The sequence below is a fragment of the Corvus cornix genome, chromosome 7 (genome assembly GCF_000738735.6).
Source record: "Corvus cornix cornix isolate S_Up_H32 chromosome 7, ASM73873v5, whole genome shotgun sequence".
NCBI lineage: Eukaryota > Metazoa > Chordata > Aves > Passeriformes > Corvidae > Corvus > Corvus cornix.
Window position 1 is genome coordinate 1,870,703 of NC_046337.1, and position 127,068 is coordinate 1,997,770.

The window sequence follows — 127,068 nt, forward strand, 5'->3', positions numbered from 1 at the left end:
TTTTAAACCTAGATCAGTCAAACTTTTAAACCTGGATTAGCTGAACTTTTAAACCTGGATCGAACTTTTAAACCTGGATGAAACTTTTAAACCTGGATTTGTCAAACTTTTAAACCTGGATCAGCCCAACTTTTAAACCTGGATGAAACTTTTAAACAGATTAGCCAAATTTTAAACCTGGATCAGCCAAATTTTTAAACCTGGTTCAAACCTTTAAACCTGGATCAGAAAAACTTTTAAACCTGGATTAGCCAGATATTTAGACCTGGATTTGCCAAACTTTCCGGCCTGGATCAGCCCCAGGATTTGCTGGCTGGACAGAAGAATCTGTTTCATTTCATTTCATTTGTCTCCCCATGGATGGATCGAGAGCAATATTCCAACCTTAAATCCATAAACACTGGATAATTCCAGTTAGGGCAAGTCCAGCCATCCCAGAATGATGAATCCACGCATACAAATGGATGGATCCCATGGAAATCCGAGCTTCAGGGCCCCTTCCAGCCCAACCCAGTCTGGAATTCTCTGGCATTCCCCAGTTTTCCACAAGGATGACAACCATGGAAAAGCAGCCGGCAACAAACAGGGAAACACTAAAGAAAAGCCAAAATTGGGTCTGAGTGGCCCTTTGAAACTGGCCTGCAGCAGGCATGGAATTCCAAGGAAATTCCAAGGAAATTCTGATAAAATTCTGATAAAATTCCGATAAAATTCTGATAAAATTCCGATAAAATTCCGATAAAATTCTGATAAATTTTTAATAAAATAATGATAAAAATCGAATAAAATTCGAATAAAATTCTAACAAAGTGCGAACAGCAAAGGACAATTTGGGGTTTAAAAAGTCACAGCGGCTTCCAAGCCTCGATATCCTGGTGGGGTGGTGTGAAATCACAATTTTTTTTAAACAAAGTTCAGTTTATTCTTTCCATTTCCTCGAGCAGAAAGCAGCAGAACATTTCCTCGGAGACGATTAGAAACTAAAATTAAAGCTGGTCAGTGATGGTCACCAAAAATCCATCAAGCAAATGGGCTTTTCGTGAGGATTTGGAATTTTTTAACCAAACTTGAGGAAGTGTCGAGGCACAGATGAGAGTCAGCCCGGATCCCCAAATGATCCCAAAAATCGGGCTGGGATTTGCATTATCCCAATCCAGGCAGGGAAAGTCCTAAAGCAACAATTAATCCGTGCCTAAATCCTGAGCCTACAACTTCCAGAAGTGTGAAGTGACTCACAGGGCTAAAATTGGCTTTCCCGGTGTAAAATACAACACTCATTTTGTTGTATCTTTCATTTCTGACGTTGGTGTCTTATCTAGAAATGAATCCGAATTTTTTTGCATACTTAATTGCTTTTTTCAAACATTCTCCCCGCTTCTTCTTGTCCCAAATATATCCCAGCACCTTTAAGAAGAGGGAAGTGAGGCGTGAACAGGATTTCATCTAATTTCTCTCATCTCTTTGCATTCATGCCCCACTTTCTCCATCAGTGTAAAATAATTCTTTCCCAAAAAAAAAAAAAAAAAGGCAAAACCCACCACAAACCACGCAAAAAAAACTTCCCAGGAACTCTCCAAAAAAACCCAAAAAACCTCCAAGAAACAAACTGCAAAAAAAAACCCCAAACCAATAAACCCAACAATGTTCAGCTCAGACCCAAGGACAAAGAGAAACCCATCGATTCCAGGAATTCCTTCTTCCTCACAACTTCCACGGGCTGCAGGAGTGATGTCCCAGGAAAACTCATCAAGGAAATGTTCTCCATGGGGAATTTCCCACAAATCTGCTTTGCTGCCAGCGTGAGCAGATTCCTCCTGGCCCATCCCCCTCTGTGCCCAGCACGGGCCTGCGTCAGCCAGAGCGCTGAATTCCCAACTCTGGAACATTCCAGAACTTCCCAGGGGACACAGCCAAGCCAGGTCCTGCGAAAGGCACATCCCCCCCCGGTTATGGGAACTCAGGAACGGGGGAAAAAAGGAAGAGTTGGAAGAATAATTCTGTATTTTCTCCATTGCTGAGGGCTGCAAAGTTCATTTATGGCTTGATTATCCAAAAATCTTATGGATATTGGATCTTACAGATTTCCATGGGCGAGTCCTCCTGATCTGCATCAAGTCCAGAAATTTTTTTTTTAATGTTATTGTTATTTTTATTTTTATTCTATTCTATCATATTTATTGTATTTTTATATTATTTATATTTATATTTATATTTATATCTATATATACTAATGACTATATCTATATTTAGATTCATATTTATATTTATGCTCATGTTGATATTATTATATTTATTGTATTTTTATATTATTTATATTTATATATATCTATACCTATATGCATATCTATATTTATATTCATATTTATATTTATGCTTCTGTTGATATTATTTTTATTATTGTACTATAATATGTCATATTTATTGTATCTTTATATTATTTATATTTATATTTATAGCTATATCTATACTTATGTTTATGTTTATATTATATTATCATATTTATTGTGTTTCTATATTATTTATGTTTATATCTATATCTGTATTTATGTATCTATATCTATATTTATGCCTATATTTATATTTTTATATACATTTATATTTACATTTATATTTATATCTTTATCTATATTTATATCTATATTTATATGCATATCTATATTTGTATTCATATTTATATTTATGCTTATGTCGATATTATTTTTATTATTATACTATATTATATCATATTTATTGTGTTTTTATATTATTTATATTTATATCTATATCTATACTTATGTCTATACTTATATCTATATTTATATTCATATTTATACTTATATTTACATTTGTGCTTATGTTTATATTATTATATTTATTGTATTTTAATATTATTTCTATTTTAATATATATCTACATATTTATATCTATATTTATGTCTATATTTATATTTATATCTATATTTATATTTACATTTATACTTTATCTATATTTATATCTATGTTTATGTTTATATTTCTATTTACGTTTTGGTTTTTATTATTTTTATATTATTATTATATTATCATTACTACATTATTATTACTATATTATTATTGTTATTGTTATTTTGTCCTTAAAAGGAGAAGAAAATTAAAATACCTGGCAAAAGCACTGTAGGAAACAAGGTTATCCCAACCCTGTGCCTGACACCATTCCCAGGTCAGCTGTAATTCCCAGATGGATTTGGAGCCTCTTGGAAAGTCTCTTCCCGGCAGAGGTTTTGTGTTTTCCAAGGTTTTTGGATGCCCTGGATATTTATGGATATTGGATCTCCCCACTGCTCCTCACTGGGCTGTTCAACAGAAAATGAGCTTAAAACCAACCCAAAAAGGGGGGAAAAGGGAAGGAAAGGGAGAAAAAAGAAGGTAAAACCAAAATTAAAAAACAAAACAAACAAACCAACACGGTAAAAAAAGGAAAGGGGAAAAAAAGATAAAAAATGTTTAAAATCCACCCAAAAATTTTTTTTCAAAAAAAAAAAAAATTAATGCAAAAATTTTTAAAAATCCACACAAATTCAAAACTACAAGAAGTCAAAAATTTTTTAAAAAATCAAAAATAAATTATTAAAAACATTTAATTATCCAAAATCAATATAAATTATAAACACCCCAACCAATGACACCATCCAGAAATAAAAAAATATAAAATCTATGGAAAACTTAAAAAAAAAGGTAAAAATAAAGATCCCAACTCCCCTCACAAAATCCAGAAATAAAAATCCCCAACAACCAACACTAAAACTGGGATAAATGATCCCAAACAAACTTTGTGAGGTGACCTATAAACCCTTAAATCACTTCCTTTTCAAACAGTCTCAAAGAATTATGGATATCAAACACGAATATTAAAATAGAAATAGATGAATATTTATTTTCTCTTTTTCCACTCTCTCCTCCAACCTTGCAGCTGCTTTTTCTGCCTCTCCTCGATGCCACCAGCAGAATAAACGAGATTTCCATTTTATTTCCATTAAACCACTACAAAACTCCAATGAAAATTATTCCAGCGATGATTCCGAGTTTCAAAAATGCAAATAAAATTCAGTTTTCTTCAAGTCCTTTTTTAGTATCTCTTGGCACAGCGAGTCCCCATCAGGATAAATTACCCTCAAAAAGAGAAGGTAAATATTCCCAAAAATATTGCTGGGATAAGGCAAAGAAGATGAAATTTAAATTATGCCGAAGCCAGGGCAGAATTTAATTTAAATTATGAATTTAATTTAAGGTAAATTTTGAATTAAATTGAAAATCACCACAAACGCTCTCCACCAGGAAATATTTGAATGTTTTTTATTAAAAGTGCCATTTCTGGAGAAGAATTCAACCACTTCCACAGCAATGAGAAAACATCCAAACACTGAATAATGAGGAATTTTGTCAGGATTTCAGCTCTAAAAAGAAACTTTCTACAGACTGTCCAGTGCAAGGTAAATAAAAATCATATTCCACACATATATATATCATAAAAAATACACTGAACTGCACAAATGGATGGGTTTGCCATTCTTTCAGAATTATTTTCAGCTTCAAAAATGGATGGACTTACAGAAACATCATTCCCAAAGGTTTGGGAGTAAATTTAGGCAATGAAAAGTTGAAGATCTTTAAATTACAACATTTGTGGACCTAAACTGAGATAAAACGTCACTGAAAATTGATTTTATCACAAGAAAAAATGAAGATATTTAAATTACACTATCTGTGGACCTAAATTGAGATAAAACATCACAGAAAATTGGTTTTATCAAATGGGAAATTGAAGATATTTAAATTATAACATCTGTGAACCCAAACTGAGATAAAGGTATCACAGAAAATCGGTTTTATCACGAGAGAAGATGAAGACATTTAAATTACAATATCTGCGAAACCAAATTGAAATAAAGATGTCACAGAAAATTGGTTTTATCAAATGAAAATTGAAGATATTTAAATTGTAACATCTGTGAACCCAAACTGAGATAAAGATATCACAGAAAATTGGTGTTATCAAATCAAATAATACTTTTTAAAGTGAGATCTGAAGAGAAAATTCAGCTGATACCTGAAAAGATTTAATAGAAAAGTTCTGCCACAAATCAAGGTCGGATTTCTGTGCAGTCATTCATCCTGCCAAAAATACAGTGAATTTTAATACTCTTCTCTCTCCCCTCAGGAATCTTTGTTTTCCCTACAAAACCAGCATTGAACATCAAATCCAAGCAGGGTTTTCCATAAAAAAAGACGAAGCAAAAGGGAAAAATGGATATTCCCTCTTAAATTCCCTATTTCTTCTACCAAGTGCCTGTTTGTGCATTGCATTAACAGCATTTGCATATTCAATTCCCCATTAAAAACAATCCCAAACCTTGCAGTAACGAAGGTATTGATGCATCCAGGTGATTACAACTCATCCCGAATATTCTCCACTCTGGGAATTCTCTTCTTTTAAAAAATGAAATCCAACATCAAATCCTTCCCCACGGCCAAGCTGCACCCTTGAATCTTCCATTGGTTTCTTGGGGTTTATCCCAAACAATTCTTTCCCAAAAGCAGAGATGTTTTCTGAGGTTTAAAATCTTCATTTTAAGATTTCTTCACTTTCCAGGGAGGGGGTGGAAAAATCACTCAACCAAGGCAAAATCCCAGGGATTTTCCCTCCTAAAATGTCCTTTTTTTTGGTTGGTGCAGCCAATTCCCTCTGCCCATCAGTTTTTTAGGGTCTCCTTACCATTTCCAAAAGCTCTGGAATGGCATTTCCAACATAAAAACCCTCAGCACTCAGATTATTGTAAATTATTGCCAGGAACTCCTGTAAGACCATGAGGCACTTGGAGGCCTCGTTGAGATAGCAATAATTATTCCCAGAAATTGGATTTGAGAGAGATTTGTGCTTAGAGGCAGAAGCAGGAAAAATCCGATGGCCCAAAAGGTGGGAAACAACTTCCACCTGATCCAGGAATTCCCCATGGAGCAGAGAGAAAGCTGGAATGGTTTTCCCACTAGAAAAAAAATCCTTTCATAAGGAAAAATCCTTCAAGGAGCAGGAGGATGATGTTAATTATAGGATCATCAGAGAATCATGGAATGGTTTGGGTTGGGAAGGACTTTAAAGCTCACCCAGTTCATCCAGGGACACCTCCCACTATCCCAGGCTGCTCCAGCCTGGCCTTGGGCACTGCCAGGGATCCAGGGGCAGCCACAGCTGCTCTGGGAATTCCAGCCCAGCCCCTCCCCACCCTCCCAGCCAGCAATTCCCAATTCCCAATCTCCCACCCATCGCTGCCCTCTGGCACTGGAAAGCCATTCCCTGTGTCCTGTCCCTCCAGGCCTTGTCCCCAGTCCCTCTCCAGCTCTCCTGGAGCCCCTTTAGGCCCTGCAAGGGGCTCTGAGCTCTCCCTGTGTCCTTCCCTTCTCCAGGTGAACATTCCCAGCTCTCCCAGCCTGGCTCCAGAGCAGAATTCCAGCCCTGTTGGATGGCACAGCCACAGCCATGAGAATCCAGAGCTTGGGAAACCTTAACTCAGACATCAAGACCCATCCTCCCTTGGCAAGGAAAAAGCTTTCCCATCCAAGTTTTGTAGCTGGGCCATCGCCCATCCAGAAACCACAGACAGAATTCAGACACCTTCTCACATCCTAAGAATATTGTGGAGGCAATTCTGGAATGTCAACAAGCCTGGAAATATTTCAAAACCTGTTTTACAACTAAAATCTAATGAGTGGCATAAAATAGCAAATAATTAAGACAATATTGATGTAAAAGGACCCAAATTGGTTGTTACTCGAATTTTTCAGGGAACAGTTCCAAATCTCTTTTTTCAGTCACTTTTAGTGATCCATCCTTCCTGAAAAACATCCATCAGGACAGTAACACTCCTGGGAGAAACCTGTGCAAAATCAAGAGAGAACACAGCAGAATTCCCTCCTTTTTTATTCCAAGTGCCCACATGGAATTTTTAGGATCATGAAGCTGCTTGACCATAGCTGTGATTTCCAAGTTGTGATACCCCAATATCACAAAAACAATATTTTTCTGATATTCTGAGGTGAGATTCAATTGCAAGGAAAAAAATCCCTTCGGGCTGGAGGATCAGGAATTCTGCTCTAGGTGCTCCAAATGTAGGAATTCTACATTTCCCACCACTTTAAAATGGGAGGATGAGACATTTTACAGAAAGAAAAGATAGAATTTTGTCTTATTGCCAGGAGAAATGAGAGCTCCGATCAAGCAGAAAAAAAAGAAATCTCATCCTTGTCCTCTATGAAAACCAGAGGTGTTTATGAAATCAAGATAAGCTTAAACACACCTTGATAAAAGAAGAAACTCCGTGTCCTTTATGCAAATAAAAGCTTTCAATCCAGTTTCCACCTGGCCACATCGCCCATCCAAAGCTCCTTTCGGTCGTGATTGTCACAGTTCTGTCCCAAAAACCAAAACCATGCCAAGCAAATGCGCATTTCCCGCAGAAAACAGGGCATTAAAGCTTAGAGAGTCCACCCCACTGCCCCATCCACAGTTTGGGGTTTATTTTCAATCCTGGTGGGGAAGGATTCGCACTAAAACATCCAAGGAGTTCAGGATGTGCCTTTCTACCGTGCCCTTAACATCGCTGTGGTTAAGGAGCATCAGCGACTTCTCCTTGGAGATCCTGGAGGTTCCTGGCCCAGGGACTGTCCCAGCAGCTCTGTCTGAGGGTGTCAGGACAGTGCCATTGTCACCACTGCCACCAGCAGTGCCACGCTGGGCACCCCGCGGCTGCCCCCGGCCGTCCTGCGGGCCTGCAGGACAGCAAACACCGCGTTGGTGGCGTTGGTGGGGATCTCCACGTTGCAGATCATGCCTTCACAGCAGGAAACACATTCCTGGTGGGGAAAAGGGGGAATTAATTAATTCAGGGGTGATTGATTTGGGGGTGATTGATTCAGAGAGGCTTTAACAGAAAAACGTGCATTGGATGGTGCAAAGTTGAGCTAAACAGACTCCGCAGCAGCCTGGCCCAGGGCAGCAGGTGGAGCAGAGATGCTAAAAATCACCCTAAAATCAAATCTATCTGTGAATCCAATCTCCAAATCAGGAGTGCAGTTTTCCTGGAGTAACTCATCCCGTGGGGTGTCCCCAAGCTGAGGTGGCATGTCACAGAGCTTGCCCTTCCAACGCACAAATTAAAAGCACCCACTGGAACCTTTCAGGTCTCAGCTGTTTCAAGCTGGAAAATCCTGACTCTAAAAACTTTGCTCCCACTCAGTTTTCCCCTCAAGGTCTTGTGCTCAGTGCAGCTCCACGTGCTGAATCCACTTTATTTTTCACTCTCCAGGGCCACCAAAACACTGACACAGCTGACTGCCAGGAGAGAATACAAACCCAATTCTCTTTACGTGACCACTTTACTAGAAAAGCCCAGAGAATAAATGAATAAAATGCCAATTCTTATCTAATCCAAAGGCACAACAACTTTTTAAAGATAAAATCCCTGCCCATGGCTGGGGGTTGGAACTAGATGAGCTTTAAGGTCCCTTCCAACGCAAACCAGGCTGGGATTTTGTAATTCTACGGAAATGCAGCAGAAGGAAGGATGCAGAGTCATTTTACTCCCTCAAAACCTCTTGGAATCACTGGAATTTTCTGCAGAAAACACAGAGATGCTCTTACATTTAACATGGATGCTGCCTGCTTTGTTTTTGGTGTCTGAAATGGTTCACATTAAAAATAACAGAACTAATCTTCACATATTCCTATTAAGGAAGTAGTGGATAAAATTTAACAGCAGAAAATAACACTCTGGTGGGCCGTGCTTGATTATTAAGATTAAACTTTTCCCCATCATCCCCAGGCTGGGAGGAGACACCAGTTTGGGCTTTTTCCCATGGAACAAAACCTCAGCTGTGCCTCGCTTAAGCCCATGGCAAACAGAGTCTTGCACAACCTCCCTGAGAGCTCAAATCCCGAGCTCCAAGCCCTGGGAACACCCCAAAAAGCCCAGGAGTTCTCCTGGGAGTCATTGTCATCCTGTCCCACCCAGCAGGAGCAGGGAAGGAGGAAGGAGGGCTTGGTCCTGCTTCTCTTGCAGCAATTTGATTGTTCCCCACTGCGGAGCGGCTCTTGGCACATCCTCCTGAGCTCGGCAGGAAAAACGAGTCCTGGAATGCACAGCTCCGGCCCCAGGGGCTCCCCCTGCACCAGGAGTAGGGCAGGAGTAGGGCAGGAGTAGGGCAGGAGCAGCGCTTACCGTGTGCCCGCTGTCCCCATGGCGGTGGCACCCGACCAGGTGACATTCCTCGCCAGTGGCACATTTCTTGGTGACCGAGGTGCTCTCCCCGTGGGCCGTGAAGAGGTGAACTGTCAGGCAGTACTGAGTGCCTACAGCAGAAAATTTAGGATGTTTATTGCCAGAAATGAAGCCTTTGGAACAGGGTTTTAAAACTACACACAATCAAGGAAAATATTCCCCGAAAACGGCTGCACAAAACCGTTTGCAACTTGATCAAAAGAGCATTGAGCAAGAAATTAATTAGTGTGAAGTCTTAACTGACCCTTCAAGCCTCCAGAAAGGCTGCTTTTATTTAAATTACTTATTAGCACCATAATCTACACATTTATTTTCAGTTCTTTTTGGCAGCACATTCCTGCTTGGTTTCACATTTGTTTCCTCATTCCTCTGCTTTGCTTCTTCCCCTTTCCCACCATTACTGAGAATGTCACCGGGAAGAAAAATGAGGAAACATTTCCATTCTTTTCTGGGTTTTATCCTCCTCTCACACAGGTGTGATCCCCAGTCAAGCAGGTCCTGCTGCTCACAAGGAACCACTGAATTTTGGGATGGTATCCAAGAAATTCTTCAGGTTTTTAACAGTTTTAATTTCAGTTTTAAATTCTTCAGGTTTTTTAAAGAACATCTTTCAAATTAACTCCTGGGAAGCACATCATTATAAATACACACAGAGAAACACATATGGCTAATTAATGTTGCTCTAGTGTTCAGAAATCTGTTTGTATATTAACATTTTATTGTTATATAGGATATCAAATTGAGAGAGACAGAGAGAAAGAATTTTTCACTGCTGCTTTACAGTCCAGAATGGTCAAAATTGTCACGTCAGCAGAAATTATCTGACTCAGCCAGAAAACTCAGGGCACCACTGTGCTGGCACATGAATCCCATGAATCAGCCAGACTTGTACAAGGGGGTGAGTCAGGGAGAAGCCAGGTTTAAATATCACAAAGGATCTCCTTAGTTCAGCCTTACTCACTTTCAGGACACCACCTATCCTCAGCCCATCTGTTGCAGTTGTAGTTGTCCACTGCGTTGTCACAGGTGAAGCACTTGAAGCTGTTTGGGAATGGAGTGGCTTGGAAAGCATTGAGAAAAAAAAAATTAAAATATTCAAAATAATGCTTGCACCTGCATATGTTTACAAAAATAAATTACATCTATTTACATCTTTTCACTGGCAGACAAATAAAACAAGTTTTGCAGAGACCTTTTTTTTCCCCCTAGGCCTGAATTAAAATATATCCTCGTGTTTTCCTTCCCAAAATCCAAAATTGAAGTAGTGGTGGGAAAAGCAGGAAAGAGGGAAGAGTTTATCTTCCTCCTCATGGAGCTTTGCACAGCAAACACAAATCCCTGTTTTCCTTTGATGGAAAAGCTGCGTTTCCAAAGCAGCTCCAGAGCCTGATCTCCCACTCGGAAGGAGAAGTTGGATCCTTTAAACAAAGGGATGCAGAGGACTCTTTGAAAACCTCATTTCCATTATTGAAAGGAATTATTTGAAGGTGCAGGGTTCATTAGGGGCACGTATTATACCCAGCTATTATATCCTGGCTGTTTTAATGATGCACATTATGCAAATGAAGGCACGAAACACCGGTGATGCCAGATAAGAGGCAAAAAAAAAAAAAAAAAAAAAAAGATGCCATTAGTGCCAGGTGGCTTCACAGGTCCCACGAGGTTTTTAATTACCTTCAGACTGAATTAATTGCATCCAGCAACACCTATTCCTCCCCCTTACAAAACCCCCAACAAGATAAAAGACCAAAACCACCTGTTCTGGGTTATTTACGAGCAAGCCGCTGCAGAATTTCCTCTGCAGGGAGACAGAAAAAAAGCTAAGAAAAGCCCTTAAAATGTCCAAGTCCTCATGCACTCTTTAATTTAGCGTGCAGGTGATTTATTCCCATTCAGCCAACTTGTCAAATATTAGGGATGAAGGGCTGTGGGGTGAGAAGCGGAATACTTCTTTTAAAGTTTCTGTGGAGGCAAATGGGAGACAAACACCTGAAACCCGAAGGACTGGAAGGATGTGGCAAATAATTAAAAACTTAAGCTAGAATTCCACACAGAATTCTAGCAAAGGCTAGAACTCCATAAAAATGCCTACTTACGGTCTAGGGGAGGCCTCACGTTGTAGAAGTTGATGTTCTCAGCTGAAACCCAATTTCCCGAGAGGATGAGGAACGGGAGAACGGCTCCGGCCAGCGCCTGACGGAACAACACCATCCTGCCTGTCACTGCACATGGAAATCCAGACTCTTCAGGCCTGGAAAAGCAAGGGAACACATTTTTGAGTGGGAATCCTGAAAATTTGAGCATGCAGGACGATCGGTTTCCTGTGAAACCCTGCTGGAAGCTTGGAAATCCAGCCGGGAATTCCGGCGAGCCGGCACTGCTGAGCAGCACAAAGCTGAGCTGGTGGTGCCTTCTGCTGGCCAGAATCCCTCACAAAGGGCTTGGGCTTCCACAAAAATTCAGGTTCACGTTTTTTCTTTCATTCATTTGTCCTCCTGAGCAATGGGAATCTTAAAAATTCCTTGAAAGGACTCCTAAAAATCAACAGGGAAATTGAGGTCCTTCAGATCCGACTCAAAACAGCCTGGAATCAACAGCACCAAGGAAGCAAAATGCAGAGAAATCTCAATTTTAACACCAACAAGCAACCCCTCACCTGAGACAAAGAAATTTAACTTCAGACAAGCCTCATCATCTGAATTTTAAGTGCACTTTACATGGACACAGCATCGAAAATTCGAAGTGTAAATTCAATTTATTTCTTTTTTCAAGTGCATCCCAAGGGAATGCTAAGGAAGATGCCTGGGGATGGCCCAGAGGTTTTGGAGAAGGGCAGGGTGGAAAGTTCAGAAGGATGAGATGCAAATACCCAAAAATACATTAATTTAGGCCCCCCTGGGTGCTGTGCCAAGGCTTTAGAGAGAGAAGAGCTGAACATTTTGCTCCGCTTGATATTTAGATTTCCACACCTCCAGACAAACACAGGGAATTGTGGCAAATTCCAGTGACCCCAGAGCCTGGCTCTGATATTAAAAAGCACAATTAGCCTCGCTCCTCCCATGCAAATTCCCAGCAGGACAAACAAGCTGGAGTGGAGGCTCCTGCCAAACCAGAGCCAAAGGCATTCCTTCCAAATTTCCAGGCACACCCTGCCCAAGCTGAAAATGGTGCTCAGCACCACAGCAGAGAAATCAAGGAATTTCCCTCTTTTCCCTGGGTTTTGGGATTGTATTTTTCCTTTTCCAGTGGAGGTGGTTTTGCCAGCCAAGCAAACAACAGAATTTCAGGAGTTGTGAATTTTATTGTGAATTTAACCCTCCTGCTAAAGATCTGCTTATTAAATCCTGGCTTTATGGACATATTTCAGGAGATATTCCAAAGTCACAGCTTACCTCTGCTCCCTGTGGACTTCCAACAGTGTTTTCCATAGGATGGTCCAGATTTCTTCTGGCTGCAGCCCAGGATCTACAGAAGGATTAAGCAGAAGGATCTGTGGAGAATAAACAGCAAAAGATCATCAGAATTCTGTTTTGAAGAAATGAATTAGCATTCAATTAAAATAAAAATTAGGTTTTCATAACGAAATAGCCAAAGCAGCACTTGAAGTACACAACACGGCTCTTACTGAGTGCTCTGGCACTGCAGAAATTGAAATCCCCTCCTTCCTGGGATATTCCAGTGCCATAAAAGACAAATAAAAGACAAAAAGGGAAGGAATGAGGCTCAGTCCATGCCTGAGATGAGTTTCCTCCAGGAAAACCATTACTCAGGCAATGACCTGGGAGGGACCAGGCTGCACCACCTGAGTGAATATTCCAGAGATATCCCAACTTTCCACAGGAGTTATGCCCAAAACAGAAGCACAAATCAGCAGCGAGGGAACCTGAGAGAGCAAAGCCAAACCCTCAGCCTCCCAATTAGAGGCTGATGAACAAACAGGTCCTCCCCAATGTGTGGGGTTAACGCGACTCCTGGAATTCCAAGTAGGCTGCAATTTCCAGAGCTGCGCATTCCTGGTCCTAATTACCTCGTCCTTGTGTCCCTGCACCATCAGGGATGCAGTTTTCCTGACTCCAAGAGGGCTCCTTAATCCCTACTGGCTTGAGTGATGGCAACAAGATGAGAAGAGTCTTTTTTGTGCCTCAAGTCATCACCCTCCTTCCTGGATCCTTTGCAAATAACTGTGTTTATCTGGGAATTCCGGCAGGGTTTGGGTTGGAAGGGACTTTAAAGCTCATCCAGTTCCACCTCCCTTCCACTTGCTCCAAGCCCCTCCAGCCTGGCCTGGGTCATGTATACCCTTGGAATATCTCAAGCAACCCAGTTTCAATCAAGAATTTCACAACATTTCAGTGTCTTTCAAGCAGCTTTTAATTATTTCCATGTGACTTTGCAGGAAGGGAGGGAATTGAATCATTCCAACATTTCCAAAACTTCTCTCCTTGTCCTGTATCTGCTGCTAGCTTAAGGAAACTCTGCCTTTATGGGGAGGCTGGGTTGTAACTGGATCTGAAGCACCTGGACAGCAAATAAAAGGCACAATTCCACTTGTGCCAGTTTGCTGCAGATCCAGGCTCTCTCCTGCTCCCCTCCCCCAAATTCCTATCACTTTCCCTTGTGCCGAATGGAAAATTTTAGGGAATATAACTACAAAAAACAACTCTGTGGCTGAGGGAAGGCTCGGTAAATCGACCTCCCAATTTGATGCAGTCAAAGGTGTCCTTGTTTGCCAAGCAGGCCAATAAATAATGGATGTTGTTTGCCATGGGCTTGGTTACACAGCTGCACCACGAGGGCGTCCTCAAATCAAATAAGAAAATATTGGCCCCAAAATGGCTTTCACAGCTCACCCAGAATCTTTCAAAAGCTTATTTTCCTCCCGGTGCCTTATCTTTGGTGTGCTTGCAGATAATATTATCTAGAAGAATGAGTAAATGTTTCATTAGACCCAATTAGGAGCTCTCATTAATGAAGGGGGAAACTGTCACAACATAGAAGATTAATTTCTATAAACAGGGAGCTGCAGCTTTCCTGGGGGAGGGAAGGCAATCCAAGAGGGAAGGGCTGCTGCTATAAAAAACCTGTGACTAAAACCCATTTCAAGCAAACAACCAGGAACACAATGGCTCAACTAATTAATATCTTCCAGCAGCTCGGAATCTCGCAGGGCGTGATGGAAAAGTCGGAAGCAGCAATCCCGGACTCCTGATTTTAATAAACTTCAAGTCTGTCAACATTGTTTTTCCTGGCGGGCTCGGTGGAGGATTAGAAGATCGAACAGCAGATACAGAATGCAAATGGAACTTCCTGCTGTCGTTCAGTGAGCAATTTTCAGGTGCTATTAGATAATTGCAAACACTTCTGTGGAGCTCGTTAATCTTCAGGACACGGGAGTTCCACCAGCACAGGCAGAAAAGGTATTTTATGTTCAGGGCTGAAAAGCTACAACCCAACACCTGACAGCCCCACGTCAGATCCCAAAGGCCACAGAGGAAATCCAACTCTGCTAAAAGGGCAAAAAAAGAGCTCCCCCATTCTCAGGTTTTCCTCTGGAGACCATTTAATTCCTGTCAAAGCCAGGGAATGAAGAAGTGGAGGGAGAAAGAAAAAAAAAAAAAAAAAAATCATAATTTTCTTTAGGAAACGAGCAGACACATTAAAAATAAAAAGGGGGGAGAAGTGAATATTTTGATAAATTAAACCCCTCAAAAATTATTGCAGATCTGCAAATTTAAAGCTATTTGTTATGGAAGTTTTACCTTTTCTTCCCTGCTGAGCTAAGCCTCTATTTTTTCACTTTTTGCCTCCCAGCATGTTATTATCAGCACAGAACACCCCAGAAAAATGCATTTTACACGACACTGACAGACATCTCTCCAAGGAGTGACACTGACAGCATCAAACTGGATCTTTAAACACCACACATTTCCTTTATCTGCACGCAGAGTCCAAATTTGGCTTTAATTATAAGAAATTACAGAGTTCTTTATCTGAGATCTTGTAAAAGTCAAGCACAACATCATTTAGCTCGGGGGATGAAGTTGGCACGGGAGGTGTGAGGTAAAGGGCTGGAGACTGGAGGTGTCTGGGACTCCACCAAACACACAACTGCCATGATTTCAGAAAGAAAATAATCCCTGATGAACACGATAAACCTGGGAAGTACCACTGGAGGGAAGGATATGCGAGGAGAAAACACAGAATGGAAAGTGCATTATTCCTTTCACAGCCCAAACTGACATTTATGTTAAAATTCAGAATCCCCCATCGTGGATGGATGGACGGATTTTCCCCATGTGGAAAATTATTTATTTTGTCTAAAAATCCATTAATGAGATTGAATTTCTGATTCCCTTCTTGCCAGTTTTCCATTTCCTCAAAGAACTGCACTTTGCCAAAGTTCTGCATGGCCAAAAGTTGAGTTTGGAACAGCTTTTATCTGTCACCTGCAACTGATTTAAATCTCTCACCTGTTCAAGGCTGGAAATTGGGATTTAACGTGGCTCTGGAGAAAAGAGATTACAGGGATCAGCAGCATTTTTTCTTTCCTTGAGACTTGGTAAAACAACATTAAATTTAGAGAATATTTCATTAAATACCTCAGTGGATCTGACTATTAGTAACCAGTGAGGGTGACATGAGTGAGTACCCAATAGGGGAGAAAATTCTGATTTTCAGTGGTTTTCTTCTCCAAGTTTAGCTCCAGACCACATTCAATAAAAGATCTCTTTAATCCTGCCACGTTGCTCATATTCAGCAGTACTCCAGATATTCCTGCACACTCCAGACCTATTCTTCAACAGGAAAAAGGTGGGACGAAACAACACTGCTCAAAAAAAATCAAGAAAATTCTGTATACTTCTATGCATTAATTATTATTACATGGAAAAAGGAAGTTTTCAGGCATTTAACCTCAGAAACATCCCTGGGTTTTACTGCCTGCCTTTCCAAGTGAAATCCTATTTTTAACACTGCCCAGTGCACACAGGTACAGATGCCACGGAATTCCATTTCTCATTCCAGACAACACCAACAAGAACCTACACGATTCCCACTTGTCCAAGGAATATTACGTTCCCTTTCATGTTCAATTTTAAGATCAAGACCCACACAGGAAAGATTTACTGGGAGTGTCTGGCAGGCAGATCGACTTCAAATCCTAAATCCGCCAAAATCTGCTGGAGCCTGAAGCGGCCCGTTGGATCAGGGAAATCCAAAGGTTCTGCATCACACAGAACGTTCCTCACGAGCCTCACGTTCAGCTGCAATTCAGATTTAAGGGACAAGAGCTGAGCTCCTAAACCTGAAAAGCTGCTTTTTGAACCCAATTCTGATGTCTGCAGCGAGTTCACTGACATCACCCTTCCCCCTTCTTCACTTGTGGTTGTTACCTAGTGACCTTGGGGGGTTTGTCCAGCTTTTAGGAACAATAATGGATGAAAAAAATCAGTTCCCTGTCCTTTCCCTCTGGTTTTATTCAGATTTCCCAAGTCACGAAGGGTTTGGGATGTGTCTGTGCCGATGCAAGCCCACATTTTGTGCTGAAAGGAGAGGGAGAAAAGGGAAATTACACTTGTCTGGTTTTATTTGGCTGTCAGGGTCCAAACAAAACGTCCTTTCCCTTGCTGGAGCAGAACTCTTCACCAAACCCACGGGATTCCTACAACACCACAACACCAGAGCCACTCTTTTACCATCACTTTCCCAAAAATAAGGAAACAGTCAAGAACCGTGGAATATTCAAGCTGGAAAAGGCCTCTGATATCACTGGAACACTCCAGGTCCACCAAAAGGTCCTTCTGCCACCAGTTTAGGGCAGGAATTGCACTGGAATTGCAGAAAAGCCCCATGCAGAGTCACTCCTGGCAAGGTTGAAGGTGTGAAATTTCTCCCACTGCTCCTTGTCTGATGCAATCTCTGCCTCATGTTTACACCAGCTCCTGGCTCCAAGGAAATCCCTGGAATCCCGAACAGCATCACCTCCTGGAATGCACCAGGAAAGGCTGCGAGTGCTTCCAGAGGGACACCAGCACTTCCCAGTGCTCCCACACCTCAGCCAGGGAGCTGCTGCTGAATAAATGAATTTAAAGCTCAGTTGTGACCTGTGGGGTCTAAATATTGAACCCACAGCGAAGGAACTTTTGTCCTGAAGCTCCTCAAGTCATTTCAAGCCCTGGGAATTCCCACTTTTTAAGGAATAAATGTGGCTGAATTGAAGTCCTGATTGAAAATGTAACTTTAAAAGCAGAAAATATCTATAGTTCTATGTATATGTATTTAAAAGGAGATAACTTCTCCAGGTTCTGTCTTGATGATTTAAAGGATGTTTCTGTTTATTAAAAGGACTCAGCAGCATCACAAATGTGATGGAGGCAGGGCAAGAGGGAAATCCTGACTGCTGTCCAGTCAATCCAACATTTCCTACAGGAATAACTCTCCAACTGCCATTGAAATACCCTTGGAAGCTCCTTCCCTATGGATCCACAGCACACCTCCTCCAGAGCATCACCAGCAGCGTGACAGAACCGGTTTTGAACAGAAAATTAATGAGAGTGGCACTGATCACACCTCGGGAAAATGTTCTGTGCACAAAACCCCCTTGTCCACATTTCTCATCCACTGAAAACTGATCCGGTGGTTTGAGGAATTCCTGTTGCTCTGCCTGAGCTGAGGAAGATTCTCAAAGGGTCTTGCACTGGATGAGCCCGAATTGCGCATTTCCCCCCCAGTTTTCTCTTTGGAATCTCAAATCCAGCCACGGATCATTCAAATGTGGCTTCCTAAATTCCAGAGGGATGTTTTCCTCCTGGAGACACGGCCACTAACGGAGAAGAGCTGAGGAAAATCCCCTTCCCAAGCCAAGAGAACTTTTCCCTGTCTGCACTTTTCGCTCCTGTGTTTGCCAGCTCAGGGGGAGCTGAGCTGATGCTGAGAGGGATTTTGGTGGTGGCTTTTAGGAAAACCTTCCTAGATCTGACAGAATAAATCCAAGAAACGTTTATTTTAGAGTGCTGCAGGATTCCTTTGGAAGGAATTCCTCTGTCCAGAGGCACCAGAACTCTGCAAAAGTTGAGGATGAAAAGGGGATGAAAAAAGGAAAACCAACTTTAATTCTAACAAAATCTGGCTGAATTCCTCACGCAGCTCAGAACACAAAATGGCTCCAGGGCTGGGCGTAAAATGCTTTAAAAATTACGGCAGTGCTGCCCCATCCAAGCCCAGGGGCGTGAGGGGGCACCCTAATCATCACCCTAATTCCCATTTAATTCCAGCACCCTAATCCCGAGGGCTGGAAGCAGCGGAGAGCAGGGCTCTGCTTTTCCTGCCTCCCTTTGGGGTTGGCACAAGTCTCCCAGGGAGAGGGATCTGCCCTCATTCCAAAGGGAGGGACAAGAAAAACTCCTTTCCCAGGGCCACGAAGGCTCTGCTGACATTTACATCTTATTTTTGTATCATATGTTCAACTCCAAACCCCACATCCTGCGCTGTTTTCCTCCTCTAAGGCTCAGATTTTCAAACGAGAAATGCAAAAGATAATGTCCAGGGAGCCCCTAGCTTGTCTAAATTCCCCACCCCCGGGGAATCTGACTTACCACACTTGATGAGACATCTCTGAACGCACACAGAGGGTCCCAGGAAATAAAATCTGCCACCGGCGTCCTCCGCCTTGGACCAGTCTCTACCAAGAGACTGCCAGCCCCCTCCTGGAGCACCACTGACTAGAACGCAGCCTGCTGCAGCAGGAGAAAGCAGCCACCCAAACAGCGGGCACTCGGTAAAAATGCCAAGGTGCCTCTTAGGGCACCTTCTAGCAAAGGTCCCTGTTCGGGCACCACTTGAGATGCTGAGCCAGGGGTTAGCCCGAAGGTCCAGCTGCGTCTTGCTGAAAGACAACTTGGCATCTGACAGCTCTAGGGGACGAGCTCCTCTCCCTAAGGAGTTAGCCCCAAGCCATGATGGCAGGCACATTGGTGGAGATTAAGAAGCAGGAGGGGGTCCCTCGTATGGGTTCCACAAGCTTGATTTATTCAGGGAGCAGGTGAAGGATCCAGGGACAAAGAACCAAGATCAAGAGAAGGTCCAGGGGTTTTACACTCGGGGAAAAAATAGGGCGGAGCTGAGGGGAACAGCCAATGAGGAAAAGCAGAGGGGGTGGGAACAACAACGGAGCAACCAGCAGGAGTAACACGTAGGAGGGGTCCGCAACAGGAAGCCAATGAGAAACACAGAATTTTAAAAGAAACTCCAAAGATTTAGTTAGAAAGTTAGCTGTGCTGAATTTAGTTAAAATAGAAGTGAGTTTAGGCGTGGCTAGAATTAATTAAAGGTTAATAGTTAAGAAGAGCTGGACCTGAAATGAGTTTTCAAGATGCGAGTAACTGATTACTGAATAATTGATTGACTGTCACTTCTATGTTTGCCTAGCTGTGCTTAGAATGGGAAACAGAAACATTGATAAGTTGGTCTAAGGAACAAGGACAATTACCAATTTCCTCCCTATGTGAGAACTGATCCAAAAGTCATGCAAGAGGAAATTGGGAGGTCACCAAAATGATTAGTATTGTTAAAATTCAGAAAGGCGAAAAGTTTAAAATGAGGAGGACAAGTTTTACTTTATCCATTTGGGACCACTCCCCAAATAAAAGACCACCGACTCAATTCAGAGCACACACTACGCATGCTTAATGACATTTAAGCTCACTTCCATACGAAGTGGAGAACGGGAGGTGTTAATGTTATAAATATGCATTTGTATTTCAGATATTCATAATTTCTGTAGATAAATAAGCTCTGTGTTTGCTTGTATCTTTGCACTGCATATCAGGGAATTATCCCGCGCAGTTGCCCGGCACTGGAATAAGCATAACTTTCTAACTCTAAACTGTTAGAGAGTCTTTGTCCATCTAATTTGGATATCAATACTAGATCCTTACCCATATTTTGGCAGATCAAACGGGGTGTCAAGTCGGGGAGAACGTTCTAGAACTCATACATAAGCAAACAGAGGATTTACATATTCAGTGCTCAATACGTAAAATGGGGAGGGGAAACATGAACTAACCAACATCAAGTAATCAAATTAAGATTGCAAAGGCCTGTGGGCACTCGCCACGACTACGGAGATGTTACAAATCCGTGCCTTTCCACCAGGACTTGTGGCGCTGCGTATCGGTGGCTGTGGCTACAGCCACATGCACAGCAACAGTTTTCTTCCTCTACGGCTCAGGTTTCGGGAGCAGAAGCTCAGAGCTTCCAGAATTATGGACACAAATTGGTGTTAATCATTAATAAATAAATATAATACCACTTAATTAAAATTATTTCAGAAAAAAATCGGTTTTGTACAGTTTCTCTCCATAAATATCCATGCTCTAGGACTGGGATCACATCACTTCTTCCAGCAGCTGGAAGAAAATCACATTTTAAGGTCCCTTCCACCTCAGGCCATTCCATGGCTCTGTGATTTTCCACTGGATTTATTTGCTAAAAGTTGAGTATTTAATATTAGAGAGGCCAAGGAAACATTCCCAGGATTCAGGAAAACAATCCATCCGTAATTTTGGGGGTTTTCTTCATTTTCCAGGACAAACAGCATTTCATGGCATTTTTTCCTGATGTTTTTCACCAAAGCGTCATCCTCAACTTAGAATCTTGGAAGGAAAAAATCTACAGCAGGAACAGATCTAATGCTGAGAGCTGTTCGTGATTCCCGGGAATTCCTCTCCTCCTCAAACCTCCCAGGGGCTGCTGCTGTGCTGGGATCCACGGGCCTGCTCCTAAAGGAAAGCACCCTGGGTTGCTCTGGGACAAATATTCCCTTTTCCTGACACACATTCCCAGACACATGTTCCCATTCCCTGACACATGTTCCCAGTTCCAGACCCACGTTCCCATTCCCTGACACATGTTCCCAGTTCCAGACCCACGTTCCCGTTCCTGACACACGTTCCCGTTCCCTGACACACGTTCCCAGTTCCAGACCCATGTTCCCACTCCCAGCTGGGTCTATTTTAATTCCTTATCTCTCCAGCAGGATGCTACTGAGGAAGTTGAATTTTCCCACTTTTCAGGGAAGTTTATGTGGGAGTTTTATAACTCAAGTGATCCAATTTTCCTGTTCCGGACCCATCCCAGCTCTTCCATCCTATTTTCCAAGCCCCCTAAGGCTACTCCCACTTAAATCATCTTTATTTCTTCTTCACCTTTAGCTCCTGGATATTCCTGCCTGGAATTTCTCAGAGCTTCCAAAACTCTGGCAATTTATTCCTCTCAGCCAAGGCAATAAAAAAAGAATATATAAATATTAATAATAATAAAATTTAAAAATAAAATAATAATAATAATAATAAATAATAAAAGCAAACCACAGCAAGGGATTTCTAATCTGAATTTAAAGGGTTTTTCACTCAATTAGAAGAGCAATAAATGAAGTCTCTTTGAGAATTTATCTGCCCAAAAGACACTGCCAGATCCTTAATTAAGTCTTATTAATTACTAATAAGAATTCCTCTGGGTGGGGAGATTTATTCACTTTATACAGTGCCAGGTTTAATTTGACAAATTAGAGACAGATAATTTTTTAAAATTATTATTCTATTATTTTGTAATTTTAAAATTATTTTATTATAGATGATATAAATTATATCATAGTATCAAATTATATAAGAAAAATATAAATAGAAAACATTATATAATAAAATAGGTATTATTTTCTATTATTTTTGTAGGATTTTTCTATTATTTTCTAATAATTTTTATTATTTTCTATTACTTTCTATTTCTTTCCATTGTTTTTCCATTTATATTTTAAATAGCTCCTATTTCTTATTATTCTGTTATTCTTTTGTTGCTTTTATTATTAATCTGCTGGTTTTACTATTTTTTTGATTCATTCTTTTTATGCTGTGCCTAAAAACACTGCAGTCCCTTATAGCAAAAATGATACACACCCTTTAAAATTATTTTAAATAAAATTATTAATATTGTTATTATTATTATTGTTATTATTATTATTACTACTTTTTCAGGTCTGTGCTCACCAGGCTACACAGATTTCCCTCAGCACTTGCAAATTTCATAGGAAAAGGGGAAAAAAATATAAAATTCAGGAAATTCAGGCCATTCCCTTTTGGAGGATTCCAAGGATTTGGGTTGATTTTATTAATGAAAAACCTGACAACACCTAAATATTTCAAGTTGTGTGATACTACTCACCCTGAATGGATGAGAGTGGATTTTCAACTTGATGTTCTCCCATTAGAAAATACATTTTCCAAAGGTTTTTCCAGCCAGGACTCTTCCCTGGGAAGGTGGAAGTGCTGTTTGCCTGCGAGGTGGTTCTGCCCTGTGTCAGGAGCTCTTTTTTCCACCCAAAAGTGCCCAGCAGTGAGCAAATCCATGGAAAAATAGCTCGTTACAGTGATAATTCCTCCTCTTCCCAAGAATCTGAAATTCCTGGGATACAGACAATGAGCAGATCTTGGTGTTTAATTACCTGGCTCGGTTAATTGAGCCGTCCAGAGGTTATTCCAAATAGGGTTTGAACCCTTCCAGAGCCACACCGCTGGATCCTGGGAATGCCAACATCCCCAAATCCCAACATTCCGCAGTAAATAGCAAAGTCCAAACACTTCCCTTTTTTAAAGTGCTTCCTGCTCTTTGTTTGGAACCTCTGGCATTTGCGGTCCCTGCACAAGGAGCCTCCTCCCTCCACCCTTCCCGTGCTTTCACTGCCCTCTCCCACATTCCCATTTCTTCTCCCAAGCTGAAAAATTGAAAACTTTTCCATGAAGTTGATTTTCTTCACCTCTCGTGTCTTCTCTGCATTTTTTTGTTCCTAGAAATCCTGAAATCAAGGGGAAAGCAAAGTGCAAGGGGGGAGAAATACACCCACAAATACTGATTTATAAGTCCTATACTCCAAACTAATCAGGCTTTATACCTAACCTGAAGGGAAAATTAAAATTTTCATGATTGTTAATAATATATTAAATTTCCTTCTGTTAACTCTATTGATTTTCATTAATTACACCCATTATCCCCAGGTCAGAAATACAATTTTGTGAGGGGTTAAGTGACTTTCAGAAATTGCTGGCTGGGAATAAATCCTCCAGGATTCAATCTCTCAGGGAGGCCAAGCAATTCCTCCAAATATTTTCTGGGAATATGAGAAATCAAGAGTTTCAGAGCAACTCTGAGCTCGTTCCTTTTGTTGTGATCCCTCTCAGGTGGTAAATGGATTATTCAGGATTTAACACAAACATGAAACCAGTTCTTTCCTTCCAGGATTTACAGCTGCACATAAACAAAACAAAACGAGCCCTGAAACGTTTCCAAATTCAAAATCTTCAATCCCAAATGTCAGCCCGGAGCAAAATTTTGAGTGTGAGCTACTGGATGAAATCCCCCAAACACGGAAAGGCTCAAAAAGAACATCCTTGAACACTCCTGAATTATTCCTGCACTGAAAATTAGAGGTGAGCACGGTGGGGTTACAGAGGAGGGAAAATGGGGAAGAGAAAGGCAGGATGGGCTGGATCCATGGGCCAACAAAACAAAACCATGGACACGAGGGTCAGGACAAATTAATTCATGGAGAATATCAAAAGCAAGCTGAATTTTAGAGCAAATTCGAAGCAAAATTTTAGATCTTTAAGGCTTTTTTTAGGTTTTTTTAGGCTTTTTTTAGGCCTGAAGGATTCTACAGAACAAAATGACCCAGCCCGTGGAAAGCTCCCCCTTCCACAATGCCAGGCAAAGACAGAGGAAGCAATAAAACTTTATTAGAGGAGGAAAAAAAAAGAGGTTCAACAACCTTTTGAAACAAGAGAACTTTATGCTGCAATTCTGGGCTCTCACTTATCCACCAGGAATGGGCTTTGGGGATTGAAAAGGGACAAAAACCGGAGCCAACATTCCTGAGCAGTTCTCAGGTGCTGTTTAATCATCAAGATAAAGGGATGCTGCTCCAGCAAAACCTCCTCAGTGCTTTCAGGAGTATTTTAAACATTCCCAAAGAAATGTTGCAACGCCTACAAAGAAGTGGATGCAGCAGCTGGAGGGAACAGCTTGGAAAATTGTACATCTGATCCCTTCCTCTGCCTCTGAGGGAATAGAATTCCACCTTTTAAAATATCCTCTATTATTAAGATGTTGATTCCCCCTGCCCTGTCTCTCATCCCTGCCCATCATCTCCCCACGGCAGGGGTGGAATGGGACTGGATGAGCTTTAAGGTCCCTCTCAACCCAAATTCCATGATTTGTAGGACAAGCCTAGAGGAAGAAACTCCCCAGTTTGTCCCAAGTCTGTGGGTTGAGCTCCGAACTCACCCTGTTGTGTTTTCCTAACATCATCCTTGGAATTACTGCCTTTCCAAAATCATCTCCCAAAATCCTCAGTTGCTTAAGGTCATTTTTAATGAAAGTAACGAGGTACATCCCAAGGAGATAAAGGATGATGAAGTTTTCAATAAAAAATAAGAATAGAGGTTAAATACAACAACAAGGCCAGAATTATTCAGGATGTGTTTAAATGCTGAGTGACCCTCAAATCCTCCCAGCTGCGGGGAGGGATCCAGCCTGATCTGCTGATCCAAAAGGGTGCAAGAAGAAGCCAAGAGCACGATCCTAATTCCCAGTTTTTAGCCATATGTCACCTCCTGCATTGCCACGCTGCTGTGAAAAACCCCTCGGATGTTCCACAGCTCGGAATTCAGCGGGGCACCAGCCCCTCCTCCAATTGCACCCCAGGAGTTGTGTGTGTGAGCCTGCCCTTTAATCTGAATTCTTTATTACGGCCTCAAAGGGTGGATTGCAGGTTGGAAAGGCAGTAATTCCAAGGATGTTGTTAGGAAAACACAACAGGGCGAGTCTGGAGCTCAACCCACAGGATTGGGAAAGAATTGGGACTTTCCTCCTCTAGGCTTGTCCTGTAAATCGTGGAATTTGGGTAGGGAGGCACCTTAAAGCTCATCCCATTCCACTATCCCAGGTTACTCCAAGCCCAGTCCAACCTGGCCTTGGACACGTCCAGGCAAATCACAAATTCCTGCATATTTTATGAAGAAGGAAAAATTCCATTTACAAAATTCAGCCACTTAAACAGAGCAATTACTACCCCGCAGCAAGCAAAGCACCAACTCCACATCCATCCCTCAGTGTTCCCTAGGAAAACCTGCAGCAGGATGAATAATAAAACCTATAGGATGAAACCTATTTGGGGTCTCCAGCTCATCTAGTGGGTTTAGAACAGTCCTGAAAGCAAAAATCCCATGAAAATATTCATTAGCCTATTCCAAAGAACTCAAGTCACAGCCAACTGCACTGCCACAAGAAATAACTGTGGCAGGAAGGATTTTGGGGCAAAGAAAGAAACTCATTGGCCAAGAAAAGAATAAAAAACTCGACTTTTCTTCACACAAAGTACGAACCTAGAATTTTAAAAATTAACAAAGAAAGAAACTCATTGGCCAAGAAGAGAATAAAAAATTCTACTTGTCCTCACAGGACAAAGTATGAACCTAGACTTTTAAAAATTAATAAAAAAAGAAACTAATTGGCCAAGAAAAGGATAAAAACCTCAACTTTTCCTCACAGGACAAAGTATGAATCTAGAATTTAAAAAAATTAATAAAAAAAAACCCTCATTGGCCAAGGAGAGAATAAAAATTTCTGCTTTTCCTCACAGGACAAAGTACAAACCTAGAATTAAAAAAAAAATATTAAAAAAGAAACTCATTGGCCAAGGAGAGAATAAAAATTTCTGCTTTTCCTCACAGGACAAAGTACAAACCTAGAATTTTAAAAATTAGTGTATATTTTGCTTTTTGCAGCCATCTAAGCATAAAAATACCAATTTTGCCTGGAACAGAGTGAGGAGATACTGGAGCAGAAGCAGAATTCCTGCAGCTCTTATCAGCCACTGCATAAACACCACAAAGTGCTGGGGAAAGATAAAGTTCTCCATCTGCTGAGGGTTGCTGCTGTTATCAAGAACGGGGTCAAAAAGTTACCTCAGCCATGAGGGGTTTAGAGCTGAAGCCCTTAAGAATAAAAACCAAATTTGGAGACAAAAAAGGGGCAGAGAACTGAGGCAAAGACAAGAGATAAGGCACAGAAAGGGCTGGGCCAGCTGAGCCAAGAGTAGATTCATCCAAATAATCTGAGTAATCAATAGCCAGAGACAAGAAAATTAATTAACTGCTGCACAAACCTCAACAGAAAATATTCCAAAGGAAAAGGAGGAATTATCATCGGAGTTATTCCTAATGAGATGAACGTGCCCTCCAAAAAGTCAATATCAAGCAAGGGAAAATGTTCATTTATTGCCAGGTTGAGGCTTGGAAGGGCCCAATTTCCCCCTTGCAAACATCTCCCATCCAAGGGAACTCACCAGCCTTCCCATTTTTCCAATATTTCGGAAAAATTGTGCGCCTTAAACATATTTAATCCATGACAGACTGGGAGGTGTTTGCTGGCAGCCAGAAATGTTGTGTTTTTAGAGGTACACATTGAATTTTACACCAAATTACCTCGAAGGAAGCAGATTTGTTGAAAACAAAGTCGAACCTTAAGCACCAGGCCCCACTTCAAAACCTAATATATCATTTAGTGGGATTCTGTCCATTCCTGAAGAACAGGAACAGCCAGGATTTATCCAACCAGCGCTGAAACTGAAGGAAAAGGGAATGTCTTGTCCATGAAAAATGAAGAGCCACGGGAGTTTCCTGCAGGATAGGAGGAAAAGCATCCAGGTGATGATCACAGGGAGCCATATTGATAAACCAGGGTGAACTTTTATCCAGTTAGGGCTGGATTTACACCTAGGTGTAAATGTGGTGTAGAGCTGGGCCCAAACCAGTCTCTTTCTCCATTTTTACGGCCGTTCAGAATAAAAAACTTAAGAAAATGAGTGGCATCTCCACGAGAAGCAGCGATTTTGTTGTTGTGATCATCTCCTGCCCCTATTTGATAAATTTCCCTGAGCTGGCAGCAATCCCTGACCCTGGAATCACTCCAGAGCCAGGAGAGCTGTGACAGCCTTTGCAGCCATCTGGCCTCTCTTCAAAGGCTCGGAAAAGCAGGGTGGGGAAAACAGGGTGGAGTGAAAAAAATAATCCCAATTTAATTATAAATAGAGCTGCAGAATCCCATCCACGTGAAATTCTCCTGCTTCGTGCCACGAGTACCTCCCGGGCTCGGAAAGCTGCCTGGGACAGGAAACCCTTGGCAGGAGCCTCTGGTGAAGTGAGGAGGAGCTGCAATGTTCCTCTTTACCAAACTGAGGGAATTTGTTGTTATTTTGCTCCAGGTTGGAGGTTCTGGGCCTGGAACAAGACAGGGAGATGGAGGTGTGGCTGTGCTTTCCCAAAGTCCAAAAAATTTCCTGTTCTTCTTACTTGACTTGTGTTTTTTGGGGTCATCCATCCCTTCCCTACATTCTCCTTGCTCTCCCTCACTGTCATTGCCAGATCCAACTGCTTCATCCCCTCCTTTAAGAAATAAGGAGCAGAAATCAGGGAGGGGGAAGAGAAGGAAAACACAAGACGAGCCTCCAGAGAGTACGAACCACAGCAGAACTGTCTTTCAAAAGGAGCAGTGCTGTGAATGCTCCAAAATCTCTGAACAAAAAGCTCTCCTGGACTTCCCCACAAATCCAGGAGACCCTTTGTAGGAGCTATTTCATTTGGATTTTTGTGAGCTACAAAAAAAAAATCCAGTTTTATAATTCCCTATTCCAACGACATCGAAATGCACCCCTCAGGTTTGATGTGACCACTGAACCTCAGCAGGAGGAGAAGAAATTAATTAATGGATCATTAATAAACAGCAAAGATCACTGCAGCTACTCTATGAAGCCCAGATGAGCTAAAGGTGCTGGACAAAGCTGAATTTACCTAAAAAAAGATATTAAATTACTCCTTGAAATGTCAACTGCTACTCCAACATTGAGAATTGTCACAAATAACACTAATGAAGTGCTAAGGTGATCCCTGACTGTGATATAACTGTAAATGAACCCCCAAAAAACCCTTTATCAGATATTGTTGATTGAATTGAAAGCAACTGCTGCCTGAGGGGAGACATTGCAACTTTCTAGGAAGTGTCTGGACACTTGGAAATCACAAAGTGTGACAAATGGAGCTCTCCACAACTCATATGGTGGGTAAGAAAAAAATATTCTCACTTTTTTGAGACAATCTGGACTGAACACACCAGTGTCACCAGATTTCTGCTGCTGGATCCCAAATGTTGGGAGGGCTTCTGAAACTTGTCCTTCAGAAACACATCCCACACACCTCCCATTGTAAAAGCCAGCCTGAATCTTGGATGTGAAGTAGAAAACCTGCTCTGCCTCATCAGTCTTTGCTTATTCAGGCTTGACGCTCACTGAAAAATCAGCATCCAAATGCACCTGCTCCATAACCCCTTTCCTTCCAGGAGAGCCTGCCTGTGGGCAGAGCTCTCCAAACGTGGTGTTTTGCTTGTAAAAATGCTGAACAGAAGTTTCAAGGTTTCAGTTATCGTAACAAATGTCCCAGCTGCTGGAAAGAACCCTCTGAGCCGTGTGTCTGGCACAACTGGGACATTTCCTCCCATTATGTTGCTGAAAAGGATTTTTTCCCATCCCCTGGATAAAAATCCTGTTGATTCCTTCTACATTCCTACAAATGTCCTCACACTTTTCTGTTTGGGGTTTGACCTTTTAATCAACGTGTCTTAATAAACACCAAATGCTTCCTGTGTTGCATATTCTTACAAAGCCAAATATAAACCCACGAAAATTATTTAAAGGAGGTTGTCCAGAGAAGCTGTGGCTGCTCCTGGATCCCTGAAAGTGTCCCAGGCCAGCTTGGAGCTGCTTGGGATAGTGGAAGGTGTCCCTGCCCATGGCAGGAGGTTCAAATAAGATGATCCATGAGGTCCCTTCCAACCCAAACTGTTCTCTAATTCCATGAAGAAGATAGAAAGAAAACAAAATCCAAAATCTTTGTCCTTGAACGACATTATTGATAAAATTTGTACAGTACAGGAGCAAAAATCCAAGCTTTTCTCACAGGAAATGCCAGGACTGAATTGCACAGATTCCCAAAGATTTGCACAGTGAATCTTTTCCTTAAAAGTGCCAGGATGGGGAATTATTTAGGGCAGAACTGAAGCACTCATCCAGACACTCAGCATCCCTGAGAGCCTTAGGACAGGCCCAGGATGGCAGCTGGGGGCTGAGGAGTGGGAAAAGGCTTTGGGGAAGAGGTAGCAGGAAGGTGGCAGCCACAGGTGAACACAATCCCAGGAAAGGCAGCTTTCCAGCCCCATTCCCTTCCCTGATTCCCTCCCAGCTGTACAAATGCCTCTGCAAACAGAGCCTGCCATGGGCAGGAACATGGGAGCAGTACTCACAGAGCTCCCTGTGAACTTCAGTTTGCCTTAAAATCAACCCTGGCCTTTCCCTGCCGCTCCCAGAGGAGCTGCCTCACATTCCTCACATGCTTTGGGGCTGGATCAAGGATCCTCAGCTCCCTGCCTGTGCTCAGACACCCAGGGCAGCTAAAAACCAGCCCCTGCTGAGGGCAAACTGCGCTGAGGGAAAGCCTGAGGAGTTCTGGCAGCACATTTAGGGAAGAGTGGGGACCTGTCCCAAAAAAACCAGCTTTGGGAGGCACAGGCTGGTGGGTTTGAGCTGGTTATACTATTGGCATTCCAGGAGAGCTGGAGGGGGACTTGGGACAAGGATGGAGGGATGGGACCCAGGGAATGGCTTTCCAGTGCCAGAGGGCAGGGGTGGATGGGAGATTGGGAAAGAATTCCTGCCTGGGAGGGTGGGGAGAGCCTGGCACTGGTTATTCCATGGATGCCCCTGGATCCCTGGAAGTGTCCAAGGCCAGGTTGGACGGGGCTTGGAACAGCCTGGGACAGTGGAAGGTGTCCCTGCCCATGGAGGGGTGCAATCAGCTGATCTTTAGGCTCCTTCCCAACCCCAAGCAGTCTGGGATTCCACGATTCTCTTTAGACAAGGAAAAAAGCAGAAACTGGTGAAGGACAGAGCAATCAAACAGTTCAGGAACTCAAAGATTTGGAAAAGCAACCCACATGGAAAGATACAAAATCCAAGAGGAGCGGTTGTGCCTCAGGAGAAGGGAACTCAGGAAGAACAAGGCCCGGAGCACTGCCAGGAGTGAGAAATTCTGACATTCACAGCCTGCCTACCAAACACCAGCACAGACCTGGACACACACACTTAACAAAATCCACATTGCAGCATGGATTTAATTCAGGAAAAGGCCTTGGAAGGGGCTCCCAGGGAGGTTTGGATTCCCCATCCCTGAGGTGTCCAAGGAATTCCTGGACGTGGCACTCAGTGCTCTGGGCTGGGGACAGCTGGGGCTCCATGGTCCTGGAGGCCTTTTCAACCTTTTCCTGGGACTCCATAACCTCTTTCCATGCTTCTTTATCACAGTTTTTGCGGGATTAGCCAGAAGATGAAGGCAGAGTTGCCCAGTTGGAAGCTGGAGGTAAAATCCTGCATTTTAATCTTCATGCACAACAAAACACACCCTAATAAACCACTCAAAGATCCTGGCTGCATGTATAAAATATAAAACATAAAATATAAAATATACAAAAAAACAAAATAAAAAAAACCCAAAATACGAAAAAAAACAAAATACAAAAAAAAAACAAAATACAAAAAAAAAACAAAATACAAAAAAAAACAAAATACAAAAAAAACAAAATACAAAAAAAAACAAAATACAAAAAAAAACAAAATACAAAAAAAAACAAAATACAAAAAAAAACAAAATACAAAAAAAAACAAAATACAAAAAAAAACAAAATACAAAAAAAACCAAAATACAAAAAAAACCAAAATACAAAAAAAACCAAAATACAAAAAAAACCAAAATACAAAAAAAACCAAAATACAAAAAAAACCAAAATACAAAAAAAAACAAAATACAAAAAAAAACAAAATACAAAAAAAAACAAAATACAAAAAAAAACAAAATACAAAAAAAAACAAAATACAAAAAAAAACAAAATACAAAAAAAAAACAAAATACAAAAAAAAAAAACAAAATACAAAAAAAAAACAAAATACAAAAAAAACCAAAATGCATTTTCTGGTCTAACTGACTCATTTGAGACCTATATCATCATCTCCAACTCTTTTGAGCTCCTTTTGTTCTCAGTTTCTCTTTGTAAGTGGAAACATCACTCAAAATGTTTCCTCTTGCACCACAAACCATTTTGAAGTGGTTTTAATTTGACACAAGAGCCACTTGCTGGCTCATGCTCCAGTGCCTGGAACTCTGTCACCCTGAGGACTCCTGATGAGTCTTGCACCATGTAGAAAAAAAAAATAAAAGGAGCATTTACGCATAAATTACAAAAAAAGTTAATAATTAAATCACCTCACTGAGGCGGTAATGAAACTTAAGCAGAAAGTAGTCAAGAACTAAACCCCAGAAAATCATGGAAGAGAGAAACCAGAAAAAAAATTAAAATCTTATTTTTTGCTCTGTGATAAAAACAACAAAAAGAGTTTAAAAATAACGTAATCCCTCATCAGTGAAAGAAATAGCAAAACTTCCCATCAACCTCTCTAAAACCAGAATTTAACTTCAGGAAAAGAATTCTATAGAAAGGAATAAGTTTCTTTTCCAACCTAAATTAATTTATATAAGTTTATTTAAATGCAGACAATTCAGACATTCTGATCACTCCTTTTCTTACTGGCACAGTAAAAGTAACATTGTAATTTCCATTTTTCCACCATACTCCACAAAGAGCGTGCAAGAAATATTCCCACAGCAGAGAAAGCTGCAAGTGACCATCCAAAAGGGATTTAAAGTGGGAAGGTAACCTTAAACACAGCTAAAATCATGCACAGGATTCTCCCAATTAGCTTAAGAACCTTCAACTATCCATAAAAACTGAACTGGTTTCCAAGATTAGCACAGAAATAGAGGTTTTATCACTCCAGATTAATTTTCTTTGCTCAGGGGTCGTTAATCAGGGGTTTCCTGAAAGGAGGTCCAAGTTCAAATATTTTTCTAAACGAATACAAAGGTTGCTTGGTTGTATTTTATCTTCTCTAATCCCCTCCTATGTCCTTTTAATAAACAAATTAGGGAAGTTTTACAGCAAAATACAGCAATTTCAAGGACTCCTAAATGATGTTTCTTATAAGAAACCAAGAGTAACTTTCAAGATGGGCTTTTAAAAAATCCCAGAATGGTTTGGCTTGGAAGAGGCTTTAAAACTCAATTAATTCCAACCTCCTGCCACGGGCAGGGATGGCTTCCCCCAGACCAGGTTGCTCAGAGCCTCAAATTGGGACTTGAAATCCTCTTCTGCTGCATTTTAGGGAAAACAGAGAAAATATGAAAAAACCGAATTGTTACGCCTCAAGCACCCACCGAGTTCTACCACAGCGAGGTCAAGAAGAGATAAATTATTCAAGCAAAATCTTGGAAATCTCTTGTAATAGTGTCAGTGAGAGCAATCCTTGAAAGCTGATAAAAAAAATCTCATTTCTAAACTCAGCACAGCCTGGGCAGTGAGGCAGAAATGCCAGAAATTGCCATTTGAAAGGATCACAAGCAGTCCCACGAGCACTTGAAGAGCCCTTGAGGTCCTGCTTGCAGCAAGGCCTTTCCCAGCCTGTTTTAAAATGAAATTTATATACTTCTGGCCTGCCTGGCTGTATCCCTGATGGTTTCCTTGAGCCTCTCGCTCCCCACTGCCTTTTCTGCAGCAGTACCCTGGCCAAGCTGCCAGCAGGGCTGGGCACTTCAGGCAGGAAGGAGCTGGAACAGGCCGTGGAGTCAGGAAAATCCCAGAGGATTTCTTGGCCACCACCATCTGCTGCCCTCAGAGGAGCTGAAAGCTCCAAGAATTTGCTCAATTAGAGGAGCATCCACGTGGCCTCGAGGCTTTGTGGGCAGGAAAGGGATGTGGAGGAGTAAGTGGAGTTCAGCGAGAGGGGAAAGAAGGAATCAGAGAGCAGGAAAATGGCACAGACTCTTTGTTGAGGGATCTTTTCCTTGGGTTTTTTTTTTCCTTTTTTTTTTAACTGGATCCATTTCCTTACCAAGTTCATCCCTGCAGCACTGGAAGAGAAAGCCACAATTCCCAAACCATAACACCTGGGAAACACAACACTGAGGGTGAGAAATCATTACCTGCCCCACACAAAATCCCATCTAATGACTGTGCTTCCATACAACAATGAAAACCATTAAAAATTGAGTTTTTCCTCCTTTAAAGTGGCTACCACGGGATGAAAGTCAATAATTGTCAGCAGCATCCCTAAGAGAAAGGGGCTCATTACACAGCATCTGATAAGCTCTTGGCACAGCTCACTGATAAACAAAGGGACTCTGTCTGGAATCCCCTCGCAATCAAAGTCCTGAGAAACTCCTGAGTGCCAAGGAGACACAAACCCAGGCATCTGCAATTTTCCCAGCCCGCTGAAGAAAGCAGGGGGGCTGATTCCATGGCCTGAAGCCAAGGGGAATGACTGCGTATTCCACACCTGGAGGTCACAAACTTCGCACTCGAAGCACATTAAGCACAAGGCCCCTCTTTTCCCATCTCGTTTGAAGCCCAGTTTTTAATTGGGGATCATTTCAAACAAGTGGGGAGGGTTTATTTAGAAACAAGGAGAATATAATGAGAATTCAAGAAGAATTGTTTCCTTTTGTGCCGCGAAAGACACCACAGACTTGTTTTGTGAAGTAAAACAGGGTTTTTAATGCTCCCTTCGGGCAAACAGTGAGGCCAAGAAGAGATGCCTAATTCAAGCAAAATCTTGGAAATCTCTTGTAATAGTGTCAGTGAGAGCAATCCTTGAAAGCTGATAAAAAAAATCTCATTTCTAAACTCAGCACAGCCTGGGCAGTGAGGCAGAAATGCCAGAAATTGCCATTTGAAAGGATCACAAGCAGTCCCACGAGCACCTGAGGAGCCCTTGAGGTCCTGCTTGCAGCAAGACCTTTCCCAGCCTGTTTTAAAGTGAATTTTATATATTTTTTTGGCCTGTCTGGGTGTATCCCTGATGGTTTCCATGGCCTGAAGCCAAGGGGAAGGACTGAGTATTCCACACCTGGTGGTCACACTTCGCACTCGAAGCACATTAAGCACAAGGCCCCTCTTTTGCCATCTCGTTTGAAGCCCAGTTTTTAATTGGGGATCATTTCAAACAAGTGGGGAGGGTTTATTTAGAAACAAGGAGAATATAATGAGAATTCAAGAAGAATTGTTTCCTTTTGTGCCTCGAAAGACACCACAGACTTGTTTTGTGAAGTAAAACAGGGTTTTTAATGCTCACTTCAGCTGCTTGGGCCTGGAGAAAACCCCAAACATTAAAATAAACAACTTCTCTATTTCTTGATGACAGAGACAATAAACAAGCCCGTGCTCCACATCAGTTCCTGACACCTCAGGAGAGGAGAAACTGCAGATTAAAGAATGTGAAAAGTCTTTGGAGGAGAGCTAATCCCTGGGGAAAGACTGCTTTGGGTTTCAAATGTGGAACCACATTTTGAAGTAGACAAATGAAGGAGATGAATAAAAAAAGGCTTTCCTCAAAGCAGTGTTATCTTGTAAAAGGAGCACACGTTTGGTTGGGTTTTAAAGTGATGAAAGCAGAGGGGAAAATACGTTGAGATGAACAGAAATCTAAAAGAAAACACCAGCAGATTCAAGCAGGATTGTACTGGGATTGTTCTGGGTTTTTTTCCAGAGGATGCTACGCTTGGATTTATGACCAAAACCAAAACTCCACATCAAACATGGTCTGAAGCCTTGCACTTGGTGCAAGTTAGTTTAAAAAAAAAAAAGGGGGGTACAACCCTCTTTCAGCCCTCATATTCTCAGATGTCTCTTCTCATTTCAGTCTCCACCCAGGCATTTGCTGAGGCCCATTTTCCCTCGGCAACTTCCAGGGAATCTTCCTGGTCCCTCCTTTGCACTAAAATGAGTCTCACTACAAACACACTGGCTGGGTCTCTCTCTGTTACAGAATCAAAATCTACTAGAATTTAATTTGTGGCAAAGATTTGCCAGATTTTCCAAACAGAAAGGTTGTTGTGGTGGGTTGGGTTGGGTTTTTCCCCACCCTCCAAAAAAATAAGCAGGTGCGCATTTAAAATATTTTAATTGCCCCAATTTGCTTCCATGTCCATAATCCAAATGAAGGCCTGGAATTCACAAATAGAATCCCAAAATACTTCCAGCACTGCCCTTTTTTAAATAGGAAAATACATGCAGTGTTTGATTTATGTATCCTATGCTGTCTCTCCTATCACTGCACCGAGGTCGATCCTTTTCAAATATTGGTTCTTGCTGTTAAAAGAAAAGGTAATAAAATCAAGTTCAGTGTCTATTTTATTTCCAGACCTGCTGACATGCTAAAATCTGCATCCAATGTCACAGTTCTTGGCCTTTTCAAGTCTGTTTCCATGTCAGGAGCTTAATGAGCAGAAAACCAAACAAGAACTCCAAAGATCAATGTCATTCAACAAAACCTTTTGCCTTTTTTTTTTGGACGTGTGCATTCTTGAGAAGACAATGATGACAGATTGAATGTCAAAACCTTTAAAATGTTTTTCTAACCATTTAATTTTTTTTTTTTTTTTTGGAACTCTTAAAAATAAGCTTTGCTGCTTTGAGCTTATGCAACGTGAAAGCCAAAGCCCTGGAATAAAAGATACACTTGGCCTCCATCTGAAGCTTATTTAGCAACTCTTATTTCTTATTTAATGGGTGTAATCATATTTTATTTATAGAAACACCTTTTTTTATGAAGTTAAGATAAACATGCAGGTGTTTTATTGTGGTAATTTCTCCAAGGCAGCAAATATGGTGCTGACATGATTCAAGTTCAGCGCAGGAAGCCCTGACTCTGGAATTCCCTTCCCAGCATCACTCCTGGCTGCTGTTTACTTCTGGAAAATCCCTGCCCCAGTCTGAGTCTTGCTCTCCACTGATCCATAACCCACAGATGAGCCTCCATATGCCATGGAAAATGGAATACAATCCAAACAACCATTTGCTGTTTTTCCAGAGAGCCAATTTCTTAGGACTGAAGTCACAGTGGGAAACAGGATCTTAAGGTTTTGAGTTGTTACAAGCCTGAGCAATTAAATCTCACACAAAAACACATTAATACGTGGCCTAAGAGTTGCTGAGGTGAGGAAAGATTAATAACCCTGGTATTTAACATCCTGACATAGCTACAGGCACAGTGAATTTTCTCTGCCCGCTGTGCTTCAGGGGATTGCACTGCACAATGCATATTCACAGCCTCAGGCTTTCCCATTTAAACAGAAAAAAAAAAATCCCAGCTTTCTAAACCACTGGTCACTGCACTGACAGGTCAGTCCTGGGGCAGGGAAAGGCATTTGGGTGTTTCATTCACGCCCAGGGTGTCAGAATGCAGCCAAGCACAACCTGCCAATCCTTCCAATTTCAGTCCTTCTCCTCCAGCAGAGAGACTGGAAAAAACCTACACCAAACTCCAGTGGAGCCAGTCTTGATGTGATCCACGAACTCCATGGCATTCCTACAGCTAAATCCACCATCAGAAACTATTCCTGGGATTAGACTTTGGAGACTGAAGCTGATCTTGAAATTAATATTCTGAGTTGGAAGGACCTACCAGGATCATCAAGCCCAACTCTTAAGTGAATGGCCATACTGATGTGATTTGTTTTTAAAGATATGAAACAGTAATTTTTTTCAAGCACCTCATTTTACATCCACAAAATGAATTTGTGTTTAAAAAAAATAGGAAAAAATCAGAGTAACGAATAAGTGCAAACTTCGCATTCACCCTCTCAGCTGCTACCCGGATTGCTCAGGCACCCCCAAGTTTTCCATGCTGTAATCACACGAAATTCAGCTCTCAGGCACACCCAGACCTGGCAGGTCTGAGCAGCTTCCCACCCATCTTCCAGCTCAGTCTCACACTTGTACTCACAGGCCCTTCTCAGGGCTCCATCGAGGGGCTGATCCCGATGGCACTCGCACAGATCCCAGGTCTGGTGGGGAGGGAATAACTGGTGAAGGGGCTTTGCCCCTCCTGGGAGCTCAAAGAAGGTAAACAACACTCAGGTGTGGGAGATCTGGGGGAATTCCTGTTGGATTTGCAGCATGGTTTCTCCAAGGAAGTGTTCTGTCAGACTCCATGGGTTTACTTATAGCAGGAGGCTCTGGGTCTGTCTTGGGGAAGCTGAGACACCTTGCAGGGAACAACAAAACAAGACAGGGCCAGACACAGAGAAAAAAGGTACAGACACAGAGAAAGACTCACAGAGTGGTACATACTCAGAAGGACTCACACACACAAAGACTCACGCAGAGACGCACAAACACACGTGGAAAGACTCCACACACAGAGAAAGACACAGACACGCTCACTGAAAAACTCTCATTCACACACAGACTCAGAGAATGACACTCACACTCGGAAAGACTCTCCCACACACACAGAAAGACTCCCATACGCACAGAAACACACAGAAAGGCCCCACATCCCCAGAAAGACTCCAGACACACACACGGACACACAATGACTCACGCACAAACGCACCACGTACGCAGCCCCAGACTCACAGACACAGAGAAAGGCTCCACACACCACCAAAAACCCTCCACACTCACACACACAACAAAAAGACACTCACAGAAAGACTACACGCACTGAAAGACACAGAGCGACACCCACACTCTGAAAGACTCTCACAAACAGAAAAGCACTCACACACAGAAACTCCCACTCTCACACAGAGGAAGACACGCACAAAAAGACCCCGTCACACAGAAAGCCTCCGCACACCCCCAAAGACTACATACTCACACACAGAAAGACCCTCACAGAAAGGCTGCACACACACACACTCTGGAAGGCTCTTACACAGAAATGCACACTCACACACAGAGGAAAACACACACAAAAAGACCCCGTCACACAGAAGGGCCCACAGAGACACACACAGACCCACACACAGGAAAACTGACACAGACACACACCAAGACTTCACACACAGAGGAAGGCTCCACACACCCCCAAAAATCCTCCACACTCACACACACAACAAAAAGACACTCACAGAAAGACTGCACACACACGGAAAGGCACAGAGCGACACCCACACTCCGAAAGACTCTCATTCCCACACTCTGAAAGACTCTCCCACACACAGGAAAACTGACAAAGACACACACAGACTCAAAGATTCATACACACAGACTCCACACACAGACTTCACGCACAGAGAAAGGCTCCACACACACAGAAAAAGACACATACACACCCCCAGACTCACACACACAGAAAGGCTCCACACACCCCCAAAAATTCTCCACGCTCACACACACAGCCCAGCATCACCTAGGAGGGGCACAACCCGCATTCCAGGCTTTGTTCCCCTTTATCAACTCTTTTATCCAGTGACTTTGGCACATAAAACATCTGCATTCTCAGTGAACACCAACGCCTCTGGTAAACCTGAATAAAGCTACCTATTTCCAAGAGAGCCGCGGTTTTCAAAGCTGCGTTTCCCTCTCCTCCCTCTCTATAGCCCCAGGCAGCTTCCCACAGGTGGAATGGGGGCCCTTGACAGCTGCTGTGAATTTCCTTCCATGAGTCAAGAATCCAAAACACTGATTTTAGGGTTCCACGTGGCATTTCCTGGATTTCACTGCTATTTTAAGGGCTGCTTTCAAAACATATCTGAGTTTTCATGGATTCAGCCACAGGGCAGAGCTGGATAATCCATGTCTATCAGAGCAGATTGTTGAGTACGTGCAGGGAAAATGCATTTCCCCAAATGAGCTTAGGTACTTCTGAGTACTGGTGACACTGATTAACAATTAACCCTCCTCCAATCAGACTCAGAAGTTGATTAACTACTACATCCTTGATACGGAAAGGAAACAATTCAGGTAAAGAAACCCAAATAAACAAGAGTTTAAAATTCTCCCAGAAGAAAAGAACCCCTTTCTAGGAGCACAGTTGTTAGAAGAATCCTGAAGGGATTTCCCCTCATCTCCTTTTCCAAAGAACAAATCCCATATTCCCCACACAAGGCCGTGTTTTAAGTGTATCTACATTACAGGAATCTTTCTGCAGTAGTAAAACGAGTAAACCTGAAGCTTTCAAAGGAACTTTACTGCTCATTTTATAGATTTCCCTGGCCCTTTGATGAGCTGCCATTCCAGCAGGCAATCTCAGCTTCGTACTTTTGTTGCCTCTCCTCTCCTCAGCCCCACCCATTTCCAGGTTGTCTGTGGGAACAGCACGAGCTGGGAACTTGCCAGGCATCTCCCATCAGGAATCCTCCCAGCAGGGAGCCAAATGCCACGCGAGGATTGGGTCCAGCACGTGTACTTCAGCACCAAACCCATCACAGAGAGAAATAAAATCCGATGGGAATAAGATACAGGAGAGAAGCCACCGAGGGAATGGTGCTCCAGGAAATCCAGGCTGTTTTTAGTGATGTGGAATAAAGATTAGAGTTGTTAAGGATGGAAAATCCCTCTCAGACCATCGAGTCCAGCCAGTCCCCAGCACTGCCAAGGCCACCACTGACCCATGTCCCCAAATGCCACATCCACAGGGCTTTAAAACCCCTCCAGGGACGGGGACTCCACCTGAGCACCCGTTCCATAAAGGAATTTTCCCCAATATCCACCCTGCCCCTCCCCTGGCCCAGCCTGAGGCCGTTCCCTCTCCTCCTGTCCCTGTTCCCTGCGAGCAGAGCCCGACCCCCCCGGCTGCCCCCTCCTGTCAGGGACTTGTGCAGAGCCACAAGGTCCCCCCTGAGCTCCTTTGCTCCAGCCTGAGCCCCTTTCCCAGCTCCCCCATCTGCTCCTCACAAAACTTGTGCTTTTTGGATTGCTTTATCCCATATTAATACAGAAATAAATGAATTTTGCTGCAGCCAGGAGAGCTGAACCTCCTCCTTTCAGTAGCTCCAAACAAGTCCATTTTCTGCAGGTCTAAACCTCGAGTTTCCAGTGGGGCAGAATCCAGTGGCCACCTTTAAAAATAAAGACAATCCCACTATTATCCCCATCCCACGGGAGGGAGCATTCTCCATCCAGGGATTACAGAACAGTTCCCAGTCCAGCTGTTTGTCCTCTGTCTAGAAATCAGGTGCTGAGGCTGCCCAAAGAAATGCAAATCTTGTGCACAGCCTGAATCAAATTATCCAGCAAAGTACATGAAGGAAAGATCAAAAAGCTACAGGCAAGTGGAGAGATGAAAATGAAAGACACTTGCTACAATCCACACAGTTCCCATTCCTGCCATTGTTTGAGGGGATAATCAAATCCTCCAGGTGCTCAGAATGAAACCCTTGATTTAAATGCCCCATTCCAAATGGAAATACACCAGAACTTTACTCCACAGCTGCAAAGTTTATTATTTTTCAGCTTTCTTCTGCGGAACAACCTGCAACGGGCTCCAGTCTCGTGGAGGACGAACTCCTCATCTGCCTGCCTAATCTGACTGCTGCTAATTAATTTTTAACAGATTTTATACTCAATTTCTATGTAAATTTTAAGCCATTTCTCAGTCTATAGACAAAGACATACATCTACACGCTGTGGTTCCTCTGGTGTAAAAGAAGTAGCACTAAAACCTGGCCCTGGTGGCAAAGCCCAAATCTCCAGCTCGAATATCACTTTTCCCTGGTGATAAACTGGATAAACTCCAGAGAAAACTGAAGGAGCCTTACAGTAAGAGCTGGGATTACGGTGGTGCTGGAAATAAATTCTCTTTGCTTTTCTGTATAAATAAGAAACAGTTCAGGAGTTGTGCTGTGGCTGCTTTTAGCTGTGTTGACTTAAAAAGTGTCTGAACTGCCAAGTTTCAGGTTTCACCTCTCGCATGTGTCCAGACATGTGGTTTAGCACATTATCCTGAACCACTGGAGCCCAGTTTTTTATGGGGGCACTGCAGGAAAACAGGGCAGTGCTGTGTCAGGGAAGGCAAATCATTACCTCCCGAGCCACGATGGATTATCTTGAGAAACACTTCACGAACTGATAACATTCCTCACACACAGCCAGTCCCTCTCGAAGCCAAGGAGAAAAAAAATAAATAAATAAAGCACAAAGCGATTTAAATGTGAATTATATCAACAACCCCTCACCTGTTACACTCACAGGGAGACAGTCCATGATCTTATCTAGGGGTGGTTAACCACAGGCAAGGTTGTAAACATGGATTTAACCAGTTAAGACAATCCTGACAATTCAGAGAAGATCTCAGCTCCCTTTATTTTGGCAGCTAAGTATATGGGTAAAAATTCCTTCTGCAATTAAACGTTCTTTTTAAAAGAATTTACCATGCAATTGCTTCACTGTGGTGGTCAAACTACTCACAAAGCCAGGGACAGAAATATATTTTTAATAAATATCTACTTTTCACTTAGCTGGGTATTAACTGAGGGGAAAAAAAATTAGTTTATAGCCACACAGAATAAAGGAAACTTTCTGCGGGAAGAGAGCTACAAATTGGACTTCCTCATCCTCACAGGGGCAACACAGCATTTTTGGCAATATTAAAGAAGATGGGGATATGGTTTTAAAATCCCCAAACCCTGGAAATAAAATTTATTTTGAAAAGTCTTCAAGCATCCACCGAATTCTACAGTTAAGTGGAATATTAAAACCATTCATAAAATCAGGAAAAAAAGCAATTTAGCAATATTATGTACAACAAGGCTGTTTATCCAGACAGAGCCTGAAATACCCTGGATTTTTATTCTGAACAACTCTTTGTATCCTTCCCTTGCCACCAGCCGAGGAACCACCATGTCCTCCTGGTGCCCAAGAGAATTCCAGGCCCAGCTGCCCAGTTCTGTGATTTTCACAGCCATTTCCCTGCTGGAAGAGCCCCACAGTTCATCCTTCCCAAAACCTCCAGGCCCTGAGGTCAACCCCAAACCCAGCTGTGGCCCCTCATTCCTGAAGGCTCTGCTCGGAGCTGTCCCAGAAATAAAGCAGGGCTGCCCCAAGCAAAGAAAGGAGCAGAAATACTTCCTTCTCCCTCTGTGCTGCCAAAAATCATCTGCTGGGCACCTCTGCGTTGCCCCCAGTTTATCCACTCAGCCTTCAAACCCCCGGGATTGTCCCTAACTGTGCTGCCCCTGGCATGCAAAGGGTGTTCTTAAATAAATTCACGTGTCCAGTGACATTTTCCGGTGTTTGGACACCACAGGACATTTTTTTTTTCAAGGCAGAACAACCCTTAAAACCAACTCCAAGTGGTCCTTTTTCATGCCCTGTGCCCACTCCCATTATATTCCTGCATGGATTTTACACAGCTCTGACTGCAGCTGCTGCCCTGTGGTTAAAACCTGAGCCCCGCTGCAGCTCTTGGGGCATTTTTTATTGAATTAAGGCTTCTGAGGAGCTGCAGTTTGCCCTGGGCTTTTTGAAAAAGAAGGCAAAACATGGCTCCTTCCAATGCCAGGGCAGTTTTGTCATCCAGCTTTTCGGGAGGCAGCATCCCACCCTACAGCTGCCATTCCTGAAAGGCCTTCTTTTGCAAGGAAGGGGTGAGGGTTTGAGGTTTGAAAATCCAAGAGCGGCCTAAATACAAAGCAAGAGGTTCAGGTGGTCAATTATTATGGGATGTTGGGCATTGCAGAATGCACTTCTAAAAAATGCTTTATTTAAAATTTAAAATAAAAGGGAAAAGGCAGTTTAATAAGTGATGCAAAGGCAATCACTCATCCTCTCCCACCAGCACATCCATGCCTGGCCATTCCCTGAGCAAAAATCCTCTTTGGAGAGGCTCAACCCTCCGGTTTTATTGCTGAGGAAGACGTGATAAGGTATGGAAATGATGTGGAAAATGCCTTTGATCAGATCAGATCTGCTGTCCCAGCTGGCTGCAGTCGATGCACAGCACCAAATTCTGATGCAGATAAACAAATTCTGCTCGTTTCAGATGTTACATAACCCAGCAAAAATGCATTTGAAGTATTTGATGTGACTTCAGTTACCCTGTGTGCCTTTTGGTAAAATGAAGAAGAGGAAAGAAATTTCTCTGTATCAAAACCCCACATCTAACAATTATGGTTTTTCAGAGCCTGCCCTGGGTGGGCTCACTAAGTTCTGCCAGGGAAAAATAAATCCTGTGGCATTGAAATACGTGAGCAAAGGCCTTTTCCTCCTCTCCTGAGGGAATAATCAAATCCTCCAGGCGCTCAGAATGAAACCCTTGATTTAAATGCCCAGTTCCAAATGGAAATACATCAGAACTTTGCTCTACAGCTGCAAAGTTTATTATTTTTCAGCTTTCTTCTGCAGAACAACCTGCCACAGGCTCCACTCTGGTGGAGGACGAACTCCTCATCTATCTACCTGATCTGACTGCTGTTTATTAAATACTAAAGGAAAAACAGGGAAAGAATTACCTCTCCTGGTAATTTTAAGTGATATATCTTTCTATACCTCTGAAACCTGGCTTCAAACCACAGCAAACAATACTTTGCCACCTGCCAACCATCATTTGTCAAACCACCAGGGCATTTCTGAGCTGGGGCTGGTCAGGAAACGGAGTCAAGGCTACTCCAGCATTCCCTTGGGATTCACAGTGGCTCAGGAATCGCCCTGAGCAAAGGGAGGTTCCCAGTGCTGGCAGGTGGGTGGGAGGGATAAATCTGACATTTGAAGGGTTGGTACAAAACAATCGATGCCACAGCCAGGAATGACTGCAGCTGGCGAGGGTGGGGGGACACGGCACCGTGGGATACGAAGGGATAAAAACCATAAACCCAATAAAAACAACAAATGAGTTGTGTTTTGATTCTCTGCAAGACAAACCCAAAAATAATATAAACTACTGTGTCATGATTCTGAGAATTTAATCTGCTTGGTTACAATACCCTGAGTTGGAAGGGACCCACAAGGACCATCCTGCACCTCTCCTGTGAGGAAAGGCCGAGACAGTTGGGATTGTCCAGGCTGGGGAAGCTTTGGGGTGACCTCATTGTGGCCTTGCAGTGCCTGAAGCAGCTGCAGGAAAGATGGAGAGAGGTGATTTACAAGGGATGGAGGGACAGGACACAGGGAATGGCTCCCCACTGCCAGAGGGCAGGGATGGATGGGATATTGGGAAGGAATTCCTGGCTGTGAGGGTGGGCAGGCCCTGGCACAGGGTGCCCAGAGAAGCTGTGGCTGCCCCTGGATCCCTGCAAGTGTCCAAGGCCAGGTTGGATGGGGCTTGGAGCAGCCTGGGATAGTGGAAGGTGTCCCGTGGCAGGGGTGGGGTGGGACGAGCTTTAAGGTCCCCTTCCAGCCCAGGCCACTCATGGGTGGTGAATGCCCCGAATTCCAGTTTGATTCAGCACAGAGTTCACAGAGCCTGGGGCACTCGAGGGAGGCAGTGACAGCCCTTCATCCCTGCCTCCTAAAGAAAAAATAAAAAAAGCAGATTTTAGCTAAATTAGCCGGCTGGTTCAACCAAAACCTTACTACTCTGAGTATTTTATCCACCTGTAGTAGAGAGTACAGTTTAAAGGACACTCGCAGCCCTGCACCCCAAATATCTCATTTCCTGCAACCACTGAAGGAGAAATCCTACCTCACTCCACACATCACCCTCCTGCTCTAATCGTGCTGTAATTATTAACTTCATTTATTGCTTCAGAGAAAAGAGATTTTTTTCAAGTCTGTGCAGATCAGCTTAAGTCTGCAGCTCTTTGATACCTTGTGAATATTACAAACACCTATTTTAAGGTTTTCTGCACTAGAGATCACTTGTGTCAGTATAAATGTTGCAGCCATAATCTCACAAATCTGGTGATCTCCTCCAAATGTAAGAATGATCACAGGGAAGGAGAGGGAAAGATGGGAATTTCTGTTTCTGAATAGGAATATTTTGAAGAAATGAAGCCAGTCAATTCTGAAATGTTATAAAGTTACTTTATATATCCATATCTATGTGTGTGTATACATATATATATATATATATATATGTCTCTAAGCTGAAATAAAGAAACAAGAAAATGAAACATAAAAACCCACAGGAAAAGTCCTTCCTGAAACTGAAAGAATTTTCCCCTTCTGTGCTGTGATTTTGAATGTTATCAGACTAGATTGATATCAGGCAGTGTTGCAATAATCTCAGGAAAATAAAATAATGAAGAGGGACAGAAAGCAGCCCCAGGCTGGAATCAGCTCTGCACGGGGAGACTCCCCAGCCCTTACACCCACACGGTGTTATAAAAGCTGATATCCCAGAGGAGCAGCTGCAGTGCCAGGATCTCCTGGGTTTGCTTGGACATTCTTCTTCCTTGACTTCTGCAGAATCCCTGCTGCTGGGTTTTATTAATAAACCCGAAATTAATTCTTATATGTTTCTATAAACACCCTCTGATTTGACTCTGCGACCATGTGAGGCAGATGAGATGCCCTGAACCTTTCCAAAGAGGGAAGAACCACTGAAATCTCAATTTTTAATTTTTTTGATGTGTAGGCTTAGTTTTAAAGGTTGGGCACAGGACCTGCCTTGGGAGCAAAGTCAAATTTTGGAGCAGCCATGCTTCCCTGGACAGCTGGGATCCAGCAGCTGATAATGCTCTGTCCTGCAACAGCCAGGGAGGGGATTATCCTACAGAGTCCAGGCCACAAAGAGCTGGGAGCTACAGAAAAAAGGATGAGCCTAGGGAAGATGTTTCATTACTCCAGCCAGGCACAACAGATGGAGACAGTGAACTTCCAAGGAAAAATGATGATCCCAGCCAGAAAACAGTTCTGGGACCTGAACACGCACCCGATGCTCTGAAATTAAAAGCCAAGGAAAATATGGCCACAAAAAACCCCACAGCCAAGGTCACCTGTTCAGCCTGGAGAAAAGACTGAGGGAGACTCATCCCCGTCTGGAGCTTCCTCCTGAGCGGCAGCTCCGATCTCTGCTCTGTGTGACCCAGGGAATGGCTGGAGATGGGACTGGGGAAGTTTGGGTTGGATTTCAGGGGAAGGTTCTTCCCCCAGGGCGTGGTGGGCACTGCCCAGGCTCCCCAGGGAATGGTCAGATTCCCAAGGCTGCCAGAGCTCCAGGGACAACACTCAGGGATGCACAGGGTGGGATTCTGGGGTGTCTGTGCAGGGCCAGGGGTTGCATCAATGATCCTGTGGGTCCCTTCCAGCTCAGGAGATTCTATGAAATGGATTTCCTTAGCTGCCAGCTGAAAAGAAGGAACAGCAACGCTCCAAGCCCACACCTAACACACCAAAACTCTTCATATCCAAAGCACCAAAACTCCTCAAGCCCAGCCTTAAATGACATTTAAGCCAAAGCAGCCCCCGGAAAGAAGGTTTGAGGTACGGTGGGGGCACACGAGGCTCCTGCCTGTGCCTCTCTCCAAAGCTTTTAGCTCCATTTCAGTGTATTAAGCTGAGCTCTGAATTAGTGCAATTTGCCACAACAGGTTTCTTCACATCAGGACAAAACCGGGGCAGCGTTTTTCCCCCAAAAAAGGATTAGATGACGCTAAGTGCTCCCATCTGCATGTTTAGACTCCTGAGCAGGGTAATCACCACCCTCCAGGGCACGATCCCCAGGGCTGGGGAGATAATCTGGTGTCTGTCTTGCTGCTTCTGACGTGGCCCGAGTGGGGAGGTGAGGGAGGGAGGGTAGAAGAGTGCCCTGGAGCAGCAGCTATTCACCAGAGCCAAGGGCAGCTCCACAGAGGAGCCAGGCTGGGATGGCAGCCTGCTCCTTCCAACCCCAAACAGCTTCAACCCTGTGCTGGATGGCAGGGATTTCAGGGATGAAAGGTTCCATGGAGCCAGCTTGGGAGGAATTGTTATGGTACACTAGGGATGGTATTTCATGCAGGGTTTTGGCCTGTTGAATTTTAAAGAACAGGCAAAAATTACCATATCTTGCATTTAAACCTAGGGTAAGGCTGCTCCTACAACTGGAGTTAATTCCCCGTCCACATAAACCAAGGTGGGCTGAAGGATTTCAGTCTTAGCTTCCCTAACATTTGGGAATAACTGCGTAACCGGGCTACAAGTTAAAAAAACACATTTCTTTACAGGAAAACAAGGCCATTTTGACATAAGAAAGACAATTGTTCTCACAGACACCCTAATTTATGGGCAAAACTAATTAAGAGTGTGAGAACAACTCTGTTTCAAAATTTTGAAGCAGCAGAATGTCTGATTTATTTATGCACCTGATTTTTCACCCACGTGTTGCAAGCATCTCTTCCCACTTTGCTCATTAATACGTACTCCTGCTGTGAAAAATGCAGGATAATGAAGGATGAAAATGAAGGATGGAGTGGACCTTCCTCTGGACTGAGAGCTGGGTGATGCCTTCAAAGGTACCCCTGGGGAACCAGAGGCTATTCTCAAAATGGACCCCGAGATGGACCCCAGGTCACGAGTTCTTCACACTTTTACAGGTTTGGTTCATTTGCATATCACGGTTAATTCTCCAATTAAAGCTTCAGTTAATGATGTAATTCCCCTCAGCTTGCTCCCCCCTTAGAGGCTTTTTGGTTTATACTTTTTGGGCCTGGGACAGCCTGGGTGTCCTTGAATAGCAGGCCCGGAGAGGCTTTGTTATGTCTACCCAGCATGAGAGAATGTTGGAATCCTGGGTTTAGAGAATTTAGGTTTTTGGGATATAATTATATGTAAGTGTAGCAATATGGAGGATTTGGGGTGTGGATTTATGTCTTCTTCTTTCTCCTTGTTCTTCACAAATCTAGGATTTATGCAATTGGGTCAAAAGTTTCGCATTGCGGAACATGAAAAGTTAGAAATTGGATTGTAAGTAAAAACATATTATTTAGCATTTCATAATTGGTTAATTTAGACTTTAAAAGAGCTTGAAAGTGAAAACTCACAGCCATTTTCCACCCTGCCAACTAGAAAGCACATCCTGTGTAGCTGTGCTAAAGATAAGAAATAATAAACATCAGTAAAGAAGAAAAGCCTGGCATCTCCTGCATTGTAATCCAAACTCTGAGTAAAAGAACACGAAACTCAGAAACAGAGAAAATTAATAAGAGAGCAGAAATTAACAGGCTACAAGAAACTTCAGAGTTACACACCAAGCAGTACAGGATCTGAAAAATATAAAAGTTAAAACCTAAGGCATCAGGGGGAGAGGAAAGATTAAATCTAAGAATCCACGGTTCTCCCTGAAGAGCAGTGAGGGCAGGACTGGTTTCAACCTCTGTCACCTGCACCAACCTCAGGAGGATTGCTGGGAATGGGATGAGCTTTAAGGGCCCTTCCAACCCAAACCATTCCAGGATGATTCTTTGGGGTTTTTTTAACACAAAACCTCAGGTTCTAATCCTTTATTGCCCCACTTCCAGACCTACACGGTGATATCAACAATGGGGTTTGTAAGTTTATTCCAAGCAGGTTTCACACAACAATTCAGATTTGTTTGAACATCAAAGAAAACCTAGACAAAACCCAAATGAAAAGCATTTTACCCCGAATTTGGTCCAAAGCCAAAGCCTGTACTTCAACCCAGGCACATCCAAAAGCCCCAGGCTTCAGGTAAGAAATCCCTGTTGGATCATAGCTTGTGCCCCTGTTCTGGCTGCTCATGGACACAGCAAGAAAACAAGGAATGCCAATGGTTATCCTGGGCCTTCACTTAAAATCATGGAATCCCAGGATGGTTTGGGTTGGAAGGGAACCTTAAAGCTCATCCAGTTCCATGGGCAGGGACAGCTTCCACTGTCCCACGTGCTCCAAGCCCTGTCCAATCTGGCCTTCAGCGTTTGGCACTGGGAATGACCATCCTGGTGATCAAGCATCTACTGAAATCACGTGCAAAGCCCAGGTGAAACCTCCTTATTTAGACTCAAAGATTCTCCCAGCACTTACTGGAAAAATGCCTGCCAACATCACATGCATCACTCAATCCGCCTCAATCCCTCAGGAAAGCTGCCGCCTGAAATTCCTTCTGAAGTTTATTGGCATGGAACTATCGTGGGTGCCTTTTCAGCACTTCTGAACTGTTGGACATGCACCTCATCCAGGAGGCCTTTGAGGCACACACGGGAATAACCGAAGCATTCCTTTCCTTTGAGTCCACAAGATCCAGCCAGTGGATGTGAGCAAAGGAATTAAAGTATTGAGGAACACAGACTTGGGGGGAAAAAAAAAAAAAGAGGGGAATTTTGAGAAGTATCAGACTTCATGCAGCAAAATTACTATTGTTTTTTAATTTTTAATCACAGAATGGTTTGGGTTAGAAGGGACCTTAAAGCTCATCATGTTCTAAGCCCCTGCCATGGAAAGGGAATCTTCCACAGGCAGGGAATCTTCCACTTGGTGACTTCTGCTTTGTAACCCAAGTTTGCAGCTCCTGATTTCAGGCAGGGCTCTCCTACATAATTACCACAACCATATAAATTATTATTATTTAGGAAACATTATTACAAGAAACATTCCCTCTCTCTTCTGCCACATCTGAAACTTGGGAAAATGGGAAGGCAGGAAGAGATTGGAATAACCTGCCTCAATCTTGAGTTAACAAGGCGCAGGTGTCTCTCCTACAGAGCTCCCAAGGCTGCAGGAAAAGGCGCCTGTTCCTCTAAAATGGATTTTTTCCCTGCAGCACCTCGGGATGCCAATGGCAATACCTCCCTGACCCAGACACCACATCCCCCCCACCTTGGTCGTGCTTTCCCTCCTCCTCCTGGTGCCAGACAAAGCAGCCAGAAGAGGGAATTCATCACGAGTGTTCCGAGGATGAGCACGCGGGATCCATCCCGCATAAGCCGATTACGGGATTTCCCGGCTCCTGACAGTGAACATCACCCAGATGGCAAACCTCAGAGAGAGGGCCCTGCCAGAGCCAGGCTGAGGCTAAAGGCTGCAGATTATCCCCTCGGGAAGGGATGTCACTGAGAGGATGTGGCTGGCGGGGAGCACAGCAATTATCATGCTGGGAAGCACTAATTGACTTAAAGCAAGGAAGGCATGGCGGGAAGAGGGAGAACTCTGGTAACCGAGTTAATTGTGGGCTCACTGGAGAGTAAAAGTATCACCGTGCAAAGGCTGATGAATCACCAAGCTGTGAAAAACCAGGACAACTCCCTTGCTCTGTGCCATAAAACATCCCTCTGCAATTACCTCTGGAATTCACCTGCACTGCAGGTACAGGGCCTGGCCGGGCCAGGGGACACAGACACACACAACAGGGACAGAGTCTTTCAGCTCTGAATTCTCCTTCTCTGAGCTGATCTTTGTGTTCTCAAACTTTACTCATTGTCAGCACAAACCTTTTTAATCTTTTGGTCCTTTTCTTAAAACCTCACCCAAGCAGAGGTGTGACAATGACGAGGGTCAAAGTCACGGAGGAACCTGGAAAACTTTAAACTTAAAGGTTCAAAACTGACCCGAGAAACAGAGATCTCAGCAAGTATTATTTAATGATTTTAAACAAAAACATGTTTCTTGAGGGAGAGAAACTTGACTCATTCTCTGAGCATCTGGGATCACCAGCACAGCATTTCTGGAGGAGGCTGCAGCACATGGCTCTGCAACTGCTCTGATCTCTGCCTTTGTCGTTCACTGTGTTACCCTCTGACAGACGGGAAATCGCACAATCCCATTTTCCTGAGATTGCCCTCAGGAATCAACCAGCTGGGTCTTGCAAGCCAGGTCTATCGGCGTGAACCACGTGCACTCCTCAAAGCCAGCACTGTTTTCATTCCCTGCATCAGCAGAGCACCCAGGGCCTCGTGCAGAGCCGAGCCCTCAGCGCCCACGATCCCCACAGTCCCACACAACGCTGCTGGCTGTTGTTCCAATGGATTTACAGCCTGATTCAGCACAAGGAGATGCATCTGGATAGAGGGAATAGGTACCAAAAGCCTGTGTCCTATTCTGAAGGAAAACACCACACTAAAGGCAGCACTTCTACAGCCTGCCAGAGTCAGCCCAGCACCTGCTCATGTGCTTTCATAGGATCACAGGATGGTTTGGGTTGGGGGGACCTTAAACACATCGCAATCCACCTCCTGCCATGGCAGGAACACCTCCCACTATCCCAGGCTGCTCCAAGCCCTGCCCAGCCTGGCCTTGGACACTTCCAGGGATCCAGGGGCAGCCACAGCTGCTCTGGGCACCCTGTGCCAGGGCCTGCCCACCCTCGCAAGAAACAATTTCATCCCAATATCCCATCTATCCCTGCCCTCTGGCAGTGGGAAGCCATTCCCCCTTGTCCCACCATCGCAGGCCCTTATCCAAAACCCCTCTGCAGCCTTCATGGCTTGTATTTTTCCCTCACAGTTTTTGCTGCACTAAGTACATTTTTATCGTGTTCTGTCATTTCCTACGGTGAAGCTTCACTGTTAAAGAGCCCGATGTTGGCGTCCACACCTGTGGAACACGGAGCCCAGTTCTTTTTACAGCTCCATAATCATCAGGAGACGTGTAATAACTGCACTTTTACAAGAGACCTGTAAAACACAGCCTGTGAATTGGGTCCCAGGCACTTGACGCTGCACACCCAGCGCTTCCCACAGCCTGGCTCCTTCCCGCCAGCACCACAGCCACTGGGGACACCCTGATTTTGGTGACACCTCCTGCTTCCTGTGTGGCTGGGGACACCTGGATTTAGGTGTCATGTCCTGCTCCCCAAAACCAGTGGGAGACACGCTGATTTTGGTGCCACCTCCTGCTCCCCCAAAACTGCCAAGGCTGGAGACACCTGATTTCGGGGCCACATCCTTCTCCTCAAAACCACCGGAGCTGCTGACACCCTGATTTTAGTGCCACCTCCTGCTCCCCAAAACCAGCAGGGCTGGGGACACCCTACTTTGGTGCCACCCTACTTTGGTGCCACCTCCCGCTCCCCAAAACCGGTGGGGCTGGAGACATCCTGATTTCAGTGACACTTTCCACTCCCCGCGGGGCTGGGGACACCCCGATTCCGGTGCCACTTCCCACTCCCCGGGACACGCTGATTTCGGTGCCACTTCGCCCTCCGGTGGGGCTGGGGACACCCTGATTTTGGTGCCACCTCCCACTCCCCTTGAGGCTGGGGACACCCAGATTTCGGTGCCATCTCCCTCTGGCCGCTCCCACCGGGCTGGGACGCGGCTCAGCATCACCGGGGCCGGCAGAGCAGGACCCGCAGCCCCGAGCCCGCCCCGCTCCCCGCTCCCCTCCGGGGCCCCTCCCCGCACTCACCTCCGTGCCGGGCCGGCGGGACACGGGAGCTGCGGGACACGGGAGCTGCGGGACACGGGAGCTGCGGGACACGGGGACACGGGCAGCAGCAGGACACCGGTGTTCGCCCCAGCCGTGTAGGCGGGGCGGGCGGAGGAGGGGCCGGGGCGGAGCGGGCGGCTCGGACACCCCGTGCCCGCCCCGGGGCGGTGGCACCTGCGGGCAGGGTGGGACCCGGACACCTGAGGGGAGAGAGGGGGCGGCTCCCGAACCTCCCGGGGATCCTTGGAAGCGAGACCCGCCCGATACCCCCTGCCTCGGGACCCACCCATCAGTTTTCCATCACAGCGCGTCAGGGCGACTACCAGGGATCTTGATCCCGAACTACCGAACATCCTCATTTTAGGATAAGTACAGCTTCCCCTGGGATCGGCTCTGCTGGAAAATAAAGTGTTTCAGTTTGAGCTGAGAAGCGTTTGAATCAATAGCGGCAGCCTTGCAGTGAGTACTTTTCTAGGGATGCAACTCCCATTCCTTTGTTTTCGCTGCGCTCTTGCGAAAGTTGAAATCTTGGAAATGGATACAGTAATTTGTGATGTTTTCATAGCGTTAATTAACTGTTGCAATCCCACATTCCAAAAGCGAAATTGTAGGGATACACTTGCAAACAGTCTGCCCTGTAATTGAGTTCATCCTCCAGGCATAAGCTTTATCGAGAAGATCTTGAAGGGTGAATATTTTTTGACTCATGGAAAAAGCTCTGGCACCCTGCAGTGTTTGCCTTCCTCTGCAGCACTTTTGGGGAATGTTTGGACTTCCCATCTGCTCTCCTTAATATAAACCATCTACACTGGAAAGCCTTTTCTTCGCGGGTGGAGCCATCCTCATCCTGCAGGAGCTTCTCAGGGGGTGAGGAAGTGCCTCTTATGCACTGAACCCAAAATTTATCACAAGCCAAAATTTATTCAATTTTTAAAATAATCAACTCCAAATTTTACTGGACTAATTTCTAAATCTGCTCATGTTTTTTTTGGTTTTTTTTGGTTTTTTTTTTTATTGTGCAAAAAGCAGATAATCCTCATTAGGAGTCTACTCAGCAGCAAAGAACCAGAGAGAGCCATCCATTCCAACAGAAACCTTGGGAGTGGCCAGAATTTGCATTGCTGAGGAGAAAAGTAACGATTTAATTGAGAAATGCTCAGAGTAATAATTACTGGAAATAAGCTCTTTCTAAAGCTCCCGAGTATGACTTTAGGGAAGTGGCAAGGACACAGCAACTTCTACTCCATTACATAAAGTGAGTGGAATATTCCTATAAAAATGGAAATACATGCACAGGGAAGTGGAATAGGCTCCCTGTCATCCTCCAGGCTACTGAAAAAGGAAGAAGGAATATATCCATGGAGAGGTAGTAGAGAAGATGTAATTATTTATTTAAAAAATTAAAAATTATGCTGTGCTCATTCTCCTGTCACCCCAACCTTTTAATTACTGCTCCTGGATCCCTGGAAGTGTCCAAGGCCAGGCTGGATGGAGCTTGGAGCAACCTGGGATAGTGGAAGGCATCCCTGCCCATGGCAGGGGTGGAATGGGATGGGCTTTAAGGTCCCTTCCAACCAAACCAGTCTGGGATTCTCTGATTTTGTGAATGACTTGCTACAGGTTTAGAAGGAAAGCTGAAATCCAGAGCGTGGTCTCGGACATGGACTCAGCCCACTCTGGAGTGCGGGTCCATTGAATTGGATTGAGAATAAGCAAAATTCCATTGAATTGAATGGGTCACTCATGGAATCAGGGAGTACCCTGAGTGGGAAGGGAGCCATCGAGTCCAGCTCCTGGGCCTGCACAGACACCCCAAAATCCCACCCCATGCATCCCTGGCAGCACTGTCCAAATGCTCCTGGAGCTCTGGCAGCCTCGGGGCTGTGCCCATTGCCTGGGGAATGTTCAGCACCCAGGACTCTCTGGGGGAAGAACCTTTTCCAGATACCCACCCTAAACATGCCCTGGGCACAGCTCCAGCCGTTCCCTGGGTCCTGTCCCTGTCACAGGGAGCTGTCACTGCCGCAGAGTGCCCCGTCCCGTGTCACACCAGGCCCACACGGAGGAGTTCAGTTCAGTTTTATTTTCCACTGTAACGGATTTCGAATGATACATCATGCAGTCTGCCAGTGTATCCATCCATCTCCGACAGAACTTCAGCACGAAGATAAAAAGATTTCTCTCCACGGGCTGGGGGGAGGAGGAGGGTTCAGGTCTGCTATCAAGAGTTTAATACAGTTCAGCATCATTTGATGCAATGGCAAAAAAAATTTCCCCTTGTTACCAGCAAAACGTGTCCACCATTTATTTCTTTTTTTTTTTTTCCTAAATTGAACACTACTGTAAAGATACATAGAGCCCAGAGAATACACATCTGCAGTACACGTTACACACTTTACAAACTAGACAGGTATAAATCTACAGACTGCCTCAGCCCCGTGGCTCCCCCACAGCCAGCGGGGCGGCCCTGCCGGGTGGTGGAGCGGTGTTGCCATCCTGCACAGCGGATGGTGCCGGTGCACGGCGCGGTTCCTACAGGCACAGTGAGGACAAAAGTCAAAGCAAGGGGAGATTCAGATTATCCTGCCCATTTGTTTTCCCTTTTTCCCCATGGAGGAGTACTTCAGCCGTGGTTACGTGAGGTATTTCTCCTCCAGCAAGGGGAATCTGATGAGCCCTTTTCCTTTTGGACCTTCATCACCGTTTGGTTTAAACATTTCTTCAAATAAAACCACATTCAAATTAAAATTCTTGATTTTGTTTGTTCTCAAGCCAGAGGGCAGGGATAGATGGGATATTGGGAAGGAATTCTGTGAGGGTGCGCAGGCCCTGGCACAGGGTGCCCAGAGAAGCTGTGGCTGCCCCTGGATCCCTGGCAGTGCCCAAGGCCAGGTTGGACAGGGCTTGGAGCAGCCTGGGATAGTGGAAGGTGTCCCTGCCATGGCAGGAGGTGGAATCAGCTGATCTTTAAGATCCCTTCCAACCAAACTATTCCATGATCCTACAATTTATACAGATTTCAGGCAAATGTGCATCTTAGCCCATCAGGCTTTATAAAGTGGAATTGAAAAGCTACTCAAGGCTCTGTGGGCAGGAATTGTTGTAGCAAAAATTTTTTGTGACTTACTTTTAAGTCACAGTATATTCAGGATAATCCAACTCTCACCCTTGTTGAGTTTAATACAAAACTTAAAAATGCATCAGCCAAGGTCTTTCCAAGCTTAAAACTTTCCTTGCTTTCCAGAAAACAAGTCGATGAAACGCGAACTCAAGGACAAACACAAGATATTTGAACATATCATTAAGAGAAGATCAAGTGAGCCAGAAATACTTTTTAATCACTAGCAAAAAGAACAATATGCACTTTAGTTCCATCTGAAATCCGTTTTCCATTCGGGAATGGTATTTCCACCCCGATTTGTCCCATGCATGACATTTTTTAGATGTGAAATTCCATTTGCGCTGTACAAACCACAACTTTAAAAATGAGCCTGGAATAAATAGAACACAACACTCAAAGAGCAAAGAAAGGAAGAGGGGGTCAGGAAACAGCAAGAGACAGGTTCTGATCTCTGCAGAGCAGATGTGTGGTTTTCCTTTCCAGATATAAAATGTGAAAGCCTTAAAAATGGTACAAAAGTTGAATATACAACACGCGACACAAACTGAAGTTGCCCAATTAAAATAGGCTTCGAAACTAAAAATTGATACAAGCAGAGTATGTTCAACTGAGAATTCATAATTTCCAATCATTAAATACCTTAGGTATTTAATTCTGAGGATTTTAGCCTAAGGCATCTTTGGGGCGTTTCTGAAAGCCCTCCTGCAGTGTTGGTGTAGAAGTGAACTTGGAGAAACTTCATCGTTTTCCTGCTGGTGGCACTGACTGCCTGATCAGCACCAGCACGAGGAAGAGATGTCCATGTTCACTTATCCCTCAAGCTGCAGGAAGCTGTCCCCCAAAAATTCCTGGTGATGCCTTGAGGAATCCAGACCTTTTTGTTGTCACGAATGCTGCATTTACAATAGAATTCCATACCTTGTGAGAGACACAACAGGAAGTTTGCCTACAATACAAAACTGTCGACAGCAAATAAGCGTGGGATCTCTTCCTAGAACCAAAACAAGAGGATTATTAATTCCTAGTAGAAACCTCAGCTCTGACCAGCTGGTAAGATAGCACAGAGTAGTTCTGAGTTAGTGATTTTATTAAAGATTGCATATGGCAAGTTCACAGTTCATTCTTCTGGCAGTGCACATGCACGTAACGAAAGAAAATATAAAACTTTGGAAAATACAAAATAAATTAAATACATGCAAATCTGCAACTTCATTAAATATGTTTAGCAAAATGCTCCCCCCAAATAGTGCAACATTAAAAAAAAACAAAAACAAAACCCAAAAAACAAAACCAGTTAAATTAAGTCCAACTTACTTTGCAACACCCTAATTTCAGTAGAAAAAAATATCTAAAGTCAACTCACAATCTTCCAAAACGCTCTATGGAACTGAAGAGTTCTATACCTACACATTCAGAAATTTAAAAAAACCTCAATCAATCTCAAATTAAAGAAGAGCAAACGTCTGCAAAAGAAGACCAGAGGGCTACGCTCGGCCGGAGCCTTCCTGGAATCCCGGCTTCCGGGAGTCCCACCTGCCCCGGGAGATGTGGAGGGAGGAGGAGGAGGAGGAGCAGGAGCAGCACCTTCTGCCTGCCAGCAGAACCTTCCCAGAGCAATTCCAGTGCCCCCTTGCTGGGAAGATGGAAATTTGCTGTCTGAGAGATCCAAGGAAGGCTTCTCCTTACCTCTGGAGCACGAGCAGACCTTCCATAGGATGAGTGGATATAGTTGCTTAGAAAGACATTCCCTTCCCCTGGCAATGTGCTCCTCACATCCCAGCAAAAAAATTCCCAAATTTGTTCTACAAAGGACAGCTCGAGTGGACAACTCTCACCTCCTTCTGGATTTTTTAAGGAACGGTTTGGGGGATTTCGCTTTCCTTTGTTCTGGTAGGGGACTGTTCCCTCCGGGATCTGAATTCTGGTGTGAACAGATCAGGACTTGTTTGGGGAAAGGGGGAGGGGGGAGGTGCTTGTTGGATTTTCCAAGGCAAGATTTCCACAGCATTCTGAAAGCCTTCCAAACTTCCTAGGGAACAACGCTCACAGACACATGGCTAAGCCATCCCACTTCAGGAAAACCTGCCACTGTAGGGAGAACTACGAGGAAATAGGAGCTTAATTTTAAAATAGGTCACACAGATAAATTCATGGAACTACCAAACTTCAAATCCTAGGTCTATACTAACAGATTTCTCTGCATCCCGTTTGTTCTTTACCAGGTACTGCAATAAAGGTTATTTTATACAGTCCAAAGATTTTTTTTTTTAAATCAGGATATTACAAATGGTTCTTTGGGGAAATTTCCTTCTGAAAATGTTAAGCAGTAAAATTAAACCACATAGCAGCACATTTTCATCCCCTAAAAATATAAAATAATATGTATATTATACAGGAAATCAGTCATGACAGAGCACAATCACCTGCCTTTGATGGCACTTAGTCATTGAATAATTAATTCCTTGATGCCAGAAGTTGGGAATTACCGATGCCAATGGAGGACTTGGAAAAAAAAAAGCATCACTCTGAGTGGAGAAGCCCCAACCTAAGCAGCGCCAAGGGGTCGTGGAATTCGGAGTGGCAGACTCCCTATCATCCTGACTGAGGTGGGAATGTTCCAGACGTCGTACAAGGATCTGGAGGAGCTGAGCTGGACACTTCTGTACACGTGGAGATCCTACGAAGCTCGGAGTACCTGGAGCGGGGCGTCGCCGATGGCCGTGGGAAGCGCAGGATGGACAGGACGTGGACCAGGTTGGAGAGGGGCAAAAAAGAAACTAATGTGACTTAATGACAGTCCTTAACATGCTAAGTGGAACTGACCTGCCAGAGAGAGCAAGACAGGGAAGGACAGTTAGTGGATTTGGGGGATTGGAAAGCAGAGCACACAAACTGGACGGGCAGCAAACAAAGCGATGAATCCCGAGTCACATTAAAAAAAATATGGAATTTGGGTCTCACAGACAGAATGAACCAACTCTCCTGATGGAATTTCCTCTCTGCCACCTGTAGCCTGGAATTATGTCTCACCCAAACACCATCTGAAGGTCTAACTTTTTTTTTACTCTTTAATTTTCTGTTCCTTTGATGGGATTTTTCTCTTGGCTTGTTGGATGTGCTGAAGAGCTGGTGTGTGTTTATCTCACGTGATAAGGGAGGAAAGCAACAGCAGTGGAGTTCGAAAATTATAAATCAAAGGGATGAAAAAATACAAATCCAAACCCATCCTTCTGTTCTTTGTCTCCTAACAGAGATATTTTCCTGATATATAAGTGTTTACAGAAATACCTAAAATGTTTTTTATATAGTATATGATAATATTATAACAATATACTTTATCATTTCATATATGCACATCAGACGAACGCATTTTATTAAATCCCACATTTCTTTTTCTTCCATCTGCTGGGTTAATCAATCATAACCACTGACCAGTCGAACAGAACTAAGTGTCTTTTATCTTTATGGTGAATAATGAATGAACACAAGATAAATCTCTCCTGAGCAAATGTTGAAATAGGAACCTCACTTTTATTTCGCTGCTGTTAAACGACTACAAAAGAAAGTTTTATTCTAATTCCAGCTGGGTAGAACTGCACCATTCCAAAGCACTTTCTGCAGAGCACAGGAATGTCTCAACAATAACCTGGAAATAATCTGGATGAAGTTTTCCCTTCACTGGTAGCACCTTTACTAACACCCTTACTCAGACCCCTGGCTTTCCATCCAAGCTCAGAATCCAGATTACTCAGATATTCCCAATTTTGGCAGCCAAACAGTTGGAATTTGCCAATAATCTTCTTAACCAAAGGACCAAAACTGAGGAGAATGGACCTTCTCCGATCACTTCCCAGCCTCTCCTGATTACATCTTCCACACTTATTTCTAGATATGAGCAAAGAATCAAGAACACTTAGTTTAAACAATTTAATTCCAACCTGTAGGGCTGCCATTTGGTTTTCAGATTTTTCCTAATTTTTCCAGAAACCGCAAGTCCGTTCACTTTATCCAGTTTCTCCTGAGATCTTCCATCTTCTTTTTCTCCAGCCTCATTTTCCCTGTTGCTCCTCTGCAACATGGCCTGAATCTGCTCAGCTCCACAGCCCTCTGATATAAACCTCAGCATCTAAAATATCTGGTGGGTGCTTTATGCCTCCTGATTGCTTTTTCTTGACTTCCACAGTCCTGTCTTGCTATTACAAACCCATCTAGTTCAAAGTGCGGTTATTTTATGGACAATTTTTATTTATCTACAGTTATTCACTTGATATGTGTGGCCTGTTTGAGTCTGACACTTCATTTCACAGCAGCTGGTAAATTAAAGGTGCATTTATTTGAGGCAGGAGGCAGCTTTTCCCCCTCAGAGTAGCTGTTACAATAAATGCTTAGAAATCTTTCACAAGGCTCTGTACCCCACTCTTTGCCTGGTCACAGAGGTGGGAATGCAACGAAGCAGATGGACAGAGGTACCTCACTTGTGAGATGGAAAAGCCAGTTTCAGACCAGAATGGACTGATGCACAAACCCTCTCAGCAAAGCCTTGCCCTAATTTATCCACACAGGAAACATGTTGCTGGAAGCTCATGGCAAACACAATGAGCAGGAACAATCCCCCAGCACAATAACAGCTTGAGTGTGGCGTGATGGATGCTTGGCATGCAAGCCTGACATGAAACATTCCCAAAAAAAAGCTAAAAACACCCAAGAACGCCTCGAGGAGACCACAGACCATGAAGACAGTTGTGAGACAGAATTGAACCTCAAGGAGGGCAAAAAGCCAGACTTGGAGGGACAACTTTGCTGTCCCCAGGCTGCTTTTCACAGCCACTCGCTGCCATCCGGCTTTTGGCATGTCTGTGGCATAAAGTGATCATCTAAAATAAGGCAGATAAAAAATCTCTCCAATAATGAGCATTTAAAGAAAGAAATGGGAGGATGGAGTCCATGGAACAGTCTCCTGGGAATATGCTGCTCATCTTTTGCTTAGGAGAAACTCTCAAGCCCTGGCAATGGAAGTAAAATATTTAGATTTTTTTTTTCATGAAGAGAACTAAGAGTGCAAAGTTGGCCAAATGGTGACACTAAAATTTGGAGATGTCTCTTGCTGCCACTGACAGCTGCTCTATCCCTGTCCCAGGCTGCAATATCCCAACATGGAAACACATCCATGGTACAGAAAGCAGAAGATGATATTGGCAGAAAGAACCTCTGGAACTGTATTTTTACTACATGAGTTTCACGCCTCTACGTGTGAACTTCAGATTTACCAGAGCAGTTTTTAAAAACTTTTAAGTGCTAAATCGTTAAAATAAAACCTCTCCCCAGCAGTTGGCAAAGCCTCTTAACAGGCACTCAGTGAGTGAGTGTTGTAATTATCAGCAAACAACTACTAAAAATAGAAAAAAAAATACTATGGGGTCTCCTAAAAGCAAGATTGAAATAAGAGAGAACTGAGTGATCAGTGGGAGAAGAGGTAAGTTACTCTGGTCTTACCTCTCGTTTATTTGGTGTTGTGGTAGTAGCTGGAGTTGGACATCCCTCCCCCTCGGATGGCGTGGACGGCCGTCGGAGAAGACGCTGGGTAGTGACCAGGGCGGATGGGCTTGGCTGCAGAGGGAAAGGAGGGACCAGACAGACATTTTAGCTTTCACATTTTAGCTTTCCACCTCACCTTCTCCTCCAAGGGAAACCTCATTGTTTCCCAACTCAGAGCTGTGCTTGCCAGAGTGGTTTCTAACCCAGCTCTGCAGAACACAGCATTCCCTGCCATGGCCAACAACAAATACACCCATTTTCCTGGTGGCAGAGCCCTTCCCACGCATTTGCAGGATCTGCAAAGATGATGGACTGTCTAACAACAGAGGGAAGTCACTTGGTGGGCAGTGAGGCACTTTTTATGTCAAATTTACACCATTCCAGAAGATAGCAAGACAAAGCTTGGATGGCTCCCTACAAGAGGAAGCATTCAGGAGGTAACACTTTGGACTTAATCACTTAACCACTCAGGACTTAATACCCCAATATTGTCATCTCCATCTAAACTATTCTCCTTTAGCAATCCCAATAAATCATTCCAAGAATTGCCCCATCCGTTGTGTGCACACATTACATTGTGCCTCAGAGGTATATCAATATCTGAATGACAAAGGAAGATTTTTTTGTAATTAAATCACATGGAGGACTAATCAGGGGGAAAAAAAAGAAAGGGATGAGGTCCAGAAAGGCAAGGAAAGAATGAAAGCAGAGAGAGAGCGTGTGGGGGGAGGAGGAGGAAGAAAGTGAGCGACTAATTTAAGGAGACAAGTTTTCAGGTCACTAGAAGGGCACACAAGACCCATTATGCCCTTTATTTACGCAGTGAAACAGCAGAGCCTCTTTAAACTCGAGGTGGGGCAGATTCCATAAGAAAGTGAGGCCTTTGAAGATTCCTGTGCAGCGAAGGAGAAGCAGCCCCTGTGTTTTACTCCCTCCACTCAACCCCCAGCAACCAGCCCAAGCTTAAAGCATGTGGGCAGCCCCTTTAGCTCCATGTCCTCACCAATTTGGGCGGAGTGTGCTCTCCGGGCCATGTTTTTGGCTCTCACGGCCTCCTTAATGCGATCCACCTCCTGCTGGTAGCGCTTGCGGTCGCGCATGGCGTTTTCCTTGGCCTCCTTCAGTGCACTCTCCAGGGCCTTAACTCTCTCTGCCGTAGCTCGAAGGCGTTTCTCCAGCTTAGGAAGCTCGCAACGAAGATCTGCATTATCACGTACCAGCTGCGGGGAAAGCAGTTCAAAATACGAGGAGGTCAAAAGAAAGGGGCAAAAATCTCCTCAGAGAAATGGCGGGAAAAGTCCCCTCACAAGGAAGGAGAAAACGCCGCCTGTTGCTCTCCACGCCTCGTGTACTAAAATTAAACAGGTTTCTTCCAGAAATGAACGTAAAAAGCTTAGATTAATGAGAAATTTAGAACGTCCTGAGCTGGAATGGACCCACAAGGTCAAAAGAAAGGGGCAAAAATCTCTCCTCAGAGAAACGGCAGGAAAAGTCCCCTCACAAGGAAGGAGAAAGAAAACACCACCTGTTTGCTCTCCATATCCTCGTGTACTAAAATTAAACAGGTTTCTTCCAGAAATGAACGTAAAAAGCTTAGATTAATGAGAAATTTAGAATGTCCTGAGCTGGAACAGACCCACAAGGATCAAGTCCAGCTCCTCACTGCACACAGGGCACCCCAACAACCCCACCCTGTGTCTGAGAGCGTCGTTCAAGCTCAGTTTTGGTCACAAAATTCACTTATCTGGCTGAGGAGTGATATTCGTTAAAATTGTCCAGAAAGATCAAAGACAAACAGAGTTTATTCCATTCAACAAGATTCCTGATCCTGAAAGTGAGGACTCCTGGACCAACCCTGCCACTGCAGAGTCCTCGACAGCCAGATTTGCTTCTCTACACTTCAAAAACTGCAGCAGAAACTCTGCATTTCCTCAGAACACAGATATATCCAGGATTTTGCAAATCCTTGATCACCTCATTATTTTAAAATAATAATGCTTGAATATGTGTTACAGACAACACTGGGGATCACCCCAAATTCATCAATTCCAGTGGTTCTGATGTGTTCACCTGGGTGTTCCCTACTCAGCCATGTGGGAAAATTGGGAATTTCACTAAGAAATCACTTTCAGGCCTGTAACTATAAATATAACGATTGTATGCAACTTTGAATTCGTGCACTTCCTCAGTTTAATATGAACCCGAGCGAGGTCTATCAATTATCCAAATCACATCTGACTTCCCATGCAGCAACAGCCAAGAGAGGATTGATTTTTAATAAACGCAAAACTGATGCAAACGGGCAGAAAATCCAGCGCAATTTCTACTGAACAGATTACACCACTGCTGGAAGTCAACAGAAATCTGCTCCAAAAGAGTGACTCTCCCTTTTCTGGAGAGAAAAGTGAATTAACAACCACACTAATAACACAGCAAAGCAACAGCATGTCCTGACATTCACACGTTGTTTAACAATCAGAGCATTTTACACCTGCTGGGCCAGGCGTAGTGCTGCAGAATATCACAAACAAGCTAAAAAAACATTGTCACAATGTGATTTTTCTGCAAGTGCTGAGTTTCTGTTGTGTGAAATAGTTATGATACAAAATCCAAGCAGGGTGGTATCAAGTACAATGTCACTTTTCCCCTCTAAGTTTCCTACAAGATGTGGATTCCAAGTTGATTTTGAGTAAATACACGCAAATGAGAGCTATAAAAAATCCATATTTGAAACCCAGCAGATGCATGAAACGAGTGCAAAAAAAAGGCAAAATGGTAAAAGAAAAACCACTCTGAACATGTCCCAGTTTCCACATTTAGAAAGTAGGTCTTTAAACCATCTGTTCCCTGGGAATTTCAAAACCCCAAACCTTAGCGGACACTTGTCACAGTCCAGCACTTCCTGCTCTTTTGGCACTTCCACAGGAATAATTAAAGCAAATCTGGGAGTGTGGGTTACTAATACAGCTTCAGGAGAGTGCAGTGCACAGTGTTGTGTCACTGCTCAAAAAAGAAATCAAAACAGCTTTGGTGTTTTGTGTTGTGCACCTGAACAGCGGGACACAGCTCCAACATACTGGGAGAGGAGATTTTAGGGAGAAAACTTTCCCTGGGAGGGTGGGGAGGCCCTGGCACAGGGTGCCCAGAAAAGCTGTGGCTGCCCCTGGATCCCTGGAAGTGTCCAAGGCCAGGCTGGATGAGGCTTGGAGCAGCCTGGGATAGTGGGAGGTGTCCCTGGGCATGGCAGGGGTGGGAAGGGCTTTAAGGTCCCTTTCCAACCCAAACCATTCTGAGATTCAGTGAAACTGAAATTCCATGAAGGAGGGAGGACACAGACATGGATAAGCCCAGAAATGACCAACCTCAGCACCCCAGGGAGGCACCAGCCCTTCAGCTGCACACAAAAGCCAAATTCCATTGTTTTCAGTGAAAACTTTGCTGGCTGAATCCACTCCAGTCACCTCCAAGGTGCCTCTGAGCAGCTTCAGGCCAGGAGTCAAATTGGGGATGCACAATCCATCCAGAAAACAGCTATTTTTAAGCATTTCTTTGTGCCAAAAGAGATCTATTTTTACAGAAAAACAGTAATTCCTTATTTACCACATTCCTAGAAGTACAGGGAGTGGGAAGAGCAGCTCTAACACCAACTCCTAATGCCAAGGAGTTTAGTAGGTATTTTTTCCCTCAGACAGCACAGGTTACCTTCCAGAATTATCCTTGCAAACATTAAAAAAGTGCATTTTTTGATGGAAGGAGGGAAAGGGAGCCTTTACCTGTTTGTGAACCTTTGTAAGTTGTTCCAGGTTGTTCTCAAGAAAGGAAATTTTCTGCTTCTGCGCAGCACTTCCACCTCCATCATCACTGTCCAGTTCAACACTCTGCACACAAAATTGCAGCACTCACCAAAGCCAGGCACAAACTCAAGGGGAAGTTCAGCTCTTTGGGAAATCTGAGCCCCCCAAAAGCAGAAAAATCTTACAGAGCCCCAAATTTAAAAGAAATTATTGTAACTCTTTGGCTGATATTTAAGAATTACATTGCCCCTTACACAAAATCCAAGCTATTTTTACTGAGTAATTATGGGGGGATCCTGAATAGGAAAATCAAGTTATACTAAATAATTTCTGAAGTTCAACAGCTTTGAGAATTTTGCAGCTGAACTGCACTGGATGAGTTCATTCCCAAAACCACCAAAACTTGTCCTTAACAAATTACGACCAAATAAAGTTGATATTCATCAGGAAAGTTTTAATCTTGTTTCTCATTGCTACTAAAAAAGACATTATCCCATTTTGTAAGAGCATGCACTAAAGGCTTCCACCAAATCACAAGACAACTGCAAAAAAAGGAGAAGATTTGGGTTTAAAAGAGTAGAGTTTTACTTTTTTAACGCGGGTGGTAAGATCCTGGACAAACAGTTTGCGCAGATTGTGAAGAGTCTGAAGTTCCCTTGCCTGGAATCAAAATAATAAAACAATAATTTTAAAAACCCCACAAATTACTAGGACAGCAGATACTCTGGTGTAAAAGGCCTCCTTGGATCTGAGTTGGTAACAGGAGAAAAGAGCTCTGGATTCTCTCTCTAGGAATCACCTGGACCCACCCCGAATGCCACAAAATAAACCCCATCCAGCCATAAAACCATACTGAAGGAAACAACTTCTCCAAAATCAGTAAAAGCAACCTTTTTAAAATTTTAATGTAGGCAGTTCAAAGCTGTTCACTCAAAAATTAAAATATATATCACCAGGGTATACAGATAGAGGGGGAAAAGCTGAATAAAGTGTCATTAAGACCTACCACTGTTTCCTCCAGCCCTTTAAGGTCTTCTCTTGCTTGTTCCCTTTTATCATTAAGGAGTCTGGAAAGATCACAACATGGAACACAAATCAATCATATTAAAACAGGGGAGAACCAACCAGCATCCACTTGGAGCAGCACATCTGCAGGAGGGAGCAAACTGTACGTCTCTAATTGTGCTTCTGACTGCCCCAAATATCCAACTTTCTCACATGGAAGGGCTCAGCCACCACCTCCACCTTTGTGTCCACACACAGGATTTTTCTCTCTCATTCCCAGGAAAGGCTTTGACTCAGGCATCTGATCTATTACTTTTAAAAAAGCCCCAAAAATCAACAAAACCCCTCCCAAAAATTCCCAACTTCTTTCTTGCTTGTTTTGCTGTGCATTAAGGAATGAGAGGTTCAACACTTGCTGTGATACTTTATAAAATCAGAGCTCTAATAAACTCTTTTTGGCAAGTATCAAAGCCACTATTGGCATGGTATGAAAACAGAGAGTATTTGGTAATTATTTATTAGTTCCTGCTGGCTTTGCTGCTGAAATGATATTTTCAGTGTGAATATTCCAACACAAATCCCTCTCCCTAAGCACATTTTCTATGGACACATGAAGAGGCACGAGGTTCAGGGATACCAGATGAGGAAACTGTGGACTTACATGAGTTTTTCCAGTTTCATTTCTCTTTCCTGGTCCTCAATTTTTAATTTATCATAATCAGCACTCAGCTTCTCCTGTTCCAGCTGCAGCTTCTGGTTCATACTGGAAATGTGAAAGGGAAAGTCAGCACAGCTCAGCCTGAGCCCCAGGAGGAAGGGAGGATAAATCTCCACAAACAAAATGGGACTGGGCAGAGAAAAAGTAAAGCTGTAACTCTCTACTGGAAAACTGTGAAAGAAATCAAGCATAAAGAACCTGAAGGACATTGTTTTAAAATATTGGAGAGCTAAATTCAGTGGTTTTTTTTCCTTTGCCTTAAAGGACACAAAGTGTTGTTGGCATCTTTCTGTCTTGCTTCCTCATTTCCCTACAATTAATCTTTGGCCATAAAATAAATACGATAAAAGAATGCCCAGATTTTAGAAAAAGAAGAATACAGGAGCAAAACATAACAGAGTCACACTGGCATGTGAGCAGAAGATATAAAAACGCCTGAAAATGGGAGCTGTTTGAGTCACCCAGACTCTGAGAAGGTCTGGGGCAGGACTGGCCGCCGTGAGAGGATCTCAAACCCTTCCTGGGGACATGGAACCATGTTCATGGTGGCTGAACTCAATGACCTTAAAGGCATTTTTCCAACCCAAATGATTCCATGATCCTTTAAAACCTGCTCTCCTCCAAGCTCCTCTCACCCACTGACCTGCAGGTGCAATACTACTCTTTTTTTTTTTAACTCTCCATAATTTTATGGCCTTGTTAAAGCTCCCCAATAAAGAATTAGGCACTGTAATCCACCCTGAAAAATAATTACAGGGTTGGCTGCTGCATGTAAGGACAGAACTTCCAAAGAAACATCAGTCAAATCTGACAAAACCAACCCCAAACGAGCCCAGGACTGAAGAAGGGATGAAGGGGCTGAACATACTCCCTGATTTCATCAATTATTTTCTGCTTCTCTTCGATTTCATCCCTCAGCCTGGACAGCTGCTTCTGGTGGGCTTCCCTGTGGCTCTCCATCTGCTGCTCCAGGGCCTTCTGCAAACACCAGAGCCAGGAATCAGACACAGATCCAGGGACACACAGCTCCCTCTTACCCAGCCTCTAGATTGGAGAGAAAACTACCAAATCCATTCAGGAATCTGCCTGCCATTTCCTGCTGTAATCACAAAACTCTGTGTCTACTCATCCAAGCGTTTAATTCAGTTTTTAGCAACAGATGTACAACAATTCTGACTCATTTTCTTGCAAAAACTACCACACAAAAACCCAGGGCTTGGCCACAAATGGCACTGATTTGACACCAATCCTCTCTTATTTCCCCTCTTTATTCCCCCAGGAAAAGACATGCACAGCTCTACCTGTGGCAGAAGTAAAACCCAAACCTCTGGGAGCTGTTTATCTACAGCCCTGCTATTGAAATTGTTCCTTAAATTTAAATTCTAGGAATAAATATGCCTCGAGCAGCAAAAAAACCTCAATGTATCTCTTTAGATTGCTAACAAAAGATTCGCTTTTTTCCCCTCAGAGCTGTAAGGTACAACCACTTTAATCACAACTGATTTGATCACTTTACAACTGCTTTAATCACTTAAAATTTTTATCATGGAGGCAAAAGTTCTGCAGTCTACAAACCTCTATCACTATCCTCATAAAACTGCATTTTTCCTTCTCTGCAATTTGCAACCCCATCGAAACAACTCATTATTGCAAACACTGCTTTGCTTTCCAAAGGAAAAATACCAGAAAACAGGTTTATATATTTTATTGTTATTTCCAGGAGATAATCAGAATTCCAGCCAAACTTCAGGGAAGTAGCCTCTTTTAAAATCAAATTTATAACTACCTAAATGGATATTAACCCCAGTAGCCTCATTCACTACTGAGCAAATTGACTTTCAGCAGAGCTCCACCAGCAAAAAATGAGTGTAACATAGAGGTGAATCAATGTAATTTTTGGTCACGTGAACAGGAAGACAAAATTCCACCCCAATGAACAATCTCACCACGAGATTCCCTCAAAATTTCCACTGTGCCAAGCTACCTTCATCTCCTCTGCATCCTGGAGCCGTGTCAGGTGTTCCTTCTCCTTGTCCTTGAAGCTGACTTCGTGCATTTTTTCTGTTTAAAGGTGGAGACAGTTTTAATTTTAAATTTTAAATTTAAATTTTAGATCTTTAAATAAATTTAATTTATTCCAGGAGATGGAATAAAGATTCTGTTCTAACAGTACAGGAGATGATAAAATTTTTTAAAAAATAAAAGCCTTGTCCCCACCTGCTCCGCCCTCAGTCAGGGAAGATCTGCTTTTGATACACACACATTTTTCACATTAAGTTGGAGGGGGAAAACCAAGCAATCCTTAAAATGAAGTCAGCTGGGAGCTGGGAAAGACACAACTTGTGCACATCTGAGGGAAGCAGCTTTGTTTGGAATGGGGCAGGGGGTTTGCCAGAGGGACAGCTGACATTTAGATAAATTCTTCTCCCAGAATTTTACAGAATACTTACTTAGCAAGGTCGATTGGTGCTGTTTGGTAAAGGATCTGGGTGGGGTTTTTTATAATTTTTCACATCATTAAAACACAAAACTGAGTCCATGAGACCCAAAGTTGTACCTTGAGCACGTAACTTGGCCAGCTCCTCGTTGAGGGAGTCCTGGGACTCCTCCAGCTGCCTCCTCTTCTGCTCCATGTTTTGCATGTAGTCTGTCAGGGACTTGATCTTTGCTTCGTGCTTTAAAGACAAGGAATAGCAGTGAGATGGGAGGAGCTGTGTCCTAGGAATTCAGGGAAAACTGTCCCACCCAAAGGAGAGAGAACAGAAAGACTTCCACATCCAGAGGTGATGACTGGGAGAGCACACAGCAAAATGTCTGGGAAGGAGCTAAGAGATCAAAGCAGGCTGTGTTTTTAGAGGTCACACTCAGTAGCCCACTTTGGAATTCAGGCAGTAATCCCAAAACGTCCCTGGAAGCTCCTGACTTGGTGTTGAGCAGATTTTTAAAGGCAGATGGACACCAGCCTTATGAGGTGCCTTTGGGATCTTCAACCTGCAGAAGCTCAGATCCACTCTCCCCAGCCCTCCTGATGATTTGGTTCTTGCCAATGACCTTCTGAGCTAGAAGGGATTACGGTTAAACAGAAACCAGCGAAGTTTGTAGTGAAAACATCCAAAAAGGAATTAAAATATTCTAATTTGGGGACAACAATTAAGATACTGTTTGGATTATTGCATCCTAATTAAAAAGCCACTGAAGTACCTGTGGCTCACCTTAAAGTTCACCTTGGCAGAGAGGGAGGAGACCTCTGGGTCGGTGGTGCTGAGAAGGGGAGACTTGGAGGAACAACCCTGAGCTGGAATTAAAATAGTTCCCCCACCTTCTTTGGCTTTTAACCCCAGGGAGGCCTCCACTGATGCCATGAAGATTTTTGCCTTTTCTTTTATACCTCTGTTATACCCCTGTTATACCTTTTTACAGCTTCTGTATTCTCAGTGCTTTTTCCCTACATTCTTGGACTTGTTTGTCAAGCTGAGAGACTCAACATTTTAGAAGCTTTGTAGCCAGGGATCAGTGTGCCCCAGACCCCAAGGTCCTCTCCAGAACACATTCTGTAAACCAAGATAGAACCATCCAGGGGAAGGCTCCTTGGGGAGGGGGGCTCACTTGAACCTCTCACTGGGGAATCTTTGATAGATCTGCTAATTAGTAAAGCCTATAATGTTATACCCAATGTTGGGGGAGGATTAGGATATACACTGGGGAAGAAGAAAGACACAGAGACACAGGGAAAGACTCGGCGGGGTACATCTTGATGCATATGACCTGGATGTGTGCACCTAAGGATCCTTAAGAATAAATACCAAGGTAAAATCCCTTTTCCCCTTCTAACTGTGTATGCCTCTTGATTTTAAGACCAGGAAAAGGCATCACCACAAGCACTCAGAAGGAAAACCTCCAAGATGCCAAGGCAGGAGATCGCCTGCTTGAGAGTTTTTCTGCTTGGTATCATTTTCAGTTTACATTTTTGGGCAGCCCATACCATGCAGTTTTAAGAATCACGCTTCCAGCTACAGCTTGATTGAGTAGAACTTAATAAAGACACTGTGCTGAAGGAAAAGGGGCTCTCCCTGCTCCAGGTGTGCTCAGGAAAACTGCTAGGGAATGAAATACAGGAAACTGGATCATGTCTTTCCCTTCCCATGGCCACTTCTGAGCAGGTGAGGGTGTCAGAGCTCTCAGCCTTTCTCCACAAGCATCGCTGCCTGGCCCTGCCACCCACTCAGAACCCCTCCTCCCACCTGGATTTCTATCCCAGAAAGTTTTCCATGTTATTTTGTAGCTTGCTGCCTGGTTTTCTTGGCAGCACACCCACAGAGCAAATCCGGGGAGCTGCCCAAAGGTTTGGCTCGTGAAAAATATGGTCAGTGATCTTTTAAAGTGATCCAAGATGCAAATTACAGAATCACAGAATGAACTAGGTTGGAAAAGATCTTTGAGATCATCAGATTCCTGGTGAGGAAACCACTGCAGGGAGGAATTTCAGTGCTATCCCACCAAACACATTTTGAGACCTACCGTAGGACACGACCTTGCCAGAGCTCAGGACAGGACCTCAGAACGTGCTGAGAAACACTCAGGGGGAGGAACGAGAGAAGAGAGGGCAAACAACAAAACACGCAAGAGACGACACTGCTCCGCTCCACAAGGCCCATGTCTCACTGCTGGCACACACATTCCACGGGGACGGAGGCTGGGAAGGCCACCAAAGCCCGGGAGAAGGCAGGAGCAGACCCACCTGGGAGATGAGGAGCTGGCAGGCCGCGAGCTCCCTCTCGCTGGCGTTCATCTTCCTGTTGGAGTCCATCTGGGCGCTCTCCAGCTGCTTGCTGCGGTTCACCAGCGACTTCACCTCCGACTTCATCTTGCTGATGTAGAGCCTGGCCATGGTGAACTCCTCCTCGATCACCCCGTTCACATCTGCCAACTGAGCACACAGGGGTTGCCAGCTGCTCACAGCCACAGCACCGAGAGCTTTTCCTGTTCTGGGAACTGGGCTGGAGGCTTGGTCTGGGATTTGGGATGGTTTTACAGGCCAGGTGTCATTTTAGAAAGAGTTTGGAGAAGGGGAGAAAGATGTTAATTATTGCATGGGAATTTCTGAGAACTTAAAACTCCTATTTGGAGGACAAAAAAAAATCAAAATTGGGATCTTTTCACAAAGCAAAGAGTGTTTATTATATTAAGGAGACATCTTCCTTCAGAATTTTTGATTTGATTTGTCCTCTTTTCTTGTATGTTTTATACATATATGTGAAGGGATATCAAACCGTTTACCAGGTATTAGGTTGGATTTCAGGGAAAGGTTCTTCCCCCAGAGGGTGCTGGGGCACTGCCCAGGCTCCCCAGGGAATGGGCACATTCCCAAGGCTACCAGAGCTCCAGGAGCGTTTGGACAATGCTCCCAGGCACAGGGTGGGATTTTTGGGGTGTCTGTGCAGGGACAGGAGCTGGACTTTGATCCTTCGGAGTCCCTTCCAGCTCAGGATATTCCACTGAGGAGCTGTGCAAGTTCTCCCTGAGCAAAAACACGGCCCAACTTCATCTGCTTCTCCCCTTTTCCCAGCACTGCCAAAGGGAAGGGAACATGTGCTGCTTCTCCTCCCAAAAATCCTGAAAAACAACAATTCTTCCAAAATTTTCAGTCCGCTCTGAAATTAGACACACTTGGAGAAGATGCTAATTGCCAACAAATTTGCAATTATTCCCCTAAATGCTCCTCAGTCTGGCCTGATTTCCACTGACAGCTGTCCCCTGAAGTGCTGACATCTCAGTTCCCATAAAAACTTGTACCAAACTGCCTCTGCCTCCATTTGCAAAGATCTCCTCTCCCAGTCCCTGCTCCTGCGGCCACCAGAGGCTGCTGTGACATCTCCAAAGGCTGGGATCTGCAGAACCACACGGACAGCAGGGACTGTGTCCTCTGCAGCAGGACAGGCTGGAGCTCCTGCTGACCCAAGGGGGCCTTGGCAGGACATCAACAAAAAAGCGAACTAAAAGTAACAAAAATGTATTGCAAGGAGTTTTCATACATCTCAAAAATGAACGGAGCCAGTTTTAAGCACTGCTACTTTTCATGTGGTTTCAAATGGACAAAGATGGCACTAACACCACCAGGGAGATCTTCCAGGCCATGGAAAGTTTCCATCACTGCCATTTATCAATGGCCATAGAAATATTTTCTCTGAAATCAGCATTTTGTTCATCTACAGATGTGACAAAGTGAGCAGCCACCTCCTCTGCTGAGGAGGCCACACAAAGGCAAATCTCAAAGCGGGGCTGACCAAAATTTGCACCAAGCTTCAGACCAAAAATTGGCCACCTCAGAAGCCAAATTTCACCCCGAAAGCTTTTTCAGATTCTGGGAATTCTGAGTCATGCCACCTAAGGAAGGAGTTGGGCTACGTGTGTATTGTTTTGGGGGGAACTCAGACCCCCCATTAAACAGTTCAGTGACTCCCAGGTGGGCTCTGGCCCCAAATACTGAGCTGGGAATAACTGTGGGAACTGTGAGCCAGCCAGACAAAGAGCTCTGCAGTGTCTTCCAGCGTGCTCAGCCAGGATTTACACAGAATGTCCTGGGAGAAGGACTGCTGGATCCACATATTCCACATCTACTGATGCTCCCAGGGCTGAAGCCAGGATGGGAGAGCTGGGGGTGTTCACCTGGAGAAGGGAAGGCTCCAGGGAGAGCTCAGAGGCTCTTGCAGGGCCTGAAGTAGCTCCAGAAGAGCTGGAGAGGGACTGGGGACAAGGCATGGAGGGACAGGACACAGGGATGGGTGGGATATTGGGAAAGAATTCCCAACTGAGAGGGTGAGGAGGCCCTGGCACAGGGTGCCCAGAGAAGCTGGATCCCTGGGAGTGTCCAAGGCCAGGTTGGAGCAGTCTGGGATAGTGGGAGGTGTCCCTGGCCCTGGCAGGGGATTTGGAACTGGATGAGCTTTAAGTCCCTTCCAAGCCAAACCCCTCTGGGATTCCCAGATTTGCTGGAGTGTTTTTCCCTGCAGGAGGAGCTGGGGAAAGCACAAAGCCCACTCACAGTTTTCACGTCGTTGGTGCCGATGATTCCCCCGATCTCCCCCAGGTCCTTGAGCAGCAGGTTCAGGATTTCCGTGGCTCTCTTCTTCTGGTGGTTACTGAGCTCCTGCAGCTGGCCCAGCTCCCTCTGGGTCGCTGTCAGGGCACTCTGGAAAGGTTTAAAACCAAGGGTTACCCTCCCCCCTGCAGGCTGGGCAGTTTTTGTGTGGCATTTTCCTCGTGCCTGCTGGCACAATGTACTGACACATCCAGTTCCACCTTGGCATAATCCACTTTCACAACTCACTTGCCACCAAAGGCTACTTTAGATCTATTAAATGTAGCAAATCCGCTAAGAATCTTATTTGCATAATACATCAAAGGAGGTTAATCACAGAGAAATAGGTATAGAGGGATAGAAAATTCAATTTTTTCCGATGGATTTCGTGGTAATCTGTTTTACTGAGGGAGATAACAAAGTCTTTAATGAAACAGAGCTGTTAACAACAGTTCCTTAAGTTGGTGTAATGAATTAAGGGAAAAGGATGCTTTAAGCTACTAAACCGGTCTTGATTTTCTTCAGATCACATTTTTCCCTTAAGATCAGGACACATCAGCTGAAAAAGCCGATTAATTTTTATCTGGTTCCTTCCTTGAGATCCCCTGGCTCCCTGTGAAATCCCTGCTCCGCCGCACAGAGCCCAGGAAACCACAAAATGCTGCCATTTGCATGAGGCAGATTTTCACAGCTTTCTTGGCAAAATACAGGTTTTAAATATCCAAAACACAGGATGGCCACTTCTCACATCCAGTTCCTTGCTGCAAGAGCTACAATCTGCCACCAACTTCCACGGAGCAGCTTCTGAATTACCTCAATTTAGTTGGTTAATTAATACAGGGAAGAGAGGGTGACACCAGCAGGTTTTTGGGAAGCCCTTGGGGAATGTTTAGGGAGCAAGGAGAGAAGCATAGGAAGAACAAGTTGCTCTTACACTTTTCTGTGCCAGCTCATCTGCCAGCTGCTCGTTGGTCCTTGTTTTGTCCTCCACTTCCTGGGATTTCTGGTCATAGTTGACAGCCAGCTCTTCAAGGGCTTGGAGCACCTCCTTCACTTCATCCTTGGCTGCCTCGTTCTCAATTTGGAGTCGGGTCAGCTCCTCCTGGATCTTCTCATAATCCCTTCTCGTGGAGGCCAGAAGCTGGGAAGGAATATCACAGCAGCATTAAGTGACCCAAAAACTCCTTCAAAAGACAACACTGGAAAGGGGAAAAACAGGCAAAGAGGGGGAAAAAGGGTGAGCACAAATCCTGTGTGCAGGAGGGGAGAAATCCTGAAAACAGCACCAATTCCAGCATAAACGTGTTTGGAGGAAGCACAAAAAAAGCTCTGAACTTCAACAACAAGAAAAATCTTCATCAAATCCTATTATGACCCAAGACTTGCGGCAGAGAAACTGATTTTAAACAGCATCAGAGCACCAAAGATGTTTCCTGCCCTCAATCCAGGGCTGCAGCTCAGACCAAAAAAATACCACAAAGTGAAATGTTTCAGCAGAGGCTCGGGGCTTTGAACTGAGCTGAGGGAAAAGGGCTCTCTGAGGCAGCCTCAAAGACCTTGTGGCTCCACAGAAATATTTTGATAAGCAAACCTAAGATGATTATTCTCAGTTCTCATCTGAAGGATGATGCTGAGGACAGATTAGCTGCTCCTATTTGCTGAGGGAAAATATTCATCTCAGAAGAAAATACTGACTTCACACACACACACACACTGGTGAGTGTTTCCAGGCTGTAAAACTTACTAAAGTTACTCTCTGCACGCTGCTGAGGGAGATGCTGAGGTTTCAGTGACTGTCAGAGGTCACCGGCTTAGTCCTGTCCCTTGCCCTTGAACCAATGTTCAGTGAGGTGGTAAAACCATGAAAATTCAGCTGTGGTGTCCTCAGCACAACCCCAGCCCCACCAGCAGCCCTGTGCTGCAGAATGATGTGAAAAGAAATAAAAGTGACACCTAACATTTACTGCTGATACTGCACTTTCAAGAATAAGAACAAAATCAGGGCTTGGCATGGCATGAAAACATCAAATAGGGAATTACACCAGATAAAACCCATGCAGGAGATAGGAGAGGGCCTCATGCTCATCCTAACAGCCAAGTCTGGACACTCATCCACAGAATTCACTCCTTCCCAAGAAGTCTGGACTACGGGTTAGTATAATATTGCAGACAGTGGAATAAAACCTTCCCTGCTGAAATGTTTTGGGTGGATTTCTCCTGCTCTGCCCACCAAGCAGCTGAGTGAGAGACCCCCAGCAGAACACACACCCCCCCTCTCAGGCAGACCACCCAAAAAGCAGAATGTCCCAGGAGAAATGGGGCTTTTTTTGGCTCAGAGTGCTCGTGGAAAATAGGAAAGCAGGGAGGCAGCTCTGGAGGCTGGCATGTGCCCAGAGAGGCACCGAGAGGATTCAGATGTAAGGGAAATTTATCTCCCTGGTAATGCTGCAGCCTCAGAAGTGCACTCACGTTATGGAAAAACCCATTGGATTGCCAGAGCCAGATGGCATGTAAATATTTAAACAACAAAATAGCTTCAAATAATCTTCCTGCTAAACACAGATGGAACTATTATTTACATTTACTTAAGAAATTTTCTCTGTGAATATTACTGTGCCTTCGAGAAACGCTGTGCATCACCTACAGCATAAACAAAGAGATTCTGGCTGATACTATGTGGAAAAACGGAGCAAGGTTTTCAAAAGCCACTGATAACACGTTAAAATGATGAGCTGGAAACAAAGGGAAAAGGTCCATGGCTGCAGCACCTCGTGGATCAGTTCTATGTGGGGATGGAATATTCAGAATCCCCCAAAACACCCACCTTAAGCAGCAGCCAGGGGTGAAAAAGGTATCAACTCCCCCCCAAAATCAGCCTCATCTGCAGCAGGCCTCAGGTTTATAATTAACCTGCTGGCTTAATCAAGCAGAAATAAGGACTGGTTAATTAGGGGGTAGCAGAGTGAGGCAGCTGCTCGTGGATCAGTGAGCTCATCACATCTCCAGGGGAGAGCAGGGACAGCTGATGTGGGGAAAAACACCTTGAATAATAAAATATCACCTTATCCTTCAGAGGTCAGAGCCCGGCAAGCTCCTGAGGTGAGTCAGAAAAAGATTCTGAACAACATCAGCTGCAGAGATTTCACAGCTTAGCAAAGCTGGACTAGGAATGTGTGCAAAAAAAAAAAGGGGGAAAAGTGCCCACTGAAAACCTGATTCCTCTTCCAGAGGAGATACCGGAACAGGGAGGGTGGGAAATAATTGTGTCAGCTGCTCCCAAACAGGAGGAATGCACATCACCCCAAAAGCAAGGCACGAGGACAAGTGTGAGGGAAAAATCCACATCAGGTGATTTTGAAAAGGGATGTAAAAAGATGGGAGAAGTGAGGTGACACAAATAAACTCGTAGCACACATCAGGAAACAATGGGCTGAGCAGGCATAAAGCGCATTATTATGCTGGTGGAGCCACAGGCAGCACTGCTCAGTGCAGGGCAATCAAATCAAGCCGTGGCAAGAGAATGAGGAGCTTAATCTTGGACTAAAATAAAGCTGGAGATTCCCCCAGCCAGGCCAAGTCCCCAGAGGGGGCAGGTGAACCCTGAGTGATGAATTACAGATGTGTTCAGACGTTGTTTTCTCCCTGATAACACCTTGGGAACCCTTTCTGAGGGCCTGGATTCCCAGTAAAAGCAATTCCTAAGAAATATCACAGCAACATTTGGGGAACTTGGTGTTTTTGCCTCATTTTGCATCTTCAAAACTCCTCATAAATGACAGATAAGGGAATGGCTTGACTGAGCTTAGTGATCATATTCCCCATCTTAAACCCAAACCCACATTCATTTTAGGGACAGAAAAAATGCAATCAAATGTTTGAAGTGAGCAATCCAAGATTTTACAGCAAATCTGTGGCAGCACCAATTATCAGGTTTTTCCATCTCACAGATTGCTGCCTCTAATTGCCAAAATAATGACAATTAGTAATTTAATATCAGGAAATCTCTAACTCCCTGTAGTCCATAGTGCCTGGATACCTGAATGGGTACAATGAAAATCACACTTGGCGTGAAAAATCCTGGCCCCACTCCTCCCCTGGACCTCCAGCATCACTTCCCAGTGGGAGGGATTGTTATTTCAAGGCGTTTTATCAAAGGCTTCATGAGACTATGATGAAATTTAAAGTTTAAACCTGGCTGACACCTTTTCCAATTGAATTTTAGCCAGTGAATATGAACAGTTGTGATGGAATCATTAAACAAGGGGCTCAGGAGCAAAATGGAAAGGGGTTTTTTTGGTTGGTTTATTTGTTTTAGTTTCTTACCTCCTCTTGATCCAACATTTGCTGCTTTAGTTTTTCAGCCAACTGGCTCTGCTGGTTGATTTCATCATCCTGCAATGAAACAGGGGTTGAGATCTTTAATTTCTCTTCACAGCTCTCATTTGATCACTTTTTATCTCCCCTTTCTAGAAAAGAAAGGGGAATAATTCAGCAAACTTTGTGAGGGGAGAGAAAAATAAACATCCACGGAGCTCTGCAGTAAAAGCTGTCAACACTGGTGTAAATGGAGATATTTTGGGTTTGGGATCCCAGTGTTTGGGATCAAATATCTTCTCATTTCCTACAGTGCTGTGCCAAATTATGCTTCCCATGTTTTCTAGGGAAGAACTCAAACCTGCTGCCAGTTCCCTCCAGAATAATTTAAGGGGCTTTTCTGCTTTTGATGAGGAAAGTGAAAGAAGGACTGAATTTTTCTTTTTCTTTCCCTAATCAATATGTAAAAGCTGGAGATTGCTGCTGGGGATGTAGTCAGAGAAAAGCTGGAATTTCTCACAGAAAACTGCTCCTTTCAGTGCCATCAACACTGCTGTGCAACCAGACTGTGCAGGGACACCTCGAGCACACCAAAATAAAGGTTTAAACACGATTCCTCTGTAGCCACAAACAGCCAAACTCCAATTTTAACAGGCAAGGACACACTGGGCTTTTTTCTGCTATTTTCCTGCTAATTACAACTGAATTTTCAAATTGAGTATCGATTCATGATGAGAGCTGCCCTTTCTCTAGACAACCTTTTTGCTGCTCTCATCCACAGTGGTGAGTGGCTTTTTCTGGGCCTTTTTTCCCCCCCCCCACCACTTTTCATCTTTCCAAGAGCCAAAGCTCTTAATGGCTGGATGAGGGAATTGCTGAGAGCTTTAAGTGCCAGTGATGTCCCTCAAGCTGTGCAAAGAGATAAATAAATGAGCCACCTGCACTTGGGGCTGTGTTTGCAGCTCCAGCAACACAAACAAAAGGGGATGGGGATGTATTTTCCTGAAAATTGTGAGCTGGAATTATTAAGGACAGTCACCATTTGTTTCTTTCCCTGGTGACTCCAGGGTGATGTTACAGTTTGCTGAGGGATTTTACAGAAATCACTGAAGGAAAGGAAAAGCCTGAACTTAAAATTGAAGGAAAACTTGGCTCTGATTTCCTGGAGAGTGCTCCCAAACACTGTCAGCACATGGAAAGGGGGTGGAGAGCTGAGAGGATCTGCTTTTACGCAGTGTTTGGAATTTTCCAGCGTTGTCCAGCTCACAATGCTCAAGAAACGGAGAAAAAATACACCCACAATATGGCAATAATTTTCCATTTCCACCTGGAATCAAGCATTCCCACCTTATCATCCAGCTGCCTGTAGAGACTGGCAATCTCCTCATCGTATTTCTGCTTCTCCTCTGTGGAGATGCTGGCGACCACGGGGGTGATGTTATCAATGATTGGGGTGTTATCACAAGGCTCCAGGTTCTTCTGGTCCTTGGCACTGATCTGCTCCTCCTCGGGCACAGCTTCTCCTGCAGGAACACGACTCATGACAATCCCAAATCCATGGATACTTTAGGATGGGCCTTGCCAGTCACTGAGGGACTCAGGGGAGTAAGGAAGGGCTTTTGTGCCACTGCCAGGGATACAAATGACATGGAAAAGGTGTGGGAAGGTGGCCACCCTCGTGAGGAGGATGATTTCATGGAAATGCAAACTCCGTGGACTCCGTGACCTTGGAGGTCTTTTCCAAGCTTAATGATCCTATAAAAACCAGCAACAGGTTGAACCCTAAAAGCACTGAAATCCTTTCACTCCCAGGATTAACTCCATGGATTAACAGAGGTGTAAATAAGGAGGGAAACCCGCAAATTCCAGCCTAAAATCTGCTGGCATTTAAATGTCTCTTCCTCTCGGGATTTCCAGCTCCAGGATAGACCAGAAGGGCACCAGAGGTGTCCAAAACAATATTCACCTTCTGCCTTGCAAATTCAAGCACAAACACCAACTTCCAGAGGTTGCCTGCACACACCAGACACATTTCCTACAAAATCCCTGTCCCCAAGGAGTATTTCCTTTGGGAACAGCGCTGTGTCACAATCACAGGCTCAGTGATGAGGGATGGGCAAGCTACTCATACCAGAAATTAAATCCACTCTCCCCAGAGGCTAGGGAGAGGCTCTGGGAACCCCTGGATGCTGCTCAGGGAGTGGGGAGGTTACAGCCAGCCCTGATCCACAATCAGGTTTTTTTCCTTTCCCAGGAAAAGCTCCTATATTTTAGCCCCTGAAAGCTTTACCAGCCTTTCCTCTTGCCAATTTATCTCACTGGCAGGGGAACAGGTCAGCAGGACAAATATATCAAAGCCCAGAAAGGCTGAGTGGGGCCCCAAAGCAAAACAAAAAGGGCAAGAAAAAGCACAACCAACCAACCAGATGATTTTTTTCCCAGCTTAAAGCAGGAAAAAGTGGAATTTGAAATCAAGCAGCATCACCTCTATCAAGGTACTTCAAATATTTTCTGCCCTGTTTCTGAAGGGTTGATAGTATTTTATATTATTAATGAGGGAAATGTGGATTGATTTTTTGCTGTTGGAGCAGAGAAGGAAAGGTGGGTTCGGTCAGAATGTGGGGCCTTGTACACAAAACAACACTCCTCAGGCTGTGGAGAATCCACCAGGAGCTTCCCAAAAGGAATGTTTAATTTGTCATCCACTGGATGAGAACCTCCTGCCTGTAAAACACAAGAGAATTGTGCACTTGGTGCTGAAACCCTCAGTGAGAATTGAGCTCACCCATTTCCTGCTGCCCTTTTCTTTTGTAGAATAAATCCTTCATTCCTGGAATAAGCTGTACCGGTGGAATATTATCCAAGATGTGATTTCTGTGACAGCTCCCTTTGTAAAAAGCCTCCTTCCTTCCAGAGGATGGGATTGCAGAAGGTCAGACAAGAAATCAATAATCTTTTGAATGCATTGCTGGGTAACCCTGATGGAACTGCAGCACTGAGGGAGGGGATGAGGAGGGGGATAGTTAAACAAAAGGATCCATCCAGGCTTTTCTTTAAAAAAAAAAAAAAAGGGAAGGAGATTCCTCAAGAACGGGAAGGAAATCGAAGTGGCCACATGTGGCAAACATGGGCAGAAGGAGGGAGAACAGAGCAGGTCCCAAATCCCCATCCCAGCATCTCCATAGCAATGGGGCTGTGCTGAGAAGGAAAAATTCCCTGTGCCAGGGTCTGCAGAGAAAGGCACAATCAGGGGGTAACAACTCCTCTGAAAGAAACAGCACAGGGAGGCGGCAGAGGGAACGCTCTGCATCCCTGAAGAGCAGCGATTATCCTGCCAGGATTGCAGTGGGACGGGAGACACCAGAGCTGCCCGTGCCACACCAACTGGGACTCATCATTAAACCACCCTTTGCTCTTGGTTCAGGCTTTTCTCGAGACACATCCACACACAGAGCCTGGAGGACACGGAATTTAGAGAATAAAAAGGACTCCAGAGCAGCATTCATGGGGATTTGTTGGGATTTCAGGGATGCAGGGTTGGTTTCTTTGGATTGGGGGGGGGGTTTTGTTGGTTTGGAGGTTGGGGGTTGATTTTTTACTCGTGAAATAAACAATTCAAACTGAGGATAGGTTGCTAAAATTATTTGTCAGCATTGCAGATTGAATTAATTTTTTTTCAATTTGTATTTCAATAAAAATTTGTTAATTTATATTTCAATAAAAACTCTCATTTCTATGTATCCATATTCTGCCTCCTCTACCACCCTACAGCTGATGTTACAACCTACCCTGAACAGCAATTCCCCATGTTTCTAAACAGAAAATTGGCTGTTCTCAAGAAAAAAATTTCATTTAGAAGCCACAGGAGCAGGCAAATGGTGATTCTTCTAATCAGATGCCACTCCCTGTCATTGTGCTAAAGGACTAATTCTTCTAATGTTAAATTCAATTATAAAAAATCCCCAAACCCAAGGTCCAATTACCTTCAAGCACAACGACCCTCATGCCTGAGGAGCAGTATTATTTTAAAAAAACCCCAAATATAATGACGTTTTTCCTTTTCTTTATTAACATCATTAACAACATTAAAATTAGGGATGCCTCCCATGTTCTCCACAGCTGAAATCACACTAATTTTGGCATTTTCACTGGTTCTTCCTGCAAATAGCTGCTGGTTTGCCTGGTTTCTGCCTCTTCACCTTTCATTATTGTTATGAAGTGTGAGTTATAACTGAGTGTGAGTTTAGAATTAGTGATCAGACAGAATTAATTAGAACTGTGATTTAGGGCAGGATTTCAACACAGACACATCCAGCTCCCAGTTTTTGGCACCTACCATTCCTCCACCTGTTCAGCTCCAGCTCCAGGTGCTGGATAACATTCTTTAAACTCTTGTTCTTGTCCTTCTCCTTCTCATACTTCTTCTTCCACTCCTCTGCTGTCAGCTCCAGGTTCACAGACACCGTGTTCTTGATGGTCTTGGCCCTGCACAACAAAACCCAGGTCAGCTGCTCTGGGATTTTTATCCCAGTGCAACAGCGGGGATTGGGAATTTTTCTGTGATCCAGAGGGAAATTAACAGAGAAATTGTGGGCTCCCCATCGCTGGAAGCGTCCAAGGCCAGGTTGGATGGGGCTTGGAGGAACCTATGGAAGGTGTCTCTGCCCATGGGAATAAGATGAGCTCTGATGTCCCTTCCAGCCCAAATTCTAGGATTCTGTGAAAATGAGAAGCTCTGGAATCTGCTCCCGGGTTAAGGACAAAGCCAAGTCCTGTCCTTGCTGCTGTGCAAAGTCAGCTGCCACGTCCAGCTTCAGCTGAGACCCCCCCAGCAGCACCTTGGGCTCATCCCAACTCTCCACAACCACCCCTGAAACACCCCCAGCAAAACTCATCCGTGTTTGGAGCATCAAAGGGAGTCAGAGAGGGAAATTCATCCTTCCTGAAAGCTGAACAGGCCTTTCAAAGCCCATTTTGGGGAGGGAGGGAAGGAAGGAGAGAAGGGAGGGAGGAAGGGAGGAGCCTGGGGGGTCACCACCAGGGAATGGGGTTATCCAGGGCTGAGCAAGGGATGCTGAACTCCTGCCAGAGCCTCTGGAGCCAGCCTCAGGAGTTCCTGCCTCCCGAGGCAGAAATATCCCAGATTTCAACCCTGCTAACAGCAACCAGCACCTCTTCTTCATTGTGAAAGTGCTCAGCTCCAACCAAACCCAAACAATTGTGCCAGGAAGTGCAAAGCAAGCAGGAAACAATGCCCAGCACCTACTGCAGCAAATCCACATTGAAAAAGGGAACCCAAACCAATCACTCTGAATTAAGAAAGCCTCAGATCTTGGCCCTTCACTGCTCAGACACCAAGTCCCTTCAAATGCCTCCAGTGTTGTTGAATAAAGCAGAGGATAAGGAAAGGAGTAACAGACAAACCTCCAGCAGTTTATAAAGCTTCAGTGATTTGCACTCTGTGGCAAGCAGGAGTTTTATTATCCTTAAAAATATTTTAAAGTAACCCTGTGCTTTTAAAATAATCCCAAATATTTGAAAGTAACCCCGTGCTTTTAACATAATTCCTAACGGGGTTTGCACATTGTCTCTGCTCAAGTTTCCACTCATTTAACTGTACCAGGGGAAAAAAAAAACCCCACCCCAGCAGGAAGTTTATCCTGATGATGGATGAAGCCCTTGCTGACAACTAAAATTAAAAATGATATAAAAACACAAGGAAAGATGGAGTAGAAAGAGAAAAAAAGCTGATTCACTACTAGCAGAGGAGCACTTGTACAATTTGATTGGTACAGAAGCTCCTGTGAAGATGGATTTTATTCCTGACATTTATTTTAATGGGGACATAATTCTTTTTTTCCCAGGAAAAATGAAGGAATCAGCAATCAGCCATGAGTCATGGGCCTTCCCCTAATGCTATTCAGGTCCTCAGCTGTGTCACAGCAGACAAATGAGACACCACAACCCAAGAGCCTGGAAAAGAATCCACATCAGGCAGCACCATTCCCACCCCAGTGCTGACAGAGAACGTTGTGCATGGATAATCCATGGGCTGCTCTGCATGGACCACCAGTCCTCCCAGGGAAATACAAGTGATTTCCTTCCTGCCAATTCAGTGCTGTCCACAAGGAACTCCTGTTCCACCCTCAACCCCAACCAAGCTCACAAATATTTCCCTATTTCCCCAGTTCTTGCAGTCCCATCCTCAGTGAGGATCCCCTTCGAAATGTTCCTCCTCCTAGGAAAGCCTTGAATGCTTAGCCAGGATGTGCAGAGTCACTTGGAAAACTGCTTTGCCCCAAAAAGAAAGGCAAATTTCTCTGATTACTGGGAAGAGCAATGAAACCAGGAGGAATGTAAGCTGCAATTTAACTTGGAAGCTGGAGTTCAGAGCTGTCAGTGCTCTCTGTTTAATTCCTGCATCTCAGTGCTCGTGTTTGCTCCACACGGGGCGTGATCTGGGCAGCAGAAGTTTGGATCTTCAGTAGCTAAAACTCATCCTGGCCACACAATGGGGAAATAAAACTACAAAGCAACTCTTTAACCCCATTTTGTTCATGGCCACTGAATTTTGTGGGCCAAAACTCCATGTGGTGGAAAACAACCCAATTTCAAACAAGGGCAAAGGTTCTGTATCCTCCAAACTGTTCAATTCTCTTTCAAACAATCCTAACTTGCCAGTAGTTTTCCTTTCTGCTGCTACACAAACCAAACAAAATTTTCCAAAGGATCCGAGTTCTCCTCAATTACCACAAAAGCGGTAATTACATAATGAGCCTGACCTATTTCTGCACACTTTCCCAGTGCATTTCATATCACTGTTACCAATAAATGCACATGCAAGAGAAATTTTCTTTCTGCATCCTTCCATACTTTTTGATCCTAAATTATCCAGATTCTCCAAACATCAGGTCCACGAGCTGCCATGGCAACCTCTCAAAGCTGTCAATATTACAGAGTCCACACTCTTTAATTTTCCTGATTTTTAAAGACACTTTTTACAACCATAACAATGATCCCTGAGGTGAAACTCAGGGAGAAGACACCTCTTAAAAAGCATCAAGAGCAGTGTCAGATACAGCAAAACTGAATTTTTCCACAGAAAACTGCCCAGTGCCTTTATCTTTCCCATAAAAATTTCAAGGAATTAAGATAACACTTTGTACTTCCTGCAGGAAAATCAACTGGGGCTTCCAAGCAGAGCAGCTTGGCCAACATTAACATTGATTTTTCTGGGAATGAAGAGACAGCTCTCTGAAGTTCTCCAGTTTTTGACCAACTCCAGAAACCACAAGCTCTGGATTTCCAACACCTGGAGGAGCCCCAGGGATGCATCCAGGCTGATCCCAGCGGGACTCACCGCTGGCCAAACATCAGGGTGGACTTGGTCTCTGCCTCGTTGAACACGGAGGGGGAGCAGCAGATGACAATGGTGGTCCTGCAGTTCCCACCCAGGGAATCCTGGAGGATCCGGGTCATTTTGCTGTCTCGGTAGGGAACGTGGGTTTTCTAATCCAGATACAAGGAAGAGACAAGAACAGTTCTTTTAAACAGAGCAGTAAGGGAGAATGTGAGGCCAGGAGGAACGGATCTGAAGCACACAGTTGTTCTGATTGTGCCAAGGTTTGATAACCAGCGACATCACAGAGAATTAATTCCTTATCTCGGGCAGAACAGCCAAAGTGTCACTGGTTTGTGGCTGGTCAGCCAATGTTTTCTCCCTTCAGAACTGAAATGTGAGCTCCTTTTTCTCCTGTGGATGGCAAAGAAACAGATAAATAAAAGCCCCTGGGCACCCCCACGGACAGGATTACTCACAGTTCCCTCAGCCAGCGCCGAGATCACGTTGCCCAGAGCAGACAGAGACTTATTGATATTTTTAGCTTCATCCAGAACAGCCCCCTCTGCTCCAGTTTTGCTGACCTGCCAAAGAGAGCAGGCGAGAGTCAGGCTCTGCTGGCAGCACAAGAAGCCCCAGCCCTGCAGAGCTGTGCCTAAAGATGCTCCTGGAGGAGCAAATCCCAGCTTAGCTCAGCATGGACGAGGAGAATTTTACATCAGCTTTTCTGTTAGCACATGCCTCTAATAATTCCACTTCTCTCCCACTCCAAGAGCAAGCTGTCCCTAATTTTATTCAGGGAGAAGTCTGTGCTCACTTGAGGACATTTGGGAAGCACTTCCAAGGCCAAGCTGTCCATACAGACAGGGAGCACCACATGGAGACTCTCAGTGGCCACCAAATGAGCATCTTGGCTCTGTATTTTGCTTGCACGGACCAAAAATATCAGGCCAGGTTTTGTTCGTGGCCACTGCCTCCTTTTGCAGGCCAAAAATGACATGTGGTGGAAAACAATCCATTTTCACACCAAGACAAATGTATCCTAAAAACTGCTAAATTCTATTTCAAACCATTCTAACTTGCTGGTATTTTTCCTTTCTGCTACCACACAAATATAACAAAATGAGTAATTTTCCAAAGTATCCAAATGTAGGATAAAGCCACATATTTTTCATTAAATTAAAACTATCTGTACTTTCACCTAAAAATGACATAAAGTAAAAATAGTTGTGTCTTTTAGGAAGACAACCTACCCAGGAAACCCCAATCTCAGGTTTTCTGTACCATGTCCAGACATAACAAACCACAAAAGTTTATTTTTCAGAGAAGAGCAATGCCTGTCCAGGCCCTCACTTCGTAAACATCATAAAGAGCTTTTAATTTAACATTCATATGCAATCATTACCGTGATTAATTACTCTGACAAATCACTTCTGCATTGTACCCATGGGTTATCAATTAACATGTCACAATGAGCTACCCAAAATCCCAATAAACCTGATTTTGAACACTCCAGAAGACATCAGAATGAGAATTGGGAAACATTTTTGCATTGCAGCACTACTCTGAACCTTTACTCTTTTGGTAAACAGATCAAAGTTATTTTTCTGGGGTTTATTTTTCTACACTGGAAAGCAGAAATAGTCACCACAATCAAGATTCAGAGAGCTTCAAGGAGACTTGAAAACTGCATTAACTGCTGGTATTTCATCCATTTAATATGTGAAATAATTACAGAAAAACCTAGAACCAGGACATGACAATATGAGCAAGTGACATCATCTAATTTGATAAATTATATAAAAATTACATTCCTTTTTCCAGCTCCACAGATGTAAATGTAAAGCTGTATAAAAGTACACTGGTTCAGCTCACTCCATTATAAATGCAGACCTTGGGGGGTTGCCTTTCACACCAATAATTCTGATCTGCTCCTTTCCTCCAGCCCGCATTAACCAAAAAATTACAACAGCCCTATTAATGATAATCTAAGGTGAGAGTTCTGTGAAACCTCTCTGAAACAACCTCACATCCTCAGTGTGGTGATCCCAGTGGGAGCAGTCCAGGAGAAAGGAGAATTTACCTTCTCACTCCCAGCCAAGTCCACCAGGTAGAGCTTCCCACTGAGCTTCTTCTCCGTTTCCACATTCTCCTGTTTGATGTTAATGAGGAAGATGCTGTGGCTCCTCGAGCTGTGCTCATTCATATCTGCAACCACAGGTCAGGGCTTTTGTTTAAATGCCTTTCATGGTTTGTTTAAATGCCTTTCAAACCTGGCAGGGAATTCCATCCCATCCGAGCTGGCCCATGGCTACCAAATTCCAAACCCCAAAGAAGTTGGGCAGGTCTCGGTGTGACTCTGGGAGGGGATCTCACATTTAGGCAAAGTGTTCATCCAAACCACACTGTTTAGACCCAAATGTCACTTTTTTATTGCTTACCTAGGTGAAAATCCCCCTTTGCCCAGGTCACAGGTAAAACACAGTTGCAGTTTCAGCTTCCACTTAAAAATAAGTTTGATTGTAACCAGGTTATGCTGGAATTTCATAAAGTAGCAACAAGAAAATACTAAGAATCAAGGAACCACTTTCTCAATCAGCAAATCAGTATTTGGGTATTTTTTGTTAAAGAAAATAGCAGGAGCAATGGGAGGAAATGTTGCTCAGAACAAATTTCTATCAGTATGATGGCAAAAAAAGCAATGTAATATTTACCAAAGCAAGAAGGCAGGGACAGAGAAGAGAAAGGAGTTAACCAGGGCATCAAAAGAAATCCAATTAAATTAAAATTAAAAACAGAAACACAAAAAACTCCAAATATACCCAAAATACCACCCCACCACCAAGAATTTCTTTACAAACTGAGGTTCTGCCAAGGTGACTGCTTGGATCAGGGACATCTTCCAGTACAAATTTGGGAACAGACCCTTTTACCCCCATTCATGCAACACAACATCAACAAGTTTGGATTCTTTTGGGGTTTAATTCCTGAAGATTTGTTTGTTTTGCCATCACTGGAACCCAATCCAAGTCACTGCTTTGCTGGGATAAACAGGCAGAGGCTGAAAATTGCCCTATGCTCTCTGGCTGCTGTTTGACCACGGAATTGCAGCCCAAAGGAACATGTAAGTACATCATTTTAGCTCTTTGTAATTCCAAAATATCTTCAGTCTGAGCCCAAACCTGTGCTGTGATGTTTTATGGAGCAATTCCAGTTCATGCCACGCCTTAAATTCAGAGTTCAGAGCTGACAGTCAGTGGAGGTTCTGTACAAAAGTACAGTCAATTGATTGAAAGTGTTATCATTCCAGCAGCATTACATCGTTCACAGACTAACTCTGAGTCCTTGGTGGACAGGAGGGATCAATAAATCCCTTGGAAGCACAACCACCCCCTCTGGAGAGCCAGAGAATCCATGGACACTCACTTGTCACGGCCACGTGCCGGTTGGCCTTCCCTTCGTCGATGACATCCAGGACTTCTTCAGGACTGGATACGAATCTTTCTGTACAACCCTGGGGACAGGCAAGTCAGCAGTGTTTAGCAGGAATGAATCAGGAGTGTTTAGCAGGAGGAGCATTTAGCACTAATGAACAAAATAATTAGGAGAACCATCAGCATCCCACAGGATCGTTGGCGAGGCAATGGACCCGAACGTGCTTTGGGGTGATTTTCACGGGGAACTTGGGAGCCAATTTTTTTCCACAAGATTAAAGACTCGGTGAAATCCAAACGCACAGCACGAAATTTTCCATGGGAAACATGGAGTGATACAACACATACTCCTAATTCGGGTTAGATTTCACACCCAAGTTAATTTTTCCCCCTCAAACTACAAGACAAAATGCAAAGACCTTCTCTCTTCATGCAACAGCACTGAATAATTTAATTTTATGGGGTTTTTTTGCTCCTCAGGCTGAGAATAAACAGAAAAATATTATATATCTATCATTTAGGCTCACATATGTTCATGTCAAACGTATTGCATTCAAGTGAGGGCCCAGAAAGTCGTACAAGTAATTCCTAACCCAACCAATCTGTTCTGAGCTCTTGCGAGATTACAGCATCCACGCAGCAAAATATTAAAGAACAAAATTCCTCAGGTTGTTCTCTTTCATATCTGACATGAAAGGGGAATGTGAATACTTAAAATTTAACAGCATCCTAACAAAATGGCAACGTTCAAAGCCAGGAAAATAAAACAAACATGATTCAAGCCCATTAATATTTCAGGAAACTTGTTTAAACCCAGGAACCAACACAACCTGAACATTCAAGGCTTCAAACAGGAGTTGAATTATTTCAGCAAACACGCTGGATGCAAATGGAAATGTGTAAATAAATGCACATGTGGGAAAGAATGAAAAGCTGAGGATTAAATTATTCTTTTACCTTAACATATGGGACTCTGTTTTTATCTTCATGTACAGCGAGGTTTGTCTTTGACACTGGAAAAGACGTGCAGATCATCAGGAATATTCCAGAGGTGATAAATAACGTGTCAGCTCCAGGCATGACAGACACATTTTGGGGATGGGAATTTGTAAATGAGGTCTGCAGTCACTCCCCACTCCTTATGAACCTCTAATATTTCTGACACATAGAAGTTGTTCCCTGCTCTGTCAGTCTTTTACCTGTTTATTTATAGTCAACTTCGGGGCACAAAACCTTTTGTTTATTGCTTAGGTGAATCAAATAAGCCCAGACTAAGCTGGGTTTTGGCAAAGCAGAGGAGACAGGAGAGCAGCCTGGGATTCAGAACAGCTCAGTGTCACATTTACAGTCATTTCTACATTTACAGACATTTCTACATTTACAGTCACTTCTACATTTACAGACATTTCTGTCCTCACACTGATTAACAAATTCACCTTCATTAACACACAACATGCAGAGGTAGAGGCATGAACTGTGCAAGAAGCAGATCCTCCCCACCAAACTGCCTGACAGAAGCAAGGGATAATTCTAAAACACTCCCTGCATTTTGGAATCAGTTTTTCTTGAGGAACACACATGGCCAAGGAGGCCCAGCCCTGCCTTGCAGGCTGTGAAATCCTCGGCGCCCTCTGATTCAGAACGAAGCTCGTGCTCTGCAGAGGCAGGTGCACAGGAGACAGATCAGATGATTTAAACTGCAAAATTCTCCTGCTCAAACCCTGGCACACAGTTTAAATTTAATCCCCTCCCAAATAGAGTCAGTTTCCCCTCAGGCTTTGGTTCAAAGCTCTGCATGAAGCCAAGGCGCTCAGTCACGTAAGAAGCACAGAACTTACCATCAAGTAGGTCCCTTATTTTGTCCAAATATATCTCAAAGTAGGAAACCTAATTAAATAATCACAAACATTACAGATTTAAACGTTGCTGATTTAATGTATTGCTGTCTCTGTGTTTCCACCCCTGTCAAAGCACCAAAGTAAAAATAAAATCCCACCTCCCACACAGTTTGAATTACATCTTTTGTGAGAGCACGTTTGTGTCTTGAATGATTTACAAGCCATTGATCTTTCTCCATTTATCAATGATTCATCAGGAAAGTACACAAAAAAACCTTCAGGCAAATCTTCTCTTCTTTTTTTTTGGGTAACACAGGCAGAATTGACAAAAACATTGAGCTGAATCAAACCAATCCAGCTCCCGCCACACCTGTGCAGCTGCGCCATGAGAAGGGTCGGGTTTGAGGACTGTAGAAGATTGTACATTGATTTTCACCCCCACAAAAGCAGAGAGCACCTTTACCATACAATTTCCATAAGCTTCAGCAATACATATGAAATTAAACTTTTAAATGAAGCACACGTGACGGTTCTGCCTTGAATCAAACCCAAGGAAGAAAATGAAAATGAGCTCTGCTGTAACAAAGAGAGACAATTGTCCTCAAGAAAAAAAAATTAAGGAGAAGGAGAATGAATGAATGAATGTATGAATGAATGAGTTTCCTAATAAAAGGGTATTTGACTCACAGAAGCAAACAGAAATATGTGAGGGGAGTAAGGTCTAACCCTTCCCTAATTCAGGTTTATCCAGATTATTCAGCAGGAAAGGCTGCGTTCCAGGTATCAATGAACTCCTGGTATTTAGTGAAGTCTCATTTTCTCTCATCTGAAGAATAATGTCTGAGCTTTTTATACAGGTGAGTTGATCTTTCCATGTAACAACTGCTATTAAATACAGATATATTTTGCTTTTGTGCCTTTACTTCCCCATTTAAAGCCCTCCCCTGGACCAGCTGATTCCAAGAGCCCACTTAGGCCAGACTTAATATTTCACACTGAAAACCAACACACGGAGGAGAGACCAAATTCTAAATGGATCCCCACTAGAGAGAGAGGGGGAAAAAATGTTATTAATTTTCAGTGCTGGCTCAGTTATTAGAAGAGTTTGGTTAAACCCTGGCTGCTGATGACAGAACACTTCTCTCCCTTGACAGCTCCTTGTACAACCACTCTCTGCTGCTCAGGCAGCTTTTCTGGGAGAGATTGATCAGCTCTGGTGGGAAACCACTGGAACAGTGCTGGCAGAACGTGGTTTCCAACACGACACACCAGGAGTTTCCCATGACTTGGGGTCCCCATCTCTTGGTATCCAAGGGCTGTCGCGTGGAATTGCAGCAGCCCCGGGAAAGCTTTCCAGAGGAGGGGAGGGAATCTGTGCCACTCCTGTGGCAATTCAGAGGGGTCTCTCCATCTTTTACGATCAAAGGTCTCTGCAAGTATTTCGTGGTTTATTTGTAATATTTTTTCTGCTTGTACCTCATTGCTGAGAAGGTTCCCAATAAATGACTGAGCCCTTCCAGAAGCTGGTTCAGAGGTGCAAGGTTATTAAAATAAATACACAAATATTCCCCCAGGAGCACTTCTAACAATTTAACGCAAATAGCGCTAAAAATAGCACTTATCTCTAACTTTTAGGCACAGAAAGGACAGAGAGCTCCATTCTCAGTGAGCAGCAGGAGAAGGGAGAATGTTTTTACATCTATCTGTGCTCAGCTACCGAAGTATTTAGGCCTGGTTTTGTTTTGGGGCAGGGATGACACAGAGAGCTCCTTTTCCCTGCAATCCATGGCAATTTTACTGATGTCTTCTTGGAAAGAAGCTGCAGCCTGACCCTGGCTCTGCCAGATGGACCAGTGCCCCCCACGGCTGACAGCTCCCCGGGACACTGGATGGACAGTGGGAATTAAAGGTCACTCCGAAGCATTTGGGACATCACATGGCTGGGATGAAGGAAGGGACATGGAAAAACATGGCAGCTGTTCCTTGGACCTCCATCAGAAGGAGCCTGCGCACCAGGAATTCAAAAATCACTTCTAAACATCCTTCCATGGACTGCCCAATCTTCCCCCACTTCCAACCCCACATCCTTGAGATAGGATGTCAGTCTTTTCCCAAATGTCCTGCAGCTCCATGGGATTTCTGGTCATACCCAGTGGGGTCCAATCTCTGGAGAAGCTGCAGTTAATCAATATTTGGCCACCCAAAGGGTGGTTCCAGCAAACCTGAGCCGGACACATACTCCAGAAAAAAATTCCAGTAGCTGCATGAGGTGATTTCTAGGAAGTACCCTCAGTAATAAATACTGGATTTTGAGTTACAAAAGGGATGGAGGAGAAAACTCCCCCCACAACATTCCAAGGCAGATTTTCCATGGATTTCCTTCCCTTTCGACCCATTACATAACATGTCACTCCACATTTACCTTTATGTGGAACTCCAGGTTCTCATCCATGGAGTAGATGTGATCAAAGATGTCGTGTGCAATTCTGGGGATGATTCCCATGAGCTGAGGGTCGTGCAGTTTTCCCTGCGGACACAAAACCCAATGGTAACTTGGGAATCGTCCCTCAGGGACAAGACAGGAGGGAGATTTATCCAAACTTCCCTCTTCCAGAGGGTCCCTATGAACGTTTATTGCTCTGGGGAGGGGTTAACTTGATGTTAGTGCTCAGAGAAGGTGTCAGAACCAACTCCACACCTTGGAATTCCTCACCCCATGGAGAACCCCTTTGTCCTGTCAGCTCCTGCTGCTGTTTCCACTCTCACCCTCTGACTGACAAGCACAACAAACATCCAACTCACAGCCAGATTCTCCCTGTAAAGCAGGATTTTGGGAATTTGTCAGTGACAAGAAGCATTGAAACATCCCATTCCTCCTTCCTGCTATGCTGGGGGAAGATCTGAGTGATGGGGATTTGAGGATTCCAGTCCAATTCCAATTCCAGTTCCAACTGGAGCTCACTGGCCCTACTGCCAGGGAGCCATGCCTCACAAACACTCCTGCTTTCCATATTCCTCTGCACAACCACCTTCCCCTGTTCCTCCAGGAACTGAGGATTAACTCATCCCAACAATTTCCCTGTGTTGCTCTCCCAGGCACGTCCGGGAGAGGCAACGCCACGGAAATGGGAACAGAAACCACATTTTGAGACAAAACCCTTCTCTGACCACAGCTCACACTGAAATGCTGCTTCCAAACGTTCCATGAAACTGCTTAAATATGCACTAACAAGTCCACAGTCGAAGATTCCATCAGAACACGGTGTCTGGAATCTCTGGCACACCTCTGGGATAAATCTTTGTCCAATTAAAACTGCCCACGTCAGCACAAAAAAGATTCTTACTCCAAACAGTGGCAGGGAATTGTTATTATTTTAGAAAAATATAGCAGGTAACCACACAATTCCCAGTCATGGGAGGTCAGATTTGATCTGGAATTGCTAACTTTTTCTTTTTACCTTTTTTTTTTTAGCCAAATAGAAGAAAATCACGCACGTGTGTATGTGGTTTTTATTATGTTTGTCAGTGACCAGTGGGTCACACTGACCTGTTTTCCCACTTTTTCAGCTTTTATTAGCACCCTTAAATATAGTGAAAAATATAGATATTATATATATAAAAAATAATATATAAAATAGGTAATATATAAGTATATTCTATTGATATAGAAATATATTGTGTTAATATATAATTGTATAATATATAAATGTATATAAATTGCATCCTTAAATATAGTGAAAAATATAGATATTATATATATAAAAATATGACATAAAATATGTAATATATTATAAGTATATTCTATTGATATATAAATATATTATGTTAATATATAATTGTATTATGTTAATATATAATTATAGCTATATTGTAAGATATAATAATAAATAATAGACTATAAATAATATATAATACATAAAAATTTTGGCCTAAAATACAGGCTAAAATATAAATTTTAGCCACTGCCTTGTTTAGCGAAAGCCGGTGGAATGGCAGTGAATTTCCCAGCACCAGCCAGGCATGAAGGCAATTTCACACAAAGAACTGACACCACCTCTCCCTCCACCCCAGAGCTTGTGGTTAAAGCACTGATTGGGTTCCTGCCCCTGAATTCCACAAACATCTTGAGGGGGGAAAAAAAAAAGGGATAAATCAGCTCCATTGCTGACTGCTTTCCCTACAAAGCAGCACTCAGCTGGAGCTAAACCGTGAATATTTTATTTATGTTATACAAATCACATCCCCTCCTGCAGCAGTTAAACCCTACACCACACCCAACATCTCATTGAGCTGCTCCAAAACTAAAAAGTCCTCCCCATCTGAGGCACCATTTTATTTCAGATTATGAGAATGGGAAAAAAAAAGGTAATTAATTAAATTAAATCCTTGAGGAAGGGGAAAACTTAAATATACGAACACCCCCCAAGACTTTGTTCTCCCTTGCTCCACCACACCGTGAGCGCAGCCCCATTTCCACACTCTCCATCCCTTCTCCCTGGAGAAACCCCTGAAAATCTCACTGGAACCAACCCTGTGTTGCTGCTCAGGGAGTTTTCCCTAAGAGGGGAAAGGAGCTTTTCCTAAACTGGGATAAACAGGGATTTGCTGGGATTCCTTCAGGGCGCTCAACTCCAACCCAAGCTGTGCCTACACTCCAAAGCACAGCAGAACATGGAATTCCTAAGGCAGCCACAAAACCAGGAACGCTCCAGCCACTTTCCTGCAGTGGTTTTGGTGGAGCTGGATTTTACCTCAGCCAGAGGAGCCTTCAGATTCCAACTTGTGCTGCAGAGACCTCTGGCAGCACCAGGTAAACCTATCCCTTAAAAATTTTTCGGAAGTGACAATAAATGCATTTAATTAAATATTCTCACAAGCCCCATGGTAATTGTATTTTCCTTTCCACAGCTCCTCTAGCTCAGAGGAGAAATCCAGGTGTAAAACCTGAAGTGTGAGGGACACTCAGCCACAGCTGCCACTGTTTAAAACAGTAGAAATTTCCGTGGATTTGCATTCAAACAAGAGGGGATGGAAGTGGATTCCACTTTTATGTATAGAATGGTTTGGGTTGGAAGGTACCTTACAGCTCATCTCAGTCCATGGGCAGGGAATCTCCCACTGCAAGAGAGGGACCAGAAACAGGAAGGCAAGAACAAGGACAAGGTGGGCTGGAAAGCTGGAATTAAAAATGGAAAGAAACCACAAATATTCTCATGGATTCTGCTGTAACCTCATGGAAAAAGGGGCTGGAAAACTGTGGTGCTGCTGCCACTGCAGCTGGGAAATTCCTCCGAAGAGTTCTCTGCTCGTTAAAGCTCGGATTTTAATAAAAACAGTAATTTCCACAGGTGAAGTGCAACATTTGAGGCAGAGCTGGTTTCATTCAGGATGTTGATACAGTAACACCGATTTAGGGGGACCGAGCACTGAAAGCTCTGCTGTGGGGTCAAAGCCCATCAATTTAATTTATGGTAAAAAAAAAAAAAGGTGTTTTTTCAAGTTTTATCCTGCTATTCAGGCAGCAAAGAAAGATCTGTGCCTGTCAGAAAGGCTGTCCTGGCTGTGTTCTAGCCCCATGTCCTGGTGGAGCTTAACACCAACACTGTGAAGCATTTCCCATTTCCCATTTCACAGAAAATCCCCCGTAACAGCTTTTCCAAGAGGATTTACCATTTCTTCAACTTCAGACTATTTTTTTTCCCCCTTCCACAACACACTTTAGCAACTTCACAAGAGGATGTAAGGCTAAGAGGGGGATTAAAGCTGAATATAGACTTGATTCCACTTTGAAACGACAGCTTTTCCTTTATTAAAGGAGGAAAACAGCCGTTTTTCCACGGTCATTTCCTTTATCGCCGCTCGGAATTCTGAATATAAATTGGCTTTAGGAGATCTTTCCCAGGCCATGTGGAAGCACCAGCTCGAGCCCTGCAGACATTTTGATTTAATTACACCCAGAGCTGGTGGATTACTCAAGGATTGTGCCATCTGTGAGGCCTGAGCCAGTGATTTCCCCCCCTCCTCTCAAGGACAGACTTAATTAGACACCACTGATTGCACCCTCCAGGAATGCAGCGATTTTCCCAAGGCCCCGTGGCTCCCACTGTCCTTTAACCTTCAGGTTTGGTGGCTCACCTGTGAATTGTGGAACAAAACCACGGGGTGCTGCTGAACCCAGGAAAACTCAGTTTTAACTCCCCCAGAGCCCAGCTTTGCTGAGCTGAGATGTCCCAAGCCACAGACACCCAGTTTGGGGAGGAGCAGCCTCATGCAAGGATGAAATCCTTGGAATTCAGCAGGAATACCTAAATATCTTCTGCCTGACCCAAAAAAAAAAAACCCCAAACCACAGCAAAAGCCCTGCTCTGTCACCCTCAGAGCAGCAGGAACATGAACAGACTCAGCATTTCAGCCCCTGGAATTTGCTGTAATTCCGTGCCCTTCTCCAAGAATTCCAACCCCATCCGTCTGTGCTGCAGGATGCCAGAGGGGCATTCCCAGAAGGAGACTGCAAATGAGAAACCCAAGAACCAAGGCAGGAATTTCCCTAATCCTGCAGTGCCAGGGAACTCCGCAGACTTTTACTGCTGCTCTCATCCGTGGATTCACAAACCCCCCTCAAACCCTTTAAAACACAAACATTCCTGTAATGACAAACAAGGAGAAACCACACCTGATGTGTTCTGCTCACCGTTTGCTCCAAATAAATCTGGGATTTACTCAGACATCTGTAGAAAAACCTTGGGAAAAAATCCACATTGACTGAACTGCTGAAGGCAGGAGGAGCTGAACATTCCCAAATCCCTTTTTCCATGTTTCTCCCAGCTCAGAGCTCCAGAGATCTGCCCTGCCCAGGTAATTGACACATGGAATTTTCCTCCTCCCCCCAAACTGGTTTGATTTTGCCCCTGTACCTCCATAGTGTGTGTTTTTCCTGATGAGGTCTGTCCATAAGCAAAGATTGTGCCGTTGTAGCCTTCCAGAACATCTGCAAGGAGAAGGAAAACAAAACTTTTTAATGACATCCTCAAGCTGAATTATCAGCATTTTTTAAGTCTTTAAAGTGTTGGAGCTGAATTAGGAAGTAGTTTGGGCAATAAAGAATGGGGAAAATATGAGATATTGAGCTAATTTTAGGCCACAAAAAATCGTTATAAAATCTAAATTAGAGACTTGTAGAATTATTGGCATCTCTGTCACTCTCCTGGGAGAAAAACCTCTCTGGACATCAGATATCATCCAAACACATCTGTGGAACACGGGGAAGAAAAAGCTGAACTGCATTTAAAACCATCAGGCACCCTGGAGAAAATCAGACAAATTCCCAGATACTCCTTATTATAAATTCACATTCTATTTCCTACTTCTGTATCACAGTTCACGGCCTCATTAATTTCCAAGCCTGTCTGCAAAGCAAGAAGAAAGTCAAATGAACAGGAATTTGAAAACCAGCTTCTCTCAGGGCAGAATGAATCATTTGATACTGGATTCAGATATCAAAATATTGACTTTGCAGTGACTGCCCACTTCCAGCAGTCTGGGAGGGCTGTAAATTGTATTTGTGATGTTTCCCATCCTCTGGATCTCCATTAATAGAGGTTTCCAGGCAAAGAAAAAAAAGAAATTAATTAGATTATAGAAGATATGTCATATAGATGGCATTTACATAAATACACAAATAATCCCCTTATTTGCAGCTCCGTGTAGGTGCTCCAGACAGGAAGGAAGATTGAATAAGATACAGTAGAAAAATAGAAAAAGAGTCTTGAACTCAAAGACGGTGACAAAGTTAGAGGCCATAATTACTGTCCTTCTGGAATTAACATTTTTAATTAACATCCTCAGCTGCCCACAAAAATAGAAACACTGCTTGCTTTAAGGAAACAAAGTTTAAAATAATTGATTATCAATAATTATGGGATGGATAAAAAAAATCCAGTTGTACTATTCCATAGGAGTTTATTACTACTATTTCATCTTCCTGCCAAATTTGGTTGATTTTTTTTTTTTTAAATAGCTTGAATTAAAAACAAGAAAGTGAAAAAAAAGAAAAAAAAAAGGGTTATTATCTCCAGGTAAATGCAAGGTACCAACTGAGCTCACAGCCAAGGGGGAAAATAACCTGATTAATCAACTGTTATGTAAGAAAATTGCTCAGAATTTGCATCAATATTTGCATTTTGCTGGAGGAAGCAGAGATAAGTCATTTACCTTCTCAATTAGCAAAAAATACCTTATCCTATTAAGGAAAAAAAATAGCCCTCTGCATCACCTGCAGTGAAAACAAGTCAGAGGTGTCAGTATTGAGGTTATTTTTGTTGGAAGATTTTCCACCTGAAGTCATTTATGGGCCATCTGTGCACTGAATCCAGAGAGAAACAGCCCCAGACAGAAAGAACAAAACTCCAAAGGGAGGGGGAAAAAATCAGATTAACAAAGGGACTGAACCAAGATCAGGTGGGATTTTTAAGTAATTCCCAGAAAAAAAGGAAGTCTGAGTGGTTTTGTCAACTCCTGGCCCACAGTGATTCCCAGTTTTTCCCCAAAATCCTCCTTCTGCCCCTCAGCTGCTGCCTTTTTTTCCTGAGGATGGACACAACAAACACATTCCCAGAGCCACATTTTTAGCCCTGTACTTCTCTTTTTCACCCATCATCTTCCCCAATTCCCCATATTTACAACCAGAAAAGTCACTCAGCTCCCAGGTGGGAGCAACACCACCACCCAAAAAATCCTTTAAAGCCATTTTCTCCTCCTCCCAGGCCCACACACACGTGCATTGAGGTGCTCCAGTGCTCCCAGACATTCCCCCCTCTGTGGAATTGCAGGAAAAATGCAAAATCCAGGCCCACACGTGCACCTGGGTGGATTCAGGAGATAAAAACTGGGTTTTTGGGCAACAGAGAGCAATAGGAAGCAAAGCAGAAGTGGTGGCAATCACACCCTGTTGTCCCCTGGCAGATTTGGGGCTATTTGGGAGCTTTGGTTAAAAAGAAGCAATCCCCACTGGTGATTCCACACACATTTCCACTGCTGGCACTTTGGCCCTCAGGAGTCCCTTCCTCCTCCCAAAACCTCCCTGTTCCCCATGTTTCTCACGTCAGGAATGTGAAACACTTGGGCAGGGATGGAGCTGTTTGCTCAGACCTAATCCCAGGCCTTGTTTGGTAAAAACCCCCTCGTTTGGGTCATTCTGATTGTCAATATAGTTATTCCAAGCATTGCTCCAGGGCCAGCGGGCATTTTCTGGGATGGCAGGAATCACAGTGGAGCCATCAGCCATTCCATGGGAGCGCAGTGAAACCGGAGAGCAAACGGGAACCTTGGGAAGCTGCCTGGAAAACCCTCAGGGATTCATTCACACGGTGCCCCGAGTTGTGCCACACTCAGCCTCCCTTTCCATGCAGGAAATTACAGGGAATGCAGCCCATCAGGAACATTTCACAGCCTGCACTTTATTAGGCTTTAAAATGGAGATTAAATGAAAGGAAATCTAAGTCCAGAGCTCCGGAGCTTCACTCCAGGGCTGCTGTGCTCTCCCTCCCTCCTTGTCTTGCCCGCTCCTCTTCCCCCTCTCCTTCCCATCCTTCACTTCCTTGTTCTCTCCTTCTCTCTTTTCCCCCCATTTCTCTCTCCTTTTCTTCCAAACCTTCCCCTCACCAACCTTGCCTTTCAAAATACCTGGGAAGTCCAAATCAACCCACATGGAAAATACATTTGAGTGCTATTTTCAAACGGAATTTGGGAAGCATTTGCCTTTCTCTTTGGTTCATAAAGACAATTCAGTCAGTGATTCAGTTCTTCCCAATTCCTCTCGCAAAGGATTTTATTTCTCTCACCATTTTTGGAGGAAAACCAACTTCCAAAGGGGATATAAAGGCCCTCCACAAATTCACCAGCAGCACACCCTGTAGGATTGAAACAGCTCCCCAAACTTCCAGGCAGTGCAGTGGTGTGTCAGCAACCTGAACTAACGATCCCTGAACTCCACAAATCCAGTTTTTATTAAAGGCTCACCCATCTGAGGGCAGAGCTGCTGTAATCAGACCCCTCTGAGAAGAGGCAGCCGAGTTCTGACTCATTTCTGCTCTCCAACACCAAATAACTTTCCCTCTGGTCCTTCCCCCCATCACCTGGGCTGCCCCAGGTTGGGCTGCTCGAGGTTTTCTGAGTGAGCCAAACAAATTCCTGCAGAGCTGCTCCCAGGGTTTGGAGCAGGACCCCGAAACACCAAAATAAAAACCTTGGAGGGCACAGGGACACCCCACAAGGCCAGGGAACAACGAGGGTTCTGCTGATAACCCCTGGATGCTGCAGTGTGGTCACAAATCCAGCCCTGAGCTCCAGGAATGGTTGGACAATGTTCCCAGGCTCGTGGTGGGACTTTTGGGGTGTCCTGTCCAGGGCCAGGAGCTGCACTGATGATCCTGTGGGTGCTTTCCAGCTCAGCATATGCACGATTTTATGAATATGACCATGGATGGATCATCCAGCACCAGAACAAAGCGTGAGGGTGACTTCAGCACTGGGGGGGTTTGCCAGGTGATTAACATGCACCCCCAAAAAAAAGATTTTGCAGTGAAAATCTTAAAATTTCAACCATTTAGGAAGGTTTTGTTCCAAGAACTAGGGTGTTTTCCAAGAGGCATCTGTGTCCTCATTCCAGTTTTAAATTAAAGCTCTCTGCATGCAAAGCAACTCCCAAACCAGGGCCTTCCCCACTCTCCTTCAATGATCCATCCTCCCACTCCATTATACAGATATTCCACACTCATCCTGGACTGAACAGTCTCACACTGCATGAAAAACACACTTTTTGTCCCTTATATCCCAAAAACCAAGTGTTTGTGTGGAATAACAAGGAGAGAGTAAGGAACAGCTGTGCTGCAATTCCTTCAGCATTGATGGTTTTGGTTTTTTCCACACAGACAAGCCCTTAAAAAAAGGAAATGTTTGGAATTACTAATTACTAAACTCCCCTTCAGACATCCAAACATTCATTACCCGGTCTTTAAACAGCTTGAGGGCACAGAGACATCCTTTTCCCTCCCCCCAGGCAGGGACAATAAACAAAGACAACACCTACCTTTGACAATCTGCTTGGCACAGGCATTATAAACTTGTTCCTGGGTTGTGTTAGGAGGTAACACCCTGTCAAAGACGTAGGGCTTCCCTTGCTGCAAACAGAGGAGAAACTCCATGAGACAAAGAACATTTCAACCCCTTTATTATCCCAATCTGACATCCTGAAATGCAGCATTTCCCACAGAGGGAGCCATTCAGTGCACTGGACAGGACAATATCTTGTGGACTGAACAGATGTGACATTTTGGGTGCTCCAAACCCATCTTTTGTATGGCTGGCAAATAAAACGTGGCATATGTTCCCTGTGTGCTCACGTTGGGGTCAGCAGCCACGGATGGGGGAGACAAGCAGCAGGAGCTGGATATTTCCTTCCCCTCCTGGGAATTGAGGGGAAATAGCTATGTAAAAACTGGGGGGATAATCCTGTAAATATTGGGGGAATAATCCTGTAAATATTGGGGGAATAATCCTGTAAATATCGGGGGAATAATCCCGTAAATATTGGGGGAATAATCCTGTAACTATTGAGGGAATAATCCTGTAACTATTGGGGGAATAATCCCGTAAATATTGGGGGAATAATCCTGTAACTATTGGGGGAATAATCCTGTAAATATTGGGGGAATAATCCTGTAAATATCGGGGCAATAATCCCGTAAATATTGGGGGAATAATCCTGTAACTATCAGGGCAATAATCCTGTAAATATTGGGGGAATAATCCCATAAATATCAGGGGAATAGCCATGTAAATATCAGGGGAATAGCCACGTAAATTTTGGGGGACTAATCTTGTAAATATCAGGGGAATAACCCTGTAAACACTGGGGCAATAACCATGTAAATATTAGGAGAACAGCCATATAAATACTGGGGGAATAACCCTGTAAACACTGGGGGAACAGTCATGTAACTATAGGGGGAACAACCCTGTAACTATTGGGGCAGTAACCCTGTAAATACCTGCAGAAGCTCTGCAGTTCATTCCTACAAACCACTGAAAGCTGTGCTGTGAGAAAAGCCCAGAGCTGAGCTCAAGTTTGCAGGTCCTGAGTTCTGCTGAGGCCCAGGTGACCCAGAACGGTCCCAGTACGGTCCCAGTACTCTACTGGTTTCATCCCTATGCTAAACATGCAAATGTGTCACCAAAAGCACAGCTTGGAGCCAAAGCAGGCAGCCCATCACAGTTATGTCACCCTAAACTTGTATCATATTCAGAAAAGGTTGTGATTTTCATCCTCAGCACCAACAAATCACCTGACGCTGTGTGGGAGGCGCCCCGCAGTGACATCTGGAGCGGGACTGGTGCCACGCCGAGCTCCCCGATTCCCAAGTGACACCAGGAGTGACATTCCCACACGGATTCACGGCGCAGCACAACCCGCGCTCCCGGAAAGCCTTGATCCCTCTTTGCAAGAACCGTAATTGCTCACAAGCCAAACACGCATCACCACCCCTAAAAACAGCCTCGTGTGACACTTCAAAGGCCCCTTCAGACAGAGCTCTGCTCCCCCAGCTGCACGCCGCATTTAAAACACGAATCCTCTATCGAAAGCGACATCCTTCTCATCTCCCATCAAAGCTCCCGGTGTTCCCCCTTCTCCAAGACACCACTGAGGAGGCCTTCAAAGCTGAGGAGGTGGCTGGTACCCGGTGCCATGCTCAGCTGAGGGAGGTGCCACCGGTGCCACTCGCAGCAGCAGCTGCTCCAACGCTCCGCTCAATTAACCATTTTTGTCACGCTTTGATTCGACTTCAAGAGAGCAGATCAGGAGCTTCCACTCACCTGCTCCTTCAGCTCGGGGGAAAAGGAGGCAGGGAGGGGTTTGCCTGAAGTGTGTGTTGCTGCTCCATCCCGGGGTTTTGGAGTTCCAGGATGAGAAGGCAATTTCTGAGTGGTTTAGTGGGTAATTCCTGGGTGTGGGGCCACCCACGCAGCCCCTTGTAAGACACAAGCCTGGAGAGGCGACTCCCGATCCCAGATTTCCCCCATTCCCAGGAAAGTGAGGAGACCAGCCAGCACCCACCCCACACTCTGTTTCCTCACAGCTCCCCACACTGGAATGCTCCCAGCCAGCCAAAGCTCTGCACTCCCAGCATGAGGTGCCCTGCCCTGCTATGAATATTCCAGAACCATTTCCCAAATGGAATTTTACCCCCTTACCCCAATTTTGCTCATCCCAAGCTCCAGGCAACAAAGCCAAAAAATCCCACAACCTCAAATATTCACTTATCCCATTTATTCCCTTCATGCCCGAGTTGAGGCTCAGAGAGCTGTTAGTGCCTCATCCCACCAAGGCAAACACAGCTCTGGCGCCATCAATCCAGCCCTTCCATGGAGCATTCCATGCCTGGAATGTCAGAGAGCCTGAAAAAAGAGTAATTCCATAATAACTGTGCTCCACGCAGCTGGAAGAGGCACTGCCTGCGAGTGGGATTTATCTGCCGGGCTGAAAAGCTCCAAGTGCAAAGCAGCAACTCCTAAAAGTGCTCCACAGGTCAGGTTTCCTCCTTTCAGGAGTTTTGTTTGGGAAGCTGAAAGGCTGGAAAAGCCATCACTGATATCTGAAGGAAATAAAGGAATGTGGGGGATCACAGAGCATCTTCACTGACTGCACAAAATGAGAGCAGTTGTGGGGTTTTGGGGGGTGGGTCTCGTGCTTCAAACCCACATGGATCTCATTCTTTGTTCAGGAGTTCCTGGCTGGATCTCTGATGTTGGGAAGATGTTGGGCTCTTCCTGTGTCACCCCACTCGAGCTTCCTGAGCCTTCCTCCTGTGCCACCAGCTCCTCGCTGCCACATCCACACAGCCCCAGGTTTTTATGTTTGGGATGGGGGTTTTCCTGTTTGTTTGGTTTGGTTTTGTTTTGGGGTTTTTTTGGTTTTTGGGGGTCTTTTGTGTTCTTCTTATGATCTCCTGAATTCTGAGAGGTTTTCCCCAAAGATAACAAAAGCCACATCCACCCTACAGAGGCAACACCCTCCAGATCCAAAGGGTTTGCCCCAAACCAGAAGGCAGCATGAGCAACCACGAATGTCCCGATTTTCAGCGTGTTCCCTTTTCTCCCCGTTGTCACCTTCAGAAGTGACATAACTGCATTCATTTCGTTTTACCAAATGTAACTCATCCTGCATTAAACACCAAAATCAAGAGGTATAATTCAAGGAAACAACAAGCAGCCAGAAATAAAATGTTATTTTCTGAGCGATGCCAACCGTTTCGTCTGTGCACCTCGTGTATTATTTTCCAAACTTTCTCATTACATGCAGGTTATTATCTCCCATCCATAAATCACATCTCCCTTCCTTCCTACAGTCCCCCTGACAATCTGTTCCATTAACTTGTGCCACTGCTGCATAATGGCTGGGATAAGTGCTCTGATCCACCCACACAATTCCTGCTGGAGTTGCATTGACAGCCAGAGAGATTCTGCTCTGGCCCCTGGACAGCACCAGGAATTCTGTTCAGACATATTGACAATTATTATTGCACTTCTCTAGTTTCCTATTGAGTTAAAAGGCATTTTAAAAAAAAGAAAAAGAGGATTTCACAACCACAAAAAGGATCTTCACCATAAATGCCAAATTTACCCTCAGAGCAGCACTGTCGCCAGAAGCTAATGCAGTCTCAATTAAAGAAATTAAAGATAACCAAATACATTTCCTGGTTTAATAAAATAAATAAATAAACCTCAACTCCCCCAAATTCCCTAGAGAGAGGAAATGAGGAAAGCTCAGAGCTGCCTGCTAAGGGTGAGAAGCCCTAATGGAATTCCATGATTAATCCCCTGCGATCCTCAGGGTGGACTCCAGCCCTGGGTGTGCAGGTTGTGATGTGAAGGGAGATGACACCTCCCCTTCAGGCATCTGAATCCACTCCCAGATCCATCCCCCCCTCAAAAAAAAAACCCTTATAAAAACCATGGGCAAGGTAAGATGGCTCAGAACAGAATTCCCAAGCTTGAGTAGAAAGGAAGCAGGCAGACAACAAAATCCTGGATTTCTTTGAATTGGGGGGCTGGGAGGAGGCATTTGAGTATGATGAGGGATTTTAGCCTGAAACCACCCCCCAAAATTAGAGATTCTCACAGGTCACACACAAGAGCACAAAACCACAGAGGCAGGAGAGGGGGACCCTGAGAAGTTTCTCAGAGCAGCTGTGGCTGCCCCTGGATCCCTGGCAGTGCCCAAAGCCGGGCTGGACAGGGCTTGGAGCAGCCTGGGATGGTGGAAGGTGTCCCTGCCCGTGGCAGGGGGTGGCACTGGATGGGCTTTAAGGTCCCTTCACCCCAAACTGGTGTGGGATGCTCTGACCCATTTCAGGATTACACAAGATTAGAGGATGACCAGGCAAGAACAGGGAGAGATGGGGGTGATTTGAGAAGGAAACAACATGGGATGAAGGGACAAAAGCCCCAGCTCTAAGCTGCTCACTGTGCTTGTCTGGCCATGCCCCACACTCCACCAGCACAGTCCTATCCTCTCCCCAAATTCCTTCCTAACTCTTTTTCCAGGTGAGGGACTTCACAGGGGTCTAAAGACCAGCCACCTGAGTGGGGCTGCAGGTCACAAGGTCCCTGTGTCCACGCTGCCTGTGGTGCCAGGGGGTTTGGGAAGGGAGTGGGAGGGTTCTTTTCCCCCACACCTGGTGAAATAAAAGCATCCCCTTTACCCCCTGAACAGGCTGCCTGAGTCATGCAACCACTCAGGGAAACTGCACAAACCAAAGTGCCAAATCACCCAGCTCTGAATCCCTTGGCAAAGCCTGGCTGTGCTGGATCCCTGTCACTGTCACCCTGGCTCCACGCTCAGGCCAGGCAGTTTTATTGGGATGATCTCAGGGAGGATTTATGGCACCTCACACGGCACCACTGCCAGCACAGGTAACGGAGCCACGTGACGTGCAGGAGCTTAATTAATGGAGAATTATCTCCCAGATAGTTTTCAGTACCCTGAGTGCTCTTGTAGGAGAGGGTTTGTAAATAAAAGATGGATAATTGCAGGCCTGGAAGACAGAATCTTTTCAAAGCAAACCCTCACGGGTGGCAATGGGATTGGTGAGTCGAAGCACTTCCCACCCAGCACGGAGCTTCTCCCTCAGAAGGTGGAACAAAACACATTCCTTCCCTCCAGCCTCCAGAGCAGGAATTAAAGCCTTCCCTCCCTTTGAAAACGGAGAGGCCACATTTGCTGAATGCTGTCTCCATTCCCAACTGGATAAATGGCTGGCCCTGCAAATCCCCCCTGGAATTGCAGAGAACTTTTTAGATTGAAGGGGTTCTTTTCCCCACAAGTCACAGGGATGCTGCAGCTACAAGGTTGTTGCTGTTTTGCTGATGAAGCCCAAGAAATAAACAGGATCCATCCCATCCTCCTGAAGCCATTTATCTCTACTGAGAATTGAAAACACGGTTGAAAACAAATGGGGAAAATAAAAGCATGTTAGAAAAACAGCAAAATTCAGCTGTACTGACTGAGGAAATGCTGCTGCCATCCCCATCCATTTTCTGTGTCAGCTTGCCCTACAAAAACATTGGAACAGCAGCAAATCACCCAGTGGGTGAAAATTCAGAATCCCTGGGTGAAAAAAGAATAAGGAAATTTATTCAGAATAACCTGAATACAGTACAGAGTCAAACTGAAGCATCAAAAAAAACCCCAAAAATCCTTAAATCTTGATAATATTCCTAAAACTCATTTGGAAAATAAATGAAACCAAGCAGCCCTGTCTGAACAGGCACCACAGAGCAACTGGAGTCAAACCCAGCATTACTTTTGCAGAGGGGGCTTAATTATTGATTTATCTCATGAATATTTCTGTGGAGCTGATGGAGTTTGGCTCGTGGCCAGTGATCCACTTTCAGCTCTCAGTGCCAGCAGAAAAGAACCTTTAACTCCTTGCAACAAATTCCCCCCCTCAGAAAACATCATTTCATTTTGGTGTAGCTCTGCAATTCAGGAAATCAGACCTTGGGGAATATTTTAAAGCTGTTCTTCCACCTTGATGCACGACCTGGAAAACAGACTCTTCCGAAAAGGAATCGGAAGTACAAAGATGCCCCGAAACAAAGGCAGCTATTAAAAAACCCTCTTGAGCAACATTTTTGCATAGTTCTGACACAGCAATACTCAGAGTAGCAGCTCTCTCACTATTATTGACTCGCACTGGTGCAACCAAGTCACTGCCAGACTCAAAATCATCCAAATTTTCTCCAGTTTTCACCAGGCTCCAGCATTTCAGCTAACCTACCCTACTTCCTTACAGCAGTGGGAGAAGAGAATTTGGTCATTTCTTTTGTTTAATTAACAGTTTAGAGAGAAAAGGCAGAAAAATGTTATCTGTAGAAGAAAAGAAAAAAAAAAGATGCCATAATTCATGAGGCCTGAGACCCCTCTAACTAAAAGTCTCCTGATTTTAGGAGCAGTTGAGAATGAAAAGAGAACAGTGGATATTAGGAAAAGTTTCTTCCCAGAAAGGGTGACCAAGTGATCAGGAAAGTGGTGGAGTCCCCATTCCTGGAGGGATTTAAAATCCATGTGGATGTGGCACTTGGGGACACAGGTCAGTGGTGGCCTTGGCAGTGCTGGGGAAAGGCTGGACTCAATGATCTTAAAGGTCTTCTCCAGCCTAAATTCCACGATTGTCCATTTCGTAAACATCCAACACTTTGAAGCCGATTTTAAACTACTGGGGTTTTACTGTTATTCAGAGAACGTCATGATTTCCTTTGAACAAAACCAAAATTTCACAGCCAGAAAATAAAACCCATCCTCAGGCAGCTCCTGGAGCAGCACTGGCGGAGGGGTCAGACAAGGCCACCTCAGGGGCAGGGATAACCCATGGGTGGAGCAGGGTTTAGGATATTCCAAAACAAAGTGGAACAGGTGGAAATTTCCAAACAAAGCAGTTTTGGTGAAAGCCCCAAGGACCTTCAGCTGCACCTCCAGAAGCCAGAACTCCATCCCAGTTGTGCCATGGCAGTGCTGTGTTAATCTCCACTTTGTTAAACCTATCACTGGCAGATTTATGGGGCCACGGGGTGGCTCAGGAGATTTGTAATGGGATCCTGAGCGTGGAGTCAAATCCAGTCTGGGGCAGGAGAGGTCACAGCGGCTCCACAGGGCACCTCTGGCCCCTGGAGCAGCTTCCCTGTCAGCAAGAGCCAGGATGGAGGGGGATCAGGGAACAATCCTGGTCACGGGGCATCCTGGCAGGGTGGCAGAGGGAGACAAGGGGGATCCCTGCACCTCCCTGCAAAGAAAGCATTTCCCGAGCTCCCACTGTCACATTTGCTCTGGGGTGCACCGGTTCAGAGCCTAATTTAGTGTGTGGCTGAATCCTGAGGGAGGAATTCCTGGAGGGCCTTGATCATGACAGCAGTGAGCCCCCGGGCACATCTCTGCCCCCCAAACCTCTACCTGTGAGGGGCCAAAACACCTCAGGACATCAGGACAAGGACACAGTCCCTCACCAGAGAGCTTTGTTCTCATCCCATCACCACCAGCAGCACCGCTGCAGGCAGATCATTCTCCTCTGCCCTCCAGAACTGCAAATCTCCAGTATTCCCAACTCCAGGAGAGAGGAAGATTCCAGCATCCACGATTTAACAGAGCAACCACACCCCAGAGCTCAGGGAATAATCCCTTGGTTCCCCGCTGGTCGGGTGTGCTCCTGATCCACTGGAGACCAGTGACAACAACTTAAATTCCCTTCCTCACTTGCAAACCGAGGAGCTAAATGCCAGCAGTGGTGGAAGCTGGAATGTTTACAGATCTGATGCTGCAGCAGGATTGCAAAAGCCCGGGATGGAACAGAAACATTCTCCCCGCCCTGCTCCAGCCTCCGACCACACTAAAACCTCACGAACTGAAAACACGGCAGAGAATCACGGAAGGAGAATGACAGGACCAGGAGTTCTGCGCTTCCGTGCACCTTTTCCATGGAAAAGGGATACTCCAAAGGGCTGGAAGGGCAGCAGGCACCACAGTGCTGGGCATGATTTTGTCTACAGACAGAACTGATGTGCAGCTAGCCCAGCATCACCTGGTTTGTAGCATCGTAGCCTTGACCTGCATCCCTTGGAAAAACTCGGCTCTGCATCCCAAGGACTGCGGGAATAGCCACGACTGGAGGGTGGCACAGCCTCCACAGGCACAGCAATTACCCTGCAGAGCAGCTGCTCCCAGCAACAAACTTCTTCCAGCAGGGATGGAGCAGAGGGATCCATCTGCAGGGGCATTCACACCTCCCACTGCTCTGGCTCTGTGGCACCGGGGCAGAGCCAGCCCTGCCAGGGCCAAGCCACAGCTGAAACACCTGCTGAAACCCCATGCCACAGCTGAAATATCTCCTAAAACCCCATGCCACAGCTGAAACACCTGCTGAAACCTCATTCAATAAGAACACGGAGGAAGATCAGCTCTTCCAGGAAGGAATGCACAGGAACGTCAGTGCTTCGCACAGTGTTTGATCCCCACTATAAAATCACTGAGCTCTCTTCCCTCTAACAGCATTCCACTGGTTTCTTTTACCTTCCAATTCTTATCTCTTTGCCCAGTTTCTTCTGCTCCTTCCCTACCCCTGGGATGGAGGACAGAGGACACAGCTCCCCTTTGGGCCACGCACCACCCCAGTGCTCGGAGCCTCAGCTCCAGTTCCTCTCATCCATAACCCCTGTGGAAAGAGGAACTTGCTCATTCCCACCCATCACCTTCCAAGCTTCTGCTTCTTGCCCGATTTCCTTCTATCCCTCATTATCTGGAGAAAATCCAAAAAGCAGAACTCTGAGTTTTACTCAAAATGTCCAAATCTCACCATTTTGGCACCAACCCTCCAATCCCCCTCAAGAACAAGCAGTTGGGGAGCAGGTAATGGTAACAAAACTACAAATTTTAGTAAAATTTTTAAAAAATAAGGATTCTTTCCCTGATGTAGCAGGGCCTAGGAAAGCTTAAATAGGAAACTACTAAGCAGAGACCCCCCCCAATGCTGTTTGGAAAACATTTGCATTTGTGGGAGCAGGGCTATGATGACTGCAGTGCTTGGTTTGGTGACACTCAGCAATCCTATCCCTGTTAATAAAATTGTATCAGGCAATTAGACAAGCAGAGACCAAAAAGTCATCACAAAAACGTTACAAACCAGAATTGCTGCTTCCTCCATTTCTGCACCAGTTACCAGGAGGAAAGCAGAATATTTAATAATTTGGTAAATTAATCCACTGCTGATAAATAAAGTCAAGCATCAAGAAATTCAGATTTGTTTAAATCTAAATCAAAATTTAAGGGGAATTGCAGCTGGCTCTGCATTTGGTGGGAAGAACATCTCCATCAGCTTGTCCCACCCTGAGGCATGGGTGGTGACACACCTTGTGCTTCCCTGGACAGCTGGCAAAGGGTGCTGGATGTGTTACTACAGCAACTGCAGCCCAAACCCTCACAGCAGGAATGTGAAGGAAAGTGGTATTTCTGAGCTGGTAAAATACACACACAAAACACACCCCCCTCCTGGGAACTCAGTAAGGACAAAGAGCTGCTTGGACTTTCTTTGGTAATTTTTGGGGGGGCTTTTTATGAGCAAGAACAGATTTTCTGGCTCATAACCCTTCCTGTGCTCTCCCTGCAGCAAGCAAGGCATTACAGCCTGCAGAGAGCTCATCTCCTACAGCACAGCAATGAGATCAGCAGAGCAGCCCCACTTTCTGCTAAATTATCCCCAAACAGGCCGGAATTATCTGGCAGTAATTCCATCAGCAGCTTTAGCAGTGCGTTGCCTGAGCACTTTTCCCAGAGCAGAGAACAGCCCCGTTCCCTCCCAGCTCCAGAGGCTCTGATCCTGTTAAACTCTTCCAGCCATGAGTGAAAGCTCTGCTGCTGCTTCCTGACACACCAGGACAGGGAAGAGGAGGGAAGCACCACGACCTGTAAAATGACAGCCCTGTAAACACAGCACCTGCTGGCTCTTATGTAAACCCTGCCTCTTATTCTGATTTTTCTACAGCAGAAACAAAGCCAAACCTGCAAGACACTGAGCTGGCAACTAGCAGGGGATAAGGAGGTGCAAATCATCATTAACTGGGTGCAAATAATCATTAACAGGATGATTTAATAACCTATTTTTTTTGATTAACATAAGCACTTCCTCTTCGTGATAAGCCACAAGCCGTTCTGCAGGACTTCAGCCTCCAGCCCCCCTCAGCATTTGGTAATGTTTTAAGGGAAAAAAACCAAACCAAACAAAAACCAACACACCAACAAGGGGCTCCAGGTCCCAAGCACTGCAGGTGCCTCTCTCCACCACTCCAGGACAGGACAATGTGCTCTGAATTCCCACCTCCACTGGCAGCACCACGGCTGCTGCAGCTCTCGGGCTCTCACCTTGCAGAGAACCCCAAATGACTTTCTCAACACCAGCCTGAAGCGGGCACAAGCAGCTCTCACAGTCCCAAAAATCTGAAATATCTGGAATTCAAACCTCCAAACCTACAACAGATCAGAGAAAAGCAAGGAGTATTTCCACTGCACAAACAGGGAGCCGATGCTTGAGGTCACTGGGAAGTCAAATCCAGGTTTTTTCAGTTCCATACAAAGTTTGCATCCCAAACAGCCCAAATCCAAGCTCTGCTGAGGATAATGGATTAACAGCAGCACCAGGAGCAATTCTATGTTTATCTAGCACTGCTTTTGGTGAAATAGCACATGGATTTACTACAGAACAACAAAGAATGGTTCATTTTAAGGAAAACACGAATCCCGTATTTAGTGATTCGCTCTGACCCGTTCTGGCACACACCCAGCCATAAAACCACCTCAGGGGCTCCCATTTTCCCCCAGCATTCCCACCTTCCTCCTGCACAGCCCCACAGCTCCAGCATCACACAAGGCACATAAATAAGTTTTTTGTGCTGGCAACAGCTTTGTTTGAAGTTTATGGCTGAGTTTACTCCACAATACTCAGAAAATCTGGGCCGCACACAAAGCAAGCCACGGAGAGAATAAATCCTCTATCACCAACATAAGCAAACATTTTTCTCCAGGAAAATGTTCCTGCACACGCTCCCATGTAGTGAGATTAACTCTGCTTTTAAGATTCGTTTGCAGCGCTGAACTGTTTTGCTTTGAAGTTAAATTGTGAGAGATACCATAAAGTGAGAAATAATCAAGCCAAGTGACAGCAGTTTTCCACTGGGTATTTATGGGTGAGCCAGAAAGCGGGAAGAAAATACAAAAAGCATAGGGAGAGGTCCTGAGAGGAGAAAACCAAGCAAAATGCAAGATAAAAGGGGAGAGGGGGGGATAAGTAATAAAGGAGAGAGGGAGAATAGAAATGCAAAATAAAAGGAGATGTAAAGGGAGAGAGAGGTAGAGGATGGATATGACAGCGGGGTGCAGGAACAAAAAAGGGCACAGATCCTCACCCAGTGAACCACAGGACCAAGCCCTGTGAGAAGCAGCAGCATTGCCCCCATCTCCCTGCTGGCCTAAATACAGAGCATGGAGCAGTGCAGGAGGGCTGTGCAGGCAGAAAAGAGATTACAGCTGCAGAAAAACCTGACTTCTGGTAACAGCTCGGCTAAAAATACTCCCTAACCCAGTTACCCCAATCCAGAGAACGCTCTCCTGCTCAGCCTTTGCTAAGTGGGGGAATAATTTAGTAGCCAGGATGATTCCTGGGTATCAGTGTGACTTTGAAATTCAACTTCCACCCCTCAGAAGCACAGGTCTTCAGCTCAGAAGCTGCCACAACATCTTTTGCTGACTGGAAAATGCTGCCATAGGAACAGGATCTCAGCAAATTTGGGAATATTTTGTACTGCCAAAAGGTGTTGGAGGCCTTTGGGGTTATTGAACGTGTAACAAAATGTGGTTTCGGTATCAAATCCTCCTCGTGGAAGAGAAATGTTCTACAGCAGCTTCAAAACCACCCCAGCTTTTCAAGGTTCACTCCATTCCCTGAGCCAGGAGAAAGATTTTTACACCATCCAAGAGCATCTCCTGTCCATCATCATAACTAGGTAGTGAAAAAAGGAATTCTCTCAGCAGAGAAAGAGAGAGAGAGGCACTGAAAAAATGAATCACTTTTAGCAAAGACTACTATTAAATATTTAAGTTTTTGTCTCTGGATACTCATTTCTCATGGGGGGAAAAAAAATCCCACATTCCTGGTGTTAGTGAGACTCAGTCTCACAGTTGGGAAATAGGCATTTTCTGAAGCTGTTCTGTGACCAATTATTGATATTTTAATGGGAATCTGATGACAATTACAAGCACTTCCCATAAAAAGCCAAGAACCAAAGAGGCCATAAATCTGTAGAAATGGATGAATAAAAGCAGGAATCCATCAGCAATGCCATGCCTGTGACTCCACACCTTTAAGGCTGTGAAGGATCCCATTTTGGATATTTTGAGGCAAATTTTTGCTGCTGTGCTTGCTTTGTTTTGCTGGGATTATATAAATATGCAATGTTTTCACACTCCAAAATCCAATAAAACTGAATTAAGTTCACAAACCACAAACAAGCGCCATTATCCCACGTGTACCTTCCAGGGGAGCTGGAAAAACAAACATTGGCAACACCTCAGCCAAATCCAAAGTGTCAAACAATTACTGAGCAGCTCCAAACCACTTCTCTGTCTGCACACCTGGGTTTTAAAAGGTTGCAGCAACACCAAATCAAGCAAAAGAGAGAAAATAAAGAGCCTGAGAGTATTTGGGAGGAGTTGGGAGTATTTGGGAGTTGAAAAACCCAACAAAAACAAACACAAGAACACCCCTGCAGATGTTAAGAAAAATAAAACAAGCCACAAGCAAATCCCCCTGTCCAGAAGGGATCTTTTGAGGAAAAGATTCACACCAAATTCCAGATACACTTTTGCATTCAGCTAAACCAGCCAGGACTTAACCAGAAACGCCTCAGCAGCCAGACAGCCCCAAGCCAGGGAAGCTGAGGTGGAAATGTGGGGTTTTAAGAAATACATGGCAGTACCTGGAGACACCTTAGGCAGCACAGAACAAGGAATTTTGGAAGAAAACAAATCCCAAGTGAGTCATTTTCACGACAACAGGAAGGACACCCAGGATAATAGCAAGGCTGTCAGCAGCCAAGCTGAAACCGTCACAAGAAATGAAACGAAATCATCTTTCCTCCCAAGCCTGTTTTCCTCACAGAAACTCCCCCAGAGAAAAGCAGATCAATATTAAAGACTTACAAGCAGCACTGCATCCTTAATTTTCCCTTTCTGAACAGCTTTATTCTTCTGGCACAGTTGGAAGCCCCAAGCCAGCGCAGGGAGCTGTGAGCACACGTCACCCCCCGGGAGCTTCCCCCGCACGCTCGGGGCAGGGAGCCTCGGGAAAAATCCTCTCCAGTGGAGCACACCAAGCGCTCCCAGACTGCCCCAAATAACCCCAAATCTCCCTGCACCAGCCTCAACACTTGCCAAAACAAATCCGAGCCCCAGTGGTTGACTGGTGCATCCCAGGGGAAGGAAAAGGACTGGGACAAGCGGGAATGATGCTCAATGTTTAAACCTTCTGGTCCCAAAAAAAGGCATCCAGCAGGAGGGGAAAAGACAACACAGAGTGGCTTGAAACTTCATTTTCCTGTGGTTTGACAATTTGTCTTGTTGGAATCCATCCCCTGTGCTTTAAGTTTTGAAGGTTTAAGTAGGAATCCATATTTCTGACAGGATAGGTTTGGAGAAGGATGCCCAGAGGGGATTGGGAAAAGAGAAAAAAAGATGCCCCGAGAAAACACAAAAGGGAAATTGCCGGGGCGAGGAAATATGCTTTGTATTTTGAGTAAATCATCTTTCTAGCAGCACCATCAATAAATAGAAGCCATTTTCACACCTGAGTTCTCACCGCTCTTTTAGAAAACAGAAAAGCAAACACAAGGGCAGCTTCACCCATAAAACACACATTGACCTGTGCTGGATCACCTGCCCCCAGTTCAGCACTTACAGACAAGCCTGGAAGAGCAGGAATGTCCATTCCAGAAGGAAAACAGCTGAGGATTCAGAGGAGAATCAAACAACCCCCTGCCCCGAACCACTCAGAAGTGGCTTAAACCTGGCAAGAATGGGCCAGGCAGCCAAGGATTTCGCTTTGAACCTTTTTGTGAAGTATCCCTGTCTTGGGAACACCTCACAAAATTGAGCCAATTCCAACAGAATCCCAGGAGCTGAACTGGCTGCCACTCATCCCAATAACCTGTGGTTCTGGGATTAGACAAAGGCATGGTGGAAAAGGAGAATATCTGGAGAAATCCTCATCAACACAGATTTTTTCCATTGCCACTGTGGCAGGGTAATATTGCACACCTGCTTCGGTGCTTTCTGGGAGTCTCACTGCCACAAGAAATAAATGTGTTTCTTGATAATCAGCACCAGAACAGTTCCATCCTGTCCCAACACACTGTAAAAACAGACCCAAACCCCTCCTCAGTCATCTCATCAGGCCCCTGATTCTAATATTCCACACAAGCTCCCGAAAATAAGTGTGGAGCACAGGAACTGCCTTAAAAAAACAGCCACTCTTTAAATATCTGCAAATATCAAGCTTGGGAGCAGCTCCCTGAATGGCCACACCAGTTCTTCAGGAAATGAAATCGTTTCTTCTGCAGGGAACAGAAAATTCATCCAGACCCAGTGGGATCACCCTGTGTTTGCTCTTTCCCAAATGAGCAGCAACGTGATCCACAGGCTTCTGGTTCTTCCCGAGGTACCTATGGAGCAACGTCAACCCAAAGCAAAAAGCCAGAGCCAGAGCTCTGGAAATAGTCTGACCTGAAAGCACCAGAGCCACAGGGGATGAGCACAGCACAGTGTGGCTCAGCTCCTCCACGGAATGGGGAAAGGCAGCGGGGTCCAGATGTTATTCCAGGCTGCAGGAAAATCCTGGGGTGTGCAGGAAGGGGGGGGGGGGACATTTCTGAAACAAACAGCTCCCACAAAGTGTTTGTCAGCTGTCTGAAGACACCAATTCCCCAGGAATTCCATGCTCAGCCAGGTATTCGTATCCCAAAAGTCCTTCTCAGAAGCTTTCAGCCAAAACTCACTCGGTCCTCACCGGAAAAGAGGAGCTGGAAAACACCGGAGATGCTGGGAGGCAAAGCAAGAAGCAGCTCTGCAGAACATGGGATCTGCCAGGAGAACAGCACCCCACAATCCACTGACAGCCCTGGGGCCACAGCCTCCCATCTCACATCCAGAAGGAGCTTTTTGCACAAGTCATTTGTAGGCACAAACCCTCCACAGGCACAGGGGATGTGCGTTCGGGGGTCGAGATGGACACTTGGCTTTTGGGAAAAGCTGCACCAAAAAAAAACAACCCCAGCAGCACAGGGCAGTTTTTGAATTTTTATTTCTTTTAAACTCACCATTTCTCTGTTATCCCAAGGATTTTTGTTTTTTTTTTTTTTTTAATCTGTTTTACCCACAGATTAAACACTGTGGGTAAAACAACTGTAAAAACAACTGTTTAACAGCACTCAGAGATCTCTGTACAGGAGGGATTTTGGAACGTGCTCTTCACTAGCACAAACTCTGCTGACTTCACTGGTATACACGGAACAAAAGATAAAGCATATCCAAATATTTTAGGGATGAAAATAAGTGAGCATCTCTCCACAAGACATCCCAAAATGCACTTACAGCACAAAGTATTAAAAAAAGAAAAGAAAACAAAACCACAGCACTGCTCAGAAAGGAATCAGCCATCAATCTTTGTTTTCCTTTCTCTCACAGAATATTCTGAGCTGGAAGGGACCCACAGAGATGATCCAACTCTCAGCCCTGCACAGGAATTCCTCTCATGGAATATGACACTGCAGAACAGCAGTGACCACGGCAGAGTGGCAGGGCATCAGGTGATGGTTTTGTTTGCTTTGAGGCACGTTAGTTATTTAAGTGGAATATTTCACGGATGAGACAACAGAATCTCCCCCGTGTGAGTAAAGCACAATCCTGGGGGATCCTCCCACTGATCCCGGAGGCCTCCTGGATTTCCCAGGGGCTGGAGCCCCCCGGGATGGGCAGAGAGGGGAAGGGGGAGGCTGTGCCTGAGCCTGACACGGGCAGTACGCGGGGACTGCAGAGCTCAGCAGCTCCTGCTAAGCCGGGCTTTACAAATCCCTCCCGCCGCAGCGCCAAAGGCAGCTGACAGCCACAATGAAGAGCCTTTTATCCCTTCCTGGGAACAACATGAGGTTCCCGAGCTGCCTTTTGGATGTTCAGCTTCCTAACAGGAGATGTTTTCCTGAGCCACCAGCCTGGGAACAGCCCCGCGCTCAAAGGAAGCGGCTGCTCCAGACAAAAAATAAAGGGGCTGAAAACAACAACCCCTCCACAACTAAATTCCTAAATATTTTACACCAGGGCTGGCTGGCAGGATTCTCTGCCACAAACCTAAACCAGCGAGCATCCCAGCAGGTGCTGAAGCTCTGTGCATCCTCCCTTCCCAGATGCTCAAGAATAAAAGCACCCAGAGGAACAGGACACGAGCACACACCGGGAGCTGCCTCCCTTTGCCAGCCCAGCAAAGAGCTCCACGCTCTCCCACGAGCAGGAAGCCAGCTAGAAAAATGCATTTTTAGGTATGTCAGCCAACACAATCAATCAGAGAGTCACCTTGAGGCTGCAGAGGAGCAGGGAGAGAAAATGAAGCTGCAGCCTGGTGAGACTCCTGGGCAGCCAACCACAGAATAAAGCCCTGGATTCATCCCCCATCCCCTTTTCCTGCCCTGCTGAGAGGGGAGATTCACCTAAAAGGCTTTTTGTGCTTTAAACTCTCTGGCAGAACGGAAGCATGGAGGGTTTTGTCTGATTTAAGCAAAGGAAAAGTCAAGGTAAGACGTTCTCACCCTCCACGAGCCCGGAGATGGGCGGGAGACAGCAAATAAACAGAGAACAAAACAAATCCCAACTCCCAGGGATTTATCCCGTCGGAATAGAGTCAGGACACTGCCCCGGGGCTTCCCTGAGGAGCAGCTCTGACCCACACAACCCCAGTCCCAGCCCAGAGAAACTCAGCCTAAGTGGTTAAACTTTCCCTCTTGGCTGCTCCTTCCCACAAACACCAAGTCATGATCTGCAATTTCTTTGCCCAAGGCCCCAGGGAAGTGTTACAGGAGATGACAGTGGGAAACTCAGGAAGAAAGCTTTTTCCCCCGTGTTTACTGGGAAGAAATAAATTTATTCAGACTTACTAGTTAGAAAAAAAAAGAAGAAAAAATAGATGGTTCCCTTGAATCAGTTATATTTTATTTTTTTCTTACGTGGTGACATAATTCCTCGGGGGGGAAGCTGATAGTTGTGTCTGGTTTCTTAAATCTTAACAGAACCCTTCTCTTTCCAATCCACGGATCAAAAATAAAAGCTGCATTGCAGTGTTTTCAAATGCTATAGTAAAACACAAAAAAAGTGGTTGGTCCTGGTTTATTTTTGCTCCTAAGAGCTTGTGAAGACTGAAATCCTGCTTTTCCTAGAAGGAAGTCTGCTCTGGTGGTGCCTTCCCACGGATCAGGATTCCTTCCTTGCCCCTGCCAGGCATTATTTGTTGGAGCAAAGCAGCCACTCTAAACCAATAAAATAATAATAAAAATAATAAAAATAATAAAAATAATAAAATCCAGCAGCGCTTCCCACTCCTGCTGCAGTGGGATTCACTGGGGATTGAGCTACACCAGAGCCCAGCGAGCTCAGGGCTGCAAATAAAGAGGACAAAGAATATGGGAAGGTTTTTATGTTCCCTTCCACTCAGCCAAACTACAGCTATTCCCCCAGAACTCCAGCTGATGGCTCCTCCTTGGGAAACAGAAGCTGGATTTGAGGACATATTGCATTAGCTGAGATGATTAAAATCCTAAATAATTACAATTTTTGCCTTAAGAAGGGAAGGCAAACTCCAAGCTTCTGACTTGGTTTTCAAGATAGCAAATAACGCCCCAAAATGAGCTGCCAACTTGAATATCCACGTAAAATAAATATCCATGAAAATCAATACGTGCACTTTCCTTGCTTCTCTCTATTTTTTTTAACTTCCATGGAAGGAAATTAAAAGCTGCTGTTGTTTTTTCCTTTTTTATACCCCCACCAAAGGAATTACTCTCACCTGCAAGATACAAAAACCTTGCCCAAAGCATCACAGCTACTGTTTTCCCAGACAACAGATACTTTACGGACAAAGACACATCAGGAGTGGGAAAAGAGAATTTTGAACTCCTCTTCAAAACACAGTGCTGTTAAAGGATTTACAGGAGCTGTATTTTAATCTGCTTTTAACATGTCTGAGGGTTTATTTATTGGGGGGGGAGGGGACCGTGCTGACAGTGGTTTCTTAAACATCCAATGGTACAGATACATTTTCCCTCCCAATATTTGTTGGCCAAATCCAGCCCTCTGCTGCTGGCCAAGATTGATAACCAATTTGATTATTCTATTGTTAACAGGCTGCTGGGGGTGCCACCGCTTTAACCTTCACAGAAAGACAATTAATTTGGCAGGACAGAGGGCATTTAATATTAAAAAAATAACTGTGTATGTTCGTAATTCACCAATTTTTTCCCTTGCAACTGTTTGGCAACTTTCAGGAGGGAAGTTTCTGATGACCTCAAGGTTTTGGTAAGAATTTTAACAAACCGTCCAAGGAGTTGTGCTGACCATTAGTTTTAGGGTCTCTTTATCATCATACGGAGCACGTTACTGGTTTAACCACAGATGACCAAATCGGAACTAAAGCACCACAGCCCAGGCTGGCCGGACACGAAACCAAAAATCTGCGTTCAGGCCCCCAGCAGCGCCCATGAACCCCCACCCAAAGCGGCACCGGGGGCTCTGAGCGCGGCCCCTCCGAGGGACCCGCGCTGGGAGAGGGAGAGGGAAGATGCTGGGCTACGCTGAGCCCTGGGATCAGCCACATCCCGACCCTTTGTTCCCACTAAACCTCTGGAGCAGCCGAGCCCCGGCAGAGCGCGGGGGCCGCGCAGGGCCGGGCGTGCGGCTGCTGCGGGCTGGGGGCGATTTGGCTTCATTTTAGTGTTTTAAACGCGGAAAAAGCCCCAAACTTGGGTCGCTTCCCGCAGCGCTGCCCGGCGCGGTCCCGCCGCCGCTCTGCGGGTACCGCCCGCTCTGCGGGGCTGCCGTGCGGCCGCGGGGCGCTGCCGGGGATGGGGATCCCGGGATTGCGGCTCCCGGGATGCGGCTCCCGGCCCCGGGATAACTTCGGTGCCGGCGGCTGCCGCAGGGGCGCGGCGGAGGCGCGGGCGGCCGCCCCAGTCGAGCATGCCCAGTCCCCGGCATGACATCAGCGCCCGAGCCCGCGGCGCCCCCGTGCCCCCCGGGCCCCCCGAGACCCCCGGCACCCCCGGGACCCCCGGGCCCCTCGGCCGGTGGGTTGAGGGCAGCCCCGGCGGGGGGGGGGGAGGGAAGCGGGCAGCGCCGCCCCCTCCCCAATCCCGCTCGGCCACTGCGGGAACAATGGATGGGATGGGGGGGACACGCGGGGAGGGCCCGGGGGGCTCCGGCGGACGCGGGCACCGCGGGGAGGGATGCTCGCCCCGAGAGCAGGGACGCTCGCCCCGCGCCGAGGGATGCTCGCCCCACCCGCGCGGGCGGCAGCGGGATGCGGGATGCCGCAGACTCACCCCGATGACCACGGTCTCGTCGCCCTTGAATTTGGGGATGAATTTGTCGCCGCGCAGGATCTCGGCCTCGTTGAGGGGCCGGAAGCGGCACATCACCTTGATGCTGCACTCGGCGGGGTCCGCCATGGCGGCGGGCGGGCGCCGGGGCTGCGCGGGGCAGGTGCGGCAGCGGCGGGGCTGGGGCCGCCGGGCGGGCGGGGCCGGGAGCCCTCGCAGCCGCTCAGAGCCCGCGGACACGCCCCGGACCGGCCCCGCTCGGGCGCGGCTGCGCGGGCACCGCGGGGACCTCCCCCCGCAGCAGCGGGGAGGGGTGCGGGGAAAGCGACCCTAAAGATCTTCCGCTGCTGCGAGTCCCACAGCTCCCACTGTGCCAGGCTGCTCCCAGCCCCAGTGTCCAGCCTGGCCTTGGACGCTGACAGGGATTCAGGAGCAGCCACAGCTGCTCTGGGCACCCTGTGCCAGGGCCTGCCCACCCTCGCAAGGAAGGATTTTCTTCCATCTGTCCGAACAAAATTTCCCTATCACTCCACTTGCCCATAAAGAGTCCCTCTCCAGCTTCTTCCAGACACTGGAAACCTGCTACGGGCTCTCCACACAACCTTCTCCTCCAGCATTCCCAGCCAGTCTCCATAGGGAACGTGCTCTAGTTCCCATATGAGCTTCGTGGTTTTCCTCCGGATTTGCTCCAACAAAGCCCCCCTCAGCATCCTCCCCCTTTGCCTCTGGCACAAGCCGGATCTATAACCAGGTTAAAGGATATTTCTTCCTGGAATATCACTCCATGTCTCATTCCTGGGAGGAAAAGCAGAAGCAGTGGTGCCTCTGGGCAACACTTTGACCTTGCTCAATTTACAAGAAGTTTTGTCACGATGCAGCCGGTGATTCAGCATCTGGGAAAAGCAGCGTCTGGAGCCTGCATCTCCTCATCAGGGGTGCTGTCCTCATCCTCCTGCCCTAAAAATGCTCCTTCCTTACTTGCTAAAATCACCTGCAACTCTCCCTCCTGGCTCATTTATTTCCCTGCATTCACATGACTTGAAACAGTCTAAAATACCATGAAGGAAGTCTCCTCCTCCTCCTCCATCATTTTCTCCCTACGAGAATCTCCTGCTTAAAGAAGAATCCAAACACCATTGATGTCCTCCGGGAAGTTGCAGACACGGCCCAGGCTCCAGCAACTCCTGATCCTGGTTTCCACCAGAGTTCTATTCAATTAGCCTCAGCTACACAATTAAGATGAGGGTGGACAACGCTCCAGCATTTTGATGGAGATCTCCCTTTCCTTCAGTCCTTACCTGAGGTGGATGTGAGGAGCAGGTTGGCTACAAAGCCTCTCACACCCTTCTTAAAAGCAATTCCATGGGGGAGAGTTAGCAACGTGCAGCATGTGATAAGACATTATTACATAATGGGATTTATTCCCGTGGATTACCAATTATCCCTTTTATTTCTCTTATGTTTCAAGCTTTTACCCTGAATAGCAAATTTGTTAGTCATGACAAGTAGGGGCTTAGTCATAAAAGACAACCCTTTGGATGAATTAATCCTTATTCTCCTCCATTATCAAGAGCTCATTTTGGAGTGAGATAAGCACAACTCCATTTTTCTATTAGAGCAGGTATAATCTGCCATCAGGAAGAATGCAGAGAGCCATCTTTTCCCAGCAGTTTTGTCACAAACAATGTGACATTGTCTGGAGCGCAGACAATTCTGTATTGTCACCCAGCTGCTATTTTTACTGCTTATTGCCAGATTAGGTGAAGCAGCCTGGTAGGAACATTCATTTTCAGGCAGATTCAGGAGTGATCAGCACCTCCTTGGGTCTGTGAGCTGCTCCCAGGCTGGGCTGGGTGCCTGAAGGTGTGAGGGACAGTGTGGTGGGAACCTGCTTTGTAAAAACATGAAGATACAGAAAAGCAGAGCTTAAATACTTCACTCCTGCCACCTTAATTCATTTCTTGCCCTTCTCAGTAAAAAACGTCATTTTTCAGCTGGATGCTTTCAAGAAATCCACGTAGAGTTACATTTTTCTCAGCCTACTTACATCAGAACATAGGAAAATTGTCTTCCAGTCAGCACCACAAAAGTAAAACTAAGAGAACCTGGATCTTATCTCCTTTTCCCACTTTCCCAGCAAGTTCTCCAGCTCCCCGTTTTAGCTCACCCTGGCAGATCAGATATGGTTTGACAGCAAGTTCTGATTTCTCCTGAAGAAATTCTCCAGCTGAGCCAACCTCACTTCACTAAAGATCCCAAGCTACCAGAGCTCTCCAAAAGGAATAACAAATTCCCTCCTCAAGGTCTGGGATCATAAAGGAATGACAGGATTCCATCCCTCTGCAGGGGAGCCTCCAGCACAGCCAAGGTGTTGAGGCTGCAGGAAAACCAGGGAGAGGACAGGACCTGAACAACAGCAGGACACGGATTCTGACAGAGGCGATCCCGCAGAAATGAGGGAACATTTCAGCATTTCCTGTGCACAGAGTCCACTGCTTCCCTTCCTTGCTTCTGGGCTCCAGGAATGGGCTTTGGAGCTGGGAGGGAGAAAGCAGCAAGGTTGAATTTCTGCCGTGCTGAACAATTCCGTGCAAGGAGCAGACACCAGTGCTGGCCAGGGGCGCGAGTTGTCAGCAGGGAGAGCGGCTTTAATGCACATCCCATTGATCCCGGTGGCTCAGCAGTGGCCAGAGGCAGGAAATTTGATATGTTGGTGTCATCAGCGCTCAGATGTGGCTCAGGGGAAAGGGGTGCTAAAGGATTTCTCCCAGGAGGGACCAGAAGGGGCGGGATCCCCGTGACAAAAGGCAATTTTAAATGTCACCCGCAGTTAATGTCCCACAGACACCAGGAGACTCTGAGAGTGCACCGGGGAATGTTTGCAAAGGCAGAGCATAGAAGTGTTTAGCAAGAATAAAAATAAATAAAGGCAGGTTGGAGAACAGGCAAAAATGAGCTGGAAAGTTCTGAGAAGGCAGCCAGGAGGAACCGAGGGTCAGAAATGATCTAATCTGCATCCCCAGGGATCACCAAAGGCACGGAGACACATCCCCAGCTCAGGAGGGACGGGGCTGCAGGAACATTCGGCCAGGCAGGGGAAAAATTCCACAGCAAAATGTACAGGATCGGCACAAGTGACACTCTCAGGGTGATTATCCCAGACCCAGCATCTCCTTGGATCAGACAGGTAAGGATTTCTTTGGGATCAGGGCCACGGGGGTTCCTTTCTCACACCTCCACAGAAGTTTGGATGTGGAAATGGGGCCGTGGCACTCCAAAGATGCTCCATGAGGAAGTGCTTGGGCAGGAATTGTTTCTGATTTGCAAGACACTTCAGTATATGCTTACTTTAAAAAATGTATGTTGAGTACACACAGAAATCTCAATCTCCACATAAATTATTCACGTTATGCACAGTCATAGATTTCGTGTTAACCCACCTATAAAAAATGGGTTTGCCCAAAATAAATAAATCGATTTTACCACTGTATAAAACAGCAGAACATTTCAGTTCATTACTAAGCACACAAAATATTTTTACCAAGTTACCAGCTTTTCATTTGGGTTAATAAATCACCTAAATAAAAGGGCTGTACCTCGGAAAAAAATAATTGTCTTTATGGTATAGGAAGTTATGAAGCAACCATAAAAATACCGAACGGACTAAAAAATACCTAATCCCAAACCACAAAGGCTCCATAGAGATGCAGAAAGAGTTAAGGAGCATCGCAGGCAGCTGATGCCATCTTCTGGTGTCACTTACAGCGGGGATTTAAACCCCCCACGCGGAGTCGAGTCGGATCAGCATCAGGAGGAGGCGTCCCTTGTCCCCAGGGCGGGGCTCAGTGCAGCGCCATTCATTCGGGAAGGGGCACACAGGCAGCACGGGGCTCCAGCAGCTCCCGGCAGCTGCCAGCAGCGCGGAGGGGGGACCCAGGGCAGCGCCTGCGGTGCCACGGGCGCGGCGGAGCGGCTGCCGAGCGTGCGGAGCGCGGCCGGGCTGCGCCGCGGGCACTCGCTGCCCTTCTGCTCCATTGGCTGCTCCTGCCCTCCCCAGGGGATCCCCACGCTCGTCAGGCACAGCACGGTGATTTTTACTGACGTTCCCAAATTGATAACGTCTTGCCAGGGTATGATAGCACAGGGATGGAGTGTGGGCAGGCAGAGGTTGTGCTCTCCCACCAGACAAAAAGATTTATCTGTTACAAATTCGCTGTCTCTGCCTCAGTTTTTGTCTTCCTCCTTCTCCATTATCCTCCCCTGGGCAATTCCACTTGTGTTGGAGTTAAACCAGGGTCCCATGGATTGAAGTTAGGCTGGACTAAAAAGATTTTACTGCTCTTAGTCACAGAAACAATCTTACCCTCAGCAAATTTGTAAGGTTGGGAGGGTGGGGAGGCCCTGGCACAGCATTCCCAGAGCAGCTGTGGCTGCCCCTGGATCCCTGGCAGTGCCCAAAGCCAGCCTGGATGGGGCTTGGAGCAGCCTGGGATAGTGGAAGGGCACTGCCCCTGCCTCTAGCAGAGGTGAGGTTTAAGGTCCCTTCTAACACAAATCATTCTGGGATTCAGGGATTCCAAAAGTAATTTGGGTTCCCTCAATCTTATTGCCTGTTAGTTTTCAGATTTTAGTCCTATTCCAGATACATTATTTTCTTTTATTTCTATTTAAACTGGAGTTACTGGCTGACAATCCAGACAGATTAAATGAGTTAAATTCACAGTAGAATTTAACTTACATGTGCGCTCTTCGTTAATTTTTTGAGATTACAGCATTAAAAACCATCCAAAGGACACAGAGATTGCATTTAGAGATACAACAGGTGACTAGGAAATAAGCAAGTCACTGAGGAAACAGGGAATGTGTCCTGAAACTCCCTTTTCCTCCTGAAAGGCACTTCAGAAGCAAACATTCAGTTCAGTTCTCACGTGAGGGAATGGCATTTTGGGTCCTGTCACCGCAGCAGGATGGCACAACCCAGCCAGTGTAGGGCTCTCCACACCCCCTCACTCCAGGCACTGCTGCTGGGGTCCTGCAAGGAGCACATCTAATGCTTCCCACATAACGAGCTGCTTGGATCAGCAGTAATGAACTTCCATGTGCCTTTGTTCAGATGGAAACACTTGGATTTTCACAGCTCACCCAACTTAGGAAAAATTCTCTCTCCCTCATCTTCCTTCTTTCCCAAGCAGCAGTTTGCCTGCTTTAATTTACTGAGGTTATTCCCAGTCTTTCCCATTAAAGTCTGAATGTTGCAAACCCTCAAAGCAGCAGAAACAGGGAATTGAGCTTTGAAACTGTTTCTCTCAAATCCGGGGAGCCTGTTGGGATGACAATTAAACACACACCAAAACTCCAGTCAGTCCATAAACAAACAGATAAATCTTATTAGAGAAAGAACCAGCATTTTCTAGTACCTGACATTTAAAACTCTGCACATGACATGAAATCCAGGAGAAATTGCTGTAGACAAACCAGGATTCCACAATCTCACCTGAAAGACATTCCCAATACACAACAGAACAGAAATCCCTATGCCAATCCTACTGCAGAGATGCACAAAGGAGGGAATTAAAACTGAACAATGTCATATCCTCAACATGTGTAAACAGCACAAAACCACCTCAGTCCATGGCATTCCCAGCTGGGA

At 44.9% G+C, this 127,068-nt stretch overlaps 2 protein-coding genes across 5 annotated transcripts; both read right to left on the reverse strand.

The window, feature by feature from the left end:
• Positions 1 to 6,917: 6,917 nt before the first annotated feature.
• Positions 6,918 to 52,609, reverse strand: LYPD6B (LY6/PLAUR domain containing 6B). Of its 4 annotated transcripts, none has more exons than XM_039555538.1 (6): positions 52,496 to 52,609; positions 12,682 to 12,779; positions 11,386 to 11,540; positions 10,251 to 10,349; positions 9,230 to 9,360; positions 6,918 to 7,865 (listed from the first exon to the last, which is right to left on the reverse strand). In XM_039555538.1, exons 3-6 carry the CDS (start codon positions 11,498 to 11,500, stop codon positions 7,701 to 7,703), a joined length of 510 nt encoding a protein of 169 aa, XP_039411472.1. In that variant the 5' UTR covers positions 11,501 to 11,540; positions 12,682 to 12,779; positions 52,496 to 52,609; the 3' UTR covers positions 6,918 to 7,700. The 4 variants fall into 4 exon arrangements, with proteins under 4 accessions (XP_039411472.1, XP_010405490.1, XP_020440671.1 ...); XM_010407188.3 differs by lacking the exon at positions 52,496 to 52,609 and adding an exon at positions 13,092 to 13,184; XM_020585082.1 differs by lacking the exon at positions 52,496 to 52,609 and adding an exon at positions 13,068 to 13,092.
• A 1,969-nt stretch (positions 52,610 to 54,578) lies between these two features.
• Positions 54,579 to 121,603, reverse strand: KIF5C (kinesin family member 5C). Its single transcript, XM_039555116.1, has 26 exons — positions 121,422 to 121,603; positions 101,779 to 101,869; positions 97,607 to 97,680; positions 93,115 to 93,219; positions 90,693 to 90,741; positions 89,812 to 89,867; positions 88,847 to 88,934; positions 87,504 to 87,628; positions 85,900 to 86,004; positions 85,442 to 85,590; positions 82,418 to 82,566; positions 79,429 to 79,604; positions 78,091 to 78,159; positions 74,702 to 74,908; positions 73,732 to 73,878; positions 71,428 to 71,616; positions 69,247 to 69,364; positions 68,674 to 68,750; positions 67,558 to 67,667; positions 66,633 to 66,734; positions 65,973 to 66,033; positions 65,555 to 65,626; positions 64,946 to 65,050; positions 62,176 to 62,392; positions 61,131 to 61,244; positions 54,579 to 58,460 (listed from the first exon to the last, which is right to left on the reverse strand). Exons 1-25 carry the CDS (start codon positions 121,545 to 121,547, stop codon positions 61,138 to 61,140), a joined length of 2,874 nt encoding a protein of 957 aa, XP_039411050.1. The 5' UTR covers positions 121,548 to 121,603; the 3' UTR covers positions 54,579 to 58,460; positions 61,131 to 61,137.
• Positions 121,604 to 127,068: the final 5,465 nt, after the last annotated feature.

Bases quoted from the DNA above. Each gene is read 5' to 3' on its own strand.
- LYPD6B (XM_019290141.2), bottom strand. From the start codon at position 12,974: ATGGCACTGGAATATCCCAGGAAGGAGGGGATTTCAATTTCTGCAGTG. The intron at 12,780-12,914 runs GTAAGAGCCGTG...TATTCTCCACAG, and splicing joins CTGCAGTGCCAGAGCACTCA to ATCCTTCTGCTTAATCCTTC. The intron at 7,866-9,229 runs GTAAGCGCTGCT...TTTCCCCACCAG, and splicing joins ATGGGGACAGCGGGCACACG to GAATGTGTTTCCTGCTGTGA.
- KIF5C (XM_039555116.1), bottom strand. From the start codon at position 121,547: ATGGCGGACCCCGCCGAGTGCAGCATCAAGGTGATGTGCCGCTTCCGG. The intron at 101,870-121,421 runs GTGAGTCTGCGG...CTCTGTTTGCAG, and splicing joins ACGAGACCGTGGTCATCGGG to CAAGGGAAGCCCTACGTCTT. The intron at 85,591-85,899 runs GTGAGTAATCCT...TATCTGGATTAG, and splicing joins CGGCGCTGGCTGAGGGAACT to AAAACCCACGTTCCCTACCG.